This window comes from Thunnus maccoyii, chromosome 5, assembly GCF_910596095.1.
Source record: "Thunnus maccoyii chromosome 5, fThuMac1.1, whole genome shotgun sequence".
NCBI classification, from domain to species: Eukaryota; Metazoa; Chordata; class Actinopteri; order Scombriformes; family Scombridae; genus Thunnus; species Thunnus maccoyii.
This window is the reverse complement of record NC_056537.1, coordinates 10360006-10481901: the sequence shown is the minus strand read 5'-3', so window position 1 is coordinate 10481901 and position 121896 is coordinate 10360006. Positions and strand designations below refer to the sequence as shown.

Here is a 121896-nt window from a genome sequence, read left to right as displayed (position 1 = left end):
TTAGTCTACCTGTGATTTCAAATCAATACTGAGAGGCAAATACATATATACATCCAGCCTCAACCAGTTTGCTAAGCTATGGCTTCAACGTATGTAGGAATTTGAATCCACTCTGACACTATCAGCTGGTTGCGATGTGTGGAGGTAGACATCAGCTGTGGGTAAAGGGTATAACAAATTGAGGGGGACAAGTGGAACAAACCTGAGTGTTTATTTGCTGGTGTATACTCGCCATGCTCTAAATTAGACGTCACCGCTGTTTCCTGTCACAAGCAGAATCCAAATGTGTTGTGGGCAAAAGTGATACTTAAATTCGATTTACTCGCTCTAACATGATTTAAATGAGCCTCTTGGCTCGGCCCGGACAGATTGACAGCGTCGTCTTTATCTGCGCTTTGTTTTATTTTTGGCTGTTTACTCTGCCTCTCTGCTGTCATCTCACACGACGACTATAAAGGAGCCGGCTTCGATCTTCGAGATCTGGAAAGAATAAGCATTCTTTTATGTTCTAAGTGCTTTATGTGACAAATATGAAAAGGGATTCAAGAAAGAGCTGACAGGTTTTGTGTCGCCCCGTTCCTCAGCTGTAAAGAGCTGTGCAGGGAGAAGTCAAACCTGCAATCTGATAACATGAGACCTGGTACTGAACTGACGAAAGAAGTAGACCTCTCTCAATAAGGGTCTTGCTGGTTCAAAGTCATTAAATGCAACTTAATGTACAAACAAAAGACGTTTTTATTGAATAAAGGCTGAATCTTATGTACTGTGACTTCCATACAGGCTGCAGTGTAGGCCTTTCTGAGTTGTTTGTGCTTGTTTATGATGCAAAAATGACCATTTGATTGTGCAGCCATGAAATCAACACCACTACAGTATTGATGAGTCCCACTCTGGCTTATTCAACATGGCTATCCAAAGAGGCTTAACAGACAGAACAAATGGCCTTGACAAATTCATTTTAAAATTTAAAAAGGTGCTTGATGTTTTTTAATATATTTCCCAAAAATCACATAGGAGATAAATAATGTACTTATTCCTTCCTATTGTCCTTATGGTTGAAATGTGCTGAGGTTGAACAGATGTTAAAGGAATAGTTCATTATTTTAGGAACTACACATATTTACTTATTTAAGATTAATACTCTAATATCTGTGCGTTAAGTATGAAACAGAAGCCAAGGGGGCGATTAGCTTAGCTTAGCTTAGCATAAAGACTAAAGAAGCAGCGGGAAACAGCTAGCTTAGGTCTGCCACCATCATTTCTAAAGTGTACTATTTCTGTTTGTGTACAGATTAAACAAATGAGATACAACATTTTATTTAGTTATCTTTCTTTTTGACCCACCAAAACCCACTTGGAGATACACCACCCATACAGCCTAAGTCACACTTTACAAGATTTAGAAGTAAAGTAAAGTAGTAAACAGATTTGATGTCTTAAATGAACTGACAGTTTGTGTTACGATACATGAAACCATAGTACAATGTTATATAATGATATTAATCTATTTTTTATAATTATGTAATGTTATTGTAATTGTTATTTGTACTGTGTCTACTATATCTATATCAGACACACATGCTCATATAATACAATCCACTACACAACAAGTCAATTCACAAAAACAGTCAACACAGAAATGACTAAAGTAGTAGTATCAAGAAAAAAAGAAAATGAATTAAGCAAGGCCCACCAGGATACATCCATACAGACATGAGAGTCGCAGTGTTGATCTTCTCATATAATTGTCAGTATCACAGTCAGTAATTGTCAATACTAAGTGAAAACACCTGGCCAGTGCCCCAGAATGTACTTAAGCCTGCCTACCTTGATTCCAGCTCTCCAAAATGTCAAGACTTTTCCTTTAAAAGTGCTTTATCAGTGACACAAGGCCTGAAGGAGAGTGTGATGCAAATCCCCCTGTTTTTGGTAAGTTATCATGTGTTATTTTAGCAGCATTTGGTATGAGAATAATCTCTAGATGTATTGGTGATCACAAAGAGTCTCATCTGTTTGTGTTGTTAACAACCCACAACTGATGGACACAACAAGATCAATAAGTTTGGACACTAACGGATCACATTTTTGTTTTAACGTTTGTTGTTTGAGTCTCGACGCGTCCTGAACAGTCGTCCTCAGCTGCTTCACCTGCAGGCTGGTTCAGCTGCCTACTAGCCGCGATGGCAAATCTCGCAGCATTCCAGACAAAACTCGAGAAACTCGGTTGGCTCGCAGCAGGACTCGAACAGGACCGAGTGGCAGTGGGCGTGGCAGTTGAGGTCCTCTACAGGTGTCTCCTGGACGGCCGAGCAGCAGCGGGCACAGGCGTGGCAGCAGGAGGAGCAGAGGGTGTAAAGGCAGGAGAAGCAGGCCTCCAACAGGCCCAGGAGCAACACAGAGCACTGACACCAGAGGCACGCCAGCAGCAGGTGAAAACACGAGTCTGCGTGCATCGTAGTGAGGAAACGAGACAGAAAAAATGATTTAGCAACAAATATAATATCAGAGGTCAGAAAAAAAGCTCTTGTGTGTTCTAAACGCCTGTCAGACACAATCAAAACCAGGATTAACGATTCTATTAACCCTAAATTAATCTCTCGCATGTTTGTGTGTTGTGCCAACTAGAACTTAAAAGAGAAACTACTCTGCTGCAGTGATCAAGTGTGATTGTGTTTACTTAATCACAGAGCTTCATTCAGTCCTCGGGGGAGAATAGAAAAGGCCACAGAGGCTCCCAGTGATGAACAACAACTAGGAAGAAGCTGTCACAAGATAATTGCTCTCCTACCCAAATTAGGTGCATGTGAAATTGCATACATTAACCCCTCTGGTGGTGTTACAGTGCATCTCTCGTGATCCTCACCGTTGTATTATTACTCAGCTACTGTTTTCATCCTCACATGGACCAGATAGTGAGAGAGCTCATGAAGCGAGCTGTTTTATCCTGTTTACTCAAGGAAGTAAATGAAAAGGAGATGGCAGAATTCCCCGGGGAGTGGGGTTCAGCGTTTTCCTGCCACCCGAATTATACACCCCCCACACATAACTTATGCTAATGTCTGTGTGTAGATGAAAAAGGAGCATTATGTGTGGCTACTGTATTGATTTAATGCATAACTTCATAGAGATTACAACATGAACACAATGATAAACAAGGAGTGGCCCATCACATGCTTTGATAAAACTGGAAGAAAGTGTAGCAGTTTGAAAGCGTTCAAGGGAAACTTTTTAGAGCTCCATTTGTACAGAAAGATAGATTGTCTTTGTCTTCGGTGGTCACAGAAAATGCATTTGAATGTACACATTTCAGTTGAATGCTCACTTATCGTAACTCATTTCCCATCAGGCTGCACTATAGTATGTTTCCAGACCTCTATATAACCACCCACATCTTGTGTTGACAGCTGTTTCCACTAGTTGGAGAAACAATTGCCCAATCAGATCTTAGGCGGAATGAAAAACGGGCGCGTCTTCCTCTTAGCTTGAAAGCAACCTGATTACATTAATGAAAAATAAGAACAGAAACATGGCCAAAAAATATGATTGACATTGACACAGTTGTACAAGTTATTGTAAACGGACTTACAGAAATAACTCTTACATTGCCATATTTCTTAGATCTATGTGAAACACGTTAAGCTAACTGCTCCTAGCAACCGCTACCACAGCTTCCATGTCAAATGAAACGGTGGGACAAATATGTCACTCGTGTCGACTGGTCAGGACAAAACAAAATAGAAATTGGGTTTTCAATAAATAATAGTCAAAAGCATGTTAAATTAATCCAAGAATAGCTACAATACACATATCAACCTCCTCTTTACTGTGTCAGTACAGTTACATGTTTCCCATTGAAAAGCTAATGGAAGTGGCTGTGAGCTGGGTGGGAAAATTGACCCAACATACATTTCCCAAACCAATTCCTTTTTTCTGAAAACTGAAACATGCTGTTCCAGTAAAGCACTAATGTCACTTTCACATGGCTTTGTTTTCAGATGTTGAATGGGTTCATTGCTGTTCTTTGTAATTGAACCACAAAGGGCGGTAAGTTCATTCCAGATTGGCGCAACAGGAAGACAAAGAAGACGCCACACTTGAAAACTTATTGGACAAGCCATTTGATGTTTATGAAAAGACAGTGTTGAAGGAAGGGTGACGACTAAGTGGTTCTCACCTCAGGGCCCATTTAGCAGCTGTTCTGGGGCTTTTGATCATATCATATGATCTTTATCAGTAGACGGAGTTTGCTGAGTTGTTGTAGAAATGTTCAATTTTCCAAATTATTGAGCACTTTAAGGACTTTTTGTCGATGTTGAAACCCAAGTTTCAAAGTTCATTTTTGACCTTGGAACAGCAGTGACACAAATATGCTTTCATGCATCTCTAAAACTCACTAATAAAACACTGCTAAATTTGGTAAATTAACGCCAGGATAACCTATCTCTGGTGCACTGCACAAGTCGCTTCAGTGGGAGGTTTTGGTGGGCGACATTCCCAAAGAGGCTACAACAACAATTGACATTAAACTAATGTTCAACTAATCAATCAGCCAGTCCAGAGCTCTGAAATTTTTTAAGTGGAATTGAACCCTGGCAAACATATAAAAAGTAAACTTAACACCATGCGCAGATGTGCCTACCACCAGGTGTAGCAGCAGGTTGGTGTGAGCCAGCCACATTACTCCTGCTCCTACTTCTCCTGCTGCTGCTGCTGCTGCTGCTGTGTACCAACAAGCTGGAGGTCTGGTGTCGGTCCAGAGAGAGGACCGTGTTGTCTGAGACTGTGTGGCCACATCGTGGGCAGGTGGGCTTGTGGATGTCACATTGAGGCTTCTTAAACCCTGTTGCCCCCTGTGAGACCTCTGCAGACGGAGCTGCAGCAGACAGAGGCTGAGCTAGACAAAACAGACATGCAGTAAAGATTGTCTTACTTGATAATCACAGAAGAGGAATAGAATAGAAATTATTTAATGATTAAACTACGGAGTGAGCACAAAGCAAATTTAAGTTGTAATATATCCGCAATTCAAAATTAGAGAGTGCTCAGGGACAGATTTGTGGGTTTTGAACACTTTGGGAGCACAAAATATTTGTCTTTCAACCTAGATCTTATCATTTTCACTACATTTACGTTTTACATTTTGCATACATTCATTTTTTCTCTATGTTTACGTCTTTCACTATTGTGATCTGGTAGGGAATCTGCACCAAGAAAGTACAACATAAAATGATTGGGATCCCTTAACATTTTTCTAATGTTACTTAACAGAATTGTTAATTAACTGATTCATCTTGCTGTCACATTTCAGCTTACTTTCCTTCTCAACAGCTCTGCAACACTTCAATGAAATTACTTTATTTTTTCGTTAAATCTCTTGCCAAGAGTCACAACATTTGACTTCGTTCACTGTATTGTTTGCTGTACAGGTCTCAGGGTTTCCACTTACTGCTTATGAGGTCAGTTGAGACGGCATTTCCTCCACTGATGGGATCACATGCTGAAAGGATTTCCTGTGCTGATTTTAAAGATGAACTGCCTTGAAAAACATCAAAAGAAAGTCATGTTAGCTGAAAAGATGCATGCCGTACAGTATGGATGTAAACTGGACGTTGATGCACAAGGTGAAAAAATGTGAAATTCACAATCAGCTCTAATATTTTTGCCAAAACATTGTGACGAAGATTCCTCGCTGACCACAGTTTCTGCACAGACAAAGTCTAAAACAAAAGATAAGTTTTTATCTAATTTGCTAATTTGGTTGTTAAGATTTTTTTTTCACATAAAGGCAGTCATAAATAACATACATAACATAACAAATAAGTAAGGTGGTTCAGGGTCTTTACCACCCTGTCATGTATAAAGTCTCTCAGGGAAACACCAAGATCTTGCAATATTTTTTGCTTGAAAATCGTCAGCTTTACAGATAATAGCAGCACAAAATATTTGTTATCAGTTGAATCCTAAGGAGTGGCTCAAGCAGCTTTGTGTATGTGCTATATTAAGTAAAATAGACTAACTTACAGCTTGTTTCAGATCAGATCTTAAGCACTTGCCTTTAGCTGGGTTGTTTGGTTCCTCTGTGCCGTCCACAGATAAATTCTCTTCTAGTAACATGTCTGATGGACATGACTGCTCAGGATCTCTGTTACATTTCGTTCAACAGACCGTCTTCATCCCCCTGCTTCTGTCCACACCAAGAGGTCAGGAAACCCCCCAATATGCCGGCATGAGTCACCGCTCAGGAGGCTGTGAGCTGTACTGTAAGTGTGTGGGTGTATGTGTGTGTGTGTGTGTTTTGTTGTTGTCCGGTGAATTAATAACACTCCCCTTCCCAGCAGATCCCAAGTGTCCTCTCTGAACAAGCTGATCGCAGAACAGCACAGCTGGTCGAGGCCTGGTTGTGTGTGACTTTAGGTTGTCTTCTCTGTTCTGCTTTTAGTCACCTAACACAATGGAGACACATGCCCCACAAGTGTGTTAGCTGAATATGCATGCAAGTTCTCGCTCTCGCTCTCATGCACACACACACACACACACAAACCTTGTCAAAGTCCTTCCACTATGCTAATAAATGCCAGTGATTCAACAGTGCATCACCTTGTCTTGCAAAAGTGTTAAAGTTATGCTAAATAATGTTTGTAGATGTCATGGGGAAGGGAAAAAAGGAATTAATGCTCCAGAATTTTTAATTTGTGCTCCTAAATTGACTATTTGTGCACATGTATTATTCATTTGTGCTCTCTAATTAAATAATTCAAGCATTAATAGTTGTTTTTTATTTCTGTGTAATGCCAAACATTTGTCAAAACAACGCTATATGTCAAACAAAACATAAAAAATATAACAAACCAAAAAGAAAAACATAAATTATGACATTATATGTACTAATATATACTAAAATAACATATTTATGTTATTTTCAAATAAAAATAATACATGCACATAAACTAACAGAATTATTGTTACATGAATAATTATAAAAAATAATTAACTTATGTTTGACAAAATCTTAACTCAACGTCCACTTACTATGTTTTAACATCTCATGGTCTTCCTCGGTGGATGGAGTTTGCAAACTCCATTGTTCATGGCCTAAATGAGGCAAGTTGTGTTATTTTTAACAACATTTGAACCTACAGGATGTTAAAGTGTAACATATGTGTTATTAAATGTTATGTTTTAATGATTATTTACAAATAATTAATAACCGAATGGGAATCAATCAATAATTCTGTGAGTTTTGATGCGACAACCTCCCAAAACAAAATGAAACATTTTTAAATAATTAATTACAGGCAAAGTGACATATATGTTGGTTTGTGAAAGTGTTGTTTTCCGTTTCCAGGTGACTTCATGATTGGACACGTGCGACAGCATCATCATTACATCTTGATGAGGAGATGAACCAGATGAGACCAGCCCTTTTGGAGGGGCTGTTGATAAGTGCTGTCAAAAGTGCTGCGTTGCAAAACATGTTGACTTGCCCGCCTCACAGTGAGTATATGGCACATCAAAGCAACACATAAGTGAAGCTGTTGAAGTTGTCTAGCACCATGCTAACTTTCAGTCAGTAAACACGCCTCGTGAGGAGGCAATCAGAAGAAAATGTCATCTAATGGGCTGACAGCGAATCAAAGGAAGCCCTGAGAGGCAACAGCAAGCTTAAAGCTAACTCGTTATCAGCCCAGACAATTACTGACATTAGTCAAAACAGGGAGCTGAAAAATCTGAGGCCTTTGTTCTGCATTTGATAGTGAAGTCTACAGTTTCAGCTTCACTTTATAGTGATCATCAGTGGATGAGAGGATGCAATGCTGTTGGGACTGTTTATCCATGGATGCTGGTATAATTTTAGCAATTTACATGGTGATGTGATTAAAAAAAACAAAAAAAAAACTTCTCTCAGTGATCATCAAGAGATAAATATCCATGAATATTAACTGTAATTGATTTTAAAAATGACTGTTTCACAAAGCAAGTATAGACTGTTGTTGAGGATCAATAATGCACAGCATGTATTTCAAGGTATTAAGGTATTTTTCACTGTCCTCATATAAATTTCATTGCTTTTATGTCAATAACTACATAAAACACACATTGCTAAATAAACATTCAAAATGGCATTTTGCAGCAGTATTACGAGGACTCTGTATTGTACTCATGTCTAATGGGAATAGATTTTGTAGCTCTATTTACAAAGTTCACTCTTATTTTTAATCCTACTGAACAGAAATGATCTGAACTGTAATGGAAACCTGAATGTATTCACTGGTTTGTGTTGTGTTGAGTGTAACATTCAATACATAATATTGAACAACCAAATACCGTCAATTATTCTACCACTGTCAAAAATATGGAAAATGTTTTAATGTGATATGTCGGGCTTATTGTTCAACATTGGCTGTATTTATCTCACTAAGCATCGGCAGTGTATTATGCATTAACATTCAATAAAGCCAAATAATACATTTAATTTATTCAAGTTTATTTATGTGTATCATATCAGCTTGATTTCACAGGTCCAAACATAACACCACAACAAGTGTATTTACTCAAGGAATTTATTCTTTTTCTTTGTAAAAATCTCAAATACTAAACAAACTAAACCAGTCTAACAGGTAAAACCACACCAGATTAGTGGCAGTGTGTCTATAAGTATACTGGTGCATAACATTTAAATTTAGCCTGTATACTGAATTGGATTTAAAGACAACAATGTTATTTATCAATGTCATTTATGGCAGGTCTCATTATGATAAATAAAGCATTAAACATATATTTATTACAGATTAATAACTTACATTGTACAGATAAACACATTTTTTATAAATACAGACTGGTGTATGCACTCAGCAACTATCCTGAAGCCTTCTTCTAAAGCCACAAACTTTTATAAAAGAGGAATGTTTGGAACAATCAAGTTACACACAGTGAAACAGGAAAACACACATACAGTAAGACACACTGACATAATAAGAATTAGAAATAAAACCCACTTCAGCAGGTTGAATCTTTCTTTGTACAGAGAAAAACAGAGAGGAGCCACAAATGTTCAAATATTTCAATGACACACACACACAACATCTCCATCTTTGATGTAACGTGTGATTCACCACCTCTATACTTTATTCTATTACTTTTAGGCGATTACAGCAAATACACAAAACATTCATTTTCTACATTATTACATATATTTCTGTGGATTACTTTGGCCTTTGGAAAACCGGTATATATTACTAAAACACATGAAGGGGCTGGATTTGTTTGTACTTTTGAATGTGTACATTCATATATATCACCTGGCTTTTGACTTTGATGCTTGTCATGATGCCTTGGAAAGGGATCCTTTAAAAAAAAAAGATTATGCTATTAATATCTGAGTAAAAGAAATTATGAAATGTATAGATTCAAAAGTGAATAAACTGTAAAGTTACATTTAAAGCTCATAAATAACTGACAGAACATTTTTTAATCTCTTTGAAATATTAATTTGAATATCTGAAAAATTCTCAATAGCTCAATTTTGATGTGATCAAATATTTTGCAGACGACACATACAAAAGATTAAACATAAAGTCACAATGATACTGTAAGTAAACTGTGATCTACATCCCTGAATGTTCAACGAAGGCATGCTTGACTGCCTCGTAGCTGATTATTTTTAATCTGTGAAGAAGTCATTCGAGGTCAAACAAGTGATCTTTGTCGTTTTCAGTCATGTCGAGCTGCAGACCGGCCGGGTTTACAGTCGGCATCAGAGATTCTTGGTCATTCAGATTCAGTGCTTTGTCTTTAAGGAAAGGAGACCTGCAAGAGATGACACACAGAGACGTTCTGAACATTGACTGCAGTGCATTATATTCAGCAACAATTGAACAAATTTTTGGAGTTCACATCCACAAAAAACTCACTGCTGGACTCGTGCAGAGGAGTCTGTGCTGTTGCTATCTGGTGTTCTGTTCTCCTGTATTTGACTCCTTGAGTTTCTGCTTGCACACTCCTTGAATCCTGGCAGTGACGCTTCTGCGAGTGCCGTCTACAAAAAAGATTGATCAAAAATCAAACCGTGACCTCGACTAGTTCCTCTAATCACGAAACAGCCGCTGCAGTTTATTAAAAGCAGCGCTGAAACACTGTTCTCTCACCTGTAAGCTAGCGTTCAGAACGGCACCAAAAGCGAGGCTGGAGGAAACATTTTTCATCAGTGACGGACTCCTGCAGAGTAACAAAGGTAACAGAATTTCAAAATGCACACAATACATGTCTAATTCATCCCAAGCAAATCAATACTTGTATATATTCCATAAAACACAGCATGGAAGACAGTGATAGTTTGAGGGAAGGTCAGTTTTGATGACAAATAATTCATTTGAATTAATTATCAGGAAAGAACCTTGTACAAGAGCCTTGAAACAGTTTCCATAATGATTCCACTCATGTATTACCATGCGAACACTGATGCCTATGATGAAGAAGCAAACATGTCGAATACTGTAGATGCAATATGGAACCAATTTTACTTGATGGGACTTTACACAAGACTATATTGTACATTTTGTCCATTTTAGCCTTGACGAAAACACTGTGGTGCCAATATATGTGTCTGCTTGCATTATTAAAAGCTGAAAATCAATGTCTGCTACTATCTTTTCTCCCTTGTGAACTGTACCCAAAAAATACCCATACAATTTCTTGAAGATCCTAAAAAAATCTTAATTTTTGTCAATTAATGTCTAAGAATGTTAAAAGTATTGCATTTGATTTGGGGCAGATAAAATCTAAAATAGCCAATATTTGTTCAGTCTGTGTATTGTATAATAATTACATTTTTGTTTATGATTCACATCATAAACCAGTAGAAGAGAAATAGGCCAGAGTCTAGGTAGTTATGAGGGCTGAAGTAAAGATAGGAAAGCATTTTTGCTTCAGTACTTTTTGCTAAAGAAATGATACAGTGGTATGATTCCTCTTTTGGAGAGAGAAAGTCAGAAACTTTCATTTAATTTGAATTTACACCATCGCTGTGATAAACAAGAAGTCTTTCTGTCTACTGTACCCTGTGATCTTCTGGGATCTCCTCCTCTGGTATTCCACCTCATCCACCGTCCACACAGCGCCTTTCACATTCTCCACACGCACAAAGCACTTGTGCAGGCTCAGGTTGTGGCGCACGGCGTTCTGATCCAGAGAAAATCAGAGTGATGGAGATATTACTGAATACAAGCTGCACAAATCAGGTACGACACACACCGGGATCACGGGGTTAATTATCTGCGGGTGTGATACCTTCCAAGTGGCAGCGTTGCGTCTGAAATAGGCAAACGTCCGTGTGAACCAGTTGTATATCTCGTTGAGTGTGAGTTGCATGTCTGATGCTTCCATAATAGCCTGTAAATAGAGAGGAAACAAACTGTAGCGCATCACAGGATCAAATTAAAGCCCTTCTTACTTGTAATCCAAGGAATGAAGGGAAAGATGCACATTCATCACACAATCAGAGGCAATACTTTAATTTATAATCCTATGAATCAACCAGTAATCATCTGACTGACATGTATTGGATTCAAATGAATGCGCTCACAGGACAACATGAACATAGAAGTTAAGATAGAGACGTCTTTCCTAGATAAGAAAGGCCTCCAACATCATTATCTCTGTACTCTGGGAACCAGCAAATACAAAATAGAGAAATGAGTAAAAAGTCACAAAAAACAGACACTTCTATCTAAATTATAGGATAAGGCTGATGCTGTTTATCTAGAATTATCCTATATTTTTCTTATTGTCAACAAATCCCATGAAAAGACCAAAACCAACAATGAACTGATCTTAATAACAAGTAGCTTCTGCTATCTTATTCCTCTGTATAGACCTCCATTGTTGTCCAAAAAATATTTTTAAAAATGCATAATTGAGCTACACCGTTGTCAGGGGTGACATGTTCTTTAATTAGATGAGCATGGCCACTTTAATTCATTTTGATTCAATCCCATCTACACTTAACAGCTGCTGTAGATACTCAGTAGCGCACCAAATGTGTGTTGATCTGCAGGTGAAAATCATTCCCAACAAATGCACCATTTCTGCTTGTTTAAGTAACATTTGCTAAAAACTACGGTGCCCAACTGTTTTAGGAAATAATTTAGCCTTTTTAAAAACCTGTTTTCAAGAATATCTGTCTGCCAGTGAAACCACAGACACGGTAGAGAAGTCTTGAAGTATCGAGAGACAGACTAACCTATTGCTGGTTTTGGTTTTGGACAATAAAAATATAGAACAATGAATGCCAGCTTCATTCTTTGAGCACTAAGTCTACAAAATAATATAAATATACACTCAAATTACACATGCAATATTACACACACACATACTTTTAATCCAAGTCATAGATTGTACCTGTCTTATCAGTGTCGCATAGGTAAAAGGTGGTCTGATATCAGTGTTCTTGTAGAGCTCATATTCATTTTCTGGATCAAGGGGGAAAAAAAGAGTGAGTGAAAACTCAAACTGAAACAGAAAATGTGCAATGAACTGTATTTCTTCTGTGTGAACATAATGTAAATGTTACCACAGTATTTGGTTTACCTGAAGACAGAGAGTAGATCAAAGGCTGATGACGATGTCTTATGGCCCCAGCACATGATGTATGAGTGGGCGACTCCTCCTCACACCCCTGGGACGGAGTGCCGACAGGGGCTAGAGGTTGAGGGGAGACCTGCGCCGAGTCTGACGGGCTCAGCGAGGGCAGGTTGTCGGCGATGGAGACTGAGCTGAGCTGAGTGCACGACAACAGGGAGACGATACAAGTTAACAAAGGAACGAGTGGAATGAAAAGACTGACGGAGAAACAAAACAGAGAAGGAGAATTTCAACAGAGTGTAACAGAGCGATTTGATCCGCCTCTTCAGAGGTGATTCCACTAATACCGCGAGAAGAAGGAAGCCAATTATTGTTAATTATAGGGTGAAATTGTTTGGTGAGTGTTGTGATTATGGTGCAATATTTGCAAGATTAACAAATGATTAGCTTCCACATTATCAGAGCATGTCTGCTGTCTGAAAACACAACAGCAGCCATCTGGTGCCAACAGCTGGGCGCCGAAAGGAAAGGAAGTGCTCAGGACTAAGGATTACGCCTTAGAGATGTCCACAAAGGAACAGTGAAAAAGTCATTTGAGAGTTACAACAAAAAGGAGTACAATGGTAAAACTTTTTCCAAGGCATTCGTTTGTGATCCAATCTGGCATCATGTCTCAGAGAAGGTTCAAATGTTTTGACCTGCACCTCGTGCTAGCGTGCCTCTAAGCCATGCTTTTTTGTTTTTAAGGAAATGCCATCATATTTTTGCAACTCATCCAACTGTAAATGTTTGCCAGGTCACAGTGCTAAACTCCAATTACAAGCTGGGCGGCATCTTTATCAGTGCACACACTGCAGGATGGAGAAGATGAGGCTGCAGCCAGGCAAGTGTTATTTTCACTCCCCATCACATATTACATGGAGTTTTGCTTACAGCTCCGAAAACACCGCACAGTTTTACGGTTCATTTAGTCTGACTCTGTTGTTCACACAGCTATTACTGCACACTATCTACCTGTAGACAGCGTGGGTCAGCAGCCGTATCAGATTGTGATACGGTTAATGTCGGTGACTGTAGACTCGCGGGTGCAGAGAGCGACTGAGCTTCTAAAGATGGCAGATGCAGGTGAGCCATCATCGCTCGCAGACGCTCCCGTTCTTTGCAGAGCTGTAAAGAGGAGATGAAGGGAGGGGAGATGCTTCAGAGTGGACGGTCGCATCAAAATCACTGAACACGTTTTTATTGAAATGGAAGGCTGTGAACCAGACACATTTTGTAGTACAATTTCCTGCTGTGTCAAACATCAGGAAGGAAACGGTAGTGATTGAACATTACATGAATATTTACCATGAGAAAAAAAAGTTGTTTAGATCCTAAAATATTGAAAAACTGAGGGGAAAAGAATCCAGTATTGCAGACTAATACTGCTTTTGTAGAAATGTCAGTGGAGATATTTTTTTAAATCAATATAAATCTGACAACGTAACTTAATAAACCGTTTCAAGCATCAGGTTTAAATGGCTACTAGCACAGAATCAAGTAGCAGCTCTAACCTCACTATGATTGGTCATCTTTACAGGACACATGCATACCTGAAGGTCAAGTTGCTGAACCACCTGCATCTGGACTCTGCACTGGGCTGTACTTCTGTCATCCAGAGTGTGCTCACTGCCTATGTGCCTGAAACACACACACACACACACACACGCACACACACACACACGCGGGAGCTTTAAAGGAAATCTCTACAGAAAATCTCTCCTTTGAGTATCAAATACTCATCACTGAAAAGTTTGTATTTTTTCTCCTTCACAGAAGATGACAGCCAGTAATCAGTGGATTCCAGTGGTGACCCAGACACAGATCTATCTTCTTATTATCTTCTTATTATTTACTCACACATCTATCTTCTTATTATTTATTGTATCCACAAGAAATAATTAGAAGATTAGAAGATCTGTGAGTGCCATGGGTGTTTTGTTTGTTTTATCCTTGCCACAACCATGCACCCGATACCCGAAACTTGACTCAAACCACTCATGCACTAATTAATTCAATGACCTCTTGGCGAACGTTTGAAACATTCTGAACATATCAAGAGCAGAGAAGCGGACTGTGCTGAGGGAGTGATCGGAGAAGTTTTTATTGGTGTTTTTGATGATCCAAGCTGATGTTTTAGTCCCAGTTTTTGCCTCTGATTTCTTTTCCTTAAATTCAAATGACAGATAGGCATCAGTTTTCCTGAAAGATAAATTCCCAGTGATCTTTGGTTGTTTAACAACACTTGCCAATGTCTTGAAAGTTTTTCCAGAATCATCAAAGACTCGTCTGTCCATGTGGATAAAATAATATTCCATTCGCTGCACGATAAATAAGATTTGTAACCCGTTTCCCAGATTACGACCCTATTTTCTAAACCAATTTAAACGTTTTACCATCATTTATATTTGTGTATACACATAACCTTTCATGACATTATCACATAATGTGTTTATATTTTCCCTGTGTTGTCTAAAATGAGTTTGGTGAAATTAGAAAGTCTCAATTTGACAATACTTTTCATGTGGTGAGAAAAAAATCCTTTATGATTCTGGAAATTCCTTCAAAACAGCGATAAGAGTTGTTAAATAACCTTTTGGGTTTTTTTCAAATACAAGCTGATACTAGTTCTGATTCCAAGGTAATGATAATACATGAGAGGCACCAACAGGGCCTTGAAACATTTCAGAGCCACTTTCAAGCCTCCAGGTGAGTATGTGGTGCTGAATAGATAGACTTTCAGCGGAGTACACTTCTGAATCATAAACAGAAAGGTGCAAAAAGTCAGAGAGATATCAAAAGTGAACTGTATGAGGATGAAGTTAAAACCTACTTTATAAACTGGCTGAAGTTTTCACAGACTGACTCACATCCAGGCCAGTTACACACCCCGTGACTGTAGAGAACATGCGTGGCGGCACGATCAGCTTTAACAGCACTAGATGAGAAGGAAGAGAAGGAGAAGGAAAGTACTGTCATGATTAAAAACCACATCAGCCAGTCAACACAAACAAAACGAGAGCAAAACAGCAATAAAACAGATATAAGAGAGCTTTCTTTTCTTCTCAGGTAGCAGAAAAATGACAGAGAGAGGTGGAGGGGAGCACGGAAAAACAAATGGAAAACTATTTACTTTTGATTTGGGACATGTAGTCATGTAAACTTTTTTTTTCTTTGCTGAGCTACTTCAGGTGGTGGAATACAAAGCAAACAAACAAAACAAAATATATCGTCCCAAGGGGAATTAAAAGCAATGTGTCGCTGCAAAAGCAAACACCTCCCCACCTGCACCTTGAGAGAGAGAAAATGATGACAAGTCTTTGATGTTTTACAAAAAGGCAGCATCATCTGAGCTCTCGTGATTTATCTACAGCATGAAAACAAAAATTATACCATTCTGCCCTGCGAGGAGAGGCAGACTGCTGGTCAGCGGTCTGTCTCCCTGTGACTTTAGTTGGCTTAATGTTGTTAGCAGCAGAGCTCTGATTGGTCTTCAGTGTGGTTTTATCCTCTGTTATTCCGTTTGTCAGCTCTCTCCATATCTGCTGCATCTCTGCAGGGCTTAAACCAGCTAAAAGAAGAAGAAGGAAACAACATACAGAATAACGTCAATTTCTGATATATGATTAGGGAATGTATCATTAATTATTCATAAATGATACAATAGAGGCACACATGTGCATGTAGTTAAGAGTGGTATCTTTTTCCAGAATTATTCATTCACAGACTTACTCATTTTCACCTCATATTTTGAGAGCAGAGACACAGAGAGCAACTCACTCTCCTGAATTATCCCAGCTAAAATATTTCTGCTTTTACGTTTCATTTTCATCATTGTCTCCTTTTAGTGAGGTGCAGTTATATAGCTGAAAGTCAACAGATCTTCTTGTGTGGAGGTCTCGGTGACTAAATTGCATGTAGGTCCGTTGCGTGAGAATTGTCTATTTTCTTGTAACTTTTACTGACTGATTCAATCTGAACTTTGCAAAATTACAGCTGGCATCACTATTGCATTCCACAGATGCTGCTCCAAAGAGGGAGGAAAAGTGAAATTCTTGTAATTCATGACAGGAGGAGTGACCTGGAGAGAGGGCGGGGGAGGACAGGACCGGTCTCTGCACCCGGAGGAGCTGCTGCTGCTGCTGCTGCTGCTGCTGCTGCTGCTGCTGCTGGATTTGGAGGAGCTGCTGGAAAACAAGCTGCTGTGCGGGGAGCTGGAGGACAAAGAAAGAAAAGAAAACATCTCACAGCAAAGTGAGGTTGTATTTATGTGACATATTTTCGACTCCGCATAGAGTGGAGCATAGCCAGTGAATTTAATATCTGGAGTTTTTTTTTAGTTGTGTGGGCTTTGATCCCAGCCTTTTAAGACCAAAAACATTTCAAGCCACAGTATATCACATTATAAAGATGACCAAACCAATCACGACTGAGATTTTGTCAGTTATCCAGCTTTATAAAAAGTACAAGATCCTTCGACAATTATTTCACCAGGTGCTGAGATTTCTGACTGTCTCCGATCCAAAACAAAAAAACTCACCACCAAATCCGTCTCAGCTAGAAAGCCATGTTTCCAAACCACAAAAGCATATAAACATGTTATCACCTCATTATGTCGAACCTCCTGTTGAATTTTTTCAGTTGCCCGCAAATGTTGATGAAAGTTAGAGATGACTTATCAGTCTTCACATTTTTTTTACTGATCTTCAACATCAGCCTTCCCCAAAATGGATATTAAAGCTGCTACGATTAGTCATTTATCAATCAGTCGCCAACTATTAAATTCATCGCCATCTATTTTGATGATCGATTAATCATTTGGGGTCATTTTTTAAGAGGAAAATTTCCAAATTCTCTGGTTACAGCCTCTCAAATGTAATTATTTTGTGGTTTCTTTAGTCTTCTATGACAGTAAACTGAATATATTTGGGTTGTGGACCGATGGTTGAAACAAACCAGGACATTTGAGGATATTACTTTGGGATTTGGAAAACAGTGATTGAGATTTTTCATCATTTTCTGACATTTTATGGACCAAACAACTAATCAATTAATCGAGAAAATAATCAACAGATTAATTGATAGTGAAAATAATCATTAGTTGCAGCCCTAATGTATATATAAAATGTTAGGCCAAGATCTTAATTTACAAAAGGAAAATAAGAGGAAGACAACAATAACCACCTACCTCTTTGCCTTTCTTGCCTGGCTGCTGTTGAAGCAGCTGCAGGTGGATCTGTTGTTGTTGCTTCTTGTAAAACTCTTTAAGATGTTGCTAGAGAAATGGTGATGGTGATTAGTCATGTACACTTACACATGTAGAAAAAAAATGACTCTCAAACAAATTCCAGCAAAATTGGTTAAACGGTAGAATACATTAAAAACTTGAATTATAATTTCAAATATTTTATAGATTCAGTGTCACATTTCTTTAAAGAGGTTCTGCACACAAGCATATTTTTTTCTTTTGTTGAAAGTGAGGTAATTTGAGGTATCCGGCACAATTTCACCATTATTTAAGATGGGACACAATTGAAAGAATGACCAGAGGTTTCATTTACAGAGGTAGTTTTAGAATAATCCTGTAGTCAGAAGTAAGCTAAGCTGAGAGGTATATTAGAAAAAATCATAAATGCTACATTAGAGGCAGCAATTAAATAAAACAATGAAGTGATGTTTTTTTTTTTTCATTGACCTTCTTGTTATTTGTATTGGAAGGTCAGCAGACTAGCTAACAAGCTAGTTAGTTAGTTAAGTTAATAAGCTTACACTTATATCACTAAATTGAACTTGGAAGGTCAGTTAGGATACATAGCTAAAGTTAATGTTAACTAAAATATGTATGAGTGTTTTGCTTTTGTTTAGTTTTACTTTTTTGACTAGTAAATTAAATGGTCTTGATAACTATGAGCTAACGTTAGTATCACTAATGTTAGTCTGAAATAATAATACAATAACCTTTATTTATATAACATTAGCACTTTTCAAAAACAAGTTTACAAACTGCTTCACAGACATAAAAACAGAAAATACTAAAATTAATGATAATTAAAAGCCATTTTATAAAAAAAATGAAGGTTTGGTGTTAGCTAGCTGTTATGCTAACTAGCTCATGTTAGCAAGAACCAAAATCCAAGTTTGTTTTGATTAGTTAGATATTTTTGCAGTTATTTTACTAGATTGGCTATACCAATCTCAAATGTGAACTTAAAGGTTAGCCGGCTAAAATGAATGTCAGACAATATTGTAGTATTGTATTTTTTTTCAGTTAGCTAATTAGTTTGCCTTAATAGACTTGGTAACAAACTAGTTTAAAATTATTGCTATAATCTAATTCAGTATTGTTTGAACTTGGATGGTCAGTTAAGCTAACTAATTAACTGAAAGTAACTTGTTTATCTCAGTTTTGGTAGGTTAGTTTATTTACCTCCTAAACTGGTTAACTAGCCAACCAAAACACTTAAGGTAAGTATTATTATTAGTAGTGCCTGTAGTCGTGTTAGCATTGTATAAATACCTGCTGGAGCAGAAGGGCTTGTTGCTTCTGGTGGATCAGAGCCTGCAGCTGGTTGGGGGACAGAAGCTGCTGCATCTGCTGAGGAGCCATCATTGCAAGGAAGACCTTCAGAATGAAGAAGAGGAGGGATAAAATGATGCAGGACTACAGTCTACAGAGTGGAGGCAAAAGGACGAACTAGTGAGAGAGGAGGCAAGTGTCAGGTGTTAAACAATAATAACTAGTGGTGGACTCAGGCCAGGGGTGAACAAATAAAAACGGCACCTGATACATTCAGTTGGCCCTTGTCAGCAGAGAACAACGATGCATGTTTGGTAAAAGGGCCCAATTTAAGATTTATATTTTATAGGGTGTTTCAGAATATAAGGTTACAATTTATTTATTTATTTAGCAAACATTCCTTTAATCAAATACAGTGAATGGGTTTTAAATGTTTATTTCTCCCATTGCATCTGTAGTAAACACATGGAACTATTAACATTTTGAGAATCAGCTGTTTTTAGCAGTCTTGTAGAGGAAGCGAGAAGCAGGATTGGTGAAATAAAAGGAGAATTCTTTTGGCCATGAGTTTGTAAATGTTAACAGCCTCATTATGGTCATCTGGGATGCTCCTCAGCTTCAATTTGGAGAATGATCGCTCAACTGAGGCAGTTGTCTCTGGCAATGTAGCATTTATTTTGAGGTTTTGGGGTTTTGTCAGCTTTGGGAAGAATTGCCCACATCATTTTCTTTAGGGCACTTAAGCATAGCTTGGACATTGCTGGTAGGGAGAGCATAGGAAAAGTGGGACACCCTAAGTTCAGTGACAATACTGTCTTGGTCCATGTTAAAGAATTGGCGTCCTTGAAAGACTTGGCAGGTCTATTTAATTTATCATGCCTTTCCAGTTACTTGGGGTGGTAAGGCGCTGACATCCCTCTTGCCTTTGTCATGTATGTTTTTACCCCTACCAAGAAAGTTATGTTTTCACTCCTCTCCGCTTGTTTGTCTGTTAACAGGATTAATCAAATCATTATCTTCCAGATTTCATATCAGTTTTATGACAGGATACATTTTAAAAACTTTTTAACATGCCTAGGCAGAGGTTTAAGTTCTACTGGGCATCCTAACTTATTGCTAATGGCTTATGCAAATGTACCTTTATTTCTCTCATCTCCTCTCTTGCTGCCTCTAGCTGCATTTTGCAGATCCCTTAATGTCTTCAGTTTTCTGTCTCTTCTTGGCATTCTGCAATTATAAGGTAACCCAATGCTAATCTCCCTCTCTAAAATCCCATTTTAAGTAGCGGGCCCATGAGCATGATTTGTGACATCACAAATAGTTTGGAAGCCAATCCTGATGCAATATTCTTCTTATACAAGTGTGATGTGGAAACTTGAAGCCTCCAGTGCACAAACACTGAGAAAGGACTTTACAGCAAAGTAGGAGACATCTTGTTTCTAGCAGGAAAATATTAGAAATTACATATATTTACATATTCTTAGAGTCTGGAATTTATAATGAGAAAGAAGGACGAGATGTAATTTTTAGGATTTTTACAAGATAATTGAATTTTTTTGATGGAAAAACCATATCAGACACAAGTTATTATTCAAAGAAGAATATTCTATATACATTATGTCTGGAGGGGATCTGTAAAGATTTTACCACACCACAAGACTGATTTCCAGTTCGTATATATTTAGTATAGAAATGCTAAGTATGTATCTAGCTAGACAGCTACTATTACTCCCCCCACCCCCCACCTCCCGAGTTCACCAGTCGGTAATAACCATTGAATGGGAATCAACCTTTTGTGGACATCATCGTGCTAGATTGTGTCATTGACCCTAAATGAGATGGGAGATAGGCTGACCAGTTAATTAGCAGCACAATTACATGCTTGTTGTGACTCCTAATAGAAGTGTATGGGTATTAATAAAGGCAAACACTCACAGAATAATAACCGATCTGGACTGTTACTGATTGAGAGACAAATAACAGAGTGGTCCTTCTTTTGTATTCAAACAGAGGCAGCAGCGATTGTCATGGCTGAATTAAGAAACAACAAAAGCCTCTTAACAAATTCAACACACTGTATTACAAACACTACTAAAAAGTAATACTTGTGCAATTGATTATTGGGAAACATGCAATTTATTTCTTGCTTGTCTGAAAAATAAATTGTCGCCTGGAGTTTGTGAGAAAATCAAGCTACTACACAAAATTTTTAAAGTTGTGCTAAGTCTTAAATGTCAATCGCTGGGATGTGCAAAGATGTGACCTTGTGTTCTTCATGAGTTTCAGTGAAGCCTTGACGTCTATGTTGGAGTAATATCTTAGCAGCTCGCAGGATGTAATGAAAGAAGAACACACCAGGGACCTCGAGTTTGTCATTTGTCATCAGTCTTATGAGATAAAACCTCTGCTGTTTCCACTGCATTGATAAGATAAAATGTTAAGAAAATGAAGAATTCTCGCTTTGGTACAACCAGTGTAATGATCTCTATTTGCATGCTGTATGCATGTGTGAATTAGTGTTACATAGTACTAAAATGATTAGTCGATTGATGAAAATGTATCAGATATTTTATTGGCTTAAAGAATTTATTCATCAAGAAAAAAAAAAAGAGCAAAACATGCACCGGTTCTAGCTTCTCAAATGTAAGGATTTTCTTCTCTATCTTTGCAAATTGAATATATTTGATTTTTATCTTTTGGTTTTTTGTTAGTTAACAAAAAAAGGACCTTGAAGACTAAATTGTGATGGACATTTATCACAATTTATTGACAATTTTTAGACTATAAAAAGAATCAATTAACCACAAAAAAATCAACAGATTAATTAATGAAAATGCTTGCTAGCTGCAGTCCTTGTCTTAAACTTTTTGTGTCATTCCTCAATCTGCTTTTGTGTCAGATTATAAAAGCGGCATCAACATCAACACTACCGCTGGCTTCATTATCATGCTTTATAAATCACTGGGTGGTGTGTGGGTTGGATGCTGCAGTCAAAGGAAATACATTACAGATGGAGGCCCCACTCCTTTATTATGCAAGAAAACCAATCCTAAATGTAAATAGTTTTCATTTGTAATATTTCTAAAAATTTGCAGGTTGAAAAACTTTCACACACAAGCCATTATTATGTTTTGAAGACTGTAAACACACTTTAGCTGCTAGGTAACAATGCAACGGTGTCGTTATGACATTGTGACTTACTATAGTCAGCTGAAAATTACATAAAAATAACATCTTCAAAAATTCAGCTCACAGAGTTGCAGGGCTAGCAGACCTTTTACTATGGACAGTGCCAATGTTTTCAGTTGTTAAAATTCTGCAGGCTCACAAGTTGAGGGCCACAACAAGTACTGTATTTGAAAACGAATTAAGAGAAAAGAGCAGAGCAAAATTGACAAGATGAGCAAACAGACTGAAGGAAGGAGTGGCGACCAGACGTTCATTATCTGGGTTGTTTCATTGATCCCTTAGATAAAATTTCCCAGGGATGGAATCGTAACAGACAACCATAAAATTATGTTGGGCCATGCTTATTTGCCTTTCACTTGCATCTGTTTGGCCTAGGTCTGTGGACAATTATTCCTCCCTGGCCCTGACTCACAAACTAATAATGAAGGGCAAACAGAGTTCTGTGTGTCAACTCCCAACTCGGATCAGACCTCATATGAAATCCCCGCCACTGTCAACAGAGCTGCAGACTCTGGGTTTGGTGTCCTGTCAGAGGACGTCCAATATGGAGTTGACATGCAGTATTTCTCTTGACATCTGTTTGCCTAAGACTGTTCTATTTCCCGCTTATGAAGAGGAGAAGGAAGAGACGAAGGAAGAAGAAGAGGATGAGGGGGAGGACGAGGAGGAGGAAGAGGATGAAGATACCTGTTTATGGTGGAGACTCTGCCAGTTTCCTCTGCTCACTTCACTGCAGGAGTCCCCATTAGCTACACTCTCTCCTGCAACGTTGTCTGTGTGACTGATGAGGCTGCTGGCTGGGGTTTGACGGGCTGCCGTGGGACTGAGAGGAGACTCAGGCATTCCAGCACAGGTGCTAAAAGAAAACAGTCAACACTAAATAAGCTGTAAGACAAGTACGGTAGAAAAGTACAGTATGCACTTGAGCATCACTGCTAAATTTCCCCTTCTTGTAGCTTTGCTTTAAAAACATGGCCGGAAAGAAAACTAATTCATTATGAATTTTGAAACAGCAGAAGAAATTGGCTAATGAGTCATGCCAAGAGAAAGACAAAGACATTCCTTTCCATAAAAAGACATTTATTTTCACAACAAATATAAAGAATGCAAGGTTATGAATATAAATAAATACTGCAGAAACAATTTGACTGAACCACAGACTAGATAAAGTTAGTAAATCTTTGATTTCCATGTAAGACATGAAATGCATGTGAACAGAAACAGAAAATAAAGAATAAGTATTTTAAGATATTAAATGAACAAATCAACAAATTAGCCAAAAATGCCAAAAAACTTCTTTACATTAACATCATCCAGACCTTTGCACAAATGAAAACATTATGTTATATATGCTCTTAAATAACAGCATCCTCAACAAAGGTTTTTGTTTTTGTTACGTTATTAACAAACAGACATGTATATGACAATTACTGCACAGTATCACTTTTATAATTTCAGAAGATTACAATTCAAATCACTCATATTTGACACAGAATAGAGTCAGTAAATTTATCTGTGACTTCTTATGTGACGGATATAGAGATCCACGACAGCTTGCATGGAGTTTTCAAAGTCAACTTTTATCTATAAATAAATTATTTATCTATATCTGAACTTCTCGCGGCACTGCATAAAATTGAGAGAGAGAGAAAGAGACTCTAAACATACACAGAAAGAGTGAAAAATACAAACCAATTACTCCTAAAATGTAGAACCCAAGTATTAACTTTCCTAAAAACTGATGGCACAGTCATATTCAAAAGCTCTCTGATGCCTAAAGTCTTTCTTTGTATCAGGATAGCATTAAACCTACTTACTGTTCAGGTGAATAGTCAATTCAGAGCAGCCAGGCAGTGTTGATGTCTCCAAGTCATGCAGTTTGGCGTGAGGATGGGAGAGAACTGATGGAGTTATGTGTCTACTTGTGGGGGAGGAGTTACAGTGTCAGTCAATAGATTGTGAGAATAGCAGTTGATTACAGGGGTGTGAAAAAGAAGAAAAAATAGTTACCAAATTAGCTAGAGCTTCAGATCGTTTCTATTTTAGGCTCAAAATGGTTTAAAAGTAACAGTGCATACGTGGTGAGTGTCTCCACATTTGTAGTGAGGATAGTTTTTTCTGCATTTGTAATATATGAATCAATAAATGTAACATCCACATTATAATAATGTAAATATATATATATATATATTAATAGACAAAAGATGATTTTGTTCTTTCCATTTCTGTTACCTTTTTTTTTTTTGCAGTAAGAATGCTTTTTTTGGCACTTTTTTGTTGATATTCATAGACATACACAATCCAGTTTAAAACTAAAGAAAACAGCAGAAGGTTTAAAAAAACAAAATGCTGCAAAACAAGCATAATTTAATGTCCTTTATGATTAAAACAAAGGCTCCTCTTTGAGAAAAGACAAGTATGGTTGTCTGTGACTTTATTTAGAGATGCAGTTTCTGAGAGTTTTGAACAACAAAAAGAGCTCTGCAGCTACACAGCTGTCAAACTATTATCAAAGAGCTATTTACAGTGGTGTCTGCACTTTTATTTGAATAGCATATCAGTACATCTATTAAACACAAATAAAAGTGTTTTAATTTGGGCTGTTGATAAATGAAGTATACCCTAGAGTGTACAAGTCCAACACATAGACAAACAAATACCTGAAAATGACTCTAGGTTTGTTTAAGACATAAGAAATGTTATACAAAGCCTCTTTGGTTTTGCGTTTTCTTCTTTTTTACAGTATCCCACTCTTGTCCTGGCTTCTTGTAATGTCAATTCTTTATTGCAACATAATGTGTTACATATGTGTATGTACATGATGAAGAAAGAGGATGGGGAACAAGATTAGACTGCCATATAATCAGGAGTTTAGTTATGGTATAGTTTAGTTTAGAGCTGCAACGATTAGTTGATTAATCCATTAGTCGATCAACAGAAAATTAATTGCCACTAACTTTCATCACTGTTTAGAGTTTTTCTCTGATTCCAACTTCTCAAATATGAATATTTTCTGGTTTATTTAGTCTTCTATTATAGTAAACTATATATCTTTGGGTTGTGGACTGTTGGTTGGGACAAGAAGACATTTGAGGATTTGTCAACTCATCGATTAATCAAGAAAATACTCAATATATTAGTCGATAATGAAAATAATCATTAGTTGCAACTCCTAGTTATATAAGAGGGCTATCAAGTTAAGGAACGCAATCTCTTAATACATCCGTTAATATTTGTGCACATTAAACTGTTTGTTGTTATGGCATAAAAAATAAGAATTAGCATGGCATAGCTATGTTCACAACAAATAACAATAATTAAGTCCAAACATGATGATCAAATAAATCATTTTAAGTTATCACACAAAAAATGCCTCAAAGCAGGACAAACCATGAGAGCATTTCATGATTGAATTGTAGATATTGTTACTAAGGTAACTTTCTGCCACCTACTGGATTATTATTTACCTGCCCTTAAGTTATTATTGAAGGAAAAATGTACATTTGTTCTGTATATTCAGAAACATGCAAAACATGTCAGTAGTCTCCATCAGTGTTTCACTTTTCTTTGTAACAGTTCAAGGCAGTTCAGCTGTGCAATTAATAGCCGACTTTTAATAACTCTGGGATGACTGGAGACATACACCAGCACCTTGGGAAGCTGAGCAGTTGTAGTGGCGGTGTCATGAACCTGCTGTCATAAGACTCTCTCATGCCTTTCAGTATTAGGTCATGCATCTCCCAACAGTGCGGCCTGGAGGTCAAGGATTGACTGCTGTGCCCTCTCCCAGCTATAGCTCTGCCATATGAGTCTGGTAGCCTCTCAGGGAAATAGTAACGTCTCATCCAGCTGGATGTATCTGCCCAGCCCATGCTTACGCTCCAAGGGTGATAATGTGTTTCGGCCAAGTTCAAAAGACTCCTCTGATACCTCCTTTCTTCCTGCAGAGGGAGATGTGGTTCCACCCAACCCAAAGACTCAGATCCATTCTCACACAACCTTCCTAGGAAGCAGCTGGTCTCCATCCAAGCCAGACAGCCTGCAAACCTTTCATACTGCTCCTTCTCTCTCCTCCCTCTGGCCTTCCTGTACTGCCTGAAGTTCCCTTGCTGGAAGTCTCTCAGGTGAGCTTGGTGAACACCCCAGTAGTGCCCCCTGCCGTCCTCACAGCGGCTTACCTTCACAAAGCAGTCGTTCACGGACAAGTTGTGCCGGACGCTGTTCCTCCAGCCAGGCCCTCGGTTCTTGAGGTAGGGAAACTGCTCCTCCATTGCTCTGTAGATGGACGCCAGGTTGAGTTTCTGGGAGGGAGAGGACAAGATGACTTTGGCAATCAGGGCAATGTAGGAGAGTGAGGGTTTTGAGATGTGCGGTGAGTCCTCTGAGGAGGGATCGTCTGAGGAGTTTGGCTGAGGGGAAAGGTTACATGGAGGATGGGCTGTTTTGGTGAAGATGCTCTCACAAGTACTGACCGCATCTGCCATTGTTTTAGCCAATTTCTCGTGCAATAGTTTCTCCGCTGCTCTTTTCTTTCTTTGATTTAATTATACTGCTTTTTCTTCTTTTATGTATGAAGTGTCCTTTAGATGTTGTCTTGTTCTTCCATTTTCTGAGCTCATTGTTCAGAAAATTAACCGGTTTGTATCAGATCCTACATGCTCTCACAGTTTGGTTCTTTCCTTTTGGAGAAAATGCCCCCAGATATTATCCTCCCTTAACAGGCTTGACTTTGCTTTTATACTGTTCTCATCCAAATAAGGGGAGGGCTCACCATTCCTCAGTTAAGACACAGCACTCTTACTCACTGCTGAAAAATGTATTTTATTTGCTCAGCAAGATTAAGGATTAACCACTTTGGTCATGGTTTGAGCTTGATACGCCACTTTGTCACAGCTGTAAGATAAACACAGGAAATAGTCCAAACACAATGCATAGCTGTAAACTGTATAATTCTGTTAGCCACAGATAAATCTTGATACGGCATAAGCTGCAAACAGATAAAAGAATAAGCTTATGTGGAATGGTTGTTTCTTTCATACTTATTTTCACAGTTATTGCACCATCACAGAGTCAGCTATTGGTCAGTGAAATTATTGTGGAGGCCTGAACAGTGTCCAGAAGCCATTTGTTCTGTTTTAGATCTTGTGTAACCCAAAAGCAAAAAAAATAGCTGCTGTGGTAAATCTAATGCTTGCTGTACAAGTAGCATTACAACTCTCCAAGGAGTAATTAAAGTTACACAAGAGAGATGTCCAGAAAACTTTTACGTGTTGTAATAGTTTTAAAGAGGGAAAATTAGAAATATTAGTACAGAATTGCAGATTATATCATGTGATGTGCCTCAAAGAGGCAAGAGGATGATATTTTCTCCTCCTGAGTTTAGACTACTGTACATAGTTTGAGTCCTTTCTGGCCTATTTATAGTGTTGGCCCTTGCAACAATGTCATCTGTAACTCGACTCCATCTGTTAAGTCAGAGCATGTTGAATGTCAGTTGCCAGAAGCAGAAGAGCTGCAGTTCACTTCCCGCTGACTCTCCACAGAGAGCCCCATGGAGTTTCTGGGACAACCAAAAACTTCTGGTGCCTATAGCCTCTTAGGAGTGCCAGGCCTCATCTCCCTGGACATAGACGATGACGACTGCGATGTGGTGATCGGCATCAGGCCCAAATCCTCTCCTCTCCCACGGAGAAGGAGCTCGGTCTCTGATGAGGAATGGGAGCCACCTGTGTGTGGCTCAAGAAGAGTGTCCTTTGCGGACGCCAAAGGCCTCAGTCTGGTGCATGTGAAGGAGTTTGACACATGGGATGTTCCCAAGCTGCCAGGATATGACTCTTCTGACAGCGAAGGTAAAGATGCAGAGGAATACTTCCTATCTCCTTTCACTTTCACCGTTCCGATGTCTACTGAGGAGCTGTCCGTCAAGGTGCAGGAGCAGAAAGTAGAGTTGGAGACCATCGAGTTACTTCCAGGGACCACTATAGTGAAAGGAGTGATCCGTGTCCTCAACATCTCCTTCGATAAAGCGGTATACATCCGAACCAGTTTGGACGGTTGGACGAGTCACTTTGACCTCCTGGCAGAGTACATACCCGGTTCCAGTGACGGTCTGATGGACTGTTTCTCCTTTAAGATAACCCTAGTGCCCCCATTCGGGCAGCACGGAGCCAGAGTTGACTTTTGTCTGAGGTATGAGACTCCTGTTGGAACATTCTGGTCCAACAATAACAACAAGAACTATGTTTTGTTCTGTCACCAGAGAACAAAAGACCAGAAGGAGACACCACAAAAGGAAAGTTCACAGAAGAAAAGTTGCCTTAAGACTGTCAGGTGAGGATACTGTAGAACATGTTTGGCTAATTGTGCAAAGGTCAATTCAGTTCCACTAAATAAGTTCAATAACTCTCTGAGGTCTGAAGAGGTAACAGTTTTCAGTTTTCCACAAGAAACATACAAAGATAAGAGAAAAGTCAGAAAAAAATATGCATTATTTTGTGTAGCAGAAGAATATTTTATCTTCTTATCCATTAATTTGACCCCTTTTTATCTTATGACCCCTTGGTGGGGGTCTGACCCCCAGGTTGAAACCACTGTCAGGACTTTTTTGTTTGAAGCCATCAAGTAGTGTTTTAGAATTAATATAAAACAAGTCAAATTTTACCATATTCTGAAGCGTAAAAATAAGGTAGCCAATCTGGTTTATTTTGGTGCACATAACATCTATAATCTCTAAGTTGAAATAAACCATTTCATATAAATTTTCTGTGTCATTGTTAAACAAATAATACAAGAGGTTTACAAAATTGTGGAAAGATGCAAGAGTTGTGTAACAATTCATACAGGCTGTTTTTAAATGGGAAACCAAAAACTTTAAAACAGCAATATTGTGCCTTTCTCTGAGAAACCCCATCATCAGCTTAAACAGTTTGTTAATTGATAATATGCATGTAAAAGTTTACAAGTTTCCATTGTATTTTAATTTTTCATTAATTCACAGTCAGAACTTCTCTGCTGTGGAAATCGTGTCAGCCGAGGAAACGTCATCACAGGAAAACATACCAGCAGGTAAACATTAATTTTTCTAATCCTGAAATTAAACATGACTGTAATAATACAGCTACAAAACAAATGTAAAATGTCTCTTTTCTCCAGATATGTCAAAACATGGAGAGAAAGTGGATACTGTGGAAGTCAATCAAATCTCTGATGGTCGGCCAGGAATTTCAGAGGAAGAAGCACAGAAATTAGAGGTGCGTGGAAAATAACACCAATACTTACCATTTCCTCTATGAATCAAAACACAATAGTCTCAGTCTCACAATAGTCATGTTTGAACAAGCCAATTCAATGCATGACATACTGTACATGTGTGCTTATTTCATTACACTAACATATTTGCAGGTTAAGTTAGCATAATATTATATCTTGCGATTAACAATTTACTTGACACTACCTAATCGTCCTGATGTTTTAAATCATCAAGTGCTGTAAAATGAAGTGATTGACAATACTATCACTCATGGTTAGATGCATTATTAGCTCTGAAAGGAAGCTTAAACATACTATAGTGTGTTTATGAGGTACAAGACGAATAGGAAACTTAAGATGATCCCTCTCTCCTTTCTGAGTGAGTGTCACATGACTGGAGCTTGAGTAGCACCAGTGTAACATAATGTGCTGTGCACCAAAAGAACACTCTGTCCATGCTTGCACTTCTTCAAAGTTTCATATTTTGTTGTGCATGCTATTTCAATAGTATTTTAATCGTTCTCCTTTTTTAATTTAATTTAAAATGCAAGGACAGTATTAAATCCGAGTATAATACTGTGTGACATTCACCTTTAAATGTCACCCTGCTCCCTCTCCTTATAACAGCATAACTATTGTGTGAGCTAACTGTAATTAATCTATCCATGTTGTTGATGGACAGACTGAGAGCAGACAGAACTGCAGCCGAAGAAGCCGCCGAAAGGCAGCGCGGATGGCTCGGGTGAGGGACTACTTTGCTCAAAGAGACGGTGTAGTAAATGGTGGTGAAAGTGATGCATCACCTCCAGAAGCGAAACAGGCAGCCAAAGAAGAAAACCCAGTGGAAAAGCATTCAGATACACAGTCTTTTCCTGAGGGGAACAGCAAAACAGAAGATTATCAGTTTGTCTCTGAAGCTCTGGCAACATGCAGCAAAACCTCTCTTGATGTCCGACATGATACATCACGAGCACAAGACTACATATCTAACAACGAGCCAGAGAAACCTGAGAGCATAAATTTGTCTGACTCAGCAACATTAACCGGAGGTGCAACTGCCACAGATATCCCAGACAACCCATCACATTCAAATGATGAGCCTGCTTCTGCAGAAGGCCAAAATATCCACAAGTCCATCTCTAGAGCTGAGGAGAGAAGTCAGAAGCAAGGCGTGAATTACACATGCGGTAGCAACACTGCCAGTGAAACAGCTGACAGTGTTGTTTCAGCTGAGAGCAGTGAAAGCCTTGTTAGCCAGACCACCAGCTTCACATTTGGAACTGTGGTGGCTCCACTTTATCATCAGATGTTTGGCAGAGTGGGAAATGAAAGTCAAAGCTTAGGGGATTGTGGAAATCCAGTATTGGCTAAACCGAGTGTTGCAGACTTAACTCAAAGTTATCCTCACACTGAAAGAAGGGAGAGTAGCTCCACTGTTTCAGCAGATACTGAAAGTAACCACAACAAATTGCAGAGAAATGTGATAGAGACTCAGGAATCAAACCAAGAATATTTAGATGCCAATTTGAATACTCCTCTCCTTGAGAAAGAAGAGGCAAATTTGAGTATGACAGCACATGACACTCTGCACCATGACACTCTGCAAGATCCGGTTGAGATTAAAAAATCAGACCAGCGAAGCACAGATACACCTCAGGTTCTATTATCACCATTAGGAGATATAACAAGTCATCCCCAGACCGGGAACATTTTAAATACGGATTTGTTGGATGCACAAATATCCGGAGACACTTCATGTCCCCAGGGAAAAGCACAGGAAGACATTCTGACCTGTGACCTCCAAAACCAAACTAGAGAAGAAACAGATCAGGCTCAACTGCCAGAGAGTACATGTACACAAATTAAAACATATTTGGATGAAAAACTCGCACAGAGTGAAACACAAGAGGACAGTCAACAAACCTCTTTTCTTTCACTTCAGCCTCCTCAGAGTGTATCAGAGCATGTTAGCGATGACACAGACCAACAGGCCAGCAGCAGTGGAGCAGATAGTCATGACTCTGTAGATGAGTCAAACAAAGAGGAAAACATTGACGAAACCATAATTAGATCAACAACCACTAATACATCTCCAGAAAAGGATGAACTATTAGAAACTTTACATGATTTGGATGCTAACCATATCAGTGATTCAGCTACAGAAGAAACTGAAAGTGTTTCTTGCTTTGAAATTGTGGAGGAAAAGGATGTCACAACACCTGAGACACATCTCGAAACTCAGGAAGAAACTAGTAACATGGGAGATGGAAATGAAGTGGCAAACAATTTGCATGAAGATGAAACAGACCACTCAGCTGAAATTAAGGTCAGTGGTGAGGCAGCTGAGTCATTGACAAAGGCAGTGATGAGTAACAATCACGTACATAGTGACATGTTTGTGGAGCTAAAAGATGAAGCAGAGATTATTTCTGAAAAGGTAGAAACGAAAGCTACAGTGTCAAAACCGGAGGATCTTAGTTTAGCGGAGATTACTGATATACAAAACTGGGAAATGATGGTTGAGGAAGAGGAAAAGAACATCTTAACAGATGAAGAGGGAAGCAAGGTGATAAACTTAAGCACAGAGGACACAGAAGCAGTGGAGAAAGAGTCCGGAGAACTAATGGAGGACACAGGGATTGAGAAAAATGAGGATACAATAGAGAAGAAAACAGAGGAAGAAACTTTGGAGATCACAGCTGCTGAGGAGAAAGAGGACAAAGCTGAAGATGCTTTGGAGGTAGAGAACAGGAGCACAATAGGAGAGGAAGAAATTGTGGAGACTGTGTTTGGGAAAGAATTAGACTATGTTCAAACCACAAAGAAGGAATATATACCTGGTGAGGAAGGAATAGCAGAAGATACTGAAATAGGGGAGGGAAAGGAAGAAGAAGAGGCAGAGTTCGAAAAAGAAAAACACTTTGCAGAGATGCAAGAGGTAAATATTACAGGGACAGACATCCAAGAAGAGGATGAGATAGAGGAGGAGGAAGAAATGGAAATAGACTTCTACGATGAAGATGAAACAGACATGAAGTGGGGGGATCAGGTAAAACCAGAAGAGCAAAACATAGAAGAGGAGAATCCTGATTATGAGGAGGAAATGTTAGTCGATGAGGCAGGAGAGGAGGAAATTGTAGATGCAGAGTCAGAGTATACAGCAATAGCAGACAGACAGGATGAAGTCGAGTGCTTTGAAGAGAGGTTAGACAGTACACAAAACAAGGTCAAGGATGGTTTATCTGCTCCGGTGAACATTGTGCAGGAAGGTGCAGACAAGAATGTAATTGACAAAGAAAATACAGGAGAAGGGCAAAATGCACACATCTCAGCTGAAATGCATCCTTGCAAAGAGGAGGAATTTCAAAGCAACCAGGGTGTTACACATGACCTATCAAAAGCTGGGAAAGATGAGAGTGATTTCGTAGCTGCAGAGGGAGGTTTGTGCATTTTAACAGATGAACCTGTAAGTGACCAAACAAGCCACGACAGCGCTTCAGCAGAGTCCGACTCCGACGACGAGGTAGAGTTGTACATGCACTGTCTGAGGGCTGTCCACACAGGAGCACAGGCCTCTAAAGACCACAGCAAAGATACAGGTTTGAGTGTGAGCAAAAGGCCCTCTGTAAGCAGAAGCAAACTGCTATCCACAACCATGCCATCCATCAGTGAGTCTCTGGATGAGGAACACCTCAGCTGCCCTCAGGTCAGTCATGAAGACACAGGGATGGCAGATATCCAACCCACTGCTGCAGCTCTGTCAGCGTCAAGTGTGCAGGAAGGCATCGACAGAAATGTTTCATGGTGGAAAGATACTTTTTCCTGTAGCAATATCTCAAAAACATTGTTATACGCCACCTTGTTAGTGGTATTTTTAGTTGTGGCATACCATTATGATTTTCTTGCCTGTTTCGGGCTGTATTTAATAACTGTGGTTTGGCTCTTCTGTCAGGGTGAGAGGCAGCCAGTTAAAAACAACAAGATAGGTTAAGTGAAGCTGTAAAAATCAGTTTCAGTTGTGGTTATGTTTAAAATAAACCTCTGAGGTCTATGAGTGTAGAAGGAACTCACATGAGACCACAAGGTCTGTTAGTTTAGTAGATTTTAACTCCTTTTTTTCCGCTACATACTATCATGACATTTGATATTTATTTGGAGAAGACATGCACAGTTATTAATGGTCTAAATAGAAGAGCAGTAGATAAAAATGGGCATTAATTGCAAAGTTTATATGACACACATCAGAATAAATGCTGTATATTCCCTATGGGAGTATGTTAACTCTCTGTTATTAAGAGTAATAACCAATTTTCTTTATGCTTTACTGTACATAAAACTTTCTGTAGACTCAGCCAACAGGCTGCGGACCATTTCTCACACTGATCACTTCTGCAGAGCATTAATTCATTTTCGAGGTGTAAATGGAAATCGTCAGTGTGCTGTGTATGAATGACACCCCAAATCATAGTATTTGTGTAAGCTACATTTACTTTTCATAAGGAATGAATAAATTGTGCTGTTGACACATCAGTGAGGTTAACAAGTTTTTATTTCAATGCTTAGAGCACTACTGCATACATAACACAGTCAATCCACATACATATTTAAACATAGCAAAAAAAATATTTTTTAAAAATGCATTCATGATCACAAATACTAAGGGAAGGATCAAACGGGAGGTGTGGTGTGGGTCCAGTTCTTATAAAAAAAGTTAAGAAATTAATTGTTCATGCAGTTTCTGGAATTCAGTATCCAGCATGTTCATTGGAAACGAGGCTAAGAGGTTACAGGCATGCTAACTGCTCTGTGAGGCTGTAGGCGCAGCGGTGCTTAGCTAAATGCTAACATGCTCACAATGATGCTGATAACATGCTGATGTTTAGCAGGCATAACAATTGGTAATTAGTACTAAACATAAAGTACAACTGAGGCTGATGGAAATGTCATTAGTTTTACAGGTTTTTAGTTGACATTGTTACAATTCATCCCAAAGGGAGACATGGATATTTGTACCAAATGTCCATCCATGATTGTTGAGACATTTCACTCAAAATCACAGATGTCAACGTCACGGTGGTGCTAGAAGAAGTGTTTGGGGATGACCAAAGTTATTAGGATTTATCCTCTGGGAACCATGAATGTCTGTAGAAAATGTCATTAAAAACCATCCAGTAGTTGTTGAGATTTTTCAGTCTGGACCAAAATTGAAGCTCGACCAACAGAACGACATTGCAGTCCCTCGAGCCATGCCGTCAGCGTGGCTAAAAACTGGCTTAAGGCATTATGGAATGATGTTTCAAAATACAAATAATATTTTTCTGTAGTAAACTGGACTGTGCTGACATTGAAAAATAAACTAAATAGTAGAGTTATTTTTTTCTCCCTCTGATGCTGTAGGTCAGTAACAGAGTTTCAAAAAGAAACACGAATGCAATGCCATCAGTGGTGTGTTATGTCAGAAATCTGGGGTCATACCCTGAAACTCAGGAACAGCAACACAGAAACTAGATCTGACCCGACAGTTTGGATTCTTATTTGTGTTCCTGGTGTGTTGAAATGTTTTTATCGCGGGCTGCATTCTGATCAAATCACGTATCTTGTTATCACCAGCTATCAGTTTTAAAATATGTTTGGCATCAAGTAGACTAAAACAAGTATTAACCTGCTGACTTTTTTACGGTTTAGTTGCCATGTGTTGGGTTTTAAAAGTGCATGCTGCATCCAGAAATTCAATATTTACAAATGAACACAGAGCTACATTGAGAGAATTGACGGAAATAGTTTCAGATTATTCCTGATCTTGTTCCGTTCTTTTCTTATCTTTCCCTGGGAAAGAATGGCAGGCTTCTTTCCAAGATGAAACTGGTCCAAAAAGAAGACGTTGAGCCAAGTGCGCGTGCATTTTTGACATACTGTCTTTCAGTGTCAGTCCACAGCAGTAAATCTGGCAAAGTGGACAACTCCTCTGACAGCTTGCAATGCCCGTCCAAAGTAGCTGAGTAATTTGGTCTCAGATTGAATGGACAGAGTGTCAAATCAAGTCACTTGTAGCTATAGCTTTTAGCTATTGCTCCATTTGAACTTTGGCTTTTGGCTCTGTTTTGAGCTGAACACAGCTGCAGTAGTATTCTCGCCAGGGGATTTCTGGGCAGTCCACTGCGAGGATTACCACTCTTGTTTGCCAGATGGACATGAACATTTTTAGCTACTAAAAGAAACACAGTTGCATTTTTCACAAGTCAGACATGCAGAAGGGTGTATATATCTGTAATTAATTACATGTCCATGCATTTTGTATTGTTCAAAGTCCAATATTAGCCTTCAAGAACAAGGGTTTTTGTTCAAAACTTAATAGTGTGCTGAGTCCTACATTTCAATTCAGCCTCACCTTTCTGTCTTTTAGTTATTTTAAATGAGATCATGTCATTTTAGTGATTAGTATCTGATTTGTAATACTGCCAGAGGTGTAACACCCTTCTGCTGTCAGTATTATATTAATAAACAGTTTCTTTACTTATTAAACATGACATTTTCCTTTTAGTTGGCCTGGCTCTGAGTATTAGGTGTTTGCCTTGCAACAAAAGCAATAACAATTAATTCTTATTAGCTGTGCAGGTGGAGCTTGTTTTGGCCACATATCATCGCAGCATGTTGGCTGAACTTTACACCTGTTAGACTGCATATACTGATGATGACCTCAATGTTTAATAGCTACTGCAGACCGCAGCCAGCCAACTGTCTTCATTTCCACACTAACAGATGCCTGTCTGACCTCTTTCTAGGCCTTTTATTACTCGAGTGCGGTGATAAATAGAGTCCAAGTACGTGAATCAGCATCTAGAGCATTGAAGTATTTTACATGGAAGCAGGAGCGCTGCCTTGGCTTCAAATATCAAAAAATGGGCCAGTTTTCTTAGAGCAGCGATTCTTAGAATGGGGTCTGGAGACCCTCAGAGGTCCTTGAGAGGTTCTAGGGGGTACCCAGCAAAAAGGAGAATAATTTATTTTCACTATTATTCCATCCATAAGTGTCACACAATGACAGAAAGTACGACTATGTTGGTCATGGGTTTCATACACTTTCTGTAAAACATCCAGAAGCAAAAATCTTATCAGATGAGGGTTCATGGTCTAAACTGTGTCAGTTTAGGGGTCCTTGATGTGAAAACGTTTGAGAACCACTGTCTTAGAGAAAAGGGCACCTTTATATGAAAGATATGTGAAGAGGGCATGTCTTGAGTGAACCCAAGATACTCAACACTTGAAAAGTAAAATCTAAATGTTAAATTTAGTCACCAATCAAGGCTACTTACATGACCAAAGGGACTGAAAAACAAAAACCAAAGCTATTTACAAATTTATCCTCAACCTAAATATGAAGTCTACAGTATTTCCACCATGTCAGGTCTCTGTGGATGACAGGCCAGGCCTCTGTGACTATGCTAACTAAGGAGAATTTTAGTATACTTGTAACACATATGTCAAAGTTATATATATTACAAATTAATCACAACATTTAAGGTCTGATCATTTAAAAAAACAAAAAGCTTTAGGAAAATTGTATAAATTCACCACTTTTTACTCTCATTGAAATTGGATGAGCAGTGCTAGATGTTTTTTTTAAACTGTCAGAAAATCTAAAGATGTTATCTTTAATAAAATATGACACATTTTCATATTAATGTATTAAAATATCAAGATACAAAATGAATGACTTATGATCTGACCCACACAATATATACCGCACAATTACATTTAAAGTTAAGTGAGAGAAAATCCAAATTGATCTTTGTAAACACAGCAATAAAACTGTACAAACTGCAATGGAAAACAGTTAAATAGATTATAATTTAATAGGCCTTTCCCATTTCTTTGTTACAACTTTTCTTGTTTACTACTGGTATCCTTTACATACATGTGAAACCTCACATGATGAGGTTTTATAATACCTGCTAAAATTAGTATGGTTTTATGATGTAATTACATCCCATCCACGACAGTATCATAGTGCCTCAAGCAGGTCTATCTGCAGCTAAGTAAACAGTGTAGTCACCATCATGTGCTATGGGTTATTTTTGGAAGATGGGAATAGTTATGTTCTTCAAGGGATTTAAAAGAATTTATAGCTTCGGTTGGGATTTTGAGGCTTTAGATGCAATTGTCCTGAGCTCAAGTTTACTTTAGGATAAAAGCAGTGTAGAAATGGCAAGATTTTAATTGTTTCAAATAATAATTTCACTCTTGCAACAAGTGAACCCCTTTAAAATCAACCAAGTCAGTGTTTTTCTTTTTGACAAATGTGGCACATTGTTAATCAACTATGAATGAAAAGATGAGAAGGACAAGTGGAGATCTGTCTTTTGCAACAAGTCCTCCAAATTAAACAAACAAATAAGACTGGAACCACTGGGTGACACTATATACAACATATATACAGTTAGCACAAGTCAAATGGGAAGCACAAAATCATACAGGTGGACTAAATCAAAATTTTAGAAGTGCTGTAAAGATGATAAATTAAATATAAAATGATCCTCATAACCCTTTATAGGATGTGAATTTCTCATAGTAAACGTGAGATGTTTCTGTTGACTTCATGTGCATACTAACACCAATTTTACCACTGAAGGTTTACAGTATACCATACTTAAGCAACAGTTATTTGGGCCTCTCTGTACATATATTCACCACTGATTCCTCAAGTAATTTACAGTTTACTGTTGTATTACTGTTGTTTAGACTTGATTTCTTAGCCTATTTGACAGTTGAATGCATTCAGGAGACTTACAAATTTTGAGGTGTCTAATATTTATGTAATGCCTCTGAAATATTTACACCAAAAATCACACCACGAGGGACAATTCTTTCATTACGTATTTTTTTGGGGCCTTTTTTCCCCTGGTGCCTTTTCTCACACTATCCCCCCGAACAGGACTCAACATCATGTTCATGTCCAGTCACACTAACTCTACTCCAAATCTATTGCACAGACTACAACCCATTTCAGGGCCTAATCAGATTATCACACTTGTCGAGGCAGTTGGCCAAGGGTCTTTGTTGTGTTGCTGTATCAGTGCCAAATCACTGTAGGTTGTACTGAACACATCTATAATCATGTGTTTACTACTACCAACATAAATTATGTGGTTTATAGTGTGATTTTGTCACATTATGAGTATGAAGACCTTTAAAAACAGTTAAATTAAGCACCATTTACAGAATAACTTAAAAAATTAATGGTCATTTTAGCTTATGAATAAAAATTATGTATTGGCATATACATACCTAAGCATGGTGTTCCATGTCATGCAATTTTTTTCCCCAACTTAACTTTATTTATACTTTTATGAATTCTTTTTCATACACACATATAAAACAATGTATAGTGCAATGCAGGGTAGCAAGGGTGCCATGAATAAGTATAATTAGAATAAAATAAATACATAAATAATCTAATTAAAATAAATAACTGATTTGAGAGGGGAAAAAAGGAAGTAAAAAGAAGTAAAATCACACAAATAAGTCGTATCAATTAAATTTCCAGACAGTTTTTAAAGCCTTGTTCAAAGAAGAAGACATTATTTCATAGTCTTTGACATCATTGAAAGCAAACACTTTTTTTTCTGTCATGTCATGTGTTGTTGAGATAACTTTAGGAAAAGGAGTTGTGGGATTTACGTGGCGCATTTAAACTCACCACGACACGCACTCTGGCTCAGGTATGCTTCCAGGCCTGTGATTGGACGTTGGGCTGTCAGTTCGGAAGCATGTTTGTCAAGTCCAACCAATCAGCTTGCGTGTTGTTGGCCGGTCCACCGGTTCGCCGGTCGGGTTGCAGCTGAGAAAAGGGGAAACAACTGGCGGCGCAGGCAGCATCGGCGGTGCGGTGCTGTGCTATGGACCCCAGGGACAATGTCGAGACAGGGGAGACGGAAAACATCCCGGAGCTGCTCTACGTGCCGATTCCAGATGAAGCACCGGGCAAGAAAGAGCAGGAGAAGCTGTCAGGGGTCGTCAAAAACGTCCACAGAAAACTGCGCAGGAAATATAGAGAGGGTAAGCAGCCTCAGCGGGCCCCTCTGTCTGTCTCTGGCCCTGTAGCCGAGAGGCTAACACTGAACGTTAGCTGACAAATACTTAATAATAACACTTTCTGTACACGGTTATCACAGCAAACATATTCTACTCGTTTAACGTTACTCCTGCCGAGCAAACGGTCTTGTTTTGTAGCTATGTTAGCTTTTATGGACTGCAGTCGGCAGCAGCAGAAGAGGGTTGCACTCAGCAAAGCAAGGCCTTTAAATCTACTTAAAGGACAGGTTCACAATTTTTCAAGTCTGTCAGGTGCCCAAATGAACATTGAAATAGGGTTTTCCTCTCTGTAATCATTCCTCCTGTTCATACTGGCCATTAGAAGACCCCTTCATACTGCACTTATAATGTGAGTGATGGGGGCCAAAAGCTACAATTCTATGCAAAAATGTATTTAAAAATTAATCTGAAGCTAATATGAAGTTTCAGCTGTCCAAATGAGTCAAATCAAGTAGATATCTCTCAACATCACAGTCTTTTTAATGCCAGAGTCCCTCTTTTTGTTACGATACTTCCACCGCAGCTCAACAGGGAAACACTGTCTGAGAAAACACAAAGAGGGAATTTGATGCTAAAAAGACTGTAAATGTGGCAGATATCCACTCGATATGACTAACTCAGACTGCTGAAGCCTCATATAAGCTTCAGATAAACTTTTAAATGTATTTTTTGTACAAAATGAATGTGTGGATTTTGGCCTTCCCTTACATTAAAAGCACGATTTTAAGGGAATCTTTTAGCCAGTATGAACAAGAGGAATGATTACAGCGAGGAAAACCTCTTTCAGTGTTCATACGGGCATCTGACTGTTTGTTTAAGACAGACTTGATAAATTGTGAACCTAACCTCACATACACTGCAAATGTTATTGCTGTAAGGCACTAATGTAAACTCTGATTGGCTCTCTCCTAAAACCAGTAGATAGACAAACCTAGACGCTAATGTGTTACCAATTGGAACCTATCTGACAATGAATGACAGTGTATTGCCTGCCAAAAAAAGATAACTGTGGATTCAACAAACATGTGGTATACCGAAGTAGCTTTATTTTAGTGTATTGGTGTCAAGGACAAAATATATTACCCAAATAAGTTAAGGATTAGGCCTATAATAAGTCATGTTTTAGTGGATGTAAAATAGCTCTGCTTCAACTGATACTCCTTCTCTCTCATTGAAATATTCAGAATCTTTTAAATATGCTATATATAATATATGCTAACTACTGGATGCAGGATGCATTCTCAGTAAGAGCTGGAGTTTTCCCATCATGCATGTCTAAGTTGCATGTCAGACCATACTGGGCCTCCAAACCGGTTGTGTTGTCACAAAATCCTGCTTGTACTGTATGTGCAGATTTAAGGTGAGCACAAAAGCAACTTGAAACCTTCAGCAGATTAATTTGAAATTTGCTTTTGAGTGGGGAAACTCTGCACAAGCATCATTATGCACAGTGAGGGTCAAATATTCAAGCGAGGTAACAATAAGCAAAACACATTTTTGAGCTGTGGGGGACTTTAAGTACTCATAAAGTGACTCCTATAATCCCTGATACAGATTTGATTTACAGATCTCTGATGGTAGACGTATGTCTGCCGTCTCATGATGCTGTATGTATTGTCATATCACTCAACTCCGTCTACTGCTGCTTCTTACTGTTTTCTTTCCCACACTTTTTACGGCAAGAAGTCTGGCACCATGAGAGTGAAGTGCTTGCACATTTTATAGAAGGTCAATCAGTCACATCCGAGAAAATAAGTAGACACGGTTCTAAGGAGTATTTTCTTCCTCTTTTTTGCAATTATGGGAGGCACAAGAAGGCAAAGAGTTGTCAGCTAATAGCAGCAGAGGATACTGTATCTCTCAGATAGTGATTTGTCACATTGCAGACATTGACAAACGATTGAGTTCACCTGGGCTATTGCTCTACATCACTTTTTTCTTGTTTTACTCAAGCCCACAACAATTTGAAAATAAAATGAGAATGGCCTTAATGGACATTTTGCAGATACAAAAAATGCAAAATTGAATGAAGCTTAATTCCCTCATTTGTTCGAGTGGCTAAAAAAAACTAGTTAATGGATCTTTTTTTTTTTTTTAAAGCTTTATGCTACTGAAAGGATTCCTATGCATGCCTGGCGGTCAAACTGAGGCTATGTCAACGTTGGAGTCAGTGTGCAATCATGAGCAGCCATCTGCCCAGGAAACAAAAACCTCTGTCTCATTTCTTATCATGAGTCAACGTGGACAAGAGCATAGTGTAAAAATGGGAAGTTTGGAAAACCCCTTTTTATAACACATCAGCTGTTTTTCTCAGACACTGACATATGACATCAGAGTGTCAGTCATTGTGCTCAACATCTTGGAGGCTCATAGGATAAGTGGCATTTCACTTTACAGCATTGACAGAGAGGCTTATTCAAGCTGCAAGCCTTCAGTTGAAGACTGCTGGTAGTTTGCAGTGCCTACCAGCAAGGCCCTGGATTTAAAAAAAAAAAAACTTTCTGCAATGCCTACCCACACAGAAGCTTTGTGCTGTTGTTGATGCTGCACTCTCATTTTCTCTCTCTGAGAAATGCACAGTCCTACTGAGACTGTGTAGGAGGGGAACACAAAAAGGCAAATTCAAAAGAGCAGGTGCAAAATCTTTATCTTGAGAAAAGAAAAATTCATTCATCTGGATCATCTTTTTATTTTAGCAGAATAACAGCAGTCTGTAGGCTTTAGGACTTAGACTATTTAACTTTGCACATATAAAGATCTTAAATATAATTGAGGTTGTCTCAAAATCAAAAACAATCCTTTAACAATTTCACTGCTCTCAAATCTCAAAGTAAACTGCAGAAAGAGTTTAACTAGCTTCAAACAGTTACTCAAAAAAAATCCAAAAGGAGTTTCAGGAGTCGGTCTCATGCTGCAGCAAATATGGCCACATTCTGGTGTTTCATTTGTCTTGTAAATAGTGCATAAAGATGTGAAGTTGTGCAGTTTGTTTAGGCTCTTTCCCAGTTTATTAACTTGAAAAACACCACATAACCATGATATAGTGTTTTTTAAATGTACTGTTAAATCAAGTCATGTTTTGAATAAAAGTTAAATCAGAAAATATTCAGACAAAGTGAGGCAAGTTTGTTGTTTTTGGAGACTAGAACAGCACAGAGAAGTTGTCCTGCGAGCAGACCTCATGATTGGTTAATAAGTAAAGCATGATCTGGTAGGCTTGGCATTGAATCACAGCGGTCATGCTTTCAGAGCACTGCTGTTTACCACCACTCCTCTTGTTGTCCTTTCATTTCTGCAAATCTGATATAGAGTCTTTTTTTCATGTGGTCATGGGATTTCTTCTTTATCGGCGTGTTTGCCTATGCTACAGGCTGTAAACTTCTGAGCAGCTGTGAAGATGTACTGAGGGGAATTTTTGTGGACATTATTGTTACTGTGAAATGGCTATTTGAAGATGATTTTTAGAGAAGTGGTTCCACTTCTGTGCTGGCAAAGACGAGCGAACATGGAGGCAATGTTGAAGCGACAGAGAACCAGCAGTGGCTAGAGCTTTTTTCTGCATGTTTTTCCAAAGGATTACAATCATGTTTTGGTGCTGAAGTGGATGAACAAAGTTGGCAAGTAGGTGGTGAAAGTTTGCTACTTTCTGGGTATAGGCCTGGTCAGACTATAAGAAGACAGAACCTATTAGTAACTTAACCTTGTAAGTCTTAAATGATCCCTATATGTTGTGAGGTCTGTGATCGATTGATTGATTTATTTTTCTCTTTTTTGTTGGTTCTGTCCTGATTTTATGGTTTTTCGCAGTGGGCGACTTCGATAAGATCTGGCGTGAGCATTGTGAGGATGCGCAGACACTGAGCGAGTACGCCCTTGCCATGAAGAATCTCGCTGACAACCACTGGGCCATAAACTGCGAAGGAGAGGGTCGCATCGAATGGTGTCGCAGGTACAGCTGACTTCAAACGTCCTTTCAGTTGCAATTATAGACCACATGACAACGAAATGTGACTCATCTGAACCTGTACTACGTGCTTTTGTGACATGTCACAGTAAGGTTTGAGTAGTGTTTTGATTCTACTTCCACAGTGTCTGTCAAGAATATTTCTTAGATGGCGGGATAAAAAGAATGTTAGAGAAGGATGAGAAAAGTGCCACGCTCGCCATGGGTCTGACTGCAGCGTCTGTAAGTGCCCAACCGTACAGCACCATCCCCAGGTAAGTTGTAAACTTCATCTGCCATAAAAGTAGACTCTTGTGTCCCTATTCCACACTACATACTAACTGAATAAAGTATGTACTTTATACTAATATAATAGTATTATCATAGTATACTTATAGTATGCTGTTAGTATACTAGAAATCAACATGCATTACTGTTTCATACTAAAATGATACCATATGTGCAGCATCAGACGTTCAAACTGTGACTCTGCTGTCACACTGCAAATTAAACTTAAAGAAAAGCAAAGTTTACTGTGTATGTTCTTGTCTCTGCACCACCATTCTTAAATAAATTTACTTTAAGCTCAAGTTTAAGTTAAGCATTGTTTAACAATTAGGTCACTGCGTATCAAATCAGATAAGGTTGTTGCAGCACCGTCTCAGATTTTGTTCAGACCTTGTCTATATCATGAATGGGTCCCAAATACCAAGGCCTGTGAAATATTTCCTATGTTTTTATATTTTTTCAGCCCTTGATACTATTTCATTTTTATAACCTCAAAAACGCCTTATCTGGGAAGCCATGTTTGGGGATTAATATCTTGACAAGTATTGTTCCTAGCCTAACCAAGCTTTGTAGGATGGAAGACAAACATGTGTTCTGTTTACCAAAACCATTTAACACCTGTACTGCATCTGGAAAAAAGTGCAAAATTCCTAAACGAGAGCGATACTGAGCGTACTACAAACCCACATTTTTGCACCATTTTTGCATATGATACCACTCATTATTTTTTCTGCAAATACAATCTGTTATTAATTTTGTGCCAATATTTGTGGTCTCTACCACCAATGGGCATGAAGATATTATGAATAAAACAAGGTGTGGAAGCATATTTGGTAATTTTCATAGGACCAAAATAGTATGTGGGGTAGCTTGTAGGAACATAAAAATGTACATGGAAATTGCTTGATGGATGGTTATTAAGAGCCAATGTCCTTCTGTTTTTCCCTCATACAAAAAAATAGACACAGATTTGAGAGATATTTTACCTATGGCAGAAAAATGTCCATTTCAGGATTACATTTTTTTTTGCCTCAGTATCTCCGTGACTATTGAATTCCTGTGTCATAGGAATTGTAAGAATTAAAGGACAAACATGTTTTCAGTATGTTCATTGGAATAGAGTATAAGGAGGAATAAGTGGTGTCCTAAATGGCCCTCTCAGTAGTGGGAGTATCTAAATGTGTTTCCACCTATAAGGTTGGATGTGTTTATACATATAATATATATGTATTATATAGACAAAACTTTGAACAAAATCTGAGATGGTGCTGCAACCGCTTTCCTGGATTCTGTCTGATTTGACTCAGAATGACCCAGTTGTGCAGATCAAGAGCACACTCAGAATCAAGGGTTAGCGTTATTGTTTTAGTATGCACAGTGACATTTTTGCAGATGCACGCTACATATATAAAACCTGCTTAGAGTAATTGTGTAATATGGAATTTGGACACATTTAGAAACCGTAAGAGAAAGCAGACTTGAAAGTACAGTCTAAAGTCTGTGGCGTTATATAAAAATGAAATTATAGAGACTGCCCTGATGATGGTGTGTGTTTTCTAAGCTTTGACCTCTAAAGCCTGAACTCTGAAAATTCTTTTTTTCTGGATTCTTTGTCCATGACCAATTCGGCTTGACAAGATGTTCCACAGTTTTAAAGTTTTTTTCCAAAACACCTTCTGTTTTTTTTTTTTTCTTGTTTATTTCTGCTCCTACATATTTACATATTTGTCACATGTAGTAGTAAATCTGGACTAATGCAAATGATCACCATCAGACGAATTTTCACATTGCTATAACTGAAAACATACAGCTCTCCTAGTGGCCCCCAGAGACACAATTCAAAAGCATTGGGTATCAGGAACAACATGCACCATTTTTGCTATTATTAGAGTCTAGCTGCTCGAGAATCTAACGTTAAAGTATGACCTCAATTTCACTTCTGAGGGACATGAATATCTATACCTAACATCTGGTCAGTAGCAGGTCTCTGACTCACTCATTTATAGTTTCTACTGCACTTATAAAATGCTTAGTGGGGCATGCTTATCAAGTGTGTCAAGTGTGTAATAATATACCATGAAAGTAATGGCATACATACGCCTCAATGACTAGCACGAACTTTGTATATTGAATCACCGGCTGGAGAAAATATCATTATTGTTAGTTATGAAATAGGTGTTTCTTTTTGTCTCCTTTCTCTTTATAAAAAAGCATCTGCAGTTTTATTGCGAAATTATGTGTGGAACTCCATCCTCACCACAACCTTCTGTAACATGTAGCAGACAAACTTTTCAGTGGTAACACATGAACTATGGAAAAGATTGAACTGGCATAGATTATCTGATGCTATTCAAATTTAATTATATGGCTCATCATGCAGGGCAAAGAGACCGTGTTGGATACAAAAGTTACATGTTTGTCTTACAGTAAGCAATTTGTGTGTGTGAAGTTTTAATACAGTTTGTTCGTTGCAGCTCAATCTCTCAACTGGGGAAAATGCGCCTTCTTGACGTGGGAAGCTGCTTCAACCCTTTCTTGAAGTTTGATGAATTCCTTACAGTTGGTATTGACATAGTGCCTGCAGTTGAGGTAAGAGTTATTATTATTCATTCTGTTCGCTTTTTGTTGACATGTTAAATGTATGAGGTTTTCCTGTCTGCTGGGTCAATGCTTGGCATTACAAAGCAAAAGCAACACCAGAAATAACTCATGCAGGCTATTGGTGTTGTGGTTAGACAGCTTCGGTGAACAATTTCAGCAGAAAGCAGAACGAAAAGTGCAGCACACTCTGCAGCTGCAAGCGGAGAAACTTTATCGGCAGTGACAACGGCAGTTCATGCAAAAGAGCAACATATCAGGTGTGAACCTTTTTTATGTGCTGATTTTCTGCCTTTTCTCTCTCCCTTTAGAGTGTGTACAAGTGTGACTTCCTCAACCTTCAGCTCCAGCAGCCTCTCCAGCTGGCAGGCGACGCGGTAGAGGCCTTCCTCCGCCAGCTCCACAACCCCATCGACGCTCTGCCTGCCCAGCTTTTCCACGTGGTGGTCTTCTCCCTGCTCCTCTCCTACTTCCCCTCACCATACCAGCGCTGGATCTGCTGCAAGAAGGCCCACGAGCTGCTGGAGCTGCACGGCCTGCTGCTCATCATCACGCCCGATTCCTCCCACCAAAACCGCCACGCCCTCATGATGCGCAGCTGGCGTGTCGCGGTGGAGTCGCTGGGCTTCAAGCGCTACAAATACGTCAAGTATTCCCACATGCATCTCATCGCCTTCCGTAAGGTGTCTCTCGCAACCACCAGCGACCTGGTGTCACGCAACTACCCCGAGATGCTCTACATCCCTCAGGACTTCCACTCCAATGAGGAGGAAGACTGTGCCGACGTGCCCGTGCAGGTGCGCTCCGATTTTGAGGATGACCAGCTGGCTTGGGGCTTCACGGAGCTACCTGACACGCCCTATGATTCAGATTCTGGGGAGAGCCAGAGCAGCTCTGTGCCTGGCTTCCATGAGCTAGAGGACCCCATCCTGCTTCAGAGCTAGGCTAAACCAGCTACTCCCCGCCCCTCCTCCTCCTCCCCTCTCCCCTCTTTTCTCTATGTAACTGTCATCTCCCCTTCAACTGCTGCGCTGCCAAATTTAACCTGCTGCATTTTTCTCCCACTTCTCCTCCCTCTCCCCCCCCAAAACAATGCAGTTTGCACAGTGTGAAAGAGAGAAGTTTACAGATTATTTTCTCATATCCACACTCCTTTGAGAGTACACACGCATACACGCACACATACACACATACACACACACACTAAGATGGATATATTTTGATAAATAGCTAGATTTTTTAAGAGTTGGAAAGTTGAATGCCCTTAAGATATCTAAAGTCCCTGCTCCTCGATTTCCATCCCATCTTCCAATCAGCTCTCAATAACAAAAGTCAGCTTGTCTACATCTGTACTCAGTCTCTATTTGAATAAGCTAGTGTGGCAGGCTGCTTAGTACAAAAGCCAAATACAGCAACCCGAGCAGTCTGACATGAGTTTGATTAAACTGGAGAGACTCGAGATGGAACGACTGGACTTGGTACGCTTGCTTCTGTCACAGTCATGCAGCTAGACTTTCTGAAAATTCTTGATGTGCATTTAGTTTTCCAAGACGAAAAAAGTTGAAATATATATTCTCAACAGTCAAAACATTGGTGTTGTCCAGTGTTAAGTGTGGCAATGCCATTTTAACTTGGCATCCTCTGAATGATTTGTGTATCTTTTACAAGAAAGTGGTATTTGTAGCATTTTAAACATTTTCAGAACCATATGGTAGGAGTATTATTAGGTTTACTAATGTGAAACTGTAACTGTGTTTACTCATTGTGTAACAAGGTACGAGTGTCTCAAAGTAGGTATTACACTTTTTTTTTTTTTTTTCCTCTTCGTTGTCCTCACAGATATTAATACTGAATTATCTCCTGTTAGATTTCCAATACACTTTTTCTTCTCAAGCAAAGAAATAGTACAACAGCGCAAGTCAATATCCCATATCAGATGGACTTAACAGCACCAGTATCCTTTGACACAATTTTGTAACTTTGATGTGAAAATATGGTAAGTACTCTGCCTCCGAAAAAGGATCCAGATCTGAGCTCCTCACAGTGAGAAAATTCGCCTTAACAGAAGATTTGCACTAGTTTACTGTTTTGTCATATGGAACCTCTGAAAAGGTGAGAAACTGTAGATTTTAGCAATAGCAAGTGAGATCTGATCCGAAAATACTGAATCCAGCGGGGAGGGGAGGGGAGGGGGGAGATTTTAGCTAAAGACACTACCAGATGACATGTTAGTGTGTGTTCCTGCCTGTCCCTGAACAGGCCAAATGTGTGGGTGCGGTTGGGTTTGTGAGTGTGAATGAAGGAATTAATTTATGTTGATGTGTTTTTTGTCGGTGGCACTTTATCATTGATCCCAAAGGGTGTCACAGATGTAATTATTTTCTTAAGATGACAGTTTGACAACCAGTATGATGGGCCCATAAGATAATACCAATAAGTCTAAGGTGCCTTCTTTGTTCACAATTATGTTGCAAGCAGAAGTTCATGACCCAGGTGAAAAAGGAACTCATTATCCTTTCACACAAAAAGATGTCAAGCTTCTTTGACCAAATGCTACATACAGCTGTCCCGTTCTTCTTTGTCATATTAATGGTTAACAAGAAACATTTCCTGTGTTGACGTAATAATGTGTTGTTGCCATTCTCATATCATTTGCCAGTTAATGCACATCTCTCTGCTGATATCTCCTCTGTTTTTACCGGGAAAATGGAAAAAAAAAAAAAAAAAAATCACGGTATCACACATTCAGATCTTTAAAGAAGCGTGTTTTGTGATATATTTGGTGCATTTGTCTTCCAATGTTTCTTTTGGCCCATTTTGCATGAGACAGTTCATCTTCATTATCAACATTTTCAACAATGCAGAACAATGTGTGCTTATAGTATGGTTGTGTTTCTCTTTTATAAATGAATGTAAATGTTAAGTGTCTGTGTGGTTTTTTTTGTGTGTGTGATGTGCCTTTACTTATAAACATTCAAAATACATAACATATTAGGTTATGAAGAGGTGGCTGAGGCTCAGGAGGTTGAGCAGGTTATTTATTAATGTTTGGTTGATGGCTAACTCCTTCTGCCTAATGAAACCTGGAGCACCTGGGCCTGGTGACCACTGTGGATCTCTCTCTCTTTCTCTTGCCCGCATCCTCTTTTTGCTTTTGTTTGGCTTTTGGTTTTGTTTTGTCACTTCAAAACAGCCTACACTAAATTATTCACATGCGTCCACATTTATACCACTGATGCCTCTGGCTGACACACTTCACAACCTAGTTTACTTTTATTAACTTCTATTTTCTTTATTATAGTAAATAACATCCTAGTAAATATAAAGTAGCTGCAAACATCATAGTTCAAAACCAGCAGTTATAAATTCTGGGCTGAAAAATGTTAACAAATGGGTAACCCCACCACCAAGTATCAAAACACAGAACTGGAACCATATTCACTGGTGGTTTTATACACATAAAATCTGTATTTTATTTAGTAATGTGCATTATACATAGTAACACTTTAAACTAATACTGTAAGCAGAGCTGCAACCATTAGTTGGATTGTTTTGAGTCGTTTTTTTTAAGAAGAAAATGTCAAAATTTTCTGATTCCAGCTTCTTAAATGTGAATATTTTCTGGTTTCTTCAGTCCTCTGTGACAGTAAACTGAATATCTTTGGGTTGTGGACAAAACAAGATATTTGAAGACAGCTTTGGGAAACAGTCATCAACATTTTCTGACATTTTATGGACCAAACAACTAATCAATTAATCAAGAAAATAATAGACAGATTAATTGATAATGAAAATAACAGTTAGTTGTAGCCCTATTATTAATTAATACATTATTCACAGTAATATATTTAACTTATACTGATATGTAACATATGCTGATGCCAAATGTGGCAATGGTAACCATTGTGCTGCAACAGAGGGCAGAAATACCTTTGCTGAGTTGTATCCAAAACCCCCTCAAATCTGGAGCTAGGATGCTGGGGGTCCTGACTTCGATGGAGTATCTAGATAACTTCTGCTTGATGATAAAAGAAGATGACATCACAACTAGTTTGGAAGCCGATCCTGCTCGAATATGCCACTTACACAAGTGTGATGTGGAAACTTGATGTTTCCAGCGCACATATACTGAGATATAGGATACTTTTTTAATACTTCAATTTCTATTGCATTTTCAGCTCTGGACACAAAAGCATGAGCACACATACAATATAATACTAAATAATACAACACTGAACAAATACAACAAAAACAGCTGTCCAGGGCAGCTCAGACATGTATACACTCTCATTCTCAGTTATTCCATAACTTAATAACAGTTCAGTTACTTGTTGGCATTGTGTTTCATGTAAATGATCCACGTTTCCCAGGTCTTGTCGAAGGAGGCTCAGCTTTATACCAGAGAATTGACTTTTCAGTGAAGTAGGAGACGTCTTGTGTCAAGCAGTTAAACTTTTTAAATGAAAAATATTTACATATTCATGGATTCTGGATTTTTTTAGTGAGGGAGAAGGAGAAGATGTAATTTTAAGAATTTCTAACTAGGTAATTGAACTTATATATCAGACAAAAATTATTATTCAAATCAGTGCATTTTTATATGTATTAAACGTGTCTGGAGGGGATCTTTAATTTTTACAGTAAAAAGAAAATACGTATTGGGCCTTTAATTGTGGCAGAGCCCTTTTGACCCTACGTCCTTGCCGTAGTTGCAGCCGTTCAGAGCGTCATGGCGCCTGTCATCTGACTCAAAACTTTTGACGTGACAAACTTTTCTGCTGATATGTCTTTCCATCTCCTGACAGCTGATTGTAGGGCGCTCCATCTTAGACCTTTTACAAACCGCAGCGGACATCAGATGAGAAACATACAAATATGAAACTCCACGATGTAACGTTAAACGGTAATGCGCGCTAACGTTTACCCGTGCAAAGATGAAGCTGGTTGCTAACGGTTGCTAAGTTCGCTAAACTTTGGATGTCGCGGGATTTCAGTATCATAAGTGCATTAAAGCGTCTTTATAACTCATCCAAGTGCCTGTTTTGACTTCGGACAGTTAGTCATTGGTGTCAAAATGTGTCGTTTTCTACGCTACTGCGTCAGCCACTGCCTTCATGCGGCGATGACACGGCTGGAGGAGGTCAACGGGGAGGTGAGCATGTGGTCATCTGTCCGGTGGTTGGGCTACCTGTCCAGTCTAAACCTGTTGGTCGCCCTGTGCCTGGGGCTCTATGCCCGGTGGGAAAGCACCGCGGAGTCCACTCTTCTTATCATTTTGGTTTTGGCTCTATTTGTCCTCGGAATAGCGAGTGTACTGTACTACTTCTTCAGTATGGAGAGGGTCAGCCTCAGCCTCCTGCACCTGTGGTTCGGCTTCCTCCTGGGTCTGCTGTGTTTCCTCAGCAGCCCCGCCTTGGAGAGTGACGTGAAGGAGCAGGCGGCCAACTACCTGCTGCTGGCCAGTGTGGCCTTGAGGACGCTGTGGGCGCTGCTGGAGAGACTGTTGGGATGTACCAGGTACCGCCCGGCCTTCCTCACATCGGCAGAGCGGCTGGAGCTGGCGGGCTTTGCCGCCGCCAGCACGGCGCTGCTCATCCAGAAGTCCCTGAGCGTCATGGTGCTGGTGATGGCGCTGGCCACGGTCATGGTTGCCCTCAGGATGAAGGCTCTCCTGGCGTTACCCAACCTGGTCTGCTTCGCTGTCATCACCGCTGTGCTGTTCTTCAAGACTCTCAACATCACCACCAACCCTTTCGCCCTCGCCTGCTTCTTCAGCCAGCTCATCTGTGACCCTCTGCTGGATGTGTACTTCAGCGGTCTCTCTGTGACCGAGCGCTGGCAGCCTTTCCTGGTGTGGAAGGGTTTGTGGCGTCGGCTCTCCCTCTTGCCTCTGCTGGTGGTGGAGGTGATCTTCATCATTCTGGCAGCGCGGAAGCTGACAGACCTGGACCAGTGGTACCTGATGATCCCAGGATTTGCGGTGTGCGCACTCTTCTGGGCCATCTGCCACATGGTGTTTGTCATCACAGTGTGGGGCTTTCACACCAAGCTCAGTGACTGCCAGAGGCTGTGCGTGATCCAGGGGTCAGGGGTCAGCGGGCTGGATAGGGTCATGGCCTCTAAGGGCATGAGACACTTCTGCCTCATCTCTGAACGCCTCGTGCTCTTCACACTGGTGTCAACTGTTGCTGTTGCTGCTTTTTCTTGGCAGGTAGGGGCAGCAAGACATACAACATGTAATTTAACCTTTACAGAGCGATATCACATAACATTAACTAAATATATAGCAGTGCTGTATGGATCAATCATGCTGCAAATTTGGAATTCATGGTTTAGACCACAGGACTGCCTGAAAAAGTGCCTTACATTTTCCATTTCATGTTATTAAAAGACACACTGAGTTGTTCAATGATTGATTTGAGAACCATAAATTGAAAAATACACTTATACCTACTCCTACATGTAATCAGAATTTGATATTTCACTGTTAAGAACTTATGTTTTTAGGAGCGTGTTCTTATTCTCAGCTAAATAGTTTATTTTTTCCTTCATGTTCTTGCGGTCAGGCCTCCAGCAGCATTTTTGTGAGCATGTTTCTGTTGGTGCTGCCTCTGGAGTCTCTGTTCCACGGCCTTTTCCATGAACTCGGAAACAGCCTGGGAGGAACCTGTGTGGGCTACGCGTTGGTCATCCCCACCAACTTCTGCAGGTAAATGCATCATGCAAACACATACACCTGTACTTTGTAGGTTCATCAGATGATTGGTGTCAGAGTAGGATACCAGTCAATTTCTGGTGAATTGTTATAAGTAATTTTTATAATATGAGTTACTATGAAAAAAAGCAAGAGGCTGCTGTATTTTCTGTATATTTTGAAGTCTCTTTTGACTCAGTAAATGGCCAAACCTTCGTAGACATGATCAGTTCACTCAAACTCTGCTGTTTTCTTTGCGTTTTCCCTTGTAGTTCTGACGGTCAGCCCCTGCTGCTGCCTCCAGATCAGGTGCAGGAGCTGAACAGGCGCTCTACAGGCATGTTGAACCATGTGCAGCGTTTCTTCGCCCACCACCTGATCGACAGTTTTGGTTGCGATTATTCCACCAGCGGAGTGACCCTGGAGGCTCTGCAGGCCAAGCTCAAATCCTTCTTGGAGCTCCGCACCGCTGACGGGCCTCGCCACGACACCTACGTGATCTACTACAGCGGTCACACCCACCGATCTGGAGAGTGGGCGCTGGCAGGTGAGAGGGGTAGCGATAGTTTTGGATTAAGATGGCAAATTTAGCACACTTTGTGTTGATAACTGAGCATTTAAATGCTAAAATAATTATAAGCTAGGGCTACAGTGAATTTTGTAATAACTGTGATTATGATTTCGAGCTTTAATGATGCAATGTTTCAACCTTCAGGTCCTGACAAAACCTTAAAAGTTCAAGATTGAAGTTTTAATTGTAGCATCCTTGAAAAAACTTTTAAAATATGGGGAGCTTACAATATTCAGTGTGCAGACTACATGATTATTCTGCAGTCACACTTTAACCCTCATTTCTTACCGTCATTTTGTTGTAATTTTAGTAAGTTGAGCTTATTCTACTCTTCCGGCCATTTTGAGTGTTTGCCAAATGCCTCATCTGTAAATGTAAAACAGCGCACTATAAATACCGTATGTTCCACCTGTGTGAACTTTGATGTCTTTGTCTACAGGAGGAGACACTCTTCGTCTGGATCAGATCTTGGAGTGGTGGAGAGAGAAGAACGGCAGCTTCTGCTCGCGCCTCATTCTGGTGCTAGACTGCGACGACTCGTTGCCGTGGGTGAAGGAGGTCAAGAAGGTGGAGGGCGTGCACGTGGCGGTGCAGGGTGCAACTCTCGCCCGTGTGACGGACGTCGAGCAGCAGGACCCCCCGCAGCTCGGAGACTTCACCTCTCAGTGGGTGGAGTATAACTGCAACGCCAACAGCCACATCCAGTGGTCGGAGAGGGGCAGGGCGGTCTCTGCCTCCTACGGCATCTCTAAACACTGGAGCGACTACACGCTTCACCTGCCGACAGGAAGTGACGTCACCAACCACTGGAGCATGTACTTCCCTCGGATGACCTACCCGGTGGTGCAGATGGCGTTGTGGTGCGGCGGCCTGAACCTGCTGTGGCTCTGCAGCGCCTGCCTGCGATGTCTCAGGAGAGTCAAACTCAACTGGTTTCCACCAGCGATACTGGACACTGGCCAAGGCTTCAAACTGGTCAGATCTTGAACAAAGCCTATTTTTTTTTATTTCTAGAATATATTCCTCACAGAATATTTTCTGAAAGGCAATGAGGTTTTTGAACCCTCAACATAGGCAGCTATTGAATCATACACTCCTTACTAACCAGTATCCATTAAGTTACTGAAAATCTTAGTTACTGATTGGTGCATTTTGAAATTCTGTCTTTTTAGTACTGGTTTTTATATTCCTTGCAAATTGTTCTATTAATGTTGGATTTTAGATTTGATAATATGTCAGTTTATGTGATGATACTGAGCACATTGATACTATTTTGCACATTTTTACATCGTATGCACTGTTAGATCTGATTCCATCTTGATATTAAGAACATTCGCACTGTGCCTTTTTACCGTAAAATCACCAAAGAACATGACGCTCACTAAGGCTGATCTTTGTAACCTTGAACCAAAGTGGCAGCGGTACATCTTCAAAGGAGATCAAAATGTTATATAATCGTATTTTAATTGTGAAATGATTTCCGCCTACACCCTTCTGTAATCTACAGTGTATTTTATGAAATGCATTTGGTCAAAGCTTGAATATATTCAGAGCGCTGCTTTGTGTCTATTGTAACAGAAATGTCTAATGCTTTTGAGTTGATTCTTAAATCTACTCCAGCAGCTTCAGGGACTCCAGAAAGAGTTGTAACTCTACTGGTGAATGCACTACAAGCTGAGGTGTGAGAACTACAGTATTTATCTCATAAGAAACACCAGATTGGAAAATGCATTGATCCATCATTGATGATGGGATCCATCTACTTCCTGGGGTGTTTTTTTACAGATTATTGTACTATGCAAGTTTATTATAATCAGTTTTACGTGTAAGTAAAGGATTCATGGTGAGATAATCAGGTGAAAGATGGAGTCTGAGCTATGCAATAAAGGAAAAGTGGGATTTCACGGCTCAAAGTGTGAATTTAATGGGATCCTAACTCCTCATTGGATACATTCAATCATAAACTACATTAAATGAGTTATTTTTTATGTGTCAGACACTAGGAGAAGGCCAACAAATTAATCTAATTTCCAATTATACAAAGTAAATGATCTGCACTTGTGTACTGCTTTTAACGGAAGAATAACTTTTTTATGGTCTATCTCCTAAAACTTTCTTTATTTCTTGAAATATAGAGAAAATAGACTGTTAAATTAGAGTTTAGTTATATTAAGTTTAAAAACAGTTGATTTCCAGAGGAAAGTCCCTGAAACAACTACTCTTTTTAAACATTTATTATTGTAAACTTAAGTTTTCATACTGAATTGTAAACTTCCCTGAAGACACATTTAACATTCTTGCTTACTCAGCTGACCTGCTGTGCAGTGAATGAATGACTAGTTTAAGATAACATAGCATTTAATTGAAAGTGTAATAGTTGAACACTGTCTCTGCTTTAACTATAATAAGTGCCAAATTTGATCATTTTGCTTAAGTAACAAGTACTAAAGTTACTTTCCAGGAAAAGTTCTTGTAAATTATGAGGAAATTACAAATTATCATGCCAAAGCAATCTCTCATTCACTAATGTACACATTCATTGCATTGCTGGCATGTTATGCTCAAGGTCAGTATGACAAACAGTCAGGTGGAGCTGGGGATTGAACCTACAACACTTGAGCAACCTGCTCTACTACCTTTGACCCACAGCTACACAATAGGAGGAGAGGCGTTGGTTAAAATATGAGGAAAATGTTCTAGTGTAGAGATGGATTCAGCCAAAATTACCTTGATTTTGTCAAAACTAAGTTTGATAAGTAACCTTTTTCCTACATATTTTTATAGTAAGTGACAAAAGTCCAAAGTACCTGCCACTCGTCTACAAAGTGGAGTGCATGTAATGTGGTTTCTGACTTGTCCAGTCCAACCTGTTGGCCTCATCAGTGGAATAATTGTGTGCATGGATACAGCTGCTTCTGTTTGTGGAAACGCTGTAAACAGTGAGCCTTTGCCTGCAGGGAGTAATTTATAATAGTCAAGACATATAGTATCATTGTGATATGAGGCCAGCAGAACCACATTGGATGAAATACTGTAAGAAAATACCAATAGTTAGATTTTAGAAGTTAAACTTTGCCAACTGATATGTTAATAATCCATCTGCGACTGTTGAAATTCAGGTTTTCGGTTGATTTTATTGAAAACATTATAAAATTATGTGGTGCAGCAGCATATTTCAGTTTTTATGATCTTTAACATGTTCACATTTACACAAACCAAGTTGAAAATGGCTTTTACAGCAAGTTACCAGTGATCACTGTCAAGGAGACATGACTGCACAGAGCAGACAGTAACAGAACATCTACCGCCCCCATGTGGCTGCAAGTCAAACTACACTGAACCCTAATAACACACCGTGGAAAAAGGTCCTGTTTTTTTACTCTTTTCTTTTTCTTTTTTTTTTTTTTGGCCCAATTTTAATTTCCTTCCACAGCTCATTTGTGATTTCAGTCTCACCGTTTTCTCACTGATTTTCAGAGCTGATGTGCAAATTCATGACCTGGCTTGGTTAAAATCTTTGACCAATCCAAGGCATGAACACTGTTACACTGAGAATCCCCAGCCCACGCTTTAAAAGCTTTCATTAAATAAAGGCGGTGGGAGGAGGGGAGAGGGGAGGGGGGTGGAGGGAATGTAGCAAACTTCCTGAACTTCTACTAAGTTCTCAAGCAACTGAATTATCACAGCACAGGATAAGCGATTACAAACTTGGACATATCAGCTACACATCGTTTCTACAGTTTTAAATTTGCACAGAAATCTCTGTATTCAAAAAAGAGGGTGAAATATGCAAACAGCCGGAATAAGCATGAGAATGAGCCTTGCAGAGATGACAAACCTGTCGATTTAGTGTCTGTGGTAAAATAAAAATGATAAATGATGAGACCCTCTGATTTGAACAGCAGATTCTGCTGGATTACATTCACAAGAAAATTACTATAGCATCATTAAACATCAGCCTAGTTTACAACTGGACAATTTTGGAGCTAGATTCATAGATGTCTACTTCGTCATCAACTATGTAGCCACTGGGACACAATGAATAACACACAGAAATGTACAACTGATCTCTGACAGCCACAAGACCTGAACAGGACACAGACTGAAGCTTTTTGGCGGGATTTTTTTTTTTTTTTTTTTTTTGGTTATTCATCTGGACGATGAAGAACAATGTCATCAAAACAAGGAATGAATGCGGATTTTTTTTTTCAATGTAAAGCCAATAATTTGTATCATTATGAGAAGTTTAGAACATTTAACAACTTTATATCTCACAAATCAAAACAACAAACCATTCATGTATTTAAACTGTAAAACATTCAATTTTATATCTGAATTCAAAGAGTTGGAGTCTCTAATTTTGGACATACCTTCATTACCTAAATTTGGTTTAAAAAAATCTAACTTCCTGGTGTCCTTTTTTCCTCTTGTAATATTAAGTACGCTGACCCCATTAGCTTTGGAACTCTGCTTGCTTTAGTTGAAATGAAAAAGAATCTAAATGAGGTTTAACAGCTGTTTGGGCGGCATTTATGGCTTTAGCAAGAATGAGATCTAAGCTTTGGCTGATTGCATGTGCAATATGGCAACCCCCACAGAGCTGGAAAGTTCGGTTCCCTTCCCAAACCAAACCACAACTGAACCTATAGCACCTCTCAAAATAGGACTAGTTCAGCTTATTCAGGCAACAAGGGAACATGACAGTTTAATAAAATTCAAGTTTAAAAAAAACAAACCATTTGGCATAAAAGGGATTAGTTATTATTAAATTCACATTCCGATGTGACTGAATGAGCTGAACGAGCCCAGCTGTAGTTACAGTCCTGTTGGAACACCCAGATTTGTGCCGTTCGTTAAACGTCAGCCAACATGTCTCCTTTAGAAGGGAGCGCAGCTTTCTATCAGTGTGATTGTCGTGGATGTGTTCATTAGAGTGCTGCAGATTTCTCAGTTCCTCATTTCACAAAAAGGAACTTGAGTACAATCTAGTGTTCATTATCAATTTACCCTAAAGAAATGATGATAGTGATAACAAAACATCTACAAAAAGACACCAAAACTATATCCCATATATGTAGTATACTATCAGCAGTTAAATACCTAGAATATGGTACATCTTGATTTTTTTTTCTTCTTTACAAACTTGTCGTTCTTTTCAAGAACAAAGCTAGAGAGGAGAGACCGGCTTTGGCCAGTTTTCCTCTTAGTGTCCGACTGAGCGAGGATCCCCAGCAGTGACAAGGACCTCGAGGCTCAGTGCTTCCTGGAATGAAAACCCTAAACTGTGAATGAAGAGCTGATATTGTCTCCCACTTGTAAACTACGTATCATGAACCTGGGACCAAACCTAACTAGAGAGCACTCTAAACTGTCTTAACTTGAAGCCTAAGGACTGTTCTTTTACCTGAACAGAAATGTGTTATTACTACCCAAGCAGCCCAACCAAAGTCCCAGGTTGATTCTGAAGATTGCATAGCAGGGGACAATAAACGGAATCACATCACACCTACAGAAACTCTTGCCACTGCTTCAAGCACTCTCCATTTTCTCATCTGGACTGATGTGACTGCACAACAAAGAATAAAGCATATTTACAGTGGAGGGCATGTTCCTGACACTTGTTTTCTAAGAAGTAGTGCAGCTGAGAAAATGGAAACTGCTGTCGATTATTGGTCAAGAGTCTTATCTGCTTCCCTGGTCACCTACCATCCCTCCCTCTATTACTCTTAAATTCATCATTTTCCCCTCATCACCCAACATCCAAAGCAAAATATAAATAACACAAAATGTATCTTCTCCTGTGTATAATTCCCAAAATGTTCTTAAAAATAAAATGAGGTAAATCCCTGTAGTATGACAATAACTAGACAATGCAACCAATGAAAATGGCCCCTTCCGCCCCTCGCCTCTGTATAATAACTACTTGGTTCATGTAGGCACAAGAACAGTCTAAACTGCACACATTGTAGATGTGTCCATCTGTAATCTTTTTGCCTCTACACGTGTCTTTGAATCACGATACTCCTTCATTCTTTTCCCCGTTAAACCTCGTCCTTTTCCCCTTTCAGCCGCCGTGCTCCTCCTCAGGACTTCCTCTGCCGCAGCGTCTCCGAGCTGCCGTTCAGTTTGCTCCGTCCGGATGGGGTGGCTGTGCTACCGTTGCCCACAGGGCGGTCCCAGTCCGAGGGAACTTCCTGTTTGCGTCGACGGGTCTCTTTGTAGCGTAGTGTGATGTCACTGTGAGAGGATGGAGGAAGAGCGGACAAACTATTAATATAACATCAGACACGGGAACGCTTTCCAAGCTAGTTTCTGTTCCACTAGCTGTGTTTTCTCAGAGCATGTCTTTCAAACATGTTCCTGAGGGGTTTTTTTTCCATTTCTGAGCTAAATCTGCTTTTGCACTGAATAACATTTTTACTTTTTTATTTTACATGTATTACTTTGTTACAACTCAAAACCCACAGGTCACATGACACTTTGACAGGATCTCTGTAACTAAGACTCATGGGAGATGTTGTTTATTACCAACAAAACAATCATTATCTTATGAAATTCTACTATCCAGAACAGAATATGGTGATGATTTACAAAGACACTCTGTATGCAGAAACCCAGAGTGTTACAGGAGCACTGGACTTTATATACTTCACCAATTCAGATTAATTTAAAAAAGTACCTCTAGGTAAGGAAGCTGTTTTCATTGGGTTTCAGTTAGTTCATTTGCTGAAGTACAGTGACCCATAAACTAGGACTTAACACGAGAGCTGTTTTCTTTTGTTGAAATGGTGCTTTGATGCTGTTGATTACTGTCTTTTAAGTAAATGATAAACCACTTGGCTTTCTCTAACAGCTATGTATAAAAGCTTTTATACTATTTCTATTTTCATTATAATATGCATCATTGTGGAGGGAAGCCACAAGTCTTAAGTAGGTTGGCAACCCCCTGCCGTGCTGAAGATACTAAATTTAAATCAATTTAAAGGCCTAATGTGGGTACCTGTCAATATTATATTCAGGATTTGTCAATATTCAAATGCTGGTAATATAACATTCTGTGTCTCAGATAAAAAAGGCCAGTCTGAAACATCCCCTTAATACTCCCCTTGGCCTGCTGATGCTAATGCGGTTTCTTGAATGAGGGAGAGGAACATGACACACCTGAACCTGTACAACTGGGCCAAATGGTATTTGCATATCATTTTGTCAGTTTGTTTTAATCTGCTTAGAGTGGAGTTGGGTTAGCAGCAGCAACTTAGATCAGGTGGGCTCTCAATTAAATAATGGGATGCAAAACAAATTTCAGCAAAATATTCTGATAATAAATTAAAACACTTCCCCAGATGATCCTTTGTGGCAAAACCAGCCAATCTGTTACCAAAGAGGCCTAAAACTATATGCAAATACAATTTCTCCCAGGTTTGGAGAACTACAAAATATCATGCATTTGTGCCAGTGCATTGTACTGTACGACTGGAGGGAGGTGCACCATGAGAAGTGGTGGGGCTTATCTGATTGGCTCTCATCAGATAACGGTCAGTTCAGTTGGAGGAGCCGACATGCTGATTGGTGCATAAGGTGTGCCAACAGTTCCTGTTTGGTTCATTTACTGAGCCCTACTGTTTCCTATCACTTATCACTTACAGGGTACATCCCATGTCCCTTCAACTGCATCAACGTTTCCCTCACTTGCGTCCTTTCCTTTTATCTTAGTCCCTCCCGAGGAAAAAAGGAAATATGTTATTAAAGTAATGAGATGTCCTTTCCTCTGAAGCGTCACGTGAAACGCCGTCCGTTTTTGATGACGGCGGCAGCTGATCACTGCTGGATCAACTGTCAGTCGGCTTTAAAGGTGCAGTGTGTAGAATGTAATGGCATCTAGTGGAACAGACTTGGCAGAAATGGAATTTAATCTCATAAGTATGTTTTAATAAGTGTATAATTACCTGAAAATAAGAGTTGTTGTGTTTTTGTTACCTTAGAATGAGCCTTTTTCTATCTACATAGAGAGTGGGTCTCCTTCCAACGAGCCCGCCATGTTGCGCTGCCATGTTTCTACAGTAGCCCAGAACGGACAAACCAAACACTGGCTTTAGAGAGGGCCTTTAGCTTTTTTCGTGAGTTTCGCAACCACCATAGGTTCTCTTACACACTTGGAAGGGGAGGGTGAGGGCGAGGGCGAGGGGGGTATTCAGTTGGTTGCAATCTGCAACTTCACCACTAGATGCCACTAAATCCTACACACTGGTCCTTTAACAGCTGAAGCAACTTTAGACGGAGTTTGTGTCTGCACACATGTACGCTGTGGTGACACTAATAAAGGTGCACCGTTATCACTGCCAGCAGTTGTTTTATCTCTGCAGCCTGTTACCTGTTTGACAAACACCTGCGCATGAATAAAAACCTGCATTCTGTATTTATACTGTGTCCTGTGTCCTGCTCAGAGGCACATGAACCATTTCTACTGGCAGAATACGTTCATATATTAATTATTTGCATCTATATTTATTGATTTTCTGATTGTGAATTCATTATTTAATAACCCAGAATATGGTTAGGGTGTCTTTTGAACACTGAACATTATTTATTTGGCTAAATGTTTCAGGGAAAATGGAATTTATGTAACTCATATCAAACCTGACACTCAGGAATTTTCAGCCTCATGTGTGACTGAATGGAAATGACGATGAATGATGTAAAATACAGCCTAAATGTGTTTAAAGCGTTTCTTGCTGACAGACAGACTCTTCCTTACCCTAATTTTATCCATAATAAAAGTTAATGGGGGAAATAACATCATGAAAAGAAAAATCTTTCTACTAATTAAGAAAGTTGTTCTTTTGTTGTTTAGTCCAACAATTAACACAGATTTTTAACTAGATGGTGAATCAGAAAAACAGATTAAATATAAAACTTGAGAGTGATACTCTCTTGAGTTTAATGTGCAATCTGTCTCCACTCAGTGATGTTGGGATGTATCAGATCAGTCCAATCAAGAACTGATAATAAGGGGGCGTGTCACCCGATAAAAGACTTCCCTGAAGGTTGCTCTCGTGAATCGTCACTCATGGCTCCTCAGGTCTTATATAGATATAATAGAACGTCTTCCAGTTCAAGCGATGATCGAGGAGTGAGTAAAGATCAAACAAGGAACTTGGGATGTACTCATCCAGTGTCAGCACAAGCTGGCTGTCTTCTCCTTTGCTTAACTAACTGCACTTCAGAATAAAAAAAATAATACAGATGTGAAGGAAAATACTAAAAATGAAGATGATTAAATCCACCACAGCAAAAAACAGAAAAGTGCCATGCGAGAGATGGATCCATGTAGAGTCTAGAGGATCCCAAAGATCCTCTGTGTAATTATAGATCCAAACAGTGATGTATTAAAAAGGAAACAAAACAAAATACAACACTACTGATGGAGGGAGCGGACGGGGCCCAAACACCTCTCTCCCATACCTACCTCACTGGACATGGACATTACTGCTGAGCATGTGCAGGACGGAGTTTAGGGAAGTTTAGGGAAGGAGAAAAGGCGGGAGGACGGGGAGGGGAAAAAACAGATGAGAAGCTTAACATGCTGGGGCAGGGCTACGCTTGACGAGAACACTACTCAACAGAAGGTGAGAAAGCAAAAGTAATCTAAAATCATATCGCTGCATGATGTCATGAGGAAGAACAAAATCAAAATATGGGACCACTGTGTGACCTTTTTTTTGTCCACTGGTCAAATGGCTAGTGAATGTTCAAATTTTACCAGCCACTCAATAGACTACCATTGTTTTTTTTGGCTGGTGCTAATTATGTGGCCTGTACAGGAGCTATGGCTGAAACCCAAGTTGAACGGGATCATGTGCATGTAAAGCCAACACCAATGAACTTCAATGGACTATTGTGATCAAACTGTACTTTTTACAATGCAACTGTGACTGAGAACAATTGGCCATTCATTAAAGTACAGAAGCTAGTGTTGGTGGACTGATTCCTGTATGTGCAAGGTTTCATTCAAAAAACATCTTTTTTTTTTTTGCTCAATCGCCTCTTCTTTTGTCTGCTCTACTTTGTTTTCTCCACTAAAAGAATAAACACAGTTAATCTTCACACCGCTCTTATGCTCTCCTGTGATAAATCAGATGAAAACAGAAAATGTGATTTATTATTTTTGAGTACAGACCATTTTTGTAGGGTTGAAGGGTTATTTGCACCAAAATAAATTCTTTACCTGGATGAATACACAGTTTTATCATTTCTTTGAGGAATCCATGTCCTCTGTCACTGACTTTCCCTCTGCCCAGTAACCCGCCTCCACTTCTTACCGGATGAAGAACCGCCACAGGGTCCAGGTGAAGATGAGGAGGATTCCTAAAAGCCAGCACTGCATGATGAAGAAGGGAATGGGCAGCATGATGGTGTTGGGGTCATACTTGACCACTATGAGGAACTCTGTCACCGTGATCGCCGCCACCAGCCACGCCTGCTGGCCGAGCTTCTTATGGAATTTCCTGACAAGAAGACAAAAAGGTGTTATTATGGAACAGTTAAAAATAACCGGGGAGGGGATCTCTTATGTTTATAGGTAAGCTCTTGATGTGGGCCAAACAAAATAAACATTATATCACTGTAAACTCAGCACTCAAGGTCAATGACTCTTATAATGGCATACATAAAAGTAACAGCCTTGAAGGCCACATGACAGCAGCAGCGCTGTTATCCACATCAGTTAAGAAAAAGCTGCCTGAAGCAAACAGATATTCAGTAAATCAGTTTCTCACAAACGAACTGAAACCAATTCAATACGATGCAGTGTGTTTCACTGGATGAAGGGAAGCTTGAAACTTTCCTCACAGATTACTTGAAATAAATTACCAATACCGATGGAAATAATACAGAGATTTGTATATGGCTAGTATGTATCAGTATTCATGTGATTATGGTTGCTAAATATGGGGAGCATATTTGCTAAAAGCAGACTGTAAACAGAATTAATATGCAGATGAAAGTCATCTCCACTGCACAAAAAAAGGTGTTGTCAAATGTTAAATACAATGCTGAATAGCATTTGCATATTTGTCAGACAAGCAGAAATGCTTGCTTTCAGTAGACGGATGTGATAAGAAGCTTACTTATTATCAGTCAGATAAATACACTCACTTCCTAAGCTGATCAGTTTGCCAACAAGAAGCTTACATGTAATGCATACTGGTTCATATAGGTATCATGGCACAGGTCTCTGCTGATTTCTCTCTCACTGGAAATATGAGATTATTAGCAGTACAGACTGGATGTCCATACACAGTAACTGTCAGAAAAATGGCTCTTTACAGGATGGCTACCAATAATCTATGGGGTTTATCGGTACTTTTAGAGCATGTTTTTGACCAATTAAATACGTTTGCTACCAGTTGTGCAACAGGTTCATTTATTCCTTCACTACTGTATCGCTTATCATCTACTTTTCTGGCTGAAAATGTAGCACAGCTTTCCATTCTGACATGTACAAAAGTCAGCAGCAAACACTTATAATAAAGTATAATAAACTTGAGTAATAGCTACAGCACAACTACATGAATTTCAGCAATATCTTTATTCAATACAACATTCGGTGGTATGGATCACTGTTCCAGATGTTGTATGGTAAGTGTTACTCACTCTATTTGTACATATGATCAGCCTATAAACCTAAAAAGAAAACCCCCGGCACCACCCAACAGCCTAACTCCATGTCGCTGCTACTCACGGGTCGTCCATGAAATCGTAGATCTCCCTCATGGCTACGCCTCCGACATTGACAAAAAACACCAGGCGGAGCAGCACCAGGTAGTGTTCAGGGGGCATCCACAGCACAAACTTCAGGTAGAAGGTGTTCAGCTCCGCCAGGAGGAACTGAAAATGATGAGTAAAGACAGAGATAGCAGTGAGAATTCATCACCTGATTACTTTTTCAATTAATCAATTGATCATTTACTCGATAAAATGTCATAAACAATGACCAATGTCCACATCGCACATCGTCTTAAAATAGCTTATACTGTGTGACAAAGAGTCATAAAAGCTATAAATGCTCACTTTACAATGATAAGATAGAGAGAAAACAGCTAATCTTATCATCGACAACACTGATCCATTTTAGTCAACTACTTCTTTGAGCACTATATATACTAAAGACTTTGTGATAAACATTAAATCATTTCAGCGGTCAAATATTATGACACAAAGAAGAAAAAAGGGAATAAGTATGGTGACAAGAAGAGGAACTATTTTATCTCATGCTATACTTTTTTCTGTTAAGCCATCTGTAACTTTTGTTTTCAAAACTTCTATATAATAAAGTTTTCTTGCTTGTAAATACAAATAGAACTGAGCTACTGTGAGAAGATGAGGTAATGTACATTATGTGGAGGACATGTATGACTAAGGTATGTGTACACTGTTTAATATTTTTCATTGTGTTGTCCCCTTGAAAAATGTAAGTCCTCTTGAAAGGTTAACTTAAATAGAGAGAGGTTTATTTCTTACCATGAAGATGATGCCTAACACGGCAAGCCAGCGACGAAGGTTGGAAGCAGGCTTCCACTCGAACTTCACCCAGCTGTACGGTGTGAACTGAAAGGCTATACGCTTTATCTTCCCCCTGAGAGAGACACGGCAGAGACGCAGTTAGAAACACAGCAATGTTGGTACTTCTGCAGCTAAAGGCAATACCATCCCAACATGAACAGTTTTATCTTCCATATATCTGTCAAACAATATGTGGAGGATACCAGTTATTGAAACAGAACAACAAAAAAATGCATCACATGGTCTTTAACCAAAAATGTAAATCATTCATTGATATTTTGTGAATTCAATACTTCTGTAAAAGTAGAGGTCTTTCTCCAACGATAAGTTTATCTAATTTTGGAAAGAACAGGAGATGTAAGCTGCAGGTTGTTGCAGTTGCAGTGTGAAGTCGTACTTGTATGTGGGAATGTTCCACAGGCCCTGCCACTGGTAGGGCTTCATTGACAACCAGGCCAACGTCTTCATGCCACAGTAGATCCCCAGACCGTTACACACCAACACATCCATGATCCACTGCAGAGGAAAAAAAAAGCATAATTTTATCTAAGGGTAATAGGGCATACACAAATGTTTTATTTGTTATATTAGATCTTTTCTAAGCACTTTGTACGCTTCATTAACATCTGCCTGACGCTGTTTTTAGTAGAGCTGCTAGTTGATTAATGGAGTCAATCGACAGAAAATTAATCTGCAATGATTAATAATTCAACATGTAGGTCTTGCAAAATATTTGATGGTTTCAGGTCAATCTTTTCATGAACAGTTAACTGCCTTCCCTTGTCTTGCATTATAATAAAATGAATATCTGGGTTTTGGACTGTTGGTCAGACAAACAAGCTGATAACGTCACCTTGACTTCTAGGAAACTGTGATAGACCAACCATCAGAAGATACATTTTTAAAAAATCATTGGAAAATTCATCAATAATGAAAATAATCAGTTGCAGCCTTAGTATTTAGCAAACTTCCATCACAGTTTCGCTCAACTTTAACCTGAGAAGTGGTGTGATGACCTTTAATAAAATATGGGTGTGCACTAGGGCCTTTAAATTAATAGTAGATACTTACATTTTATAGTGTATAATCTTCATTATGTTGATAGACATGATAGATTATATTTTTGTATTGTAATCCATATTTACTGTAGATAAGCAATAACCTAGTTTGTCTAACAACTGTTAAGTAACTGCCCTTACAATCAATTGACACAGCCTACTTTAAGTGTTTTTACAGTCAACAGTTTATCTTTATATGATGCCCCAGTTTTTGTTTGTTTACATTCTATGACATTGCTGTAATGCTTTCTAATGCAGTTTAAAAGGTTTACAGTCACTTTTGACCACCTAGTTTCCACACTGGTATCACTGAAGTTTCTTACCATAAAATAATTGAGCATTTAATTGTTACCATAAATCTCAACAGCAGAAATGAAACAGCTTTAATCATGCACCAGAGGGCATTCTGGGCCAGGATATTACTGAATTTCAGTGCTTCCTCATCTCCTAATGCGGAACACTGCTCCACATTTTGCCCTTTTACCAGTTACTGCACTGCAGAGAAACAGCTCAGGATTACAGTGACCTTCACAAACCTGAACAAGGGGGATGAGTTCACCGTGTTTTTTTTAGGTTTATTTTTTACTGGTATGCTTCATTTCGTGTATGTCTGTTCACTCCTTATTTTGAGGAACCTGAAAACATGCCAGATTCTATATATCTATTTATATTAGTTATTCAGTGGAAGACACTGAGGATGTACACACAGTGAGGTGCGGACCAGTGTGAGCTTCAATGCAAGTCAGTCAAAATGTCACACGACTCTTCATCAGATGAAGGCAAGATAGTCAAAAATGTGACATCTCATCCTGTGTTATGTGTCTCAAAACAGAATGCAAAATTTAAAAAAGTGTCAATTATTTTACTGGTCTTGAATTAACAAACTTTATTTTATCTTCACATATCATTATCTACACATTATAAAGGAGTATGTTTATATATTCATTCTTTTACATACTGAGGAGCTTTAAAAAAAATCAACATTTTTAATCTTATTTGTTTTAAGGGCAACACCTGTTGATGATTACACCGTCCCACTGCAAACCACCCCAGCATAAAAAAATACTGGCATGATAACACGAGGTAATCTGAAAGCAAGCAAAGGATAAGAGCAGTAATATTTATACATACGTGGTCCCACCAGCACTCTGAGAAGTTAGGTAACTGGTGCTCCAGGCTGTATTCCAGGAACTCAAACATGACACTGATTATCATACACATCCACCAATCCCGAATCATCAGCGTCTGAGGAGGAAAACAGAGCAGGGGGGGGGAGGATGAGTAAGAGGTGTGGAGTGGGAGGAGGTCAGCGAGATATCACAGGAAGAGATTTAACACTGTTCAGTGCGGCAAATGCAACACGGCAAGACTGGTGCTGTACACATCCCACCCAAACATTCATTTACCTGGCATGTAAAAGTGCAAACCAAGCAAAACCAAACAGTAACATTTAAATACAGCACTGTGTTTCACAGACGCCTGCTTATTTTCCAGTAAATACATCATAGGTTTTATCAGGATAACATATCAGTTAGTGTTTGCGGTCTTATTTTCATCACAGCAACACAAGCTCTTCCTTTTATCCACTGCATTTAACTGCAGCTAACTTTAACTGCTTCCCTGATATGTAAACTATAACTTTATTCTTTCGATTGGGCAGCTGAAATAATGATGACCCATTCTCAACAGTCTTTTTGCCATTTAATGTCTGATTAAGGCCAGTCAATTAGTGCATCCTGGTGTATTCATTTGCGTTCAGTTAGGCAATTAGCATCGATATCTACCTTGATATACCATCCCAGGAAGTGAGCTGGAACAAAGCCATCCATCTTGTCCTGTAAAGAAAAACCAACATGTTATTTTTAACACCTTGTTCTCTTTACAAAAATACTAAAAAACATGTTATGATCCACTAAAGTTAGGTGCGATACGACATGAATAAATCCCTGTTTCTGTTATCTCCGCCACCAGTGCACTCTTCTAGTTTTATATGTCATTTACTGTTACCTACAAGGTTGAAAAGGGGTTCAAACTGATTTTTTTTTTATAGTATTTGTGGAGGAAGTGGTGATGCTGAAAGCAGGCCAATGGTAGAGATGGGCTCTGGGTCATGACGGCAGCTGCAGACCGCCTCCCCAGGAGGAAAGAAGGCCTGGTTCTACTGACGGGCTTTAATCTGCACCAGACACAGGCCTCTGGAGCCAGTTAACACACAGCCACACCAAATGTCTGTGTGTGTGTGTGTGTGTGTGTGTGTGTGTGTGTGTGTGTGTGTGTGTGAAAGAGGAAAAAAAACTGAGACAGAAAAGAGAAAGAGGTAGGGAGGGAGAAATCACATCAAATGCTGAATGAGTGTGTGTGAATGAATGTGAGAAAAGGAACAGAAAGAGGAGAAAGAGGATTCTCTTAAATTTCACATGAACACAGAGGACTGTGTAGAGACAGCCACGCAATTTGTGATCTGGGTCATTTCCTTATTAGTAATAATTGAGGGCAAAGCTTGTCATAATATAAATAGCTTTAAACGTTCAGCAGGAGAAAGTTACTTGTCACTGTACAGCCAGTTACTAGTAAAATATTACACCTCTCAGATAATATGTTTTACACTAAATGACATATATGTTTCCCAAATGAAATTGAGCGAGAAAACCCTTAAAAACCAAACAGACAAGGTGCACAAATAAAATAAAATTAACAGTCTCACCCAGATGTTATGAAAGGGGTCGGTGGTGTTGCCTGGGTCGTACATGAGGCAGTTTCCTCCATAGTCGCGCTCGGGGAGGGGCACCCCGAGCTTGGGGTCGATGTACTTCATGAACTGCCGCCCATCATGCACCGTCTGGATAACAGGGGTTGAATTAAAAAAAAAAAAGAAAATGCAACATTAGCATTTATTCTAACTGAAAAAAGAGCTTTATAGAGACACAGAGCTGCAATGAGACCATCATTATAGAAAACTGACATAGCATTGTCATAAGTCACAAGTTATAATTAATGGCTAAAGGTGATACATAAAAGGTTAAGATAACTGAGATCCACAAATAATAATGTTGAAGAATCTTGATTATTACCTAGAATCACAATTTCAACCACAAAAGGCACCACTATGATGACTCCTACAAAAAGGGATTTTGTCGTTATACTTTTGTTTACACTGCATATTGCTTTTACAATGTTATTTAAAAACAAACAAACATATGCTTTAAATCACAGATAGAAAAATCTCTTTAATCAGTTTAAAATATATATCATATATTTGTTAAACTGGGCTCCTCCATAACATACCTCACTTTCAATACAGTGAGTTTTCCTCTTTTTTTCCCCCATCAACACAACATTACTGTTCTGGAAGCTTTTCCCAAGTGACGATTTTTATTTTATTATTTAAAAAGGCAGATGGCTTCAGTATTTGAACTTTTTTTTTTTTTTTTTTTAACAGTGTCCAAACAAGAACGTACAGTTTGCCGGCGGTAAAGTGTTATGTAAAAGGCAGCTATTTCTGCTGAGAGTCTGATTCTGTGAGACATTTTAATTAAACTGGGAGAGAGTAGAGAGGCTTCCAGGGTTTCAGATGTAGGAGGATGACATCAGAAAAGTACCAGAGATTGGAAAGAAAACTCTGAACAAAATCCCTGATTTTGGCTAGTTTTTAGGCCTAGTTTTAAGATGCCCGTGTTGACTCCACCACGTGATATTTCAGGATGGAGCTCACACAGATCATCCAACCTCCAAATGAAACTAAAGATCTGCAACAAATTCTACAACCAAAGATTCATACTTTTAGACAAAAGAAAGAATTTATATGTATCTTTTACAAAGCCAAATGATTATTATTTGTTGATAGTGATGGTTTGTTATCATCAAGTCCTACAAATTGCATAAATGTACGATCATATAAATATCCATCTGGTTTCATTCAATACTGAGGCCACTTTGTCACAGAACTCCTTCTGTTTTAAGAGCTATTTTGGGGCTAATTTTGCAGTGAGAAAGGTCCGTTTGAATGTCTAGAAGAATGAGAGCTTCTATATTAATGACTTCTGCGTACCAAAACGGTTCACAAAGAAAGATGTGCATGCAAACATGCGATGTAATCAAATATAACTGATGTACACTATATGAATATGCACGTGTCTCATGATTTTACCTTCTCTTGTGTATTTGTATGTGCGTATGTTGCTGTATGTGTGCATCTTTAAATATTTGAATGCAGGTTTTTAGCCCATCAAGGCATTAATATCATCAGCACACCCACTTGGAACAGGATGAAGATGAGGAACAGCTCGTAGACGACTGTGACACAAAGCCAGAACCGCCAGTAAGCTGCAGGGAAAGAGAGAGAGAGAGAGAGAGAAAGTAACGGTCAGAGTTACGCTGCACGCTCTTCACTCCAAAAAAAATAAACAGAGAACAGAGGTTTTTTTTTTTTTACAGGTTCCAGATCAAAGATTATGTTCATATTATGCAGTCTGACAATGTGAGTGATGCTCCATTATGTGTCTCTCTCTGTCATAGACAAACCTTCCTAACAATCCTAACTGCACCTATAGATACCTCTAGCTGTTTCTGTACCCTTCCTTTGTTTTACAAGCATTTGGCTTTCAACACACTGAAAATCATAGTGGTGGGTAAGTTAACTTCTATGTTAACTGCCCTGACTTTGACATTCGGTCTTCACACTGAATACTGAATAAATGGGTAGCGTGTGTTTTGACATTTAGGAACAGGAACACATGAGGGACTCGGGGTGCGGGTGTTTGATTTAGTGCCAAGTCATGATTATGAGATGTAAAATGAAAACAAATTAAATGAAGTAATAAAATAGAGAATCAGTCAGAAGAACCTGGTTTCCATTAAAGTTTAACTTCATCAGTAGATAAAAAAAATGAAGTGGAAGGATTACTGCCACAGCCTAAAGCTACTGTAAGATACTGTAATGAATGTCTCAAGAATGAAGCTATTGTTTTTAAATTCAACCGTTACTATTACTGTAATCCCTTTTGAATTCATGTGTGTGAGCTCAGTTTGCTGTGAGGATATACATCTGAAAACCCCTCTGGGTCTTTTCCTTGGATACAAACCTGTGGAGTTTCAACTCGACTGCAACCAGGTGAACAACAATGGAACCTACTTGTCTGGCTCAACAGGTCAGGGAGTATGACGCAGTCGCAAAATACACACACACACACACACACACACACACATAAAACACCCCCTTTGTCTTTCAGACCACAAAAGGAGGGGTCAAGAAGGCACAAGAAATGCAGCAACAGCGGCTCGAATTCTTGCCCGGCCACTTCACGCCTTCGAAGACTGCAAATATTCTATGTGTGTTTCCATGCACGCTGTCCTCCACACCCTGTTATTGTAGTTCCTTCCTTCCTTTCTCTCAGGATTTAGTGAGGAACAAGTTGCGTGAGGGATGAGATGTAAGAGTACTCTGCATGAATTTCCTGGTTAAAAACATAAATAGCCAATTACTAAGAACTGCACTGTTTAAATAGAGGCATCCTTTCATACTGAATGGGAGATTTTTTTTTTTAAAAAAAGGTGCCACAGTCAAGCTAATGCACTCACCAAATATATCACCATGTAAACAGTTTAATTAAGCCTGTAAAATTATATAAAACTATAACTATAAAAACATACTGTTGCTGAGGCCCTTATCAAAAGCAAGTGACAATAAAAGTCTTGGGCAAATAAAGAAGCACTTTCAATAATGATGCGGACTTTATATCAACTATTAGGACATAAATCCAACTGTAACAGCACTTCTTCTGCATCCAGACACCGTGCAGTTGTTATTTATTTTATAGATCTATAACAACACAGCGAGCAGTCAATACATGTTTATGAACAATACACGATCCTATAAAGTCTTCAGCAACACTCCTACTCAATGTTTGAGGAAAACTCTGATGTGTACGTTTAAGGGATAATAACCAACAAATTATATGGTCGCTCTTTCTCGCTCTGATTCCCTGCAGCTGTCCTTCAAACCCACCAGCTACCAGTTTCTCCACGACCTCATTTAAAAAGTCCTCTCTTTCCTCATGCAAATAGCAAAGATGTTTAAAATTAATACATTTGTATGGCATTTACAGAGCAGCTATCTATCTTTTTTTTAATTGGTTACATAAATAACAAAGCACCAAGCTCTTTAGCTAAAACCCTGTGGTTGCCGTCTTTACCTAGAATTTAAATATTGAGGCATTTAATTAGAGCTGTAAACAAACACCTGCATCAGAGGTGTTATGGAGTTATGTTGCTCGGTTACTAGACAGTTCTCAGTAGCCATTACATAATATCAGGTAAAACAAACTTGCTTAATGTAAATTTGTCTCAATCTCTTGGATCTCTTGGATTGATAGGGGTTGCTGTGGAGGAGGATTAAGATCATAAGGAACATTTTTTTGATGTGTTTGATGTCACTTTTCTAAATTTAAACAGCAGCTAAAATACGAGTGGGAGAAATGAGCGGGTTGGGAACGTCATGTTAGAGTGAGTGCGTGATTTTACTGATTAAGCTATTCACTGAGAATTACAGTCCTGTCTGGGCTTCTGTTTGTTGTTGTTTATCTTGTTTTCTAAAAGGGATTTGATTAGATCTAAGCCATGCCAGGAAAAACACCCCACCTGCTTTCAAGAGACTATGGATTCTTCATTTATTCATATGCCCCCTTTATTTGGACAATTACATTCAGTGAGCCATTGATTCCCAGCACTCACAGGATCTATATATCATATTAAAAAACCAAGATGAGATTCTCAAATGTTGCTATTGATCGATATAGTGATAACTGCTCTCAGCTTCTCTCACTCATCTGCACAGGAAGGGAAAGGGGAAAAACAGTGTGCCGTTAAAACATCAGCCTCAACACCTGGGATTCTCCTGATGATAGCACGCTATATGAACAGCAGCAAGTTCCTGTCGATTACTATCTCTTATGTTTCATTGCTTATATTTGTAAACAAGTGCTTCAGTGATGAGGAGGATGTTCATAGATGCATCCCGTTATGCTTCAGAACGGCACTGCAAAAGCTTGACTTACTCCTTATGTGATATTTAACCTGCATTGCCATCCCTTCAGTTTCTTTGACATTTTATCCGTTACTGAACAAACGATGAGATGAGAGAGGCCGCTGGAGGATAACTGGATAGACAGGCGGGACATGACGTTGGGAGGGTGGGCGTGTCATAATGAATCATAGCTCTGTGCCACTAAAAGTTGAAGATTGATTGATGGGTGGAAGTCATGATATTATTGGTTGAAATAAGAATAAAAAATAATCAGCAGTACTCGATAACTTTAAGGTATCGACCGAAATAACTCAGTGCCAAGCAGCATCGAAGCCAAAGTCAAATGACACCTGTATTGGATCCTTGCTGTACCCAGATGTAGAAAAAAATGACTATTTGTCTGGTTTTGCTAGCAGCCAATCACTGCAAGCATTCTTTGATTTAATGCGACATGTGACTGGCCAACTACAGCAGCAGCCACATCCCATACAGTCTGTAGCGATAATGTTATATTGTACAGTTTTGTACAGTTATTTAATAAATATTTCAATAATTTCAACACTTTCAAAATGTATTTGTGTAAAAATAATTTGGATGGGGAGGAGTGGTGGCATTTTACGCGACTGAATGATTCCATTCACACGATGGGTATCGAATGACGTAGAAAAGAAAAAAGGTATTGTACTGTTGATTCGTACTGTTGATTTAAGCAGCCGCAAACTGCTTAAAAAAGCCGCTGAAACTATGAGTCACATAATGTTGTTTATGGGAAAAATGGGATTTTTACTTCCTGAACCAGGAGTGTCCAAGATAGCTCCTCCCACTTTGCAACTCTACCATAGAGACGCACAGGAAACAAGAGAAGAAGAAAGAAAGGGGGATATTTGTTCATGTTTGTTTACGCAATAACTGTGCTCATCTTACCTGGATGTGGTCTTGTGAAGGGTCCATCTTTGGCTTGTGTCACTCCAAAACAGAGGAACACCAGGATACTGGCCACAATCCCCCTACGAGAGCACAAATCAGAAAAAACGTCTACGTTACACTATTGATACAAATAATAAGTCTCTAATGGACTTAAAACCCTTGTCTAATCTCAAAGATCTATGATGCGAGTACAAAGAGCAGAGAGGCAGCAGCCACCTTACTACAATTCCCCACTGTGTTTGCTTAGTGATGAGACCGTCTTGCAGCTGCTGGTGTGAGATTGTGTTGCTTCTGATCCCTGTTGTGTTTAACTCTTGAAAACAAGACGAGGTCGCTGCTCTGAACTTACAAATTAACAGGGTAGGATTAGACACTGGACACACGATGGGATTAAAGCTCGTGCTTGTCAACGAGTGTGGGAGCGTGACTGTAAATGACTGACTGATTGATTGTGTGAAAGCGTGTGGGTTTGGGAACATAAATATGTGTCAAAGTGAGGGCGGATGTATGTGTGTGTGTGTGTGTGTGAGCTGGTGAGAGTGAGTAAATGGCTCAAATAACAATGTTTCAAATGGAATTGGTGTATTAAACAGTGTAGAAATGAGTAAGTGATTGAGACGTTGTGTGTGTGTGTGTGTGTGTGTGCGTGCTCTCTGCTGCCAGGAAGAAGCTCTAGCGTCTTTATCCCCCACGAGCCAGTCTGCGCTGACTGCAGCAAATCCTGTTAAGAACTGTCCCACAATCCCTCACAAGCACACAAACACAACCTACAATCACTCTCTGTGTCACACACACACACACACACACACACACACACACACACACACACACACACACACACACACACACGACCCTTGCAAACGTATAATATCATAAGACTTAAGTTAAGATTCTCTTTTTTTTTTCTCTACACTTTCAGTTCACATGAGACGTTACACAAAGCAGGCCTTTTCCTGCGTTAAGTAAGCTTCCGAACACTCGTCGCAGCCGAGTTTAGAGTTTGGCAGAACAGAGAGGAGCTCAGTGCTCAGGTGGCTGTCATCAGACCAGTGTGAATCAACTCCTGACCGACACCATGAGGTCAATTCAGCCCGAGCGAGCAAGCCAAAGTCAGCCAGAATATTAATATTTAAAAGATATCTGGGCTCCGGAATAACTTTTCCACTGGTAGCACCAGTGACCAGCAACCACACGTACTGCGTTAGCCGCTGTTGTTCAAAGTAGTACTTTTTCTTCTTCACTGGCTCAGTCGGTGTCTCCCTGCATGCACTTTCATAATCAGCTACGTCTCAGTTGGAACCTCTCATTGGCTTTCCCTCCGCACCAGCCTCCTTCTCCTCTCTCTCTCCTCTTTTCTTTTTTTTTTTTTTAATAATCAGCTATGACCGAAACCCCATATCCTGATATAGGTCATTTCATACCTATATGAGCCACTGCACTATTTTTCTGTGCCTCTTTCTTTGGTCATAAGACACTAAAAAGACAAGCTGGATTACACCTCTATCATCTTGCTTTCATCAAAGTCTGCATGCTTCAGTTAATTAATTGTACAAGGTTGCGTGTTTTCTCTGTGTTCAAAGAGTAAAGCTTCAAACACATTTACCGAATCTTAATCTGATCAAATTGTAACCTGATATTCATGCTCTTCTTTCATGGTCATCAGGGTTTTTTTTTCCCCCAGCTCCAAACAGCTACATGTGGCCTTGAAAAAAAAAAAAAAAGAGGGCCAGCTGGGCTCAAGGTGAATGCTGCTGACGAAGAAAGTGATTCGATTGATGATGATGAGGGTTTTGTACTGCAAACGTGTTGCGGCGACTGTGTGGCTTAATGCCAAATGGTGTTAAAGGTGAGATCAACATCGGTGTGCTCATTTGCTGGTTTCATTATGTGACCTATTCATTGAGTGACAATGTGACATGACCCACAACAAATAGACAAACACACGCACTGCTGCCTTTTCCCCCCACATTTCACACACAAAAGAGGCAAATCGTTCGTGCCTCTTTAATAAAACATGTCACCGGATGGACAGAATGATACTTGAAGAGAAGACAAAATCAGGATAAACACTGAGTTTACTAGTAGTTTGGATTACTAATGAAATAGGTAAAAGAAACTGCTACCAAAATGACAGTTCTGCAGTCCAATAACAAGACTTGTGTGGATTACATGAAGTGTTTTTGGAGCTGGCTGTTGTGTCCTGTGTGGTTCTGGTTGTAGGGACAGTTGGAGAAGTGATGAGCACAAACAACTGACCTCTTAGTATTGTAGGCCGTGTCCTGTGGGGTTTCTTCCAACAGTGTGACGTAGACCAGAGCACAGGTCAGAATGAAGAGCACTGTCACAGTATGGGCTCGCCTGTAGAGAGAGAGAGAGAGAGGGAGGAGAGTGATATTAATACCATTTGCAAAGAGAAAAAAAATACAATAAAAGCCTTTAGAGAGAGAGAAAAATCTGCTGATGCTATCTGATGTTGCAGAGGGAGAAAAGTTGAGCAACATCACTGCACTGTTATTTGAACCCTGTTCACATTGGTGGTTAGTTTAGAAGGTGAATAAACATCCTGTGCTTGTGAAGAAAGAAACTTCACAACCTTCTGAAATGAGGAATCTGTAAGATTTTCTAAGTCAGTTTGATATTTTCTTTTAGATGTGTATTCATTTTCTGCCTTAGACATGTAAAAAAAAAAATCATGGTGTAGGACTAATAACATATACATCAGTGGACATGTTGAACCTGATGTTTAAGGCTATGACATTAGCTACAGGCTCATATATATCCTACCGGACGGCAGGGAGAAAGCAAACTTTGGCCTTTGTTGTACAACAGTTTCAACAATAGCGGTCCAGATATTCATCCGTGCTATCTGTGGGATTTATCGCAACTCAGAGGGCAAAGTTTTATTTATCAACATGCTGATATGAGTCACATGAACATACAGTTTGTAATGTCAGATCGATCAGATGGCAAGTGGCATCGGCCATTACAAATAGTGATGTATGTAAACTTTTTATTACTCTCTGGTGAACTATGTTGCTCAATTATATCGTTTCTGTACTGCAATTCTAATCGTTTCAATGAATGTAGGCTTAATAAATCATTTAAAAGTAGGGTACTTAGAGGAATGAGGAAAAGGAATATTTTTAAACGATAAGTTTAATAAAGAATAAAAGATATTTTCCGTCAGACGAGGGGGGAAACTGAAATAATGAGGTCAAATTTGTTGGCGATTTCAGTGTAGATGTGCGTTAGTCAGCTTGTTTTTCTGCACCCTTGTGACCAAAAATCGATTAATGCAGCTTCTCACAATAAAAACAGTGACTGTGGTTTATTCCTCTCAGCTTATCAAACTGGCAAAAGCAGTGTAAACACGACACCATGTGCCCGAGCATTCTCAGTAACGTGTGACACAGAGTTTCTCTCCAGAGATCGGTAATACACTCACGGCATTGTTTATGAATTAAATACACCGGCCATGCTCCCTGTCAGTATGGAAAATGTCGTCCGATGCAACAATGCAGCTCTTTTATGTGTTTTCGGACAAAAATAGACATCTATAGCACAGAGGCATAAGCTATACATGGCTGCAACCAGGGGGACATGTTGATAAAACAACACCAGTCTTATCATTTAAAGTGCTTATTATTGGAAGTATAGCAATGGTTTAAAACACTTTTTTTCCATATTGAGGTTGCTATCGCCGCTCTTCAAACTAAAGACCACCCCCTGCCAGCCTTTTGGCTCAGAGTCTGAGTGATGGAGACGGCACACCGGGTGTCATTAGCATTTTCTCCCCCATTCCACCTCCTTATCCAACCTGTTTCACAGGAGACACGGGGGGAAGGCTTGGCGTCTCTCTCACCTGACAACCACACACCACTGGGAATGAAAAGATGCAACGGAAATACCAACCCGGTGCGACTGAGAGACAGGCTAAACTCACAGGTTGAGAATCAAGATTAAATGAGCTGATGGTTGACAGTCTTATGACCGTTACAGCCATATACAGAAATAGCCTAATGTCCAATATGATTTAGTCTTGAGGCGGACAGCAGGGTTGAGACAGGCTTGTCAAATACAATTTGTGACTTAACTGAACCAAATAATATGACTTCACTCGATACAACATGCTCGATTGTGGCCGTTTCATGTGTTTGACCACAGCAGCCTCTGGTTTCTATGATCCAAGTTTGTTAAGTTCATCGGCCTTGTGACACTTTTATAAAATTAAATCCTGTTGGGAGCACTATGTTCTTATGAGTGCAATCACTACCCCAACTTAGGTTCTTCTCTTTCAATAAAATCTAAAAATAAACCTTCTCTAAGACATTGCCAGTAGTCTAAATGTTAAAAACAATCTCAGTAGTTTCTTAGAACTGAAATGTGTGCGCAGAAATGCTATTTGGGGAAATAGCAAAAGTGGTGTCACAGCATAAAATTCTGTCACATCTGTCTAAGGTCTATAGGTCTGTCTAAAGTCTATCAAAGCTATTTCAGTTTTCTCAGGAAAAAAAAAAACACTTCCCTAATTCCAATCTGAGGCAGGTTGCACGACAGTTTCTTACAACAACATCCAGGGGAAGCTGCGAACGTCACCAGAGAGTTCTTTAGTATGTCTGTAACACTCCCACAACACAGTGCTCCTATACTGACTCCATAATCAGACATATGACTATTTCACTGTCATTTCCTCTATTTGAATGCCGGTGTGTGGTTTCATTACCGCAAAGCTTCTAGCTTTAGGAAAAAAAAAAAAAATCCCCATTATGGTTTTTATAATGCGATAAAAAAAAGCAACCAACTAATGTGAATTTCTGGTGAAGTCAGACAGGAAACACTGAGATGCTACATATTCTCATTCTTTTTTTTTGTTCTCAATGTGTTTCATGGATGCATTAGTTGCCCATACAGACAAAGCAATCCATATGATTCACAATGGCCACAAGTCTCCAAGTTGACCACAAAGTAAATAGCTACATTCATTATCAGTTCTCCATTATAACTAAACTGGGAGTGCCAACCAACCACTGTGAGAACAAATTCCTCCACACAAAATCACAAGCGAGTGTTACCATGGGCGGTTTGTGTCCGAACTGAGCTATCCTTTCATGAAAAGCAACCGTTTAAGAGAGGTGCTGATGTGACTTAGTGGGTCATTTTGGCGGGTTGAATCACAGTAATGACAAATTCTCATTAAGGTTTCTCTGCCAGAGATATTGGATATCTTAGCAGATCCTTACCGCTCCTCGCTTTCCACACAAAGCAGAGCTGAGAAACACACACACACAAAGGCACAGTCAGGCATAAATACTGCTGGAGCGACAGGTTGAGAGGCAGCAGCAGCAATAAATTAAGGAAGGCTGCAGAGGAGAATGTCACTTTTCCAGACTAGCCTCATGCTCTCACATGACAGCACCTGCATCCTGCACATTTCAACACGCTGCATCTGTGTGCGTGTGTACTTGTGTCAGTAGGTGCATGCACAACTGACTCCTCCAGTTCACTGCATGAGCAAAATATCCGCTCTGACTTCAACTCTGTCGTGGATCTCTTTCTGCTGAAGGTGCAGGTAGGCATATTAGCTTTTGGCTTGTCAACAACAAGCTCTGAGCTTGAATCTGCAATGTAAGCATCCATGGCAGCAAGGCAAACATTAGCAGAGCACCTTAAAAACTGACACCTTGTGGAGTAAGCATCTGTGATTCCTTGCTATCATTTTGCATTTGAATAATTAAACCAAAACCTCCTTTCAGCTCGACTTACTATATACTGTAACGCACATTTAAAGATGTCGATCAAGGTGACAGTACTTGTTATAATTAATGGAGGTCACTTGGGCCTGTCTTTCAGTTCACCTTGAAACCTATAACACACCCTGCTGTTACCAAACACATGCCTCTTATTGCGCTGTAGGTATTTTCTTGTTGGCACTGACAAAACAACACCATCACACTTCAGACGCTGCAGTGTCCAGGATTTGACATTTACATTATAGTTGACATTGCCAGAGAGCACTCACCAGAAAAAGGTGTTGGTCCCGTCGTCGTAGACTTCGGACTCGGTGTTTCGCCGGTGCAGGCTCTCCCTGGATGTCTGCTTCATCACCTTGGCTTTGATCGGTGCGCTCTGATCCGGACAGCGCGGCTCCACTGGGCCGTTGTTGACCTGCTCGGCGGCGCATGCGGCGCTGGCACACTTGCCGGCTGCGTTGACCGCGGCCACGCCGCTTTTCTTCGACTCCTGCTTGGTCATGTCTTCACCGACCAACCGTCCAGGGTGAGATAAAATATGCGGTTTGGTTTAACCTCGGGCTGTGTTCCCCTGTACTGTCATCCGCGTCAGCCCCACCCAAGTGGCTGTCAACATCCTGGGGTGGTCGGAGGACATGAACGTTACTTATTACACGATACTAGAGAGGAGAGAATAACCAGAAATTCACGTCCTGCGATTGCTTTAGCTGCTGGCTGTTTAACACCGCCCAGCACAATACAGTACAGTGTAGTATATGCATGCAGACGAGACAGACATGTAGCTAAGACTTCTCTGACCGCCTACTTATGCCAACGCATTTCTGCAAAAACAAGCGTGGCAAGACTGTCACGCGTCAAACAATGGCGACGACTTTTTGACAGCACCACTCTCGGGATATTAACTTGATCAGATAGTGAACAAATCACAGTCTCTCAGCTTGGCTAACTGCGTTAGCTATTTATAGCAGGCTTTCTTTTGACTATTTGACCTTGCTAACAAGGCTAAATCAACAAGCTCGTTAACAATAAACTGACGCAAAATCATCATTACTCAAGCCAGTGCTTTATCTGTTTGTCACAAATAACCTTTATGTTAGGTACTAGGAACGGTGTTGCCGTTAAATTTAAGCTAACATTACTTACCAACTGAATTTATGGGATTACCAGTCCGGGTGAGTTAACGAGCTACTGAGGCTACATCAGTACAAACGATTGAAATCCGTTTTGTAAGTAGAAAGGAAACCAAATTGGCGGTAAACTGTGCCACACACCGCCTGGAGACTGTCTCTACTGTGGAAACAATCACACAGACCGCTCCAAACCATAGTCTACAGTGTTCACATGGGCATGGATGGCGTCGATTCTGTTAAGCAGAACTTAAGAGGAAAGCATCCGGTCATTCACTCTTCAAAATAATGTTACTTTAATGGGCTGTGATTTTATTTTTAAACCTAAAACTTTAAATCTGAAGTCGTACTCTTGATACTTTCTGTCAGCCTGACCTATCTGGCGGGTCTACCAGATCATCCGTAGCAGACAGACTGCGCTTTGATTGTAAGAGCTGATGAGTTGTTGTTTAAGTTTTAAAACCATGCAGTAACTGTCGATGACATATGAGAAACGTCACCACAGTGCGCCGTTTGTAAAATTGTAAAGACATGCATCATGCTACCAAAAGCCCAACAAGATGTTTTGACTAATTTGTATGTCGTCACTTCCGTTTATCCTACGCATCGGGAATTCAAGGTAATAATAATAATAATAATAATAATAATAATAATAATAATAATAATAATAATAATAATAATAATAAAGGCTATAAATTGCAACTAATGGCTCTATTAATTAGTTAAATTGATTCATCTATCATATAGATCAGTGGTTCTCGAACTTTTTCACATCAAGGACCCCTAAACTGACACAAATTAGACCATGAACTCCCATCTGATAAGGTTTTTGCTTTTAGATGTTTTATTACAGAACGTGTATGAAACAAATAACCAAAATAGTAATACATTCTGTCATTGTGTTATTTATGGATGGAATTATAGTGAAAATAAATTATTCTCCTTTTTGCGGGGAACCACCTCAAGGACCCCTGGGAGTCCTGGGTCCCACTTTGAGAACCACTGGGCTAGATGAAATGCAGCTTTTGGTTTGCCAGTTTGGACAGAATCCTTTTGGCTGTGTTTTTTTTTTCTTTTTCTTTTTCTTCTTCTTTTTTAAATCTTATAAATGTTGGTAATCCATTGATAAATGCTAAGAGGGTTCTTTCTTTGTAATAAGCCATCATGTCAGCAGTGATTCATGAGGCATTAATTTAGGTTTATATTTAAACAACAATCCATCACGTCAGAAGTTCCACTGAATATAAATTGGCAAGTTTCATGCTGGAGAAGGATAACAACCAGACACACAGATTTCTATCATCACCTGGAAACCTAAATGTCTTTCTGTAATGTTTTTAGTAGATGATCGTTCAAACTAATGGAGCCATTAGTAACAAGTTATTTTTAGAACTTACAAGTTCTTGTGTATAGTACTGTAGTTACATCATTTATTAGCTTAAAAAACCTAGAAATTCAAACAATGTGGTTATTTTGTGTAAGAAGCAGAATATCTCATTTCTATCAGTCAGTGTGGTGTAAACTCACCCTAATGGTCCCCAACAGCTTTACTTGCCCACAGATGAAGCAATCTGAAAACCTTAGCCTCACTCTGATCTACAACAACTATTACAGAAGCTTTTTAAAAGCTTTTCGAACTGTCACTGTTGGGCAATCATACCCTTTGCTTAGACCGCATCGCCATCTTTGGCTTGTCAAAGATCCATTCAGAAAATTCTCCTCAAGACTTAATTTTCTGCTGGGAAAATCCCTCAGCTGACAACACATGGCAAAAAACACCGTTTATCTTTCTCTTGTGTAACCAGAGTTGGTGACTGCAGGCCAGAGGTGAAGTGAAAAAACAGTTCTACTTGAGTATTTCCACTTTGGAATACTTTATTTTTACTCGAGTGTATCTGGGAGGGAAATATTTTACTTATTACTACACTACATTTACATGGATTTAATTACAGGTTAATGCATCAATATATTGTTCAAAGTACTTTTAGTAATAGATGAGTTGTATTTAATGCTTTTTTTACTGCTGCACATTCAAGTACAGTTTTGAATGCAACATTTAAATGTGATATCACTACTTTTATAGGGTTAAATGGCTTTTTACTCCATTGCTCATGGTAGCTATTGTAATAGTGTAGTGACTTTAACCACAGTGTGTGTGTGTGTGTGTGTGTGTACCAGGTATTCCTCATGTTGTGGGGACTTGCCTACCTTCAAGTCCTATTAACGTAAATCATTAATTTTAGGGTGAAGACTTGGTTTAAAGTTAAGGTTAGTTTAGGGTTATAGTAAGGTTAGGTTAGTGTTATGCAAGTAGTTGTTAATGTTGAGGTTAGGGTAAGTCTCCAGGAAATGAATGTAAGTCAATGTAATGTTCTCTGAAGTTATGGAAACTTGACTGTGTGTGTGTGTGTGTGTGTGTGTGTGTAAAATGATTGGTATTGTAGTATCTACAGCCAAAGACAACATTCTCCGCAGGCTGGACGAGGCCCACTGAGAGCTGAGAACCATAATGGCCACAGTAGATCATAAACTGTGAGGACAGGGGTTTTGTTATTATAAGAGTAAATGAATGGCAGGATTAGCCCAAGGCTTCAAGTACTTCTCTGAAGAACTCAGTTTATAATGTTTGACTGAATGGCATATAAAACAATTTGCTTTCAAAAACAAAAACCCCCGAGTGGTGAAAAGGCTGTTCCTTGAAAGACATTTAGCATATAAATATTGTTTCTAAACAAAGAATATGCTTTTGATATAGTGACAATCTCTCTGATCCAGAGTATAACATGAAGCTCTTAAAATCCCATAACTAAAAAGAAATAATAAAAAAAAAAATACAAGGCATAAAACAACTGGGATGGAAAGGGGAGAATCTTTAAAGACTATAAAATACAGCTTAAAATACTGAGGCAGAGTTCAAAAGTAGTGCAGGAGACAGTTAGATAAACCACACAGCTATAAAGTCTTATCTTATAAGAAACTGCACAAGTTAGGTGCAAGCAGCACATGGTTGCCATTTCATAATTTAATTTAATTTAGATCTTACGTAGATAGAGAACATTCTGAGCTCTATATTTAACAGCTCCAAGCAACACAGCGGAAAGGTATCTATAAATCCTTGGACACCATTTGCTGTATTTCAGAACATGTTTTGGGTGAAATATCCTATTGGATGTTTGATTTTTAATTGTTCTAAGATGGAGATGCCACTGAATAAAGACTCAAATTTGTAGGGTTCTTTAATATACATTTTCCCAACCAAAATGAAAACAATATTAAATATTATAAATGTGATTACTTCCCATTGGATTTTTCACTGATATACACTTTTCTGCTACTCCTACTTGTCAGCACATCTTCAAGGTATAAAACAGTAAGAGACATGAGCTGGGATGTGTCGTTCTCAATGCTTCCAGACTTTAGCAGAATTGGATGAAAACCAGAGAGGATTCACAGAAATGTAGCTGCAGGTTTTTAGTGAAATAAACTCAAGCGACATTTGCACATTTACAGTACGCACTGAATCAACTGCTTAAGTTCAGTATCGCTTTAAATCCAAAGACATGCATATCTATGACAAAAGTAATAGAAATGTCCCCAGATTGTGTGGATACTATATTTAACTGAGCTTAAAATGTAAATGAATCTGTTATTTTTTCCTGTTTCTGCTTTCTACAGAGCTGGAGTTTCATCCCATAGCAAGACATGACGGAACAACACCCCATTTCTTGTTAGCAGGCATGCCTCTGAAAGATCTAATGAGTTTACAGACACACATGCAGTACATAATTTGGCGGAGCAGGTCATTAGGTAGGAAACAGTAGCTAACTCATCCAGGAAATCACTCCAAACCGGGTGTGCCAAACCATGCCCAGCTTCCCAAGTATCAAGCTTTTACAGGCACCATGCAGAGAAAACAGTTTTATAGGTGTCACGTTGAATTGTGGGGATCAAATGACTATTCATCCTCCTTCCCAAAGGCCCTGCGGTGTTGCCTGCAGCCGCTCTGCAACATTAAAAGGCTGAGATTTTCTCAGGTGAGTGGTCAAGGTGGGGGGTGGGGGTTGGATAGTAATACCCTGGAAAAATGGCTTTTCAAAAACAACAGCAACAGCAGCAATAAAAGAAGAGCACAAAACACGTCTTATATGTGTTTCAGCAGCAGACATGAATAACATTGTTCACTAAGTTAAATTACGACACACAAACTCCACTTAACTTAACCTTTTTAAAAAAAAACTTTTCTTGGTTCAAGGTCTTACAATGATTTATTGGGTCTTTCACAATAGCTTGAACACCTTTAGAAGCTCTTGGACAACATCGCCTTCAAATACAAACCGTGCAAACCTGTTCTTGGTCTTTGTCTGCTCCATCGATCGACATCAGAGTCTTTAGGGCCTGGGTCTTTCTTTTTTAACATGCATTCAGCCCTCTGGGTCTATGCATCTCTTAGGTTAAGCTAGTGGAGGTATGTGTGTGCCTTTGAGATGAAAGAATCATACAGATGCATTTATCAGAGAAACAGGTCCGAGGACTTCGCTTGTGTTGACTGCTTGTACGTACTCTGATGAAAGCTGTGAGATAAAATAGTTAATACAGACTTTCTCTTTGCATTTTCATGCCTCTTAAAACTCCAGCTGATAACATCTGAAAGAAAAACAACACCTGCAGGAACAGAGGCTTTCCAGCTACACCTCAAAGTGAATCTGTAACCAGTTTGAAAGTGATCAATGGGATGTGACAGGTAAGAATATTTTCTCTTGAGGTAGAGTTTTTATGTCAATTATCAGGACAAAAGCACTGATGAACTGATGTCTGCTTCATCATCATGCTCTGTAATCCAATCAACAATCTATTTATGTTTATGCTCTTGATTGTTTACAGGGAATTTTAATATGAGGGAATTGGGTACTTAAGTTGATAATTTACTGACACTTCATTTTATGAGATATATACATTCAATACACTTTCCAGAAAGCATGTACTGCTTTGAGTTAAACTGATAAAAAAAACAACTACCTTTTACCACTAGAGGGTGCCAACACACAACACATAGAGATTTCTGTAGCTTTGATCACGGTGAATTCATGTTATTGATCAGAGCCTAAATCATCAGCTGGGTGTGGCGTTATTGCATCTTAGCAGAAGTGACTCACAATTTGATCTTGTCATTTTTTAAACCGTTATAATGAACAGCAGTGATCAGTGCTCATCAAAGACCTTTACGTAAATCACACCAAATGAGCAACAAGGATGAAAGTTCTCTCATTAGATTAGATTTTTAGTAATAAACAAAAGATAAACAAGTACATAATCCAGATACATAGAATTTGTCACAGTTCAGTGAGATCAGGAAATATTTATTGTGATATTAGTGTTTTTTTGTGTATGTACTGCAGATTCATCTATACAATATCTCTGTCTTTGCATTTCTCAGCAGCCTGAACATCACCTGGGAAGACAGCTGACCTTAGAGGTGGTCTAAATCATTTAAACAGGCGGCTACTTAATGTCATCCCTCCCAATGGGGTCTCACACTGTAATTCATGTGACTCTGAGAACTCACATGTAGAGTAACTGTGACCTAGTTGAACTGGATGACACTCATGGGTGTCATCGCGGTGTCACATGTAAACAAAGAGTCACAGGTTCAGACCTCACAACTGTGTATTCCAGAGATGCTAACCCAGGTTAGGTGACTCATTTATGTGTGTGCATGTGCTTTCTGTCAATACGGCCTTGTAGGTTTAGAGTCCTGTGGTTTTGTTCTTGTACATTTAGTGTTTTTTTTTTTTTTTTAATGGAAAAGCTTAAAAGAAAGCTATGTTACTGTTTTAAATGAGTTTTGTGACATTGTTCTTTATGCTACTGAGAATTTGTACAAGTATTTTTACAATAAATACCTGTTTTATTAATTGTACTCAGACTGATAACTCTTTCATGAAGTTCAATACTTGTACTGTTAAATTCAGTAAACCTGTGTTTAAATATGCAGTAATATGTCACAATATTAATATTTATGTTACAACAATTATAGTAAAGCAGCTGTGCTGTGTGTTTCATTTGTTGTATCTTGGCAAGTCTTCTTGCTGCATTTGTACTTTAAGCATGACCATGCTTAAGCAGTTCCAGTTTAAAACCACTGGGGGCCGCTGTGCACCCATCATCCACTGCGAAGGCGTTGTCTGTCTCCTGGATTTGAGGACCTGAGGTCAGCAGACTGGAGACTCTGCGGGCACTTTGCAGTCAATTGATGGTGCTCTGACAAGGGAAAGTTATATGTTACCCCACAATGAACTGCATGTAATAATGATACATAAACCAATACTGAATTACTTACCTATCATAACCAATAATCATCCTCCAAGCCACACCTGATTATGGCTGCAGTGATTTTTTACCTTTGTGCATAATCCTACTCTGCCATACGCAAATTGAGCACCTTTAGTGATCAAATGGGATATTGATACTATTTAAAATACACTGAATATGTCTTTCACTACAGCCATTTTTTGTCAGTGCTGAAAAGTAGGGGTTGCAATTCACTATTAAACTGGACTACATCAATCTTTTAAACATAAAAGAGTATAGTCAGTCAGAAAAAGAAGCTGAAAAGGCATCTTGCTCAGTTCATAAACAGAAGGGTCTGCATAAAAAATTGTCAAATGGTCTTATGTCAACACAGACACCGTTTTCATTTATGAGGAATAGTTGTATATATGTGGAGTGACCCTGTCCTCTCTTGCTGCTGTTTACTTTGCTTCTGTGCGTAAAACCAAAGCAGTTTCGTCGGTGCAAAATCCCCACAAACTGCTGAGTGAAGATAGTCTATGACCCTAGAAGCTCATCTGCAGTGTTATTGTGGTGAGAGATAAAAGCGAAGAGTGTGTGTTGGCACAGGATGCTATGTGTAGAGTAAGGTTGAGGGGTCAATCATCGGACAGAAAAAAATTGAACGGACGAGATTCAGTCCTTCTTTGTACGTTTGATTCTGTCTGCATATTGTCAACCATTAGTGCCTTCATTTTACACCGTACGATCGAGCCTCCTATAAACGCATAATCGGACACACATCACGGCAGTGGGTTTATTGTGCTGAGGAAGGTGGGGGGGAAACACACTGTCCGATAATGGATGCACCACTACCAGCAGCTTATGTAATAATAGTACCCAGTAGTGCCCGAATACGACCTAAACATGTTGCTACAACAGATTCACGCTGACACCGGGAAAGTCCGCTCAGTGTTATCCAAGGGTTGACACTCTGAGAGAAAAATCAAAACGCTGCGCTCAGCTCGGCTCACAGCACCGCGACCCGACGGGAAATCAGGGTGGGGGTTGTGAGTGTCTTTTGGAAAGGGTTGGACTTAAAGCAACCAATGAGGAAGTCGTCCGAGGTGCCTGCTCTGACTGACGGGTTGATGGGAGGTTATATACCTCGCGTCTCAAGACGAAGGTACATTTAAACAGAACTGTGTGGTGTATAGAGACAGAGGAGCGAGGAGACGCACACACACATCATCAACCACAACAACAACAACATCCATCACCTGATATTCTCTCATCGGGGATCAATCAGACACATTGGGCATCTTTTACTTTGTGTTTTTGGGGCTTCTGTTGGAGAGATTTTGGACATGTCTAACGTCCAGTTATCGAGCATCGCGCTGGAGAGGCTTGTGGCCAGGAGGACCTTCCCTCTCCACAGGCGCACCAGCGTCTGTCGCAACCTCTTCGGACCGGTGGATCACGATGAGCTGAGTCAGGAGATGAAAGCCAAGCTACGGGAGATTTCCGAGCGGGACCAGCAGAGATGGAACTTTAATTTCGAGGCCAACACCCCGCTGGATGGGGATTACAAGTGGGAAGAGGTCCCCGTGGATAAGACCCCGGCGTTTTATCAGGACTCCGCACAGAACGGCAGGACCCGGGTACCCGCGACGCCTGTTAAGCAGAGGCCCTCCTCGGACTCTGCTGCCCCGGAGACCCCTCATATGGATGTACTGGAGCGCCTGGTCGTGCCCGAAAGCAGCAGTACTCCCTGCCCCGTGGAGGTCAACCAGGAGAACCGCACAGACAAGCTCAACTCAGGGAATCAGACTCAGAGACAAGTCCCGTGTGTTAGACGCAAGAGGTCGGCCACTACTGACAACAACACACACATCACAGGTAAAGAAAAAGAAAAAAAAAGAAAGGTTTTGTTAAATCTCATATTCTGGCTGTGTGCTCTCTTAGATTCAGAGGTGCGCGTCGTATCCAAATTATCCCTTGGTTTTTTTCGTTCCCTTTCGTGCGTAATTTCACCTCCAAGAGATTTATGTGTCTTAACTGTATTTCTTCTTTTCCTACAGACTTCTTCGTTAAACGAAAGAGAGCTGCTGATAGAAAATCTAATGATATGAACGCTTGCCATCACTCCAAGTCTCCAATCAAGGTGGAACAAACTCCACGAAAGAGGATCCGTTGAAGGTATGAAGATTTATCATCATTTATTAATTGTTAAAACCCCGTTTAAACTGCTTTAATATGGTCTCATATTATGATGATACTTTCTTACATCTTGAAATGTTGTTAAAATGTTAAATATTATGGGTTGTTTTTAGGCTGTTTGTTGCCCTATAGCTAGTCATTTCTTTTCTTTTTTTTGTCTGTGTTAATTGTAAAGCACTTAATGAGCCAAAAAGCGCTGGCAGGCTTATCAGGGAGGTGGGGTGGGGAGAGTTTGTGGTGGAGAAATCGAAGTAGTAGTGATAGTAGTAGCTGTAGTAACACTAGAGGCTGGGGGAGGGGTGTGTGCGTCACGATGTGGCGGGAAAAGGCTTGGGTAAAGGGTGACGCCTGCTGCTGAGGTTACATCTCCTGTTTCCTCAGAAAGCTGACTCGCGTCTTTTCTTCGGATTGACTGTTGCTCAGAAAAATTGACTGTGTGTTATTCTTCCTTTCAGGTGTTTTTTCTTTTGCACTACTTGCTTGCGCATTTTTTGAGGATCAAGGGGGACGATGTTTCTCCCCGACACTTAAACGCCGGAGAGGAGAGGAAACACTAGGGACGGTGTGGGAGAAAGAAGCCCGACCGGCCGCCGGCTGCTTCAGCGCGGTGCGCCCCGGCGGAGCGCAGCCTGAACACCGGACCAGACTCTCAGGACTGAACGGACTGAACGGTTTGGGGGGGTTGAGGGGGGGGGGATTTCGCCGGATGACTTCTATCCAGTACAAATGTAGCATTCATTGTTGCTTTTGCATACAGCCACTCGACAGTGTTAAATGTTTTAACATCTGTGCAATCCTAAATTACTTTTTTAAAAAAATGGTCCACACTGGCCAAAAGTGTACAGCTTTATAGAGACAATAGCCTATAAATGTTTATTTGTGTTTGTGTTTTTTTTCCTGTAAATGTATATTTTATTCTAACTTATAATTTATTTATGTTTCTTTATATTTGTTAAATGCCTTGTTGATTTAGCCAAAGGGCATATTTTTATTTTATTTTATTTACTATTTTTTATTGTGATGTTTTGCAATCATGTAGCTTCCCCTTTTAGTAGTCCACACTTGAAAAAATAGGTTTCTTTGTGTCTCTGAGCCGTGTTTTTTTTGTGTTTTCATACAAGTGCCCTAATTATGTCTTGCAAAAGAGGAGAATAAAAATATTTTTCACTTCAACTTTAACCAGATTTGTTGGTGTTTTTGTCCAGGTTACTTGTTGAGATAAGAGACTTTAACATCTGCATATATATATATATATATATATATATATATATATATATATATATATATATATATATGCTTGTTGGGTATAGACACATTTAGAGTGCTTTATATGTCACACACGGATTGCACACAATAAACACTAAAGATCCATGCAGTGTTATTTTATTACCCTCCTCCCCCAGAGGACGCAGGTACTTTTCATTGAGCTCCGCCTGTATCTGTCTGCCTCTGTGGGCTCATATACCTTGCGGGGGGAAAACGCATTCAGACGTGCACCCTTGCAGCATGGCAGCTGCGGGATATAGGCTGGGATTTAAAGGCCCTTTCGCCCCTCTAAAGAAGCAGCAGCTGCCTTTGGATCCCCGCTTTGTCCGCAAAGAAGACACCCCCACATCCACCCGCACTCAACAAGCCCTCTAAAGACCCACTCATACACACTGTTTACCCCGCCGTGGATACACCGGGCGTGGAGGCCACCTGCCAGATCTGGAAAAAGAAAACTACTAGTCTTTGTAATTGTCCTCGTCTATTGAAACAAACCATTCAACAGGTCATACTTGCAAGTTTACCCTTAATTGAAAGAAGCCAAATGCAGTGTCTGAATGCGTGCTGGGCCTGCACTGCCTGTCAGTGCGCACATAACAAAGCCACATCTCATAATTTTCCACAAGTTTCTCCATTTTCTTTGAATGGTTCTGACTATCTGACATTAATGTTTTGATAAAAATGGAGACTTTTGATGGCCAGAGTGACTTTGTCAGCTCTATGCAGCCATAAGCTCTGACGGGCTTGTTCTGATTTCCAACACAAAGCGCTCTCCGGCTCCATTCTTTCCTTTTTGTTGCCATATGGCAAATCCATGTAGACATAGCCAAGACCCATTCAGTCAGCCACAGAATGTCCTGCATCAGAGAACAAAAGACACTTTGTCTGGGTGCTCTATTGATACGAATGGGAGAAAAAAATATTATAATTAATCTATGGCTATATCCAGCTAATTAACGCCCATATGCCCACGGGGAGCTGCGAGGCCATTCAGTGTACTTTTAAAATCTCAATAGTTTACATGTTAAAGACAACAGCTGTTCATGTGTTACTTTAATGAAGTCCCCTCTATGTTGAAGACTGGACACATTCAGGGGCTCAGGTCCCCCCTCAGAGTTAAAGGGGTCATCTTCCTTTATTTATCTCCTCAGCTGTGCAACTATATAAAATTTGTCCAAATAAATTGCATTCGTTTTCCCAAAATGGTGTTGAATTTGAGCCATTGTGGAAGAGGTCATAGGTTAAGGCCCGAGATACAACTCAGTGAGCTCCTCTTTAAACAGAAACATGAAACTGAGAGTAAATTATTATAATCAGCTTGCATAATAAGTGATTGTTTTCACAAATAATATGAACTCCTAAACCAAGGCCTTAATATTTGACACTTTTTACACCATCACATCGTTTTTATTTTACATTTAATATTTACATCTTTATTGACGGGCTCCGTATAGGATGTACAGGGCGATTATAACTTAATTCAGGCCAGTTTGATGGGCATACAGGAAAGAGATGACAGCTAACATACAGGCCTCATTAACAAGCCTGCTGCAATAGAATATAATTAAACAGGCAGCTGCTGATGGAGAGAGTCAGCCCCGTGGGCCCTGCAAGTCTCTCTGACCTTTAAACTAACTCATATCCACAGTCTGATATGTCTCATTCATCAGTAAAAACGTTATTAGTCTTGATCGATTCTTTAAGTCTATCCCTCCAGGATCTATCAATCTTACATCACTGCATATGTGTGTGTGATCATCAATTATCAGGTCAGAAAAGCCATATTTTTTTTAGCTTTTAAAGACGTTATATGAACAGGTTCTAATCCCTTTAATATAATAGATCACGTTTAAATTTACTTCATAAGATAAAAGATGTATAAAAGTATGTGTATTCCCTCCTTAAAAATGTGTGTAAATATAATAAAACAGGTAGGTAAAATTGGATTTATTTTAACTGTACTTGCACTTGAATTGCCCAACAGGAACGAATAAATTCACATCAAAATCTGAGTCTATTCGTTCTTTTATAAACTCTGCATTGACAGATTACGTTTGTCATATATATGAAAGTTAGAAAACAACGAAGGGAGCATGCGTCCTCTGATCTGTGCGTTTAGGCAGGAGTCTGTTATTTCTGCCTTTAATAATCAGTCACATTGATTGCTAATAATATCTCCTCAGTCCTCAGTAAAATGCTCCATTGATTCCACTGAAAAGTATTCCCTTTATGAGTCTGGAAGAAGGTGGCAAATAATTTAGATGCAGCCACTTTCACATGTGGCGCAGACTTCGTGCAAATGTAGCAACTAAAAATATAATTTCAGAGGAGAAAAAAAAACAAAAAAACAACCTTAAATCACATTTTCCACTCAAAACACACAATTAACAGGGACAGTCTGCAAAGACTGCAATTAAATATAGAAAGGAGGAAAATCAGCCAGGGGGAATTAGCATTTTCCATGACCATCTGGCATCGGCGCAGGCGACAGGGAACAAAGGCGAGCTGGATGGAGAGGAGAGGCGAGTGTGCCATCGCATTGACCTGCAAATGAGGCTTTGTCACCGAGTTAAAGCTCCCTGACCCCCTTTACCCCCCTCCCCAAAAAGACTTCTTTTTTTAAACCTATAGCGTGACGAATGGAGGGCCTGAATTCAGGTCTGTATGTTTTGGAACTGCAGACCAAAACTGTCTAGGAATTATTGGAAACGTGAACACAGTGTGTCTTTGTAGGTCTGTTTTTATAATTATTACTAAGTCTGAAAATCTGGGTTTCGTTAGGTCAAATAGGAAATTTAGATGCAGCATATATTGTCATTGATTTTCTGAAATAAAGGTGAGCTGTTGACGTCAAACAAGGCGGAACGAAGCAGAAAACTCGCAATGATTTTCAGTTATATTGAGGTATAAATGAACACAAATGCAAACACACAGTGAGTTATGTTATTTTAGATATATACTTTTAAATGCAAGCTGGGCTCTGACCTTCTGGCGGCCTGTTGAGCTACTTGACGCACCAAAAGTCCCCAAAACGCCTCTTTTAGCAATCTTTGGCGCTTTTCTTGCACAGGTCTTGTATTTATTTTACGAAGAATGCAAACAAAAATCAAGATTCATCGATACACTTGATGAAATTTGTTAAAAATGTTCTGTTTTTTTTGTTTAGTCGAAGCTTTAGTTGCGACCTGGGATCTGCAGTGCGGTCAATGACATGAAAGTGTGTGTTTGAGTGTGTGTAGAGGGTGTTTTGGGGGGTGGGGTGGGTGGCTGTTGGATTGTTGGACACCTGTGCCCCCATCCCCCCTCCCCCACCCACCACCACCACCACTCCACTCCCACCACTCCAGGAGTGGAGTGCTCAGACAGAGACCCACGTGTTTGCATAAAGGTGATTGTATCCGGAGGAGGGATCTGTTGTTTGAGTGTCTCTCTCTCTCTCTCTCTCTCTCTCTCTCTCTGTGTGTGTGTGTGTGTGTGTGTGAAGTCATGATGTATGTCGTGCAAGCTTATTCTCTACAAAAGCTGTATAATCATACAGCAAAGGTAGAAGTCTTTATTTATCACCTTATACATAGGAACAACTAAAACCTAATGTTAAATATAATATGATGTTGTTATTACGAAATTATGGTGACACAAGGTACAAAATGTCCTATAAATCCTCTAAGATCTCATTATAGATTAATTTCCAACGACTTATTGAGTCCTTGAATATAATATTAAACATCCGGTTATAACCCAAAATAGGCTACTATATAAATACGAAGTAAAACTTGGAAAGAGAGTCTGACATACACATTCAAATCCCTATGACGATATTATAGGATTATTGTTAAACAATATAGCTACAATCACGAATAATAAAATGCAGTTGAACGTAACGAGGCCACTGCAGAGCTCGTTATTGGCAATCACACATTTTATTTCCACATATCCACAAATTGAAGGTAGCCTATATCACAGGGAAAAAAAGACAGAGCAATAGGGACAGTAAATACCGTAATGTACATTAAGAGCATCACAAAACAGCAGAAGTATTGCAGGTCAAGTTTTGTTTTTGTGTTGTTTTTTTTCCAGATGCAGACGTGCCTCAGTGCTTTTCTTTTTTCTTTTTTTTCACTTTCCTGGGCTTTTTTTTTCTCTCTTTACATCCACTCAGTATTCATGCCTGTGGGTAACAAAGCACGGCTCAATCCACGCAGGAGGCGGTGTGACAGGGAACTCGTGGCAGCTTTTCAAATATCTTCTTTCTGTCTCCTCCTTTTCTTTGCATCTCGACTTTGGTCTCGGTTGGAAGGGAGGAGGAGGAGGGGTGGTGGGGGTGGTGGGGGGTTAATCAGCCTCCCACCTCAATCTCTAATTCACTTTGCTCTCCCCACGCATCAAGGGGATCGGATTTAACGCTGCCCAGAAGAAAGGCAGATCCTTTACAATGTTTCACAACGTGATGGAGCGAGCGGCTGAATGTATAGTGGTCTGCGCTGCGGAATACAGCCCACTGTATCAGAGAGTTGGTCTATTAGTTGGGCTGTAAAAGCTTGTTTTTCTTGGGAGAAATGGGGAAATAAATTCTCTGCCATAACGAAACCGATTATCATTGAAAAATGTTTCTTTTTAACATTTTCTGACTGTTGATATAAATGCAGAATTACAGCCTATGTGACATTTAACAGAGTATTATATTATGATGTCATTAGTGGAGGGTTTATCACATTTTGGAGAGCAGATGAAATAAAACTCCTGCCCTCTGTAATTTTCCCAACTTGTTTTAAGAAGAGCTCAAAACCAGAACTTGTTAAAATGAATATTTTTGCAGTGAGATTTTGGTTGAGACAGCACGCCTCATTACAGCAGAGTACAGTAGCCATCAGGCTGAAATGAGCAGGCACGCATGTAGGCTCTGCATTTGAAAGAAAGGAGCCTGTTGACTTGAAGCTTTTTGAAATGTTTGGAAGAATTTGGTACAATTGATGCATGCATACTGCAAAAACATCAAATTTTAACAAGTTAGTGGGTCAAATATCCCCAAAATATTTTCTTTATACAGGTGTTTGTAACTAGCTTTTATTGTTTAATTGTGAGGAATGTCTAAAAGAAATCTTGATGAAGGCAGGTTAACACTTCAAAAAAGAAACTAGTATTGTATTTTTAGACATAAGACTAATCAACTTAAGATGGACATTTTTTTCAGTGTAAAGAGCATCAATTAAAGGATGTCTATTCTCTACAGATCAGCCTGTTTTACAACTTGAAAAGGTGAAAAGGTCATGCTATTGATTTGGCGCCAAAGCAGCTCTAAATTCCATCATCCTTATTCGTTCTGCCACAACAGATAATGCCCAAACTCTATTCAAATGTTTAAACTGGTTCAGATTAAAATGGATATCTGTACACTTATAAAAATCTTAGTTTTGTTTTGTTTTTGTGGTAATGCACACAAAGCCTTACATACAGGCTCAGGCCTGAGGTTACCAGGAACAAGTGCAACTTATAAAATGAACCAAGACTCATTTCTATTAAAGTGTCCCAGTGGTGATCAGTACCAGGACCCTGGTTCATCTAAATAGACAGGAGCCATTATTAAGGTTACTAGTTACATATGTGCTTTTTATTTTAAGTCAAAATATCTGTTGAAAATATATGTGAAAAAGGTTTATAATGTCAGGATTGTACTATATTATTCTATTTATATCACATTATACGTGCTCTAAGTTCAATCATTTAAAACAGCAATATATTCACACTCTATCCCTATTATCAGGTTCTTTAAAAGTCATTTATATCTCAGTATGCACATGAACATGTTTCAACACAACCTGAAAGATTAAATCAAAGAAGCTAATAATTAAAATAAGTGAAAGTGAGACATGTGGTGTCATGTAAAGCATCACACTTTTTGCCAAAGTCAATATCCAGCTCAGCATCAAGCAAACATCAGTTGAAGAACCTGGTCTTTCATGTTAGCAAGCATCCCAGCTGTCAAAGTGTCCTTAATAAAAATACTGATGCCTCTTTGATTTATTCTGCAGCTGACCCCAAACCGCAGTCACACGAAACACTGGTCTCTGTGGAACCGTCAATAGAGTACCATCAACATATGGTGTGTGCGTGATTTTACGAGCGCTGCATTCCCACAGAAGACACCACACCAATACGGCCAGTGACACTATGTGATCATTGAATGCTTTCACAACACAGATGTCAGGGGAATATAAATCAAACTAAAATATAAAGGTGCTGTTTGTCCTAATAACCACAAACTCTATTTTTGAAGCTCCCATTTATAGTTTCTCTATTGCTAAACAGCAGTTTTCTTAAAATTTAAAATATCAGAGCCAAAATGAGTCTCTTCAACTGAAAAGTAATTAGCATTGTCCTATTGTTAGCAAATCAGTCTTCACATTTCTGTTAAAAATTGCCCTAATGTATGTCAGTTTCAATAAATGAAGGTGGTAAATGTGTGTGAATTTGACAGCAGATGATTTAATCCTAAACTGCTGCTTGTGGTCCGTGTGACTCGTGGCATATCGGCGTTCAGAGAAATTCATGTTGAGATGAACGGTCCCAGCAGCAGCAGCAGCAGAAGCAGCAGCAGCAGCAGCTCACACTCAGTCAAACAACAACCTACTGTGGCCCTTTGAGTCTCACACATACTGTACCTATCAAAACTGCATAGCTTCACTCGGGAATTATGGCTTTACAACCGGAGAGCCATATGCAGCTCTGCAGGAAGAGGCCTGCCTCATTGTGGCAGTAATTGGACAGAGAGGAGAGAGGAGGAGACACAGATAGTGCGATGACACTTGAGAAATGAGATCTAACTCCATCCCAGCGCCAGTCCTGACAGCCAGAGTCCTCCGCCTCCATTCTTCTGCTCTCTCCTTTTGTCAGGATCCTTTTCAGTCCCCCTGAGCCAAACCTGTTCCCCTTCACATCCCGTCTTGCACGGGATGTGAGTCCTCTGTCAAGCGGCTGCTGTCTCTGTTTTATCTGTCCATCCATCCATCTCTGACGCCTCTCCTCCTTGCTCCTCTCCTCCCTGTCCTTCTCTATTGGGCAGAGCAGTTTTCTTCTCCTTCAATCATCTTGGCTCATAAAACTTGGGGAGGAGGGCTAGCAGGCTGTGTTTTCAGGGCTGGCTACACTGCTATGGGTGTACTGACTCGGACTAATGCTATTCACGCCTCACATTTGCTCGCCAGGTCTTATGAAAAGGGATGGCCACGGCAGCCTTTATGGGACACACAACAAAGGACCATCATTCATCAGGCAGCAGAACACCGAAGAGTGGCAGAGTTTGGGTTCATCCTGCTAGCATTCAGCTGCCTGCGTTCGCTAGCATCATGTTCAGGCCTGGTTGTCTTTTCAAATGGGATCTGTAATCTTTTTTTTTCTTGGGAGGTCATGGTTGCTTTATTTCGCTTTCTTTTTTTAATCAGCTGCTTGCAAGTTAAGAAAAGTTGATGAGGAGAAGCTGAAATGTCAAATTTCGTCTTGTTCTGTTTGTAAATTGGATCTGTCCTGGACAATCTTCACATGTTACTGATGGTGTGTGTGTGTGCGTGCCCTATGACGTACTCAGCATTTAGTGGCAATATAGATTTATTGTCGTACTCCCAGGTCACCAAGCCACTATTAATCTTCACCTTTCCTTGGCTGTGCCTTCACACAAGGGCAGAAGCTTTAGAGGCCTGTTGGCAGCTCACAACAATACCCAGAATGCCGCTGGGCCTTGTCAGCCCATCCTAATTTGTGGCTGTGGTCCTGGGGTTGAATTCAGCCTCTGCTGGCTGCTTGACCTGCTGTATTCTGTTGGCGGATTAGCAACATCTTTTAGTCTACACGCAGGGCAACACCAATGGGCTGATACACAGCCTGCAATTACACAGCAGGAAAGGCCTGCTTAGACACACATACACATGCATGTGTGCACACACACACACACACACATAAATGTGTATAGATGGATATATGAATAGTTGGCTGAGGAGGGAAAGAGAAGCAGGTGATGGCGGTAGACTGCTTTGAAGAGGACTTAAGACAGAGAGAGGGAGAGTAAAGGGAAAGGGAAACTGTCTCAGTGTGTGTTTTGGGGTTTTGTACTTACACAGTGGGTATTCAGTCTACATTGTGTACATGGAAATCAATGTATCAAGAGGCTGAGCAGCAGCTTATAGAGATGGCACTGTACCCCATCACCACATCAGAATGCCAACAAATGCCAGACAAAGATAAAAATGGACAAAATCTTCCAAGAAATCACATCACAGGGTGTTATTCAGAGAATATGACCATGCAACTGTTCTATAGTGTCTGGGATTTTATTAAAGAAGCTCAGCAGTGTTGAATTAAATTGGTGTTTAATTACTTTTGACTATTCTTGATTGTGTTCATGAAGCTTTTTTTGTATTTTATAAATGATTTATGAATAAATTAACTTTATAATAACATATACCAATTAATTGCTGTCATCAATAACTTTTATCAGTTAATAAAACTTGTATTAAAATGCAATGCAATACACCAATTTTTAGATAAAGGTCAGTTTATGTGTTATGAGGAATGCTACCTAACCTGTGCAAACAGTTGTAAACTGTTTTCTGTGGCTCTGAAGGAGTTTTCGAAAGTTTGGGAAAATTAGAGATGATAGATTTTTTAAGTGAGTTAAAAAAAAAAAAACTGGGGCATGGAATTTCAAAGATGTCAACATTTACTCCAACACCACTTTAAAATGTCTTTATTGAGTTGCATTGTGGGAAATATAGGCTTCAGCATTTTTTGCTGACACATAGTTGTGACAGAAGTCATAATAATTCTTTTATCTGTCTCTTGTAAATCCCCCTACTTTATGGGAGTGGAATTTTTTTCTGTCCAGGCTGTGTCAGATTTAAATAAAATATTCTTTTTAATTTTAATCTTAAATTTTTAAATTAACTTGTGAAAGTTTTTCATATGGACGTTTTGCTTTATAAACCTGCAGTTTTTCATGCTTAAGTCATTAATATCATGGTGGGTTGTCAGTTTTCTCGCCATTAGTAACTGTAGTGGAAATTATAGTAGTAGCAGTGGTGGTGTTAGAGGAAGCAGCAGTGATTGAAGCTGTCTTATTATCTCACTGCAACAATAACATTCATTGATAAAATAAAGTGACAAGGCAGCTAGAAGACAAAATGCAGTGCTCAAAACTTCTCCTGAACTGTACACACAGATGCATTTGCACAAAGACTGAAAGAGAAGACCTAAACATAAATAACAACAGGCAGATATGCAGCAGGTCAAGCGCAGATCAGAATTGGCAGTGCAGCGCAGTATCTTACAATGCACACAAAGCCTTGAACGATGGGAATAGGGAAATTGGCAAACCTAACATGGTCCCCTGCCATCATCCCTCGCTCCCTCCCTCTGTTTCACAACAGATGCTATGTTCCATGAAGACACTGTCAGCTGCACAAGAATGGGCCGAAATTTGTCGACAATGACGGTGGGGACTGGAGGACAAAAAAAGGGACAAAAAAAGAAAAAAAAACCTTCTCAAAGTCAGCATCTGAGTTAACAATGACGACACAGCACCGGGGAGGAGGGTAGTGTGCGAGTGTATGCACAGACCTCTCTCCAGGAATAGGACCTATCGCTATGGAAACACGCCCCTACCCCTCCCCACTACTATTACTATAGTATACACATACACGCACACACTTGTCAGCTGCAGCCCAGGCGCTGTCTGAGCCCAGATGGTGGTGAACTGCATAACTCACTTATCTGTCTCTGGCCTCTAAAGGAATGCTTAAAGGCCTCTCCAATTCCCAGTGGACGTCACCAAAAACAGAGAGGGAGAGGCACGCCATCTGCTCCCAGACACCATGGGCACCCCCCTTTCCTGTCCGTCCCCCAAATTCATCCCCCTTTTTTTACCTTCGACCCCCAAAAACCTTCTTGTGGTCCCTGAGACGTTCCTAGAGAGTCACCAAGGATGGGAGAAGGGCACTGAGGTGATGGTTTACTGGGATGAATCAGCATTATGTGCAATAAATTCACCTGAATATTGACATTATTTTGGGACATTGGTAAAAATGAACAGGGCTTTTTCTTCCTGTTGAACTATTGTCTAGCTCTTTAACTGATGAAATTATGGTAAAATGAATGACACATGGCAATGTCTTGTACACTGTGTTCACTTATTTTTTATTAAAAACATCTACTTTAATAACAAACATAGTGTAGATGAGTGGTTTCTGACATTTTTGGTGAAAAAAAGAGTGATTATTCTTTCTTAGACTGTTTCAATTTAACAATTTTAGTGGTCTTGAGAGGTGAAAATATCCAGTATTTCACAAGAAGAAAAAATAAATTATTTTTTATCTTGCCCCTTTAATCTTCTTGTGACCCCTCAGATTCATTTTGGGACCCCATGGGGGGTCCCGACCCCTTGCTTTGCAACCACTGGTGTAGATGTAGAATTATCACTTTCTGCTCAAAAAGAGTCCAGAACAGTCATTCGTTTCTAAATTATAAACATAAGATGTATTTAAACTGGATACGTCATAAACAAATGCTGAAGTCCTAACCAAGGTACAGCTAATTCATCTTCCTGTCTGTCTGAATCTGAATCTCTAATTTTAGCAGGGAAATAATGTCATTCTTGACTGGTGTCTGCACATCATGCACCAGTGCACCATGTCTTGTATGAAAAACGTCTGAATAACATACATTCCTTTTTATACAAATATGTACAAACATCCCCGCTTTCACGCTCTATAGGCACAAGCCAGTGCTGAAGCATAACCCAGGGACAAAGAGACTTTGCATACTTTGCTCAGGGACAGCACAAGCCAAGGGTCACCAGGTTCAGTCTATACAACCTTCTGTGCAGGAATCCTCACACTGCTCAGGATACTTTGCTGACTGGGGATTTCCAGAAATACAGTATTTACGCCCACTTTTCCGTACAAACGTGCTGGAAATAAATGAGAATGTGTGAGAATGTGAATGTGTTACACCTCTTACAAAAGAAATACTGGAAATACTTCTGTGATTTGCTATTTCAAAAGCATGAGATTAAAATTTTACAGTCGCTTTCAAGGCTAAGGTTTGCTGCTGGAAAGACATGTGAGAAATCGAGATGTAAGAACTCAAAATAAAGAGGAAAAGAGACATTTGAAAACACTTTTAACGGGGCGGTGAAGGTACCAGCATGTTTCACCTTCATCACAGTGCCAACTCTTTACTCTCACTCCTTAACCCCCGATTAAATAGCACACCCTTCTCCACCTTAGTGCTCATTGCTACGCAGTTTAAAGAGGTTTGATGGAATCAGGCGAGTTTTCCACCACCCACTGAGTCAAGTGTGGCTCAGGTGTGTGTGTTCACCACATGTGCCGTGTGCATGCTGGTGTGTGGTCTGTCCAGTTCGTGTGAGCATAATCAGATGCGTTTCTAGTCTTGTGCGTGCATGCATGTGCGTACAGATACAACAATGAATGTAACTTTTCACAGGCTGATAAAAAAGATGAGGCATTGAGAGAGAAATATAAACAAAAGGGAAAAGAAAATAAATGAAAGAGAGAATAGGGGAGAGAGAGACAGACAGATAGGGACATGGACTTGAAGCAGTACTGGAAACCACAAATAAGACCAGGTACTGATGGTAGGTTCAAACTTCTTGGTGTCTGTAGGAGGATGAGATGCATTAGTATAGGTGTCGACCTGTAAGTAGTGTGTTTGTAAAAGCCAAAATATACTTTCTCAGGACAGATTCATACAATGCAACACCCATTGTATCAAAAAGGCCTCATACTCTTTCAGTTATTGTCTTGCCCCTCTTCAAAGGTGGGGATCACTGTGAAGGAATGGGTGTAAGTAGTTATTAAAAACTTAAAATTAAAATGTGGTCAATCTATCAGGACAGATCAGTACCGGCTGTTGCACAGATATTGATCCCGAATTTTTTTGCACTCCTTTTGTCTCTTTCCTGAAAACACTCAGCCTCTCTGTTGCTGTCAGCACAGTGGTTATCAGTGTAATTAAACAGTGACGGGGATGATGAACAGTAGGCATGACTGCTGGATTCTCTGTTTCAGAAAGTTACAAAGATTGAGTGAAGCTGACCCCCATCCTGTCTGAACTTCTAAAAACCAATATTGGCATAAAGAGTTTGAAAGCGTGTCTGATAATTTGGTTACTGGTGTTATCACTGTGCAATTATGCATTTCATTTTTCTTTACAATACAAAGAAAAACCAAAAAATTCTGTGTCTTTATTAAAGATGTCTCAGTCCTCAGTTATTACATACATCTTATGATGCACTTGGACACATCATTAGTGATGTAACCTGGGGTCATTGGGTGTTTTGGATCTTTCAACAATCATATCCCTTGCCCAGGCAACTCAGGTAGGGCTGATCATTGTTTTTGATGGCTTTCTTACTGTGCAGTCCTGTGATGCCAAGGAGCTTCAGGGCCCTGTAGGAAGACTGGCCAGCAAAGCCTCTGCAGCCCACCTCAATAGGACGCACTGTGCCTACCATCCCTGCTTCCGGCACTCGCTAACAAGGTCTTCATAATTGGCCCTCTTTCTCTCATAGGCCTCCTCCACCCGGTCTTCCCAAGGAGCAGTCAGCTCCAGCAGGACCACTTGCCTTCATGTTCTAGACATCAGGACCGTGTCTGGCCTTAGTGTGGTCACTGTAATGTTTGAGCTACTTCCCCAGGTTGACTTTCAGCTGCCAATCCCATGCAGTGATGAGGAGCCTGCCTGACACCCTTGCCTGAGCTTGTGGTTTCACCCCTACACCAGCAGGGGCCACAGGAGACACGGACGGATGCCGTGCTGGTAAATCGAGGCCTTGAATTTCCCTGACAGCCCTGATTTGTCCAATGCCATCAGCCAGGACTCCAAGTCCCAGCAGGTTGACTGGAGTGATGCAATGTCTTTCAGGGTGCTATCAAAGACCTTGCCTAGGATCCTGATTGGCTACTCGGTAACAGACAGGATCTGGATGCCTCCTAGGGAGAAGCAGAACTTATGCGTTACCTTCCCCTGTTTCAACACCAGTGCCCTGGATTTTGCTGGCTTGAAGCACATTTGTGCCCATGTGATGAGTCCCTCAAGGCCTTGGAGGATTCATCTGTATCCAGGCACCAAAGTATTTGTCACCATCAGGTCATCCATGAAGACTCTGATGGAGGGGCAGTCGGACTCCAGACTTGGTCAGGGGGCCTCTACACTCCACTTCTGCTGACATAACCAGCATGTTCATGGCCGTGGTGAACAAGATAACTGAAATGGTGCATCCTGTGATTATCTCCTTCTCCAAGCAGTGCCATGCCGATGTTATGGGTCCAGAGGTGACTCTCAGACTGAAGCAGTTGTAATAATCCAGAATGAGGTCCCTGATTTTTCCTGGAACATGGTGGTGGACAATTGCTACTTCCACTAGCTTGTGGGCTATTGATTCATAGGCTTTGGCAAGGTCAAGCCCCAGGACTGCCAAGTCTCCTCTACCTTCACATGCCTCCCTGATGAACTGGGTGACAACTCCTGTGTGTTCAAGGCAACCAGGTATGCCTGAGACGCCCCCCTTCTGCACTGAGGTGTCTATAAAAGAGGTCTTCAGGAGGTGCTCTGTCAGACGTTGGGCAACAAAACTGAAGAATACCTTGCTTTCAACTCTGAGGAGTGTGGATGTTACTTGAGTTCTCCTCCTTTTGGGATCCATACTCCCTCGGCAACTCTCCACTGCTGGGCTACCTTCCCCCTTTTCCAGATCACCTTGAAGACAGTGCAAAAGCCTGGGGCACCTCTTGTAGACCTTGTACAGCACTCCCTCAAGCGTCCCATTTTTGCTTGATGGATCTTCAAGCCATGTGGGTTTTTGCAGACCTTGCAGCATACACAAAGTGCACTCATGGTCGATATTCCGTTAGCTTGGGTCATTGCCTGTGTATCAGTCCATGTGGTGTTCTCATACCCTCTTGGGCACCCATGGGTGTACTCCATTGCTTCTTAGCTGCAGTTTGGGATGCTATCTCTTCCTGCCCTGGCTGTAGTCTCTGCTGCTGTTGCTATACTATCTGTGGTAGTCATCTAGCATGTTCCTGAATGTCACTGGCTAGGCCAGACTGAGCTAGTTATTACATACATCTTAGGATGCACTTAGACACATCATCTGTGATGTAACCTGGTGTCATTGGGTGATTCGGATTTTTCAACAATTGTGTACCCTCACCTAGGTGACCCAGCCAGGGTTGATTAGGACCTAGCTTGAGTCCAAGTGGCCTGTGTAATCCATGGATCTCCCCTCTTGATCCATAGCCTTCTGGATGCCTTATCTGCAGCATAGGTGGTGTTTTTGACGGCTTTTTTACTGTGCAGTTCTGTGATGCCAAGGAACTTGAGGGCTCTGTAGAAAGATTGGCCAGCAAAACCTCTACAGTCCACCTCAATAGGGACGCACTACACTCGCCATCCCTGCTTCCGGCACATGTCAACCAGGTCCTCATACTTGGCCCTCTTCCTTTCATAGACCCCTTCCATCTCTTCCCAGGGGACAGTCAGCTCCAGCAGGACAACTTGCCTTAATGTTCCAGACATCAGGTCCATGTCTGGCCTTAGTGTGGCCACCGCAATAGTTTTTGGGAACTTGAGCTGCTTCCCAAGGTTGACTTTCAGCTTCCAATCCTGTGCAGTAACAAGGAGTCTGTCTGACACCCATGCCTGAGCCTGTGGTTTCTCCCCTGCCTTGATAAATGCAACGGCTTGTCTGCTGGGTGTGGTTGTTTGGTTTGGCTGATCCCCATGCAGATGGAATTGGATACTGCGTTCAGGACTTGGTTGTGATGCCAGTGATAGAGTTCCCTCTCCTTAGCTTTCAGGCAACAGCTGAGGATGTATTTAAGTGATCCTCTTCTCTGACAAAGGGGGCATGCTGAAGTCTCAACCGACTCCCAGCAATACAGGTTGGTTGGGCTAGGAAGAATGTCAGACACTGACTGGATCAAAAACTCGATCCTGAGTGGCTCTGCCTTCCGGAGCTTGGGCCAAGAGATCTTGCCTTCCAAGAACTTTCTTTCTCAGACCTTCATGGATGATGGACATTTCCTGATGAAGGTCTAAGGATTAACATCATTAATAAAGTGAGTACAAGTGATAATAGTAATAGTATGTCCACAGGCACTGATAACATACAAATACTACTGTAAAGATTTCTAGTTTTAGTCTATGTGAGTAATTTCAAGCAGCAAAAATTGAGTTTACATCAAAAAGAAGTGATAAGTATTGCACATGTGGTGATGTGGCACATCTGACACAAAACTATATTTGGTAATTGACAAATTGACACAGGAGAAACAGCTTGAATAATTCTTAATACTGCTTGTGAATTAGAGCACTTTCATTCCAGCTCTATCAAATGTAAAAATGCACTTAAAACATCCCCTCTTTGATTTTCTTAGTTATTTCAAGAATTTTCCTTTTTTTAAAAAAAAAAATGTTGTGATTTTTCTTGTTTACTCCTAGTATTGTTGATAATTTCCTACATTTCCAGCTTTTAACAAGCCCAAAGAAAAGCCTTGAGAGAGAGAGAGATGTAGAAACTGTGGTAAAAATCATGAGAGTAAAAATATTTCCAGTCACATTCTTTGGTTCAGAGAAATTATATAAAACAACTTGATGCAATTTGATGTTTACCCCTGATGTTACAAGACTGTCCTCTCAAGAAAAACACAAAAATCAGTCATACTGTATCTCTACAGTCTACTGACAAAGCCCTCTAGCAGCCATAGTAATTGTGACTGGAGCAAAGGGGGAAAACAGGTGACGTTAATATACAGTGACAAAGTCCATGTAGGGACGAGTCATGGTGAATAAAGGGGTCAACAAAATATCAGACTTTCACATGAGACATCACTGTTCATTTCCTGTTTCCTAGCACAAGTCAATATTGTTTAAAAAAAACTGACCACAATTGTTCCCTCACCTTAACCACACGGTTGTTATTGTAACCATGACCGTGAGAGCCACATTTTAACAACTTGTTGGATGTGACTTTTCTAATTCTAAACTCCATTATTGTGATGGAAATATTCCTATGACATAATAACCACTACATGGCCTTGCATATTTGCAGACTACATCAGCCATTCTTTCAGTAGACAGGTTTAAAATCATGGGACTGCCAAATTTTAAGCAAGCTGCAGGCTCATTTAAATCCACTGTGTTTTTACAGTAGATTCAACAACAAACATTCCCTGTGTTAGAAAAGCATTACTTCTGATAGATAAATACTTAGTAAAATCTCAGGTCATGACATAAGTCTTCAACAAGTCTGGACAACCACTTCCATCATGTGGCCTCACAGCACCACCAGCTCTGAGCAGCTTTTCGTCAGCCACTGACAAAACGTGTGGAACAAATGGCACCAGCCAAATGGGGAGGCAATAAGGCGAGGGGCCCTTGGTTAAGTGTGTGTGTGTGTGTGTCTGAGCGTGCGTGTGCGGGAGCGTGTGTGTGTTGATAAAGTGTACCCAAGCAGACAGGACGTGGTGTGTGTGGATTTTGCAGAGTGAATGGCGATTGTGTGTTTTCAAAAGAGAGGGGGTGTCTCCCTGTGTGAGAGTGAATGTCGGAGCCCTCTGTGAGTGAGGGCGTGTGTGTGTGTGTGTGTGTCTGTGTGTGCACGTGTGTGTGTCACAACAGGCCAGGGTGGGTGAGAAAGAGCAGTCTGTCGGTTCAAGTATGCCCCCATGTGACTGTTATGAGAAGTAGAAGGTCGAGACGAAAGGATGAAAGTCTTCTGGTTTCTTCCAAATCATCAAGTTAGCAGTAATTTCTTTTTAAATACCCATGTTGTGACATTCATAATGTTCAGCTTTTATCGAGACTGTCAGATGTGTTGATGTACAACTCAATGGACAATTTTGACTTGATAGTGATTCAATTATCTTCCCTCCCCTTCTTCTTCTTCTTCTTCTTCTTCTTGTCTGTTTGCACAAATATTGATGGGTGATGAATTAAAGGAAAAATTAACAGAAAGTTAGCCTCCAGAAGAGCTTCAACGCACTTTGGCACAGATCCACCAAGTCTCTGCCATTATTCTAAAAGATAGGTCTTCATTGAATGTTTTTATGTCTAACACAAAATTCCTCATATGTGCAGTTGCGTTGAGATTTGGTGACTGAAGAGGCCATTACTCATGATTCACATAATTTTTTATACGCATGAAAGCCTTTAGTGACCGCTCCCTTGCTCCCTGTTTGAAAGGATTTGCATTTGTTATGTTTTTCCACACACTTATTCAAAATTTTCCTTTTTCTTTTACTTAATTCATCCGTCATCTGTCTTGTTCTGAGACTTGTTCATGAGACATGTTCCTCTTTGCCAAATCTGTTGCAACCCAATGTTGGGGAAAAAAAAATAGTTAGGCCTACTTCTTTTTTTTTTTTTACGATCAAGGTCTTATCTTCAAAGTTTTGCCCATTATTATACTCTCTTTGCTCTGTCTCACTTCCTCTCCTACACACTCACTCATACCCCCTCCTCACACACACATGCACACACACACTCTCTTCTCTTATAGGCAATATTTGTATTTATATTTTTAACAGAATAATTTATTACATTACTTATGTTCAATACAGCACTTGCTCACCCAATGTGCAATATAATGTATATTTATATGTATATTTTCATCATTATCGACTCTCTCCCAACTTACTCCTCTCTCTTATCTTCCTCCTTTTTTACAATAATATTTTAATTAGAACTTTAATTGGAACTAGAGCTGGAAGAAGTCAACTTTCGCTGTCTTTGATGTTGCCACCTCTTGTGTTATGGTGCACGTGACAATAAAGCTCTTGAATTTTGAATCTATTCCTATTGGTTTTACTCACCAATTTTACTACTATGATCTGGGATTGCAACAACATTGCTAGAACCAAAAGAAGACAAGCAGTCAGTCAATCTGCCTTAGTGGGTAGATGGAAGATTGAGAATAATAATAAAATAATACATTTTATTTATACAGTGCTTTTTAGAAACAAAGTTACAAAGTGCTTTACACAATTGGACCAGGATTAAATAAAATAAAACAATAAATTGGGATAAAATACCCAACAATAACATATAATCAAAAACTATAAAAACAACAACAGTAATAAAACAGATTAGACATGTTGGAAACAAAAGAGTGTGCAAAGGAGTGTGCTAGCAAATAATACAAGGTCTTTAAAAAAAAAAAAAAAAAGATGGTTCGAGACATGATCCACCAACAAAAATGTCATGATTAAATAAAATGAGTACTACACACAACTGTCATGAAGACTTCATAGTGTACAAGAAAACTGAATACTGAAGATGAAAGTCTCAACATGCATATACTGCTGTTGGAATAGATAATGTGCTTTTCACAGTGGAGGGTTTGACTCTTGGGTCCAAGCCCTGCTTTACACTGCAGCCAAGAGGACTTTCACCCATCCAACAAAGAAGGAGAGTGTTAAGATTATAAGACACTGTCAGCCTCAAGAGACACTTTGCAGCACAGACAGGACGGGAGGCAAGCAAAGTAAGCAAACAAAGCCACTGGGACTGAGATGTTGTGTGTTTATCTTTTGCTATGAAAACACATATCGGCCTTTTTTGTTTTGCTCTTTTTATCAGATGGCCATAATGAGTGGCCTTCTTAGTAGTTCAATAATGAGGCCGTATGATCAGAGGGTGCTTTTATCGTCCTCAGAAAACTTCAAAACCAACAACAACAAACATTTTGAAAAGCCGGCTGAGCCTGAGGAGCCGGCCTCTTTTATCAGCCTCTCCTCCAATTGTGATTCTGTTTCATGACAGAAAATCTGGTCTTATCAAGCCTTTATGTTTTTTTCCCCAATTATCCTCAAATCTCTTCTTCTACCGAATGCCACACCGTGGAATCATTACTAAACCTCCATCCCACACTTGCTCCTTGCTTCTCTGAGTGGAAAAGTCTATTAAATGCTTTCATCTGCCCACAACGTCACATCTGGTCTGAGATCTGACATCAGTGCAGAAGCCTGTGTCAGATGTGGCTCCCAATTAGCTTCACCACCTCCCATCCCTCCTTTTTTTTTTTTGGCCTTTTGGAGCAGAGAAACCTACATGAAAAGGCCAGAGGGCTGCTGGGGTAGCAGGGCTGGAGTGTAAAAACAGTACTAATTGCGCTTGGCTGCTCTTTATGAAGTTGGAAGTCATGTTGTTCGGTGCCACGCCCTCCTCCTTCACTCTAAAGTCACACAGAGGTGACAACTACACACTATAAACACCCCCCCCCCCCCAGCTGGATTTGTAGCCGCTGCGATCAAAGTCACAAATGGGGATGATAGGTCTGGTGCTGAATGTGTGTGTGTGTGAAAGAGAGAGAGAGAGAGAGAGGGGAGGTAATGTGTAGGTTCTGTCGTCGTAATTCTTTATGACTGTAACCGCTGTAGGGCTTGATGAGCGAACATGACGCTAACATGCTACACTCTGACGCAGTGGGTGTGTGTGTAAAAGCGCATGTTTCTTACTAGCAGAGCATCAGAGACTACCAAAAATATATGCGTTCCATCTCCAGTAGAAACACCTGTTCAACAAAGCTGGGCAGTGTCTTGAACAGATCGACTGTAGACACCGCTTCGACACGTAGATGTGTTCAGTTCATAAACAAACAAATCTTAAACACACCTCAGGGTGCAACTGAATGTCTGGAGGGTCAGGATTCCTGGACTACACTTCACTCGTGCTTCAATGTGCTTTAATCAGTGGTGTATTGTGAATTGCTTGTTGAAAAAAAACAAAACTTTAAGCATTTTTACTGTAGCAAACACAAGGTATACACTCCAGATGTCTAGCTCTTGCCCCTAAGAATATAAATGAATGTGAATGACCAAATCTATAGCCTTCTGCAGTTCAGCTTCCGTCACTGTTGACTGAAAGCACAGTGGCTGCGATATAAAGCATAACGTCAGCTCAGCCACTAAAGCACTAAAGCCATGGAATCATCATATTCATGCAGGTGTACAGAGAGTTTAACTGCTGGACACAAGATGTCTCTGACTTCAATGAAAAGTCAATCGTCAGTGTATGTGCACTGAGAGGTTTCAAGTTTCGACATCACACTTGTGATGTGAAAACGGCCTTTTAGTGTCAACCTGCATGAGTCATTCTGCACAGAGAAGCTCAAACATTTGAGTGAAGTATTTTTGAGTGGAGAGGGACTTTAACAAAAGTGAGCAGACTACAAAGTCAGAAATTATGGCCTTGTTCACACCTGGCATTAACATGAGTCTTGGATAATCTGAACATTGAGATCCAATCTCACAGACCGTCTGGGCCACACACATATGGCTACATTCTTTAAGCAGTGTGTACGCAAATGTGTCCTGGGCCACTTTGAAGGACTACCTACTCAACTGACATCCTTTCCGTAAGAGGAAGTACGTACTCATTCGCACGCCAACACATTAAGTGCAAAACAACAAGAAGAAGCCACAACAACAAGCAAAACGGATTCTCGTGGACGGAGTACACATGAAACATGCTGTCTGATTTCAAATTTCAATTGCCAAAGAGTTTTGATTTTGCTGGCGTACCGCGGTCTTCATAAACTACTTCTTCTTCTTCTTTTAATTTCCGGCAGACTAGGCACAGGAGGTGCATTGCTGCCTCCTGCTGGTTAAAAACAACAATTTGCTCTTTGCAAATGGAAATGATTTGTGTGTTTATATGCAGATAGAGCAAGGAAGTAAGATCTGATCACAAGTAGTCACTCGAGACGCATGTGGAGATGCATTCTAATGCCATTTGTGAACTGACGTATTTGCAGCTGTCCATTTGTGATTGGATCACAATCACCTGTGTTAATGCTAGGTGTGAACAGGACCTTTGAGTCTTTGTACCAAAATGAATTAAATTATAAAATTAATATGTGAGTCATAATTCCCACTGTTGCTGTGTCTGTCTGAATGAAAGATCAGCGCAGCACTCTGCTACCTGTCACTGAGTGAACAACTGGAACAGTTTACGATTAATGCCATGGACACACTACACAATTTTCAAAGTCGTCAGATCGCTGTACCGTTCACACTACACAACTTTCTGTCTTGTAATCGGGAGTCTTGAAGTCGTTATTGTTTGCACGCTACATGACTGATTGGCAACAGGGGGTCACACATTACAAGCAAGCAAGCAAGCTCTTGGATCGCGTCTTGAACAGTTCACACATAGTGATCAAGCGCCCATTTGCAAGTGCCGAGCCAACGCCGATTTGCCTCCGATCTGGGGGCTTTTGTCGGCAATCTCCAAAAACTGTTGCCGAGTAGAAGAGGGGTAGAAGAGGGGTAAAATCATGTAGCGTGAACTCGGCATAAGTGGCTCAGTTATCACATCAATGCAACTGGTAGCAGTATAGTAGCAGCAGTTGTGGTTGATGTTATCTGTAATGTGTCAGACGTCCTGACTACCTGTCTATTCAGCTGATAGTAAACTGCAAACAAAATAAGATTTGACTGGATTTTGCTGTCAAAATGGCAAAGTTGAAAACACTGATTGGAGAAGACTGGTCAGCTGAACTGTATCATGCACAGTTCTAGGTCTATATTTATATTCTGGGGCTCTACTGATATATCTTTGCATGATTTACAGTTAAAAAAATATTATACTGGCCCTTTATGCAGCCCCTCAGTTCAGCCTCTATGTTTAACAGAGCATTTTAGCTCCTGTCTCTCTAAGCCCCCATCCTGATGAGCCCATTCTGTTCTGATCGGTCAGCTTCCTGCTGACTTCCAGCAGCTCAGGAGGCTTCATTAACAAATAGTAGTAATAGGATTTCACCTCTTTTTCTTGTTCTATACTTGAGATGGAAACCTCTCAAATACATCTGTACATGTTTTGAGTTGAATCTGATCTGCAATATGCGAGTAGTCAATGTGAACAACCTGGGGAACAACCTTAGCAACAACCTTAGCAACAAAGGCCATGGAATAAATTCACATCAGATCATTCACACATGCCCATGCCATTTATGGGCATGTGTGAATGATCTGATGTCATCACGAGGCGGAAGTTGAAGTGGCTTTGCAAACTAAGAGCATTCAGAGCAGGCTGGAGCAGGCTTTTGATTTGCAGGGAGCATTTTAACATACCTTCACCTCAAGTTTTGGACCTTTGACCATGATTAACGTAGACATCTGACATCATAACAATATGAAAATCACAAAAAGCATGTTATGTCCCCTTTAAACTTCCTTAGAGCTCTGCTTTGGACTTACTTCACACTAGTCTGACTGTTTCTCTGTTTATTTGCTAGTTTTTTTTACAATATGACTTGCAAGCTTCTTCATTTAATGGTGTCAACCTCAAGCGGACAGTATGTACAGTATACTAACTGACCTTTGATCACATAAACATCTTCTTGCTTCAACATCAACCTTCTTCTTTTCCCATTCATTCCCTATATTGTTCCTTTTGTCATTTTCTTTTCCTCTTCCTGATTCTTTTCTTTGCTTTCCTGTCGGTTCCATCCCACTATCTTTCCTCCTCCTTCTTCTCATTTTACTCCCTCCTCATCCTCCTCCTCTTCCAATCCTCCCACAGACACAAGGACAGTCAGCCCATTTCTATCCTGTGCTGTTTATCTGTCTGATCATGTTCACTCTTCTCTGATTTTCTCTCTCTCTTTACTTCACTGTCTCACTCCGCCTGCCTATTCTTCCTTTCTCTCTCTATCTAACTACATCTTTCTTTCCTCTTCCTCCACTCTTTCCTTTCTATCTCTTTTTTTGGTCAGTCTCACTCTTCCTCTCTCTGTGGCTCTCTCTCTCTTCTGCATTTATTATCGCCAGCTGAGAAAAACAGAGGAGTCTTTTGGCGCCGAGCCAGAGCAAACACTGATATCCAACCAGCCCCCCTCACTGCTCTCTCCTTCCACTGGCAGCTGTCCATAACTAAACACACAATGTAACAGTACAGACAGACACAGACACACACACACACACACGCACACACACATATACACACACTCCCCGGAGTGTTCACTGTAGCTGTTTGCTTGGCTGACGTGCTCTACTATAATTGCAGTGGTCTGCACGGTACACTACAGCCTGCAGCTGTGGACCTTTCCAAAACTTAGGCTGCAGCCAACCAGAAACAGCAACAAACTCTGGACAGGCAGAAAATAAACAGACACTTTTAGTCTTTTATAAGGCCTCTCCAGTCATTTTCCTCTGCTTTTTTTTTCATAAAGATTGTCTGCTTTGTTAGACCAAATGTAGAGACAGGAATAGAAGGAGCAGAGACAAGAAAAATGATTAAAAAACATATTTACATTAGATGGAATGATGTTGATTAGTTTATCCTGCTGAATCACTGACAACGTCAGAAAACTGTTGCGTAGCTGACCGAACAGAGGTAACAGTGTCAAGTTCCTTTTTCATAAACTCAAAGTCATGCTCTCACTTCCCTAATCTGAGCTATTTTCATATTCTTGCGTATCATTGTCTGACAATGACGCATTTTATTGCAATTTCTTTAACTTTTTCTCTACTCCTAGCTCTTTTTTAAGTAACACAGAGTAGAAAAACCCATGATCAGTCTCTTGTGTCTGCAAGCATTTAAGCTGATGCATCATCAAGCAGGACACTGAGTCACTACTCTGCAGCCCTGACCTCTGACCTCACTGTGCAGGAGGATGAGCAAACTGATGATGACTGATTCCTTCTGTAGATAACTAAAGAACAAAGGGGTTATTACAATCATTTTTTTGTGTATGTGAAAAAATAAGGAAAAGGAGAACACACTAAAATTGCTCCCAAAAGTTTCATGGTGCGTCTCCTTCTATTTTGCACTGTTGTCCCACACGTGTACCTAACTAGTGTTGAATGTGCACACTTTTTTTTTTATAGTATGTGGTAAACAATAAACCGTACTCATGTCAAAAACTTGTTTTTTACAGACAAAGCCTGTTGCATTATGCTGAATTTCTAGAAAAAGGAACAAAACAGTGTTTTGCAAGAATTAATGCAACAAATATGTTTATTGCAGAGACAGAAGCAACTGAGACAGCCTAAAGCTACGGAGGAACTGTAGTAGGTTCTCAAAATGCTTGAAACAACCTACCTGCCAAGTACCTTGAAAAATTGTGTTCATGTGTATCAAGGAATATTGGTGCTGTTTTAAATTTGGGTTTCTTCTGTTTATGAAACTTTGTATGAAGTTAATTGATAAATTAAAACAAGTCATTGCGTTATTTTGGAAAGCACCCTCACTTTACTTTCGGTTCCTAAAACATTTGTTTGGTATGGTGTGTACATCATATGTGCACAAAAATGTGACTTTTTGGAAAAAACTGTCAAATATTCATACATGTTGTTATTGCTCGTGTGCAATTCTCCTGAATTGTCACACTAGGAGTCAGTTGTTGTTTATTTGGGGAAATATTCACTAACAACCAGTGTTTACTCTTTGACAGATAAACCGACTCAAGTGTTTGCAAGCCTACTCCATTTCCTAAAGTAAAAGGAGAAAGAAATATAAAGATAAGATTTTTGTGACACCCTGATTTGGTTTATAGAGGAATAGTTAGTTGTTTTGTTTGTTTTTTTGTTTTTTTTAAAGTTTGCCTTTTCTCCTCTGTAAGTAAAAGATCCTTGGAAAATGTAATTAATTGCTCTATTGTTCATTCAAAAGTAATCAGATTACTCATACTCAACAGAAGCTGTAATTAGTAACATAACTTGCTTTATTTTTCAAACGCCAACTGCCTTGAAACTGCTTCCAGTCTTTATGCAAAGTTAATGCTGGACCAAACGTGTCCTGATCTTCTATAAATAATGCTCAGAAATGGTATCAATACAAATCTTTTCATATAGCTAACTTAGAGCTAGCTTAGAAAGCAAACAAGGTTATCTCCCAAAATGTTGAACAATGTTTTCTGTACCTGAACGCTCCGGGGATTAAAGAATGTGATTAAAGAATTTGAACCATAAAGCATCACCGTCCCCAGAACCTTCATTAATCCTTAGACTTTCACTCATCTCGTTGGTGAAGCATCTTCATTAATTTCCCTCTTTTTCTGAGCAAATCCATAGATTCACCCCACCTCTCAGTCACGACCCTGCACATACAGTATGTCTCTAAGGTAAACCTTCAATTGTTTCCACACACACATGCTGACAGCTTGTTAATGACAGGTAATAAAGGTTGTGTAAACACATCTGTTGGTGCTGAGTTACCAGACAGTAAAAGGCCTTCTCTTCTGGTTGTAAAACTCTGAGCCATCAGGCTCAGTACAGAGCGCCCATTATCAGTCCTGTGTCCTCGTTCTGAGCGCTGACCCTCAATAACAATTCAGCTGCCTGATCGTCACCAGTTTGTTTTTGTTTGCTTGTTTTGTGTCTTTTGTGGAAACTTGTTTGAGCCCCCCCCCCCCCCCCACCTTTTTTGTGTTTCGTCATTGTGTTTTTATTACTTCACACGGACGCTTTTGAATAAAAAAAGCCAATGACAAATGATTTGGAGACATAAAAAAATCCAACCAGAAAACATCTGTGGAAAGCTATTTTTAAAAGGGCAGAAAAAATGCAAAATGGGGATTGTTTTCCCCAATAAGCTGGGCAAAGTTGTACTTTCATTCATTGTAAAAATTTTGTATTATCGCAAACTTGAAACACACTTTTAAAATGTGTATTTCTTCACAAACAAAGGAAAACACACGTGTAGGGACCCCATTTTGCTGGGTAAAATCAAAAGATTAGCATTTACCCATCCCCCATGAACGCCCATCCACACACACACTCCCACACTACATGCACACTAAATAGTATCCTGCAGGAAACACAGTAATGAGCTAGTGGGCACAAGCTGCTCCGTACTGGAGGAGCAGGTTTTTCTGAGCGTCCTGTGGGCTTTTCTACCGGGAATAGGTGCCACATGGTTGATAACCAGATCTGCCTCACGCTCTGAACAGATGGGACTGGGCGTATCATTAGTAGTGCAGTGGTCACCAAATGAGATGAAACCAATAGCAGTAATTAAGAACAATCAATAACAGTAAATGAGACTTGACACAAAGGACAGGACACCATGGACGCTGAGACACAGGGGTTAAACATGTCCCAAAGCACCTATTACGACGTGCAGAGCTTTGTCAAATGAGGCTGTTTGATAAAATCACTGGCGGAGATTCAAGAGGAAGGATGCCAATAACATGCAGATTTATTTGACTCAAACACTGGTGATGCAAATGAATAAATTCATGTTTTTCTGCGCAAGTCAATGAGCTTTAACGTCTTCCTTTTGAAATTCAAATGTAACACCGACAGCTGAAGAGCACCTTTAGAGTGTGATATCTGAAAATGTAGCTCTGCTTAACATTTGTGCAGTCTGTCTAAGGGGCTACTTGCAGGTCATCGAGTATAGAGTCTCATACAGGTGTCAATGATCATCTGTGTTTTAAAAAAAAACAGCAATACTGTATTTCATTTTGAGAGCTCTCCATGATCACACCTGCACAGAACAACCTCAGCAAATGTGCAGTGAGTTGAGTGCCTGTGGAGCAACTGTAAAAGGCCGGGGTATACTTGCAATGAACCAGGGGGTGCAAGGTTTCGTCCCACCAAGTCTAAAGACAAGAGTGTTTATACTTGAAGCGTACTGATACCTTTAGGACACGGAGTTGCTGAGTAAGAAAAGGAATACTATTGACAGATATACCACTTCAAACTGATGACAAACTTGCTCATGTCTCAACAACATAATAGATGACACAGGAAAATTCTGGTTTAGAAAAAAAAAGAGTACTTAAACATAAATTTTCAGTAAATGTGCAATACAGTACAGAATGAAACGTAAGTATAGTGCTCTTAACAAGCGCACACTCACACATTGGCACTAAAAGTACAACCTGTCTATCTTATAACTCTCAAAACGATTCCAGGTGTTTTCGGCATCCTGCTCTTTCCTTCTCTGCAGGGACTGTGAATTAAAAATTATATAAAATAAAATGCTGGCCACGTCTCAAGGCCGATGCAGCACATGTGGTTTTAATAGAATTCACACCTTAGGGAAGGACAGGGAGGGCGATACAGAGAGAGAGAGAGAGAGAGAGAGAGGGGAAAAGAAAAAGAAAAAAGGGAGAGAAAGATCGTCAGATAGAGAGGGACCAAAAAACTCTTTATCTGTTTTGACGTGTGGAGGGTTTACTCCTCTACCCGTACTGTTAAAGATGGTTCACAAAATTATCATAGATATTTTGTTTTCCTAAATCCATCCTCGCTCAGTTTGAATGATTAAAAGATCTGGAACATGTAACGGAGCCAAAAAGGAAAGTGAGCGCAGCAATGTGTCCTGGCTTGTTTTCATTCAGCCTCTCTGGCTCGTTTATGTCAAATCAGCAAAGTGTAGGCCAGGGGCTGGGTGAGGTTTTGTGTTTGTGCGCTCTGAGTTTGTGTGTGTGTGTGTGTGCGTGTGTGTTAACAAGCGGTGATTGTTTAGCAATATATGTGGGAGTTTACAGAGAAACAAGTGAGCAGTAAAATGAGGGCATATCTCTTCCTTTGATGATAAGGCACTGAAATGAAACGTGAGGGTGAGAGGTATAAAGAGATCATGAAAGAGAGAACATCAGAGTTGGAGGTTGCAATGAGATGTCCAATAAAAAGAGAGAAAACTGAAGTGAATAAACATATGTTAATACAGAATACATACTGTATATTACTGATTTATTTAGTTACACTGTCATTCTGTTTCTCCATGTTGCAATATCAGTATTGCTACTTGCTCTACTCTGTACTTATGTCAACTGTTGCATGTCTGTTTGTGTTAAGCAAATGTTGTGGAGATTGTAAATCCCTCTGAGGCATGTTTGTGATTTGTGTTTTTGGGTGGTGCATATAAATATGTACTTGAGAATATTAAAGGCGAAAGACTAGTAGACAAGCCCAGACTTGTACTTGAGTGTCACTGTCACTAATGTGATGTCTTAATTTCACATTTCAGTAGCTATTTCTATCTAAAATGTGAATTGTTTTGTTTCCATTAGTGTACAACACTAAACCTGTGTACCCTGTAGCATTTCTGTCAGTCACTATTGGAACAGAAAGAGGGACGATCTGCCCAGCTGGGTTGGAAGTTGCAGTTAAATAGAAAGATGTAAGTCTTGGACCACCAAGATGACACCCCTGTTTTTTTTATTTTCAATGTTTTGGCTTTTTTGTTGAGCGAAGTCACATATTAGTGGATAGCAGGTGTTATAGCTACAGCAAGAGAATGAGAAGCAACTAGCACAGTGTCATTTTTTCCCTTATCTGTTTTTATCTTTACCAATTTGCAAACTTGTGAACCCTGCAAAATCGAAAAAAACCCAACATTTTTGCAAATTCATGTAAAGATATTTCTTTTACCCTGCATAGAATAAGGTGAAATTTGGACTGACGCTGGTTATTCTGAGATGAACTGATTTTCTCAGTCCCTTTAGACTAAAGAAATCAATTGATCCTGGTAGACACGTTCACACATGTTACATGTTAGATCATATCCGACAATAGCAGGTTCATCCACAGATCATCTTGAGACCAGCTTTGTATCATTTTATGTTGGTAGAAATATGTAATTAATTTAATAATGTTTTAAAAGCAGCTGAAAAGTATATATAACTTGTTTTTTTAAAATGTTTTTTGCTGTGGCCTCTCATGGGCCAAAAACAAGAACTAGGTGGAAATTAAAGCAAATATATGTCGATAGGTGCAAATTAGCTTAACCTGTGAGACTTTATACCATATACTCTATTTTCATACAGTATTAAGTTAGGTTAGGCCTGGTAGACTAGCCCGGACTTGCACTTGTCTCAGCCTCTCACCCCCCACCTCTCACCCCCAGTGGAGAAGCTAAAGCTTGACTCTTTGGTCATTTACTGCCAGTTGCTCGGATGCAATCAGCACCGCTGGCTCGTCTGTATCCTTCACAGCTCGACATTCCACCCCTCTGGACAGTGAACATAATTCTTCACTTTCTCCCCTTCTGGGTTTCTTTGGGACGTTTTTCCTTTGCAGGAAGCCAGATGGGATTCTGGCATGCCAGGCATTTCACCTGGTTCCAGTTGTGTCTCTTGACGTTCCCCCCCGCTGAGGGCCCGGGCATGAACCACCTCCTGCTGAGGCACGCGACGCCCCTCGCATTGTTCCCGGCTTTGGCTGCACCTCAGGACTTCACCGCAGGCTATTGTTCCTGCCAGTGGGGAAGAGAAAGAGGCAAGTTCGCACAAACTCAGACTCAGACTGACACACGCACACATGCACACTTTTGTACTTGGAATCACTTGAATTGAAGAAACGTTTCCAAAAGCCTACAAAGAAGACACACCTATGTGATTCTTAATTCTACTAAATACAATAAAACCTCAGATTTATTAGTGTCTGCTGTGTTGTCCCTCTCTGCCTGTTTTAGTGGGCTTCAGCCTCTTTCAGCCTCGTGTAGTCTGTTCCTCTTTCCTTGCTCTACTTTCTTATTGCCTCTCCTCGTCCTTCTTGTTTACTCTAGTCTCTCCATAGTCCACCAGTGGTTTTGCTGCATGTATAGCCCTTTCTTTAACATATTGCATTACATTCCTCTGGTATGGCTGCAGGAAGTTGATATGCAAGGAAGATCATTCTAGGTCAATGCTTTTGCGGTAAGTCTTGTGCATTAAGAAAAAGTTAATATTTGTGAAGGTGTAAGTCAGAAACATCCATCTAGAGTCATTTTTGAGCAAAGTGATGTTGCAATATTATAATGCATAAAAAAGTATAAAAACAAAACAAACAAAAATAAACAGAAAACCACTCAGTCTTTATAAAATAAAGCATTGGCAAAAGTTCAGTAAGTGAGCCTTTTATCTCTCTAAGCCCGTGTTCCTTCAGCTAACTTTGATGCTGTTCTTTAAATATCATTGCAATCATCATCATTT

General features: G+C 39.8%; 7 protein-coding genes, 1 long non-coding RNA gene and 1 pseudogene across 17 annotated transcripts; 5 read left to right on the top strand and 4 right to left on the bottom strand.

Annotated features, from left to right (window-relative positions):
- Positions 1 to 2128: 2128 nt before the first annotated feature.
- On the bottom strand, positions 2129 to 6114 carry LOC121897309 (myoD family inhibitor domain-containing protein-like). Its single transcript, XM_042411716.1, has 4 exons — positions 6054 to 6114; positions 5447 to 5536; positions 4640 to 4894; positions 2129 to 2443 (listed from the first exon to the last, which is right to left on the bottom strand). The coding sequence occupies exons 1-4, from the start codon at positions 6112 to 6114 to the stop codon at positions 2172 to 2174; spliced, it is 678 nt and encodes a 225-aa protein (XP_042267650.1). The 3' UTR covers positions 2129 to 2171.
- A 2393-nt stretch (positions 6115 to 8507) lies between these two features.
- Positions 8508 to 24409, bottom strand: LOC121896950 (forkhead box protein P2-like). Of its 2 annotated transcripts, none has more exons than XM_042411077.1 (16): positions 24142 to 24409; positions 23012 to 23180; positions 19136 to 19240; positions 17807 to 17893; positions 16700 to 16832; positions 16012 to 16189; positions 15452 to 15556; positions 14172 to 14259; positions 13594 to 13746; positions 12586 to 12775; positions 12397 to 12467; positions 11287 to 11388; positions 11057 to 11178; positions 10146 to 10215; positions 9912 to 10036; positions 8508 to 9834 (listed from the first exon to the last, which is right to left on the bottom strand). In XM_042411077.1, exons 2-16 carry the CDS (start codon positions 23165 to 23167, stop codon positions 9678 to 9680), a joined length of 1842 nt encoding a protein of 613 aa, XP_042267011.1. In that variant the 5' UTR covers positions 23168 to 23180; positions 24142 to 24409; the 3' UTR covers positions 8508 to 9677. The 2 variants fall into 2 exon arrangements, with proteins under 2 accessions (XP_042267011.1, XP_042267012.1); XM_042411078.1 differs by having other exon boundaries at positions 8508 to 9807; positions 24142 to 24406.
- Positions 24410 to 27867: 3458 nt separating this feature from the next.
- LOC121896952 (protein phosphatase 1 regulatory subunit 3A-like) lies at positions 27868 to 34376 on the top strand. Its single transcript, XM_042411080.1, has 3 exons — positions 27868 to 28654; positions 29322 to 29574; positions 30255 to 34376. Exons 1-2 carry the CDS (start codon positions 27876 to 27878, stop codon positions 29398 to 29400), a joined length of 858 nt encoding a protein of 285 aa, XP_042267014.1. The 5' UTR covers positions 27868 to 27875; the 3' UTR covers positions 29401 to 29574; positions 30255 to 34376.
- A 5000-nt stretch (positions 34377 to 39376) lies between these two features.
- Positions 39377 to 49416, top strand: bmt2 (base methyltransferase of 25S rRNA 2 homolog). Its single transcript, XM_042411079.1, has 5 exons — positions 39377 to 39628; positions 43472 to 43613; positions 43754 to 43882; positions 46370 to 46484; positions 46805 to 49416. The coding sequence occupies exons 1-5, from the start codon at positions 39469 to 39471 to the stop codon at positions 47435 to 47437; spliced, it is 1179 nt and encodes a 392-aa protein (XP_042267013.1). The 5' UTR covers positions 39377 to 39468; the 3' UTR covers positions 47438 to 49416.
- Positions 49417 to 51165: 1749 nt separating this feature from the next.
- On the top strand, positions 51166 to 55662 carry tmem168b (transmembrane protein 168b). Its single transcript, XM_042411554.1, has 4 exons — positions 51166 to 52704; positions 53060 to 53202; positions 53460 to 53734; positions 54198 to 55662. The coding sequence occupies exons 1-4, from the start codon at positions 51568 to 51570 to the stop codon at positions 54743 to 54745; spliced, it is 2103 nt and encodes a 700-aa protein (XP_042267488.1). The 5' UTR covers positions 51166 to 51567; the 3' UTR covers positions 54746 to 55662.
- Positions 55663 to 57151: 1489 nt separating this feature from the next.
- ptdss2 (phosphatidylserine synthase 2) lies at positions 57152 to 82434 on the bottom strand. Of its 2 annotated transcripts, none has more exons than XM_042411697.1 (13): positions 82219 to 82434; positions 81345 to 81734; positions 77582 to 77683; positions 75323 to 75405; positions 71633 to 71700; positions 70082 to 70216; positions 69162 to 69212; positions 68509 to 68622; positions 66717 to 66835; positions 66278 to 66392; positions 65499 to 65644; positions 64078 to 64263; positions 57152 to 59995 (listed from the first exon to the last, which is right to left on the bottom strand). In XM_042411697.1, exons 2-13 carry the CDS (start codon positions 81575 to 81577, stop codon positions 59842 to 59844), a joined length of 1506 nt encoding a protein of 501 aa, XP_042267631.1. In that variant the 5' UTR covers positions 81578 to 81734; positions 82219 to 82434; the 3' UTR covers positions 57152 to 59841. The 2 variants fall into 2 exon arrangements, with proteins under 2 accessions (XP_042267631.1, XP_042267630.1); XM_042411696.1 differs by having other exon boundaries at positions 81345 to 81692.
- On the top strand, positions 80694 to 88072 carry LOC121897296. 8 transcript variants are annotated; one of them, XR_006096214.1, is made up of 6 exons: positions 80694 to 80894; positions 84647 to 84734; positions 85878 to 86009; positions 86180 to 86236; positions 86837 to 86943; positions 87637 to 88072. It is a non-coding gene; the product is annotated as an uncharacterized LOC121897296 (long non-coding RNA). The 8 variants fall into 8 exon arrangements; XR_006096212.1 differs by lacking the exon at positions 80694 to 80894 and adding an exon at positions 81529 to 81601; XR_006096213.1 differs by lacking the exon at positions 80694 to 80894 and adding an exon at positions 82599 to 82821.
- A 1542-nt stretch (positions 88073 to 89614) lies between these two features.
- On the top strand, positions 89615 to 91868 carry LOC121897594 (cyclin-dependent kinase inhibitor 1C-like). The gene is made up of 3 exons (XM_042412173.1): positions 89615 to 90368; positions 90551 to 90668; positions 91145 to 91868. Exons 1-2 carry the CDS (start codon positions 89837 to 89839, stop codon positions 90664 to 90666), a joined length of 648 nt encoding a protein of 215 aa, XP_042268107.1. The 5' UTR covers positions 89615 to 89836; the 3' UTR covers positions 90667 to 90668; positions 91145 to 91868.
- Positions 91869 to 104593: 12725 nt separating this feature from the next.
- Positions 104594 to 105843, bottom strand: LOC121897306 (annotated as a pseudogene).
- Positions 105844 to 121896: the final 16053 nt, after the last annotated feature.

What these genes read in the sequence shown, in the direction of transcription:
- LOC121896950 (XM_042411077.1), bottom strand. Translation starts at nt 23,167, where the DNA reads ATGCCTGAGTCTCCTCTCAGTCCCACGGCAGCCCGTCAAACCCCAGCC. An exon ending in AGAGTCTCCACCATAAACAG is followed by an intron (nt 19,241 to 23,011) that starts GTATCTTCATCC and finishes TTCATTCTGAAG; the next exon opens with GTCTTCCTTGCAATGATGGC. An exon ending in CAGGCAAGAAAGGCAAAGAG is followed by an intron (nt 16,833 to 17,806) that starts GTAGGTGGTTAT and finishes TTTGTCCTCCAG; the next exon opens with CTCCCCGCACAGCAGCTTGT.
- LOC121896952 (XM_042411080.1), top strand. Translation starts at nt 27,876, where the DNA reads ATGGAGTTTCTGGGACAACCAAAAACTTCTGGTGCCTATAGCCTCTTA. An exon ending in AGTTGCCTTAAGACTGTCAG is followed by an intron (nt 28,655 to 29,321) that starts GTGAGGATACTG and finishes ATTAATTCACAG; the next exon opens with TCAGAACTTCTCTGCTGTGG.
- LOC121897309 (XM_042411716.1), bottom strand. Translation starts at nt 6,114, where the DNA reads ATGTTACTAGAAGAGAATTTATCTGTGGACGGCACAGAGGAACCAAAC. An exon ending in ACCAAACAACCCAGCTAAAG is followed by an intron (nt 5,537 to 6,053) that starts GCAAGTGCTTAA and finishes ATGTTTTTCAAG; the next exon opens with GCAGTTCATCTTTAAAATCA. An exon ending in ACCTGCTGCTACACCTGGTG is followed by an intron (nt 2,444 to 4,639) that starts GTAGGCACATCT and finishes CGATGCACGCAG; the next exon opens with ACTCGTGTTTTCACCTGCTG.
- ptdss2 (XM_042411697.1), bottom strand. Translation starts at nt 81,577, where the DNA reads ATGACCAAGCAGGAGTCGAAGAAAAGCGGCGTGGCCGCGGTCAACGCA. An exon ending in CAGAGTGCTGGTGGGACCAC is followed by an intron (nt 66,836 to 68,508) that starts GTATGTATAAAT and finishes TTTCCTCTGCAG; the next exon opens with TGGATCATGGATGTGTTGGT. An exon ending in TGTTAGGCATCATCTTCATG is followed by an intron (nt 65,645 to 66,277) that starts GTAAGAAATAAA and finishes CATCATTTTCAG; the next exon opens with TTCCTCCTGGCGGAGCTGAA.
- tmem168b (XM_042411554.1), top strand. Translation starts at nt 51,568, where the DNA reads ATGTGTCGTTTTCTACGCTACTGCGTCAGCCACTGCCTTCATGCGGCG. An exon ending in ATCCCCACCAACTTCTGCAG is followed by an intron (nt 53,203 to 53,459) that starts GTAAATGCATCA and finishes TTTCCCTTGTAG; the next exon opens with TTCTGACGGTCAGCCCCTGC. An exon ending in TGGAGAGTGGGCGCTGGCAG is followed by an intron (nt 53,735 to 54,197) that starts GTGAGAGGGGTA and finishes CTTTGTCTACAG; the next exon opens with GAGGAGACACTCTTCGTCTG.
- LOC121897594 (XM_042412173.1), top strand. Translation starts at nt 89,837, where the DNA reads ATGTCTAACGTCCAGTTATCGAGCATCGCGCTGGAGAGGCTTGTGGCC. An exon ending in CAACAACACACACATCACAG is followed by an intron (nt 90,369 to 90,550) that starts GTAAAGAAAAAG and finishes CTTTTCCTACAG; the next exon opens with ACTTCTTCGTTAAACGAAAG.
- bmt2 (XM_042411079.1), top strand. Translation starts at nt 39,469, where the DNA reads ATGGACCCCAGGGACAATGTCGAGACAGGGGAGACGGAAAACATCCCG. An exon ending in CCGTACAGCACCATCCCCAG is followed by an intron (nt 43,883 to 46,369) that starts GTAAGTTGTAAA and finishes TGTTCGTTGCAG; the next exon opens with CTCAATCTCTCAACTGGGGA. An exon ending in ACATAGTGCCTGCAGTTGAG is followed by an intron (nt 46,485 to 46,804) that starts GTAAGAGTTATT and finishes CTCTCCCTTTAG; the next exon opens with AGTGTGTACAAGTGTGACTT.